Source organism: Cyprinus carpio, chromosome A2 (assembly GCF_018340385.1).
Source record: "Cyprinus carpio isolate SPL01 chromosome A2, ASM1834038v1, whole genome shotgun sequence".
NCBI lineage: Eukaryota > Metazoa > Chordata > Actinopteri > Cypriniformes > Cyprinidae > Cyprinus > Cyprinus carpio.
Genome location: NC_056573.1, coordinates 5,991,908 through 6,110,348, shown reverse-complemented (window position 1 = coordinate 6,110,348; position 118,441 = coordinate 5,991,908). Strand labels below are relative to the sequence as shown.

General features: G+C 38.4%; 4 protein-coding genes, 1 long non-coding RNA gene and 1 pseudogene across 6 annotated transcripts; 3 read left to right on the top strand and 3 right to left on the bottom strand.

The window, feature by feature from the left end:
• The first annotated feature begins 1,822 nt into the window (after window positions 1-1,822).
• On the top strand, window positions 1,823-6,497 carry LOC109094722. Its single transcript, XR_002018638.2, has 4 exons — window positions 1,823-2,465; window positions 3,369-3,464; window positions 3,633-5,383; window positions 5,569-6,497. It is a non-coding gene; the product is annotated as an uncharacterized LOC109094722 (long non-coding RNA).
• A 21,286-nt stretch (window positions 6,498-27,783) lies between these two features.
• On the top strand, window positions 27,784-31,498 carry asip2b (agouti signaling protein, nonagouti homolog (mouse) 2b). The gene is made up of 3 exons (XM_019108285.2): window positions 27,784-28,044; window positions 30,133-30,209; window positions 30,456-31,498. The coding sequence occupies exons 1-3, from the start codon at window positions 27,897-27,899 to the stop codon at window positions 30,639-30,641; spliced, it is 411 nt and encodes a 136-aa protein (XP_018963830.1). The 5' UTR covers window positions 27,784-27,896; the 3' UTR covers window positions 30,642-31,498.
• Window positions 31,499-35,487: 3,989 nt separating this feature from the next.
• LOC109094570 lies at window positions 35,488-76,735 on the bottom strand. Its single transcript, XM_042714224.1, has 64 exons — window positions 73,863-76,735; window positions 73,635-73,685; window positions 73,353-73,501; window positions 73,029-73,099; window positions 72,587-72,752; window positions 71,877-72,014; window positions 71,606-71,783; window positions 70,698-70,834; window positions 70,511-70,614; window positions 69,604-69,769; window positions 69,309-69,494; window positions 67,690-67,842; window positions 67,411-67,555; window positions 66,741-66,899; window positions 66,518-66,636; window positions 65,743-65,940; window positions 65,511-65,666; window positions 64,561-64,745; window positions 64,290-64,472; window positions 63,579-63,670; window positions 63,299-63,468; window positions 63,046-63,199; window positions 62,813-62,892; window positions 62,506-62,686; window positions 61,831-61,986; window positions 61,621-61,751; window positions 61,284-61,442; window positions 60,967-61,150; window positions 59,740-59,951; window positions 59,467-59,655; window positions 59,125-59,267; window positions 58,831-58,990; window positions 58,226-58,309; window positions 57,926-58,063; window positions 57,412-57,528; window positions 57,086-57,303; window positions 56,799-56,992; window positions 56,478-56,528; window positions 56,316-56,414; window positions 56,082-56,233; window positions 54,980-55,057; window positions 54,759-54,851; window positions 54,606-54,662; window positions 53,745-53,882; window positions 52,888-53,038; window positions 52,681-52,784; window positions 52,441-52,585; window positions 51,545-51,657; window positions 50,585-50,713; window positions 50,326-50,484; window positions 48,267-48,428; window positions 47,935-48,100; window positions 47,082-47,263; window positions 46,885-46,977; window positions 46,044-46,248; window positions 45,506-45,693; window positions 45,016-45,113; window positions 40,545-40,729; window positions 39,941-40,143; window positions 39,672-39,834; window positions 38,699-38,808; window positions 37,369-37,488; window positions 36,965-37,121; window positions 35,488-36,167 (listed from the first exon to the last, which is right to left on the bottom strand). Exons 1-64 carry the CDS (start codon window positions 73,930-73,932, stop codon window positions 36,163-36,165), a joined length of 8,982 nt encoding a protein of 2,993 aa, XP_042570158.1. The 5' UTR covers window positions 73,933-76,735; the 3' UTR covers window positions 35,488-36,162.
• LOC109094571 (Krueppel-like factor 9) lies at window positions 76,490-85,135 on the top strand. 2 transcript variants are annotated; one of them, XM_042770612.1, is made up of 3 exons: window positions 76,490-76,645; window positions 76,735-77,371; window positions 83,032-85,135. In XM_042770612.1, the coding sequence occupies exons 2-3, from the start codon at window positions 76,867-76,869 to the stop codon at window positions 83,313-83,315; spliced, it is 789 nt and encodes a 262-aa protein (XP_042626546.1). In that variant the 5' UTR covers window positions 76,490-76,645; window positions 76,735-76,866; the 3' UTR covers window positions 83,316-85,135. The 2 variants fall into 2 exon arrangements, with proteins under 2 accessions (XP_042626546.1, XP_042626555.1); XM_042770621.1 differs by having other exon boundaries at window positions 76,525-76,645; window positions 76,739-77,371.
• A 1,772-nt stretch (window positions 85,136-86,907) lies between these two features.
• Window positions 86,908-88,508, bottom strand: LOC122135340 (annotated as a pseudogene).
• A 7,367-nt stretch (window positions 88,509-95,875) lies between these two features.
• Window positions 95,876-112,658, bottom strand: LOC122147565. The gene is made up of 8 exons (XM_042770602.1): window positions 111,507-112,658; window positions 110,740-110,809; window positions 110,192-110,332; window positions 108,513-109,711; window positions 106,458-108,258; window positions 97,414-97,532; window positions 96,664-96,839; window positions 95,876-96,551 (listed from the first exon to the last, which is right to left on the bottom strand). Exons 1-5 carry the CDS (start codon window positions 112,105-112,107, stop codon window positions 108,068-108,070), a joined length of 2,202 nt encoding a protein of 733 aa, XP_042626536.1. The 5' UTR covers window positions 112,108-112,658; the 3' UTR covers window positions 95,876-96,551; window positions 96,664-96,839; window positions 97,414-97,532; window positions 106,458-108,067.
• Between the last annotated feature and the right edge of the window lie 5,783 nt (window positions 112,659-118,441).

Below are 118,441 nucleotides of genomic sequence, written 5' to 3'. Positions count from 1 at the left end.
CTTATATCATTAAATACAGTTGTTGTTATAATAATAAAACGCAATATATTTCATTTGAGTTATATGTAACCTAAAAATTACTACCAGCTGATAGGGCTGATTAGGTGAGGGTTTTTTTGTCTTGAGAAAAATGAATGCCTATATCTGGTGTAGCCTACCTAATATTTATCCAAATGAGTCAACATTGAATCAAATCACAAGCACTGAACTGAAATCATACAATTTGTCAAGCACAAAAACCGTGGCTAACCAGAAATTGTACCATGTAAACAATATAACAATTAAACATGTTGTTACTAAACCTAATACAATTCTGCTTAGTTACTAAAATGTTCAGATTTTTTTTTACACCAATCTATCTGAAGTTGGATGTACATACATCTAATGAATGAAACTGGAGTGTTAAGTCATTGACAAAGCTTCAAAAAAAAGGTGTTTTGACTGTTTTTATGTCAGGCGGTACAACCAAATAGTGAGTATGGGGCGACTGACCAGTGTACTAAATCCATAAGTGTCAAGACAAATACAGAAACAAGCAAAGAGGCATTGACAGAGAGTCAAGAAATGATGATGAGAAAAATTATTATTAATATTTCAGAAAAGTTCATTAAATCTATTCTGTTGTTAGTGTGGTCTTTAAACTTATGAACTGTGTATGGACTGACAAAGGTGTTACACGAGGAAGCAATTTGACAACAATGCAGTAAGTATTTTAGGTGCATCAAAAAGCCTGCTCGTTAAGATACCAGCAGATAAACTAATCCAGCACAAATTAGTGCATAAAAGGTCACCAAAATTAAGTATTTGAACCTCATAATTAAATACAAAATGGGGAGAAAAACTGCAAAAAGGTCCACTTTTTGAAAAAAAGAACCCCCCCTTTCAATAGGCTGGCTACAAACCTGTGACTCATGTCAGCTGACAGAGACATGCTCAGTTTGTCTTAGAATTTCCTTGTTTTAGATGTGGGTGACTCTGTATATGTGTATTTTTAGCTGAAGGAGATGTTTCCTTTGTTTAACTTTGTCCACTGTCCAAGCATTGGTTCAGGAACTTCATCACTGAATTTCTAGAAGAGAGACAACTGGGCCTACAAGACTTTCTACAAAACCTGGTTGCTCATAAAGATGTGCGAAATAGGTAGTTATTACATTATGCTCTATTTTTGGCTGAGAATTTGAATTGACAATGGGAGAGTTGAACTGCCCCTCAGTAGGGTTAAAGGGATACTCCATCCCAAAATGAAAATTTAGTCATTAATCACTTACCCCTATGTCGTTCAAACCCGTAAAAGCTTTGTTTGTCTTCGGAACACAATTTAAGATATTTTGGATGAAAACCAGGAGCCTTGTGACTGTCCCATAGACTGCCAAATAAACAGTGTCAAGGTCCAGGAAAGTATGAAAAACATCATCAGAATACTCCATCTGCCATCAGTGATTCAACCGTAACGTTATGAAGCAACGAGAATACTTTTTGTACACTGAGAAAACAAAAATAATGACTTTATTCAACAATTCTTCTCCTCTGTGTCTCTCCAAATCAGCATAGCGCCATTTTGGCAATTCTGAGCAGTACGCAGGTGGTGTACGCCCTTCTGTGTCAGCCGTGCTGCGCTGTTTTCTTTCACGGTTGAATCACTGATGGCAGATGGAGTATTCTGACGATGCTTTTCATACTTTCCTGGACTTTGACAGTATTACTTACTTGGCAGTCTATGGGACAGTCTCAAGCCTCCCGGTTTTCATTCAAACAAAACGAACAAAGCTTTTACGGGTTTGGAACGACATGGGGGTGATTAAGTGATTAATGGCAAAATTTTCATTTTTGGGTGGAGTAACCCTTTAAGATCACGACTCCATGGGGTCCAATTTATACACGAGAATGATTTATCATGCTCACTGAATCACACAATTTGGGTCCAGTGAATCTTGACATTATCATCCTGAAATATGGACATGGGTGTGTCAATACAGTCAACAACTATATAATAAGTGAAAGCACTGTTGTTAAGAAATGTGTGGAGATTATTTACTATCACAATGTCACACTTTAATGGAATGTTTGAGAAAATCATGCAATAACAGAGTAACATTTAAGCTTTCTCTTTACTGAAGTGAGATTCAGAGAATTCTTATGCCTGGATGACCGCCCTACTGCTTTTGACAGTATTAGAGACAGATGGGAAAGCTCACTCAGTTACTGTAATTCTTTTGCATTCAGCCAAATATGATGCATCCAGTTGTCTGGAAACACCAGCTTACAACCACATCCCTGACCACAAACAAAAATAAATAGCACAATGAACTAATCCATTTCTCCTGCTGTGCCTACTGAAGGCCTTCTGTGAGACACTGGGAGGGACCAACTGTTGCCTTCAGAGAGACTTAATGGAGAGAGACTGAGCCCCTGAGAAATGTCCTGCTGCACAAAGAGCTCCAAATGAGCCAGCCGGAGAGAACAAAGTAATGTAGCAACATGACCTATTTGTGGGTTGCTTAGGAAACAGGGACAAGCAAGTGGCCATTTCTGGTCTTCTGGCTGAAACTAATGACTCCAAAATGATTCTTATGCTCAGGGAAATTAAGTCTAATTGGATTAAATGCTGCACAAAATGCAGCATTTACAATCAACACTACCTGCTTTTATTAATAATGAAATGTCATGGCCATTTACATTTTGCAATTTGTTTTATATTTGTATTAGATTTGCAGATTTTTAATGCAACATTAAAAAAATGGTATATTTTAACCCTGTAAAGCCTGACATATGAACTAATAGTAATAAAAAAAAGTTTTTTTTAAATGGATTTTTTTTTTTTTTTTTTTATGGAACAGTTTTTTTGAACCTCAAAAAAAGAAAAGAAAAAAAAAGCATATGTCTTTTTTGTTGATTATCACATCTGATACATCAGGCTTTTATGGCTCATATATTATGATAATGGAGAATATGGACCTCATACAGGACACATAATTTTTATTCAAAGGCCCAAACTGAGTTAAAATTTGGTGCAGACTCTGATTTTTATATGGCCCAAATGTAAGATGAAATTCTGATAGCCTGTAATGTGGACATTTTAACAATAAATCTAAAAGGCCTTTTACTTGCTAAAAAAGTATAAATCATTAACCAGGCAATAGAAGTCATGTACAGTAGAAGATTATGTACAGCAGGTTTTCAGAAAGGGTTTGAACATTTTGATAAGTTAGAGGCCTTTGCATGATTGCATGAATATTATTGTAGGAGAAATCCTCCCTCATGTCATGCAATAAATATTTCATGAAATCTATCAAGACTGTACCACTGGACTAACATAACACATATGTTTCAACTTTTCCTTGTTTAAATGTATATAATGTCATGTATAGAACCCAAGCGGAGCTGAACAGAGAGCCCAGAGACTTTTTAACAGCACATGAATATAAAGAAGTGGAGAGAGATGATCTCAGGAGACCAAATAAAAGGTAATCATATGTGTCCACCATATAATTGATTAATTTTCCACTTACTCCCTTTGCCATGAATCCTAGTTGAGTGTTATTATTTATATAAACATCCCATAATTTTTACTGAGGAACAGGACATGTCTTGGGAACATTTTGTCTTATTACACTGCTTGTATCTCTCTTTAGTTCTGAACTAGGGTTCATAAGGTGTCATGGATCATGCTGGTGCGGATCAGCAACTGACAGTCCAGAAAAGCATAGTTCTGAAGGACCATTCCAAGAACCCCATCAAAGAAATTAAAAGGAAAAATAACAAGCACCAAATATAGGGCAATTTCTTCAAATCTTCTGCTTGTTCTTAGTCCATAATAAGAACAGAAAAGCTGTTTTGTTTATTTTGAATGAATCAAACCAGTTGGTGCCAGGAAATGATTTGGAGCGCAAACACTTTTAATGACTTAACTGAAAGATGTTGCTTAAATCATTTAAAGATGTATGTGAGTGCATGTGTGATTCTACCAGTTTGTTTTTTAGAGATTTTATATAGGACATCTGAGTCAAACTAACATTTGGACTAAAGCAGCCAAAGTAGTGACATCACTTGCTCTCCGATACAATATTGTTTACAATTTTCTGTTTGTTACCCAGATTTTGGACTTCTGTTTTGGATTACTCACATTTGGGTATTGGCTTTTTGATTTGGATTGCAGAATAAATCGATACAGTCGGGTCCTTCTGATTCATCCAGAGACATGATCATAAACGGGTCATCGAGCCAAAAACTGTAAAACTTCTTGGAAAAAGAAAAGGAACAAAAAATACTTCCACGTATTACTTATCTGGATGTTTTATTCATACATGTATCGTATGTGGTAGAGATTTTTTTCTATCACATATCTGATAATTGAGTCAACTGTTCTAGTGCAACTGGTTCTACATAACTGTTAGTTTCTGAAATCTGTTATATTATAGATACACTATACCTGTCCACACAACATGTAGAAAATATCAGTTTTGACCAGCATGATCTTTCTGGTGAACCTGGTTGAGGTATACTATGGAGCATCAAAAACTCAACATGAAATAGAGTTCTCCAGTGATGATTTTTTTTAGGTCTAATATCTTGGTGCCAGAAACCACAGGACACATTCAGAGAACCATGGAGTCCATACCGCAATGTATCAGAGCTGTTCTGGCAGCAGGGGGACCTACACAAAATTAGGCAGGTGGTTTTAATGTTAAGACCGGTCAGTGTTTAAAGTTATGAACTTGAAGATGAAGACTTCATGTCTTGTTAATAATCTGAGACATGGCATGATATCCATCTTTGTAAAAAGTCAATAAGGTTGTTTCACTTAGTAGTGTGGAATTATGCACAATAAATAATTAGTCATTTGTAATGAGCCCTGCATGATGATCTTAAATGTCTTGATTCAAATTCTGTTACTTTATTAAAATCCACTAAAATCGTTCCCTCAGCTTGATTAATAACACATCAAATGGTGCAACGATCACAATAATAAACCTTCTGTCTGTGAAAAGTTCAAGGAAAATGTAAACTCAGAAGAAAACGTATCATATCTGTTACAGAGGAGGCTCCCGTACCACCTCCTTCTCACCACCAGAGAGAACTCTCTCCTGAATATTGACTATATCCATTCGGACTCTAGTTCCCATCATGCTTCATACCTGGGACTGATTGCATGTACACACCTGCATCTAATTACACTCACTCACCCATTTAAGTCTCAAACTCACACCAGCTCACTGTGAAGTCTTGATTTGTCCAAGCTGTCACAACTGAGCGGTTTTCCCCTTGTATTCTGCCAACTTGTTTTGACGTGAACGCTGCATGCAGAACTAACTGTGCCTACTGCGGTCAGGCTGGACACATGATATCCTCTTGCTCAGTCCGTCCATCATCCAAACCCCAATCGGTGAGTGTCAACACCTGAGTCACTACCTCTTCCTAAAGGATAAGGTTGCCGGTTAAAATAACTTTCAACGATAAAGCGATTACCACTACTGCCCTGTTAGATTCTGGGGCAGCTGGAAACTTTGTTTCACATGAATTTGCCCTGCAACAAACTCACACTTACCCCTTGTAATTTCCCTTTGGCAGTGGAGGTGCTAGACGACCAACCCATTGGAGAGGGAAAAGTTTTACATATCACCGAAGAAGTTAAACTACAAATAGGAACCCTTCATTCTGAATACATCAGATTCTATGTCATCCATTCACCCAATCATGCTATCATTCTGGGATTACCATGGCTGCACACACACAACCCACACATTTCCTGAAGGGAGGGACAAATTGTTCAATGGGATGCTACCTGTCAAGATCACTGTCTATCAAGGATCACACGATCACCTCCATGATTCTTCCCCATCTGTTCTGAACACAGATGAATTAAACCTGCCCTCTGAATATGCTGACCTAGCCGAAGCTTTCAGTAAAAAGAAAGCATTACAACTCCCAACCCACCGATCCGTTGATTGCACCATAGATCTGATACCTGGCGCCACTCCTCCAAAGGGGAGGATCTTTCCATTGTCACAACCTGAATAAGAAGCTATGAAAGCCTTTATCGAAGAGGAACTGACCAACTGATTCATTAGACCCTTGACTTTTCATGCCTCAGCTGGGTTCTTCTTTGTAAAGAAAAGGATGGAGGGTTGCGGCCATGCATTGATTACCGCGGCTTTAACAATATTACTGTTAATCTTCGTTATCCCCTGCCACTGGTCCCCACAGCTCTAGAACAGCTCCGCCAGGCAAAATACTACACAAAGTTAGATCTACGCAATGCAATTACAATTCAATTCGATTACGAGAGGGGGATGAATGGAAAACGGCGTTCTCTACCACTAGTGGGCACTACGAATACTTGGTTATGCCCTTCGGCCTGGCAACAGTCCATCGATCTTTCAATCCTTCATGAATGATGTTTTTCGGGACATACTCAACAGAGGGGTAATCATGTACATCGACATCCTGGTTTACTCAAATTCCCTGGAGGAACACATTCATCATGTCAGATCTGTATTAAAATGCCTCGTTCAGTACCAACTCTATGCTAAAACTGTGAAATGTGAGTTCCATCAAACACAACTTTCCTTGGGCACGTGATCAGGCAGGAGGGGGTAGCGATGGATGAGAGGAAGGGCAAGGCAATTCTGGAATGGCCGCTCCCCCAGACAGTCAAAGATTTACAGCGCTCACTGCCACTGCAGATCTGCTCAAGAACCAATTATGGTACCACCAAATTCGTCCAAAACTGCATTACCTGCAACATTTCTAAATCACCAAGACAACTACCAGCAGGCCTGTTACAACCATTGCCCACGCCAAAACGCCCTTGGTCTCACATCGCCATCGACTTCTTCACTGACCTGCCCAACTCTCAAGGTAATACCACTATACTCACGATTATAGACCGATTTTCCAAAGCATGCCGTTTAATTCCCCTGCCTAAACTCCCCACGTCATTAGAAACGGCTGAATTAATGTACACTCATGTTTCATTTCTATGGTTTACCTGAGGACATTGTTTCAGACCGGGGTCCCCAATTCACCTCAAGAGTATGGACCGCCGCCTTCAAACACCTAAATGTTATCATCAGTCTCACATCTGGCTACCATTCTCAATCAAACGGACAGACAGAATGCCTGAATCAGGAAATTATCTGGTTCCTTCGATCATATTGCCAACAACGACAATCAGACTGGAGCAGGTACTTGTTTTGGGTGGAATATGCACAGAATTCACTCATGAAACCAGCCACAGGGGTGACCCCCTTTAAATGCATGCTGGACTTCCAACTGCCATTGTTGACCTACCTTCAGTCACAGATTGGTTACAATGCAGTGAGGAGGTCTGGGACCGAGCTCATACCCACTTGCTACATGCTGTGAGAAGACCGGAATAACAGGCCAACCAACACCGACGTCCCAGGCCCGAATACGCTTCAGGCCAATGGGTTTGGCTTTCTATTAAGGATTTGTGCCTCAGACTTCCATTTAAAAAGCTCAGTCCCAGGTATGTTGGCCCATTCAAAATTTTAAGACATAACTCCAATATCATTCCGTTTAGATCTGCTCACTAATAATCGTATATCTCCCACTTCACATATATCTCCTAAAAAACCCAGAAAAAGAGAGCAACCATGCAGAACACCCCCCCCCCCCCCATATTCTGATTGACGGTGAGGAGGCGTATCGAATGCACGAACTGCTTGACTACAGGCCCTGGGGTGGCACCCTCCAGTACCTGGTTGATTGGGAGGGGTACGGACTGGAGGAGCGATCCTGGGTCACTGATGGAGATGTCCTCGACCCCACACTCTCAGAAGAGTTTCACAGGACACATCCGGAGAAACCAGTCCCTCGACCTTGTGTTAGACCACTTGCCCTCTTGCGTCAGGAGCCACTCGCAGGGGGAGGGCTCTGTTACAGAGGAGGCTCCCGTACCGCCTCCTTCTTACCACCAGGGAGAACTCTCTCCTGAATACTGACTATATCCATTCGGACTCTAGTTCCCATCATGCCTCATACCTGGGACTGATTGCATGCACACACCTGCATCTAATTACACTCACACATTTAAACCTCACACTCACACCAACTCACTGCGAAGTCTTGATTTGCCCTGGCTGTCACTACTGAGCGGTTTTCCCCTTGTATTCTGCCAACTTGTTTTGACCTTGGACTGTTTATTGTTTTCTGATTGTACTATGCCTGTGCTGACTTGGATTGTTCTTCTACTGTGATTGTTTGCCATCTGCCCCAACCTTCTGCCTGTCGCAAGTTGTTTCAGCCTAGCCTCTGCTATTGTATCTACTGGTGATTGACCCTGTCTTGTCTGTTTATCCAATAAAGCTGCAAATGGATCCCGATTCTGCTGATGCTTCACAACAATATCTTCCTTTGTAGAGTTTTCTGAAGGGAAGAATGAGTAGGTCATAAACTTGAAAAAGCCTTTGTTTTAGTTCAGACATTTAATGTTAACCTGCCTTGAAGGGTTTAGTGATTTCTGGCCACTGTAACTGAGTGGAAAGCAAACAGTGTCATCTGCAATCAGTGGATGACAAATAACTTAGCCTGCTAAAGTCATACATGTGAATATGGGCCAGTCAGCAATTCCACTTATCCCTGAGGATAAAGCTATCAGATTTTATCTCCCAGACACTATTAGACTCAGTTACTCCCTTACTTTACACTCTTCAAGCTCTCCATTGATCACTAGAATATCTGTACAAATTCAGCAGTAGTGAAATACAACACAATGGCTACATGATGTTTAATTTGTGATGTTTTAACATAAAATAAAGTTCATTACAAAAAAAACAAAACAAAAAATATACAATATCTAGGTCGAGTTTTGGTTTTGTGAGATGAGCGAAGGTGACTCTGTGAGTTGGTGGGATCATGGGGTCACCTCTGTTGTGTGTCTCCAAAATTATCAACAGCCAAAACCTGGAATTGTTTAAGTTTTGCCATCATTGTTGCTTTAAAATTAAGCAGGCACTTTTCAAAAGTAATCCTGCCCACAGAATCCTTCCATTTAGGTTAGTCACGGAACAAATAACGGCAAGTGGATCAGTACAAAACAGTTTTAGAACCAACTCGCTGTTCCAGTTGGCGGTAATATCTAAGATGTCTTGCTTTTTCTAGTTTATCCACAGCTCACAAATAGTGCATGTGTTTAAGACACTGTGATGTAATACAACAATATACTCCATTTTAAGCTTGTTTTAGAACAGTAAGTCTGCACAAATTCGCAAGAAATCTGTGTCACAGAAAAACCCTTAGTTCTTATCTCTTCACGGCGTGTTAAACCAAAATTGCTTTGTGAATAATTAATACAGAGAAATGGCACACTGATTAGCAACAAGCAAATGTGGTAATATTTTGCATATGTTCAGGACTCAAAGCTGCAAGAAAGGAAAAAAAATCTAAAAAGGGAAAGTAATTTTTACTGATCACTGCATGGGCTGACTCAGTGTTCCATGGGAAAGATATTATGACACATACACCAAACTGTGATATTGTCGACATCTGTATGTTAAAACAATATGCTGCGCATTTAGCCCTGGTAGGAGGCAGTAATATGGCACCATGGGCTCCCAAAGGAAATAATTAAATAAATAAATGCTGTTAGGAAGAGATAATGTATTTTGGGGAACTTTTCCAGTGAACAGCCTCTTCAGTGTCAGTCTGCTTAATTTGAGTGGGAATGAAGATCACGCCCTCATGTAATGTAAAAGGAACACAATGTACTGAGCATGCATATCTCTCACACTCCCCTCGCTACGTGCCTGTATGATAATATACTGCACATTGCAGACTCTTGTAGTTTTATGCATTCTATCATAAAGTCTTCATGCACATCTGGACAGATGTGGATGAGAATGACATCACAAAATGTGAAATGGTACCTATAGTATATACTCAAAGAAGATATGGAAAATCTACACCACAACTATAATAGTGACAAAAAGTCAAAGTGACAACAATCCGAGCAATGCAGACATGTTCATCATAACATACTGACCACTTACATAACATCACAGCCAATTAAGATGACTTACTGAAACGCTAACATTCCATAGGAATTCAAAACTAAACATTAAAAAACTAAATCAGATAATGAAATTAAATTAAAATACAATAACCTCAATAAGGAGTCCGACTTCCACAGGAAATGATTTAAAAAAAAGTAATTGGGATCAGGTAATGTAATGTAATTTCATAGCTCAGGAGACTTACAGAATTGTTTCAGAGGTTAACATTAATTCCTCAATAAATAAATAAATAGGTAATGAAAGCAACAATAACCTCACATCATGTAAAAACCCCTGTCATGTGCTGGAACTACATAAGAGATTTTTGAGTTCTGATCAAAATCTTTGGCTTTGGGCAAATCATTCAGAGCCGTAGAGCATTCAGCTCTGTCACGTCTTGTAATTCACCAAAAAAGTTATGTCAAATCAAAAGCCCTGGTGTATAATGAATTATATTGTATGCCTTAACTGCAATTACTTCAGCACATTATCTTTGGCATCAATATCAATTGGCTCAGTGTGCTGCCAGATTAACAAAGTTTTACTAATTTAGGAAACCATTCGGAAACAACAAAACAAGACCATTTTTTGTAAATGATCTGTGAGCAAATCCTAGGAGATTAATATTTATATTTTTTAAACACAGAGCGTGAAATAAACTTCTCACTACCCTTTAACATTCTGAGGCTTCCTTGAACAGCTCTTGTCAAATTGGCAAGACGTTGCTTTGAGAGACTACCAGAAGTGTATACAAGAAAACATCTGTAAGTAGTTTTCTTGTAATCGTTATACTCTTTGTAAACACTGAATCCACTCAGTATTGATTATGAATCATCTCATGAATCAATTCTATGAATCGTGTTTTTAATTATACACTTCAGAGTTGATTAGTGTCTATGTCCTGGATGTGTTTGATTGGCCTTGTGTCTTGCATTTTCCTTTGATACAATGTCACATGCAATTTACAAACACATTATGGTCTACACTTTCATTTAAAACATTAAACTTGGTCCACAACATAAAAAAGTGAAAAATGTCATGATTACTGATCTGGTGGCTGATATTGGTACTGTGTAGTGATTGTTAAAAATTTCACAGGGAAAAAAAATCGAAAGAGAATAAGAATTTTTAACAAAAGGTGATTCAGGGCTTCATTGGTCATAAAATCAGATAGCCTTGCCTCCATACTCACACCATTGGTTGAGCCAGTGTTGCCATATCAAGCTGTTCAGGATGTGCAGATAAACATATTTTCATAAGTTCTGAGAGCGCCTGGGATATATCATTCTACAAATAGATTACTGTCATGCCTACAATTTTTTTGGGAAAGCATTTCAACACTGAAAAAAAATACACATTTCAGCTCTATAAATAAACAGAGTAATTCAGTGCTATAAAAGCAAATGTTTTTGTGGCAGGTCTGTTTCATATTATGTACACTAATGCAACAATAAATGTAACAAAAACACTAAGCACTCTTGTTTTTAATGTGTACTGAACAAAAGCAAAAATGCAGACATGTCTTGCAACAGAGCAAGACATATTCTATTTCCATATAAAATATTTTTTCTTCACATTTCTAAGTTTCCTATTATCGTTTTCAGCTTTCATTTCACTTATGAGCATCTAGTTTGCAATGTGTGATATTTAGCATTAGTCCAACTTGTAAGCTTTTATCAGTGTGAAAAGGCTAGTTGCTTAGTTACGAAATAAGGAGAACAATAACAATGTGTAAAAATGTACCTCTAAAGCCAAGAAACTAGCATAACACAAACATTTTCAGTCCAACCTGTTCTAGACCATTTGCTCTTTCCTGAGGATCAATATGGGCAAACAAAATGCAAAGCAAAATTCTAACCCCAAGACAATTACTTTCCAGACCATCATAAGCAAGATACCAAGTCTGTCCATGCATGAGGTAAGTTATGGTATGAATCAAATCAGATCAAACCAAAACAAATGGTGGATTGAGCAGCATGAAGAACTGGAGGATGTCTCCATTCACATTACACGCCTGTCAAGTCAAACTGAATGTTTGGACAAAACATTCACAAGTCTGCTTCAATTGGAGGCATACGCACAAGTGTGAAGAAGAAATACGTTCCCATGAATTCATAGTGTGACTTGAAAGCAATCCCATGTCAAATGTGAAACACATTCTAGGCGACGCTTTACAGCCTCATTGTGGACCTCTATTAATTACAGAATAAAACAAAACAAAAGACTAGCGGCTCCAGTCATCTGTTTAACCTTAAGCGTTAACTGCCACCAAACACCTCTTGCTGAGTGTGAGTGTGTGTGTTTGTCAGATAGTGTATGTTGATAGTGTGTGCAGGCATGGAATGTAACACATTTAGTATGGGCTGGTAATGATTTAATATCTACTGATGCCTAAGGGAGGAGAATGTGTTTTATTAGGGTTTATGTGTGCTGAAAAAGAACTACCTCAAGATCTCAGGGTCAGCTGAAAGGCCTGACAATTAGCCTCACTTGATAAATGTGAGTGAATCATTTGTTCCTGGCCTCAAACTAAACACAAATTACTGAGCAGCAAGATGTTGTTGCACTAGAGCTGATTCATTTTAATCAGTCTAAATATCATTAAAACAAGTAACATTCACTTTACACCGAGAAGCCGAAAACTGTTATATAAGACATAGACACATCTTGAAATAAGTTAATTACCCTATTTCCAAATAGTTTTTCTTGATTTTAACATAAACCTTGCGAAATGTTAGATTTATGCTTAAAAAAATAAAATAAATAAAATAAAAATAAATAAAAGTTTTGAGGTGAACAAGATATTCTGTGAAAAGTAGCCTACTTTTTATAGAACAGTTTATTCCAGTCTATGAATCTGATTAACTGAAGTGTTCAAGAGTGCTAATAATATCCATATGGGTCTCAACAGAAGAGGGCGTCTCTCAGTGTCCGAATTTTCATTCACTAATTCAAGTAGACATATAAGTGAAGTGATTCATCAAGGAACTAGATTTGAACTATTATCATTAATGAAGCAAACATAGAAAATACACCTGGCAATATTGTGTCTAAGCCTGCTTTTACACTGGCAAAAAAAAAAAAAAAAAAAATATATATATATATATATATATATATATATATATATATATATATATATATATATTATACAGATGATCAAAAACAGTTGCACATGTAAACACAAAATTTCACATGGGATCTGATTTTTTTTGCATCCATTCTGAGCCACTTCAAAATGTTATTTTTTTTTGTTTGTTTTTTTTGCATCAGATACATATCTGACATCTGACTTGCGTCTAAACATATTTGAAGTTACCTCTCTAAATAAATTTTCCAGTCACATTTAAATGTCTCAGTTGGCCTTTAAATTGAATTGTATCAATTGTTAACAATGGCTCTGTTACTCCCTGTCCAGGGGGGGAAAAGTCACAAAATGAAAGAATTGCATGGACAAAAATTTTCAAAACAATAATGAGTTTATTGGGAGTTTAGTTTCGGGAGCTGACAAGGTCAAAATAACAAATGAAATGTTCCTAGTTTTAAACCTCTGCCTTACCTAACCAAAGACTACTACCCTAACTACCTAACCCAAAAACACAGATCAAAAGTTTAAAGTGTTGTGCACCAATCAGGACACAGCAACAATCAGCCTGCAGGAGCCAATCAAGTGATGTTTCCTTGAACGATTACAGACGCACAAAAAAACATGAAACAAATGAATGCCTGAACTCTTGATTCTGCTAGAAATTAGAAACATACGTGTCAATTAGCAAACTTTTTCAGAATATTAATTAAATGCAACATCACAATCACAGTCATGCTGTAGGTCTGAATTTCAGGAACTGACAGCCATTTCAAAGAAAATTCAGTTTTGCTTTTCAAGTAAACTAATCTTCTTTTAAGGACATTTAGAAATTTTACTGGAACAAAAAATACTTATTAATAAGGAATTTTTTTTTTTTTTTTTTTTTTTTTTTGAGATACTGTGAATTTTTTTTTTTTTTTTTCAAGGAAGTTGTTGTACTTACTGGAGCAGCAATAGGCAAAATATTTTGTGCTCCAAGCTTTGTATTGTCTCAATACAGCTCTAATTCTATATTTCCTTTCTGAACGAGACCAGTGTGCAGTAACATTGAAGGAGGGCTGCTGGTGGGCTCAACTATTTATAATCATGAAATCTTTATAAAAACAAATGATAATTCTAAGAACCATTATCTCCAACAGCATTTCCTCTGTTGAGCCTAAAAAGGTTAAGATGAAGTTGAAAGCCCACATAGTTTTTGTTCTTTATTAAAACAAGATGCACTTGGCCATCTCCAGCCTAGAAATTAAAATAAGGCTTGTGTCATTCTCTATTGATGTCCATCCAGAGCAGCCCTAATTCCATTTGTTTATTAGATTCTGATCTGCATGATTTCTAATTTATATGAGTTGGATTATGAGATTAATTTATTCTCTATGGTGGTTGTTTGTCATAGTTATGGAATTAAGGCTGTCGAATGAATGGTTATGATGTCATGTTTGACTTTATTTACACATTGTTGATTACTCATAATGTGCCTCTTGTGATGTCCACAAAGAAGTTTCACATGAGCTGAGAACCCTCACAAACCAAGCTATCGATTACCGTCACCCCTTACACAAAGAAAATATATTTCCTATATATGAATGGTCAACATATTAAAGGATATAAAGGTACAGTGGGTATGGAAAGTATTCAGACCCCCTTAAATTTTTCACTCTTTGTTATATTGCAGCCATTTGCTAAAATCATTTAAGTTCATTTTTTTTCCTCATTAATGTACACACAGCACCCCATATTGACAGAAAAACACAGAATTGTTGACATTTTTGCAGATTTATTAAAAAAGAAAAACTGAAATATCACATGGTCCTAAGTATTCAGACACTTTGCTCAGTATTTAATAATACAGCCTAATACAGCCATGAGTCTTTTTGGGAAAGATGCAACAAGTTTTTCACATCTGGATTTGGGGATCCTCTGCCATTTCTCCTTGCAGATCCTCTCCAGTTCTCTCAGGTTGGATGGTAAATGTTGGTGGACAGCCATTTTCAGGTCTCTCCAGAGATGCTCAATTGGGTTTAAGTCAGGGCACTGGCTGGGCCATTCAAGAACAGTCACAGAATTCTTGTGAAGCCACTCCTTCGTTATTTTAGCTGTGTGCTTAGGGTCATTGTCTTGTTGGAAGGTGAACCTTCGGCCCAGTCTGAGGTCCTGAGCACTCTGGAGAAGGTTTTGTCCAGGATATCCCTGTACTTGGCCGCATTCATCTTTCCCTTGATTGCAACCAATCGTCCTGTCCCTGCAGCTGAAAAACACCCCCACAGCATGATGCTGCCACCACCATGCTTCACTGTTGGGACTGTATTGGACAGGTGATGAGCAGTGCCTGGTTTTCCCTACACATACCGCTTAGAATTAAGGCCAAAAAGTTCTATCTTGGTCTCATCAGACCAGAGAATCTTATTTCTCACCATCTTGGAGTCCTTCAGGTGTTTTTTCATGTATCTTGCACTGAGGAGAGGCTTCCGTTGGGCCACTCTGCCATAAAGCCCCGACTGGTGGAGGGCTGCAGTGATGGTTGACTTTCTACAACTTTCTCCCATCTCCCGACTGCATCTCTGGAGCTCAGCCACAGTGATCTTTGGGTTCTTCCTTACCTCTCTCACCAAGGCTCTTCTCCCCGATAGCTCAGTTTGGCCGGACGGCCAGCTCTAGGAAGGGTTCTGGTCGTCCCAAACGTCTTCCATTTAAAGATTATGGAGGCCACTGGGCTCTTAGGAACCTTAAGTGCAGCAGAAATTTTTTTGTAACCTTGGCCAAATCTGTGCCTTGCCACAATTCTGTCTCTGAGCTCTTCAGGCAGTTCCTTTGACCTCATGATTCTCATTTGCTCTGACATGCACTGTGAGCTGTAAGGTCTTATAAAGACAGGTGTGTGGCTTTCCTTTCAAGTCCAATCAGTATAATCAAACACAGCTGGACTCAAATGAAGGTGTAGAACCATCTCAAGGATGATCAGAAGAAATGGACAGCACCTGAGTTAAATATATGAGTGTCACAGCAAAGGGTCTGAATACTTAGGACCATGTGATATTTCAGTGTTTCTTTTCAATAAATCTGCAAAAATGTCAACAATTCTGTGTTTTTCTGTCAATATGGGGTGCTGTGTGTACAGTAATGAGGAAAAAAAAGAACTTAAATGATTTTTGCAAATGGCTGCAATATAACAAAGACTGAAAAATTCAAGGGGGTCTGAATACTTTCCGTACCCACTGTATATTAGAAAATATACAGAATAATATATTGTATAAATATATTACAATATATTGAATAATCCATAAGGGATTGCTACTTTCATATAATGAAAAATATGTGACAATATATTTACTCATATATCACAATATATGTAATTGTATATTCAGTAATACACTTTATAATATATAGATATACATGTGATATAATATGGTACTGCATGTTTATAAATATATTTAACATATATTTACTAATGCAGTATATACCTGTACACACATATAATAGGGAAATATATATTTCTTATGTTTAACAATTATTTAAAATATATGTGTTTCATATTTTAAAATACAGCTAGTTTACAACAGCACATGGACACCTGCTCACCCTTACCAAAAAGTAGTATACTTCAAGTTTATTTTATTAAGTATACTTAAATAAAGTTCAAGTATATTTTTAAGTATAATTTATGTAGCAAGTATACAAATATCAGTGTTCTAGTAGTATACTGGTAAGTATACTGTTTCAATACTCCTTGGGACTAAATTGGCCCACTTTCTAGTATATAAAAGTATACTTTTAAGTATACTTTAAGTATAACAGTAGCAAACATTGAGTACACAACTAGTTTACCTCTATGTGTACTGATAGTTTACTAATTAAATACTTTGTACACTTTGAAGTATAGTCTCAGTAAACTACTAGTTCAGTAGTTTTATACTGCAAGTATACTCCTAAGTTTTCTTTAAGTGAACTTTACATCATACTTTAAGTATACTACTATGTCCCTATTTAGGTTTTAATTTGTATATATTTTGTTATATGAATATCTGAACATACAAAACATCCAAAGAAAGAACAGGGTATATGCTTGTAAGCAAAAACATTTTATTCTAGCTACATGCATTCTTTTTTTTTCAACACTTTAATGTGGGTAAGTTTCATAAAAATTAAAAAAATAACATTTTGAACAAAAAGCTGAAAAAAGACTATGAATTGGATTATGAATGATAATCAAAATGTAGATGGAGTTGATCAACATCCCAAAGCTTGACTGTAATTATTACCTCTTCATCGGTCAACATTTTATTCCATAACATTGGAGTTTTGATGGTGTTTCTTGTCAGATGATTGTGTTGGATTGACGGTGCATTCCAAACAGGAAATATCGCCCTCCGAAGGGTACTTCTGAGTGAAAACAATCATGGCTGCCATATTGACGGGTCGTTTCAAACCGAAGTGCTCAAAACTGGCCACCTTAAAAGGCCCTTTGGAATGAAGGATTTCGAAAAGTACAACTGATGGACACTTTGGGCACCCATGATCCTTTATGCAGATTCTTTGCATGATGACGGCGCCTCTGTGTGGGCATGTGATGATGACGCAGAAGGGCACTTCAAGCAACAGTTGTTTGATCCCCTACACCCTTCAACCCGAAGCTCTCACTCCGGAGGGTAAACCCTTTGAAGGGATTAGGGCATAGGGATGAGCCCTTCTTGTCACGCGCCGGGCTAAAACTCGGGTCTCTGGTGTGGTGGTTGAGAGATCTGCCACTAAGCCACAGAGGGTGTAATGTTGGACCCAAACGAAATACTCAAGCCAGTACTCCAGGCAAGGTTGGTTTATTAAAAAAAAGTCTTTGCGAGCCAAAAATCCAACAAAAGTTCTTCTCAGACAGATGAATTAATACATGAGAGAAAAAATGGAGAGAAAAAAACCCACAAGGGAAAATAAACACTCCATGAGGAGAGAAACCAAAAGGGAGAAGACAAGACAGGTTTTAGTAATGAAACATGAAATGTGGGAATAATTCTAAGGGAACGAGGAAGAAATAAACGATAAGAAACAGGGTTTTCTTGCTATGCGAAAAGGGCCGATGTATTTCTGGGAGAGTTTCTTGGATTCAACCCGGAAGGGCAGGTGCTTCATAGATAGCCAAACTCTTTGACCAGCTCTGAAATTGGGAGCTGGTCCGCGGCGGCGATTAGCCAGGATCGCTTTCTCTGGTATCTCTGGGAAGTCCACGAGGAGGGTATGTCTGGCCTTCCTCCACGTGAGCCGACAGCATGATGAAAAAGCATGTGGGCCGAGGGAACAAGACAACTTGCGCCTCTTCCTCTGGAAATAATGGGGGGGTATATCCAAACTGGGAATTCAAGGGGGATAGTCCAGTGCACGAGGACTGGAGGGTGTTGTGGGCATATTTAGCCCAAATTATATAGGTGGCCCAAGATGTGGGATTGCTAGCCGCCATACAACATAGAGTGTTCTCCAGATCCTGAGTAATTCGAGAAAATCAAGGGTGCGGGCACTTCCTGGATGGCAAGTCAAGGGAGACTCATGAGCCCACTGTAAGACACGGGACCGGGCAGATTGAGTAATGAACAGGCGTCCAGGGGGACCACCACCTGGATCAGGCTCACGGGTAAGGGCCTCTGGCACCACTCTTTCCAGTTCCCACTGAAGGGGCGTGATGATAATAGACCTCAGAATTATTGATGTCAGAGGCTTCTCTTGAGTCTCAGGAGAGTAGGCTCGAGACAGGGCATCTGGCTTGACGTTCTTGGTGCCGGGCCTGTAAGATAGAAGAAACCCCACTGAATCTTGGCTCCTCCCTTGGTAAGCGCCGTCAAGGGGGCCACCACAGAGCTGAAATTCTTAATGAACTTCCTATAGAAGTTTGCAAAGCCAATAAAACATTGAACCTCCTTGACCGTAGTAGGTATGGGCCAGTTGTGGATCGCCTCTACCTTCTTAGGATCCATCTCCAGGTGGCCAGGAGTGACAATGAATCTGAGAAACTGAGCCTGGGTAACATGAAATTCACACTTCTCTGGCTTTACATAGAGGTGATTGTCAAGGAGTCTCTGGAGAACCCTGCTCACATGCCCCTCATGCTCCTCCAGTGACTTTGAGAAAATGAGAATATCGTCAAGGTAAACAAAGACGAAATTGATTAAGCAGGTCCCAGAGGACATCATTAATTAGCGCTTGGAATACTGCTGGGGCATTGGTGAGCCCGAACGGCATTACGAGATACTCATAGTGGCCTGTGGCGGTGTTGAAGGCTGTCTTCTATTCGTCTCCCTGCCGGATCCGCACAAGATGGTAAGCATTGCGGAGATCCAGTTTAGTGAAAACGGAAGCCGCTTGAAGCAGTTCAAAGGCTGTGGCCATGAGAGGTAGGGGATAACGATTCTGAACCGTGATCTTGTTGAGGCCCCGGTAATCAATACAAGGCCTAAGACCCCCGTCTTTCTTCTGAACAAAGAAGAAACCTGCCCCAGCTGGGGAGGTTGAGGCACGGATGATACCGGCTGCCAAGGACTCCTTGATGTAGAGATCCATAGCTGAGCGCTCTGGGGGAGACAAGGAGAAGATCCGACCCCTGGGAGGGCAGGAGCCAGGGAGTAATTCAATAGCACAGTCGTAAGTGCGGTGAGGTGGTAAGGAGGTAGCCCGGGACTTGCTGAACACTGCCTTGAACTGATGATAAACACTGGGGACTCGGGACAAGTCGATAGACTCTTGAAACTCAGAACTAGGGACTGGGGGACTCTTAAGTAGGCAGGAGAGTTGACAAGTAGAACCCCAGCTTAGAATAGTGCCAGTGGGCCAGTCGATATGGGGATTATGTCTGCACAGCCAAGGGTAACCCAGGATAACAGGGTACTCGGGGGAGTCAATGAGATAGAGGGTCTCCTCCTGCTGATGTTGAAAGACGGTAAGTCGCAGGGACTGAGTGGCCTCCGTTACTTTGCCCGGATCCAGAGGTGTGCCATCCAAGGCGGTAACTGCCTGGGGGTGAGGAAGAAGTTGGGTCGGGATCTTAAGTTTCTTAGCCAAGGTTAGATCTAAAAAGTTGCCTGCGGCCCCAGAGTCAATCATACCCTGGACCGGATGCTGGTGGCCCTCCCAGGACAAAGTGGTGGGAACTGCTAGGATGGCGTTAGCAGGAGGAGCTCTAATTTTCCCGATCACAGCCCTCCTGTTGCTGTATGGGGACAGGTGTTTCCCGAGAGCTCGGGGCACAAGGAACGGAAGTGGCCGGAAGCACCACAGTAGAGGGACTCGTGGAGCTGTTCAGGAGCTGGGGAAGTTCTGGATGAAGGAATATAAACTGGAGAAACAGACCTCCTCAGAGGAACTTGGGACTGAGACTCCTTGCGACGAGCTGCCCTCCGCTCTCTCAGGCGATTGTCTAGGCGGATAGCCATTGCTATGAGGGACTCAAGATCCTCAGCCTGTTCTCGAGTGGCTAACTCATCTTGAAGGGGCTCAGACAACCCTCCCTAAAAGCAGACCCTCAGTGCCTCATCGTTCCATCCACTTTTTGCTGCTATGGTCCGAAACTCTATGGCGAAATCTGCAGTGCTACGGCAACCCTGACAGAGAGTGAGTAGGCGCTTGGAAGCCTCCTGACCGTAGACAGGGTGATCAAACACTCGCTTGAACTCCTCCACGAATGCCACGTAGGACTTACAACAGGCATTCTGGGATTGCCACACTGCGGAAGCCCAAGAGAGTGCCTTGTCTGAGAGAAGTGTAATAATATAAGCAGTCTTGGAGTGATCAGTGGGAAAACTTGAGGGTTGGAGCTCAAAAGTGAGAGAGCACTGGGTGAGGACACCCTGGCAGGAACTGGGATCTCCAGCAAAGGGCTTAGGAGGAGGTAGTCGGGGCTCCGCCACAGGAGAAGGCCTGGCGGCACTCAGAGGTGATACAGAGGAAGGTGAAGAACCCGAGAGGCTAAAAGAAGTATACTAATAGCACAATTGAATAAACTTCTTTTTCGTGAGGGCATACTAAAGCACTTAGTAAACGGACTATCACTATACTAAAAAAATGCTGCATATGGAGCTGGTTATGTGATGCAAACATGAAAATGTTTTAGTTTAGATTTAGAGATCACACACAATTTATTTGTTGGGTATTGATACATGCCTGACTTCACGCCATTTTTTTCATGAATGATTTTTGAGGCCTCATCTTGTCTGTCCAACAAAGATGTTTACTGTTAGCTGCTCTCACAGCAGCAAAAAAATTGCTAGTCAACTGCTGGAATCCTCCTCACACAATGGACAGACAAAGTGAACTGTGTATCTGTTGGATATTATTTCGATGAAACTTTCTACTTCTCGTTTACATGGATCTAATGTGAAAACTGTAAATTTATGGCATTCTGCTTTTAATGTTGTGTCATCCTTTTTAAAGGGGTCATATGATGCAAATTAAATTTTTCTTTTCTCTTTGGAGTGTTACAAGCTCTTGGTGCATAAATAAAATCTGTTAAGTTGCAAAGACTAAAGTCTCAAATCCAAAGAGATATTCTTTATAAAAGTAAAGAGTCAACCATGCCTTACCTAAAACGTCTTGTTCTAACATGCCCCCACATGTCTACTTCATGATGTGGGAAGATTTGCATAACGCCACCCAAATGTTCAAGCAAACAAAGAAGGCATAACTTTGATTCTCGCTGTTGCTGCCACTGCCATGTTGTGGAGACGCTGTGTTTCATTGTGAAATCGAAACTACTTCCAAAGGAGAGGACATAACTAGAAATCAGTGGTTAAGCTGTATTTACAACACTGTTCCAGAACAGTTCAACCCAAATATTCAGATGTGTGCAGCGCATTTTATGGAGGACGAGGACTGTTTCCTGAAAGAGTAGCATATTGTAGGCTACTCTTTCAGGAACCAGTCCTCGTCCTCCATAAAATGGTGTCTGTTTCTATAAAGTGGGGCAACTATAAGTAAGTTTTCATATTTAAAAAAATTTGCCACTGATGATTCAAACGCGAGTTTTGAGCAGTGTAGAGTAGCGCTTGTTGTTTGTCATTTCTCCGATCACAAATGGAGACATGGTTTTATGTTTATGCAGCACGATACGTAACGCAACACGTAAAAATACAGTATTTATCAGTAAAAAGTTATTATAATCAGTAATTATGTCCCCACTGGATGCAGCAAATGCCTCTTTTATAATGGGTTTTACTGTTTATTGTCTCATCGTGCTGGGACACGGCATCACAGTATGGTGAGGGGCGAAACATTTCGGTCACACGCTTGAGGTATTCGGCCAATCACAATGCACTGGATAACTGGCCAATCAGAGCACACCTCACTTTTCAGAATGATGAGCTTTGTAAAAATCAATGTGTTTCAGAGAGGCAGGGCATAGAGGAGAAACAATAATGTACAGTATGTGGAAAATAATGTGTTTTTTGAACATTAAACTGCATAAACACATGGTATTACATCAAATACACAAAATAATGTTCTTTTTAGCAGGATCATATGACCCCTTTAATATCATTGTATTTTTTTATTGTATAAATTTTTTTTAAGTGTACCGGGGTTGTGTTTTTTTTTTTTTTTATATTACTGTTTCTATTCGGTCTAAAAACAGTGCAATAAACAGTTAAAAAAAAAATCAGAAAGAAAGAAAAGAAATCACACACTATGGTAAAAGTGTTTTGAGGTCAGAAGGAACTGCACAAAAATAAGTCTTTAATAATCGATAATCTGCCTCATAATCATTATTTATGTGTAAAGGAATAAAAGTCATTAGCGTTTTAAGGCCACTAGAGTTTGTTTCAGCTGGAAGCTGCAGTGAACTGAATGTAGATCTTAATCAGGTTGGATGCCATACTGAATTTAACACAGATAAATATGAAGCAGTCAGGGATAAGCTTACAGTCTTTACAATCGTGTGCACTGTACATAGTAAAGGTCCTAAATCATGTAATATTCACAACTCAAAATTTTCAAAACTGTTTTAAAAGTTTAGTCTACTGTAAGTTTTTCATAAAGACTTTTTTCAGCTGAACAATCAGTATGTTCTTAAACCCACTGAATGCGCTGTACTTCTATCCGTCACAGTCTCGTTTTCATTCCTGTCAGAAATTAAATATGCCACTACCTGAATAAGAACTAAGGTACATTTTTGAAGTTTGCGAAAATGTGGGTAGAGGCTTTCTATATATATTTTTTTTTTAAATACCCTCAAAATACAGTACATTGATAAACAGCATTATTAACACTTGCACATAGTACACGTGTGTAATAAGAGATGTTCATAAGTTAAAGTTCTTGCACCAAACACATTTCTGTAACATAAGGGAGCCGTTAAAGGCTTGTCAGCACATATGTGCATGTGAAAATATAGTCTTGAACACTGAGGCACTTTGAGGCAGGCAAGTATTACAGCAGAAACCAAATTCCTATTCTAAATAGGAAATACAATAACAACAGCACAGCTCTGGAAGGAGATATGACCTATGGAATGAAGAAAGTTGAGTGACGGTTTGGCAGTGATGTGACACTGGTGGTTTTCTGAAAACTCAACAATCAGTCTCAGCAGGCACTTGCATTTTATCAGGCGTGAAAACCGCAAAATATCAGGTATGACTTAAGACCATATCACACGAGGGACTCCTGAAACCGCTGGGATAAGATGAGTACCTACATATGGTAGAGTAAATGTTGATAAAGAAGAAAAAAAAATTATCTGTAAAAGATCTTTTTATTTTATACAGTATGATTGATTAACATTATAAATATCCTTACAGGTACAATTTTAGCTGTGTTATTTGTGTCCCCTTGAAAAATCACTTTTGAGAAATTTGTTTATTGTCCCACCAACTGTTAGAAAGATATATTATTTATTACAAATTTATTACAAACATGCAGCTTTTTAATTCATTAGACAATAACTGATGGATTGAAAACCGCAAAATATCAGGGATGACTTAAGACCATATCACACGAGGGATTCCTGAAACCGCTGGGATAAGATGAGTACCTACATATGGTAGAGTAAATGTTGATACAGGGCTGATGGATGGAGTGGGGAAATGAAATAAATTACAACCAGACAATGTATTAATTTGTCTGGGGAAATGCAGAGTGTGGCATTGTCCACCTGTTGGTTTAACAACAATCTGAGCTGATGTGAATTCCACAAGTTTGTGCAAAACCTGATGATCATGTTATCCAGCATTGTTTTAGAAGACTCTACCTTTAATTTGATTAATACTGGAGAACTTTAAACATTCCATCTTCTACGTAACACTTCATTGTTTTACTTTTTTCAAAATCCTCAAACTTTTATTCCCCAGGATTAAATGAAAAAAGGTTTTTGAAGTCATATCAAACTTTTGGATCCCATTTTATGTTTTTCACCTACAGGTGAAGCTGACATGTCTTAACAGATACCAGTCACTAATAAAAGACTACATTATACACCCACATAAAACACACAAGGGGTACATGAGAGATTTACATGAGTACAAGTATGGAGTGCAACAAGGATCTGTCCTAGGTCCTCTGCTATTTTCAATATAAGTTGCCCCTTGGTAATATTATTAGAAAATATGGAATTAGTTTCCATTGTTATGCTGATGATACTCAACTATATCTCTCAACAAGACCAGATGAATCTTCTAAATTATCTAAGCTAACAGAGTGTATTAAAAATGTAAAAGATTGGATGACCAATAATTTTCTCCTATCGAATTCGGGTAGACAGATATTACTTATTGGACCAAAAAGCAGTACGCAGAACCTCTTGGATTACAATTTGCAACTAGACGGATGTACTGTTACTTCCTCTACAGTCAAAAATCTGGGTGTTATATTAGACAGTAACTTATCTTTTGAAAATCATATTTCCCATGTTACAAAAACAGCATTCTTCCATCTTAGAAACACTGCCAAGCTATGAAACGTTACCTGTTTCTGATGCAGAAAAGCTAGTTCATGCATTCAAAACCTCTAGACTGAACTATTGTAATGCACTGCTAGGTGGTTGTCCTGCATCTTCAATAATCAAGCTACAGGTAGTCCAGAATGCAGCGGCTAGAGTCCTTACCAGGTCAAGAAAATATGATCATATTGCCCCAGTTTTACAGTCTCTGCACTGTTTACGTATTAAGTTCCGTATCAGTTACAAAATATTATTACTTACTAACAAGGCCCTTAATGGTTTAGCTCCTGCGTACCTAACTAGTATTCTACCACGCTACAATCCATCACGCTCCCTAAGGTCACAAAACTCTGGACTTTTGGTAGTACCTAGGATAGCAAAGTCCACTAAAGGAGGTAGAGCTTTTTCACATTTGCCTCCCAAACTCTGGAAAAGCCTTCCTGACAACATTCAGGGTTCAGACACACTCTCTCTCTGTTTAAATCTAGATTAAAGACACATCTCTTTGGCCAAGCATTATTATTATTCAAATAATGCATCTCATAATCTTGTACTGCAGTTATATCTGATCAAATGCACATTATTATTCCTTAGCTTTGGTTGAACAAATTGTTCTTTCTTTGTTAGAACAGCAGCTACACTAATTATGTCTCTGTTTGTTTCTCAGTCATCCCGTGGTAACTAGGAATTACACAAGCTTCAGTCTGGATCCAGCCCTTACAAAGTCCTGAGATGACAGAACACCTGAGACTAGATGATGCCATCCCCTCAGAGGACCTCAGATTATGCCAACCCTGAAACAACATAAACTACCAAATTTTGCTCCAAGTTTGACTGCAACATGTAATCATTACTGTTAAAAGTGTTCATCGTCTGTTTGATTAGACTGCAGGAATGAAGACCACAACTGCAGGAATATCACTATCTGATTTATTTGTTAACATCATTACTGGGATTGGATGTGAAACTTCCTGCTTCAAATGCAATAATTAGAATTCTTTTTTTACTTTTTGTGCCGGGTCAGAATTTAATGGGGAATTGTGTCAAAAAATTTCACCAAAATTAATACCATTACCCAAAAATTTCCAGATATTATTGAAATGATAAAAAAAAGAAGAAAAAAAGTATCTGTAAAAGATCTTTTTATTTTATACAATATGATTGATTAACATTATAAATATCCTTACAGGTACAATTTTAGCTGTGTTATTTGTGTCCCCTTGAAAAATCACTTTTGAGAAATTTGTTTATTGTCCCACCAACTGTTAGAAAGATATATTATTTATTACAAATTTATTACAAACATGCAGCTGTTTAATTCATTAGACAATAACTGATGGATTTAACTCGTGTTAATTATTATATCAGGTCAAAATTAATAGTTTCTAGCACTTGCTAAGTTAACATTTCTCAGAAACTGGCAAACCTTTCAAGTAAATTACTTTCAGATAACTCACTGTCATAGTATTGAAATATCATATTATGAATTAGTGCGCAGTACCCATAATTCTAAACAGGTTGTATAAAAAATGTGGGAACAAAGATGTACATGTATTTGGCATTAAACTAGATTTATCAGGTGCTGTTATATAATATTGCAGTTATAAATGGGATTGTTTGGGCTCAGCTGCAACTGGTACTGATTACAAAATGTGCTGCAGCTGTATCTACAACCAAAATGTATATACAGTAGCCACAGATGCATATTAACTGATGCCTCTTAAGCTATGAAAGAGCAATCTATGTAACAATATTATTTTCCTTTGTGTAAGAAAATAAAATGCATTTTTGAATGTATAAATAATTATCCACTCTGACGCAACTACAGCTACTCCTTATGTAACCAGTTATCTTCTCATAGGTCTATCTATGATCTCATTCATGACAGAATTCCAGAACATAACACCAGGCACTTTTATGAATTAATTTGAGTATTATAAATAAACAAAAGTGTGGAAACTGTGAATCCATCTGTTAAACTCCTATGAAAGGCACAATGGAACTGAACTTTTGGCATTTTGTGTTTTTGGTGCATCATGCCGATGGCAGCATCATGCTTCGAGGATGCTTTAACAGCAGGGACCAGAAAACTCATGAAGGGGGAAAAAAAGAGCGGAGCTACACAAAAATGCTGGAGGACAACATGCTGCGATCTGTACGAGCCCTTGGAGCTTCCAGGAAAGTGACCCAAACAGACAGCAATTTTAAGGTTTCAGATGTTTAGTGTCCTGGCGTGGCCCTGTCAAACTCAGAGTCCAGTCCAACTGTGCATCTGTAAAATGACTTTTAAAAGCTGCACACAAACAGTCTCCACTGAACTGGAGAGCAAACAACTTCAGTGTCAAAACATCTTACAACAAACTTCAGGTAATCAAGTTTATGATCAAGTACTTAGATATAGGCTTAGATATAGGCCTGGTGTCACAGACAGGGCTTAGGTTAAGCCATGGGATTAGGCCAAAGTTCAATTAGGACATGAGTATCTTTTAGAAAAACATTTCTGGTGTGCACCTTGAGGAAACTCAATAGAACTAGTAACATATTTTAAGATATGTCAGTGCAAGTTTCTAAAAGTTAAAACAGAACAGACATGCATTTTAGTCTGGGACTAGGGTTAAGCTTTGTCTGTGAAACCGGGGGATAATAGAGTTTCAATGCAAACTTAAATATTCCCATTTTCATATGCTATTCATTTTTAATGTATAGCAGTGATTTTTGTTGAGCAACACATCTGTGATAGATGAGTGAAATGCAGAGTGTTGAATGAGGAGTGGGCGTGGGCGAGTTTTGGCTTTATAAACGCTGCGAATGGGCTTCAGCACGGACCTCACTTGTTGAGTGGTCTCTAGGAGGACAGTCTAACGCGAACCTGACACACCTAAAGTCTCCATTCGATCGGCAAATGACGACGGCAGTGATGAAAGGATTTGCGCTCTTGATCTGCGTCTTCTTCACAGTTGTTCAGTCCATCACATGCGAGGCGAACAGGATAGTCGCGCGCAAAAAGCACGAAAACGACGCGGCGCACCACAACTCTGCATTAACAACAGGTAACATATTTTTATTTAAACGAATATAAATACAGAAATTTCAGCAGCAGTCGATATTTAATGTTTAATTCAATACAACGATAGCACTGTGTATAATAAAAATATATATAGTTGCATGTATCCAAATTGCCTACATTATTGTATCGTAAAAATAAGGATGGTTAATTAGATTTTTGTCTAATTTTATTAAATTATAAAAATAGGTATATTTCAGTTAACACTAATAAAAATATAAGAATTCAACCAGCAGCCTAAAACGAACATTTAATATTCAGTTTACGATAATGATAGTTACTGTATATAATATAATGTAGGCCTATATATATATGTATGTGTGTGTGTGTGTGTGTGTGTGTTTAAAATTATTTTAATTAATTATACAATAGGTATATTTGAATTAAAATGAATAAACATTTAGTAATTTAACCAGCAGTCTATAATTAACATTTTGTATTCTGTTTACTGTGATACTGTTTACTGTTACATTACTGTACATAATATAATGTATGTAATTGTCTGTATCCACATATTATTACATTATATTATACACAGTAATTAAATATGAATTAAAATGAATAACAAATATATTAATTTAACCAGCAGCGTAAAACCATTTTCAATTTAGTATAATTATATGAGTTACTGTTTACTCATACTGTCAGTTACTGTACATAATATAATAGTTTCATGAATCCACATATTATTATGTTATTAAAATTTATTATATTATAAAATTAAAAATATATATAATATATAACCAGCAGCCTAAAACCATAATTTAATATTCAGTTTAGTATAATGATAGTTACTGTTTACTATTATTGCTATAGTTACTGATTATAATATAAAATATATAGTTGTAAGTATCTGCATGTTATATTATTTATAAAATAATTATAGGTATTTTAATTAAAATGAATAGAAATATGTGACCCTGGACCACAAAACCAGTCATAAGGGTCAATTTATCAAAATTGATATTTATATATCATCTGAAAGCTGAATCAAAAAGCTTTCCATTGATGTACGGTTTGTTAGGATATGATAATATTTGACCAAGATACAACAATTTGAAAATCTGGATACTGAGGGTGCAAAAAAATGTATATATTGAGAAAATTACCTTTAAAGTTGTCCAAATGCATATTGCTAACCAAAAATTAATTTTTAATATATTTACAGTAGGAAATTTACAAAATATCTTAAAGGAACATGATCTTTACTTAATATCCTAATGATCTTTGGCATAAAAGAAAAATCTATAATTTTGACCCATACAATGTACTTTTTGCTATTGGTACAAATATACCCCAGTGACTTAAGACTGGGTTGTGCTCCAGTGTCACATATAATGATTTAATCAGCAGCCTAATACCATAATTTAATTTTCATTTAGTATGACAGTTATTTTTTATAATATAATGTGTATACATATTATATATTATATTGATAATAACAGTTGACTCATTTAGAATAAGTATTAAATATTATTTGTATCAACTACATTTGTAATGAAATGAAGAAACATTGTACACCTGATCTGCTTAACTTTTAAATGTTTGTGTGTGTGTTTCCCGTGGTAAAACACCTGTTTGGCCTGAATTCACTGATGATTTAAGACTTGATTTTCTTTGATTTACCATGCCTTCTGATAATGTTTCATGTTTCACTTCTGATCACATGATGTTAGATCATTCACTATGCCACCTCACAACATGTTGCTTTTCACACGTACTATAATCAGGCCAGTATAAACATGCTTTACAAACACAAAGCCTTCTTTTCTTTCCTCTGGGATTTGCAGCTACTGTCAACGTCACCAATGAGGCTTAGAAGAAAACTGATTTTTTTTTAGCATTTTTCCACACACAGTCTTACTATTCAGTGCCCTGCACTAAACAGCTCCAGTGAAAGGCTCATTATTTTCAGAAAACGTCTCATGTGAGAAGGCAGACGTGGAAATCTACCACCGTCTCTTTCAAGTGCCACCTGGGATTCTTCCACTTAAGCGTGAATAGATAAAATGTTAAACCCTAGGCTATATATGTGTTTACAGTCCTAATTCAATGCATCTGTGTGTCCCAACAGGAGTGTGGAATCAGGAGAAGCCAAAGAGACTCTTTGCCAGGACTCGCTATCTGTCTCAGCAGAGACATCATGTGGTGGTACGTTCGTTCCACACATCACTCCGTGTTATTTAGGATCTCCTAAAAAGTGCACCCCAATACAACAAATCCAACATTGTTCTAGTGGACTAATGCACATCTGTCCTTTTGCAAGAGCAAGAATATAATATTTCTTCTTGGAAATCAAGTTAATCCCTTTTACATTAAAAACCTTGAGCAAATAGAAATGCGTAAGTGGTTCTTTGCTCTGTTTATTCGTTTCTCATGAAAATATGTGTCCTCCAGAGACCTAAGCCCAGGCCTGAAGCACTTTCTCCAGCCCAGACTCCAGCGCGGCGCTGCGCCGGTCTGATGGAGAGCTGCTCCTCGCTCACTCCCTGCTGTGACCCATGTGCTTCCTGCCACTGTAGGCTCTTCAACACAATCTGTCACTGCTGGAGACTCGGACACCTATGCCCCAAGAAAACCTAATGACTCCAAACACACATATGTATCAGTGCTTCTCAGCTGCTTTTACTTTAGCACTGCATATTGGACAGCAAATGTTGTTTATCGTCCAAAAAGAAAGTCATAAAAAGTTGTTTATTAGTTTAGTCTGATTAGTATCTTGTTCCCAGCTTTCAATAATTTACGATACAAAACCATTTTTGGTTGTTTTTGGATGATGACACATCTGTCTAATTTCACTAGCTTCTACCAAAATTAATTTGGGCCAAAAAAGTGTAGAGTTCTGTTGATAACCACAGAAATGATTTTGACTCATCTCTTGTTTTCTTGAAAACAAGCAGACATTGATCTTACTTTGAGGCACTTACAGTGGAAGTGAATCGTTCTTGGAGGATTTAAAAGCAGTGATATGAAGTTTTTGATTTTATAAACTCTCTTACATATTTTTTTTTCTGTTAAAAATGTCTATATTATTGGAGCTGTGAAGCTGTTTAAATCATTTTATAGTCATTTAAGGTTTTAGTAACTGTAGACAGAAATAGTTAGTAAGGGATTTTTTTTAGACTGAAATCATGTAAACACACATGTTGTTTATGTGCGGTTGCATTACTGAACCAGTGAGTATTTCAATACTTACCAATTGTCTCCATTCACTTTTTTTTTTTTTTTTTGTGAAGTGTAACCAGCTGTAGTCAGTGTAACCCAAAATGTCTGCTTTTTTAAAGAAAAAGAAGGACAAGTGGAGATTAATATTTGTGGTAATCAGCATCACAAATGCTGTCGAATCTGGAATATAAAACAAAACTCTTTATGATAAGGTTTACATTAGTTAACTACATTTTTTAACATGAACTTACAGAGTTTATGTTCATTTCAACAAATACTTATGTTTATATAAGAAACACAAAACAGTTGTGTATATATATATATATATATATATATATATATATATATATATAAAACAGTTGTGTATATATATATATATATATATATATATATATATATATATATATATATATATATATATATATTATTAACAAAGATTAAGTACCGTAACAAATTAATTGCTCATTACTAGTTCATGTTAATTAATGCATTGTATAATGATAAATAATGGGACCTTATTTTAAAGTGTTACCAGCATTTACTTTTTTATTGGAATAAGCAAATATTTGTTCAGAACGGACCTCCAGATCTGCCACATGAGAAGCATTGTTATATAACACACATGCAGCTTATCCTTCTACACTCTCATACTGCTTTGTAGCAGGCCATGGATCATACATGACATTAACTAACTGTACAGTGAATGTGTCACGTCCATATGACTGGAGTTATTCGCTTTCTTTTCGATCCATGACACTATTGTGACTCATTTACAGACTGAAGATGTTATTACAGTTAACTCTTGTAGAATTAATGCTGGAGAAGTGATTTTTGTTATTATTCTCAATATTTGTCAGCCCTTGCTAAGCAAGGGGCATATACTGTTTAACTTGTATAGAATCAATGTAACAGTGCCTAAAAAAAAATATTTTAGGTGCAGTAAATGTGAATTAAATGTTATCCTTATACTGTGATCTTTTAAATAATAAGTTTTAAGATGCTTATTTCTACTGTGATGATTCCACTGTCATGTTTCTGATTTCTACACACACACACACACACACACACACACACACACACACACACACACAAAAAAAAAAAATCTATATGTGGATGTCAAGTGGATGCTTTGTGGATGAGAATCTTGTTGTCATCATTATATATTTCTATCCACTGTCAGGTTATATTGACTGAATATTATTAGAAAAAAATAAAAACTTGTTCAATGCCCTCTCTACAAATTTATTTACATTCCAAGAATTAATACTTCTTAAAGGAATAGTTCACCCCAAAATGAAAAATTGCTTTAAATTTGCATTGCCATATCATGTAGATGATTTTGTTTCTCCATGTGAACAGATTTGGAGAAATTTTGCATTACGTCAAATGCTCACTAATGATGAGATGTGATCTTGATGTGAGAGGACAACAGGAGATTGACTTTTTCAATGGAGGAAACATTATTATCGATTATGGACTCATATTTGGTGACAGACACTCAAGTGACAGTTTAAACAGTTTAAAGATGGATTTGTTTCTTACAAACTTGCAGCTTTTCACTCCACAAGATCTTAACTGATGGATGGAGTGGTGTGGATTGCTTGTGGATTAAGTGATGCTTTTATCAGCTGTTTGGACTCTCATTATGATGGCACCCATTCAGTAATGTAATGCTAAATTTCTCCAAATCTGTTCCAATGAAGAAACAAACTCATCTACACCTTGGAAGGCCTGGGGGTGAGAAAATTTTCCGCTAATTTACATTTTTTGGCTGAAATATTCCTTTAAACTCTAAAATGCATCTGCAATTCGGATTGGTGCCAAGACTAAATAGTAAATCTCCCTTGCATACTGTAGCAGAGCTTGATTCATTACAACTTACAAGGGACTGTGTCTTTCTTAATGTGGACATGAACTTGCATATTATGTAAGAGACAGTGTGTGTTGCATTAGTGGAGATGACGGATATAATTCTGGAATATCAGATAGTTCAGCCTGATCTCATGGCAATTCATACATATTTTACAAGGTGGCTAATTCATACAAATTCGTAAGACCACACTCGTACAAATTCATACGATTTTTTGCCAAATCGTACGTATTTTACGAGTTGCACAATTCATATGAATTTGTATGAATGACCTACACCTAACCCTGCCCTTAAACCTACCCGACACTGTTTAGACAAATCGTATAAAATCGTATGAGTGAGGTCATTCAAATTTGTACGAATTAGCCACCTCGTAAAATCCGTACGAATTGGTAGTGAGATAGTGTTGGATAGTTCTGTTGTGTAGTAGAGTGCATAATAAGAGATGCTAATTATAAGGGATGACATACAAGCATTTCACAAAAATGCAAAACATTTTATTTTTTGTTGTAGCAAAAGGAATAGAGACTTACAAAAAAGAAGTATACTTCAAGTTTGTTTTTTTAGTAAACTTAAGTAAGGTCAAGTATACTTTATGTTGTAAGTATGCTAATATCAATTTACTAGTAAGCATACTATTTACTCATTGGGACTAAACTGGCCCAGTTTTAGTTTATTAAAGCATAATTTTCAAGTACACAAATTTACTGTGAACTATAATACAAGTAAACTTAAAGGGTTACTCCACCGCAAAATAAAAATTTTGTCATTAATCACTTACCCCCATTTCGTTCCAAACCCGTAAAAGCTTTGTTCGTAAATACACGTTAAAAAAACATATCCTTGTGTTGCGGCTGATACAGAAGAGCATACGCCGCCTGAGTACAGCTCAAATTTGCCAAAATGGCACTACGCTGATTTGGAGAGACACAAAAGAGAGGAATTGTTGAATGAAGTCATTATTTTTGTTTTCTTCATGTACATAATGTATTCTCCTCGCTTCATAACGTTACGGTTGAATCACTGATGGCAGATGGAGTATTCTGACGATGCTTTCCATACTTTACTGGACCTTGACACTGTTATTTATTTTCGCAGTCTATGGGACAGTTACAGGCCTCCCAGTTTTCATCCAAAATATCTTAAATTGTGTTCTGAAGACGAACAAAGCTTTTACGGGTTTAGAACAACATGGGGATATGTGAATAATGACAAAATTTTCATTTTGGGATGGAGTATCCTTTTAAGCTCTAATGATAGTTTACTAGTCATATTCTTCTCAGTCCAATTTTAGCTTATGAAAGCACACCCTGATATTCTAAGTAAACTAGTTGTTTAATAGTTTGTACACCTCAAGCATACTTGTAAGTGGACATACTTATGTTTGACCATTTCTATGTTATTTTTGTACTTTATGTATACTTTTCGATTCCTATTTAGGTATTTGTTTTTATAATTGAAATATACTTTTAGCTGTACTTTAAGTAGACTTGAAGTAATTCCTACCAGTGGATGTATGTGTGTGTTATTAGCATTGTGTACAAAAAAGACCAGGTTCCGTTTCACCCATGAACCATTTACTCTAAGCCATTCCATCTCAAATCTGACTTCTCAAGATAGTATATAAAACATTTGCTGGACAACTACCTAAAAGAAGCCAGTATACTTATTTAATAGAATATTATCTAAAAAGAGTAATAATAACTATAAGCAAAGTATGCATAGAATCTAAATATTTTGCATATCAGTATAATATACAATCAGTATATTATCAGTATAAGCCAGGTGCACTTAAGTATAATTTTTTTTGGTATATCTCTGAGAAAAAAAAAAAGTAGGTTCAAAGTATACACTCTTAATTTTTAGTTAAAAAGAACTACCAAAAGTGGACTTGAATAAAGTTTTTTTTTTTTTTTTTTTTTTTTTTAAGGCTTGGAGAGAGCATCGACGAAAGGGAGGATGGTACGGTAAAATGCTTATTCAATTTATCGTCTATCAGTTTTTCATAAACTTTTTATGAACTCCTGAAAAAAGTGCACTTTCACTGTGAATATTTACGACCACCCATCCATGAGCCTTTTACAAACTATGTAATGTTTAAAAATAACCTTTCACATGAATTATCTGCAGCATGATAGAACTAGTCCACAGATCCATCGTCTTGAGGACCATAAATATCTGTTATGGTGTTCCTCTGCAAAAACGCACATTTGAGTTTTTATAGTGACTTGACATGGCTCTGATCTTATATGATCCTCACAAGACCACCAGTCAGAGTAAGAGGAACATTTCTAACATCCTTCATGTCTGGAAAACCTGTCATGCATCCCCCAAACGTCTCCCACATGCTGTCTGTACTACTTGTTTCGATACCATCACTTTAACACAGAAACATCTATGAAGCTTTTATTGGCAGGGAATCAAATACAATGTAGAGAGCTAATGCACATTATTCATTATTATACGTTATCATAGATAGATCATTAAGATCAACTTTTTTAAATGCACATCCATAACACAGTGAAGTTGTGTAGTGTCCAAACTGCTTCATCTTTTGATTTATTTTCTAAGTAATTATTTAGAAAAACATAGCTTCCGTATATTGAAATGAATGTGGCAAATATACCTTCAAAGTAAAAAATACTTGTGTAATTACTCTGTTGCGCTGCTTGTAATTAGACATATGCTAGTTGTTGTTATTACTCTAGTCTCTAGTAATTAACACAGTTATCTAACATGTAATATGCTAAAAAGATTAAATAAAAACAATAAAAATATTAAATTATACTGATGTATTATTTTCTAACTTTACAAATACATTTAGAATTTTTTAACATTTATTTACTATCATTAATAAAATATTCTATTTTCTTGGTTACATAAAATGCTGCATATTGTAAAAAAGGCACCAAAAATATATATAAAAAAAAACAGTTTGTCATAGTACATAATAACAACTGTATTAGTAATAAAGATACTTATAGTAATGATTTTGTACATGTTACTGTTAATTTTCAAACAGGTCAGCTGATGCTTCATGTCTTCACTGGAGTAATCCGGACACCACCCTTACACTGAAATTAAAGCACAAGACTGAAATATAAACTCTATGTCATGACACACATTTTTCACCAGTTTAAGCATCTCAGAATGTATCACAATATGTGCCCACACCACACAAATGTCTCAGCATGAGTTTGGTTTGATTTGAGTCAGAGGTGCATTTGTTTCAGGTTCACATCTGCAAACATTATTGTATATAATAATAATAATGGTTTATGTTGTAATGTATTATTCAATAGGACGGAGTTCAAAAACACAGTGTGAATGAAAATGAACTTAGAGATCCAGATACAATATGAATGCAAAAAAAAAAAAAAGGATTCTTTTTAATCTGGTTCATTTTTGGGTCAGCCCTTTTCATCAGAGTTTGTCTCTTTTATAGAGGATTAAAGTGTAAAGAGTAACTACTGATCGGACAAAAGGATGTGGGGAAAAAATATTACATTACTTGATAATTCACAAAATCATTTTTGCATATTCTGTTTAACATGATACCTGCTGTTTCACTTTGATTTTATGGTGTTTTTTTATTATTATTATTATTTTTAAATATCCAGGCAAAAGCAATATGAAATGGTAAATGCTTGCCATGTTGCTGATCAAATTAAAACCACAATATTTGGCAGACTAATCGCAATGTGATTTTGAAATTCTTTTATTAATATTATAAATAATTAAAGTCAGGGGCGTCAGTTTGTGTTGTATATATATATAATATATATATATATATATATATATTTTTTTTTTTTTTACCAAACTGTGCAGTCCTAATGGTTATAGAATTCACTGCATTTGCAGAAATACTGACCGCACTGCACTGGCAGCTCCAGTGGAACGTAGTTTCTATGGCATTGATGGATATAGGCAGAGGCCAATGTGCAAAAGGATGGTCTGGAAACCTCTGCACGCTCATCACATACACACTCCAGTCCTTCACACTTCATCATGAACTGCACAGGGTCCACCTAAAAAAAAAAGACAGAAAATGCTTCATCCAAAAAAATGTATGCTTATAAACGCAATGCAAAAATAAAAATAAGATTTCTTCATCTGAAGTTCATTGTGTTGTTTACTATTGCATTCTTTCATTCTCCTTTTCCCCCAAGGAGTGGATGTCTTTTGATCAATTTAATCAAAGGGATCTTTATATACACTGGCTTGTAATAGTTAGCACATGTCACTGAGTGAGAGGAAAAAGAGTACAGTAGTTACCACTCTGAAACAGGGGCTCAGAGGAGAATTTGCAGAGGAGAACAGAAATGTACACGACAGGGAGTCAGCAGTGCCATTCTGACAGACTTCAGCTTTCCTGCTGACACATTCTGAATCCACCTACAGTAAAGAGCATGAAAATATTGCATTAGATCCACACAGTCATTATAATGGAATCGTCTTTATTTATTGACCCACATTACATTCTTCCCTCTCACGGAACACAAAAAGAGATGCTTTGATGAATGTTGACAATGTTCTTTGGTGCTTGTCCTTTTTGGAGCTCAGCACTGGTCACTATATGGTATGCTTTAAATAATGGAAAAGAGCAGTGCAAACATTCTTTAGTTTCACATTTTTGTTCGATGGAAGAGAGGAAGTTTGATTCTGAAAAAAATTTCAGGTTCCGATGACATGAGTTGACTGGCTCATTCCTAAAGTTTGGTAGATTTTGGACTGAACATATTTGTAAAAAAAAAAAAAAAAAAAAAAATTGTAAAAAAAAAAAAAAAAAAATCAATTATTATTTTGGTCTTATCAGAGGGATAAAAATATCTGTATATCAGAAAAACACACTGGGTAAGCTCAGGCTAGTATGACTGAATATTTTATATATTTTAAATGTGTCATATGTGATCTAGAAAATTTGTCCACCCTGTTACATGGCATTTTTCCAATGCAATGTGTAACAGGGTGGATGTTTTAAGCTAATGAAGCCCATTACTAGGTAGGAAAGAACAACATGCTAGCAGAAGATTAAACTTTAGGAAGAATTTAAATGTATTTACGAAATAAGTAGATAAAAAAGTAATGTCCTGTGTATACTGACACAACAGGGTGGACATCTTATGTTTACACTATAACATAAATATTCTAAAAATTAGAAAAAAGAGAGAAAAGTTTATGACTAATACTTTGTTCTTGTAGTTACTTTCCCTCCAAGAAAGGTCATGTGATTAAGGGGACATGCTCAAAAATGTAAAGGGTAAGTAGCATTAAAGTACCAAGGTGAACTGTAGGTTGAGAGACAAAGTCATTTTTTAAAAACGGCATGAAAAATTTGGTGGCATGAAAGTTGATTAATATTTTGTATGTAAAATGTGCATTATTGTTTCATGGGGACATAAAATCCACCAAGCTGTAGGAATGACCAAACTATAGCTTTAAGTCTTTATACATTCTGTTTCATGATACATTATTACATGAAAAAAAAGCATGCACAGTGCATGTAAATATGAAGCAAAATAATAGAAACAGTGCTGTGGATTGTGCCTGGCTGTGATATCATATGCTGAACAGGTGTGCATTTCTCACAGGTTTCTCTCATTACCTGCCAGCTGTGAGTAAACTGAAGCACACTGTTTGTGTGAGAGCCATCTGGCAGAAGAAGCTCGTTAGCTGCCTCATTATCATTGGTTCCTAAAAGACCAGTGGACACACCTGAAAAACAGTTCATTAAAATAACGTCTTAAACCATGACGCATATTAGAATGATTCACCTCAGAGAGTGGAACTTTTTGTAGGCAGCAGTGGTTTTAAATGTCATTAAATCCATTAATTCATCGTGTTACAGCATATTAGCATTTACAAAAGATCAAAACAGTGACACCTTTTAAAAGGCCTTGGTTCAAAATAATTTTTCATATTTTTTTTTCTCCCATAACCACTTAAAAAAGTTTTAGTAAACTTAGGCCTTGAACTAAACCAGCCAGCTCAGAGATGAATCATAACATAACAGCATTTGATTCAAAGCAGTTTTTATTATTTTTTTAAAAGTGGGAAAAAAGACTTCATTTTGTCTTTTATGAAGGAGTTAGCTATTTAAACCATGAAGATTTGCAAATGATGTACTTGAATCAGTAACAACATAAGACATATACAACAGTTATTATAATATACTATATAATCATATACTACAGTATATTCCAATATACTGGACTGTTCAAAACTTTGGGGTCACCATGATTTTTGTATAGAAATAATACTTTTATTGAGCAAGAATGCATTAAATTGATCAATAATTACTGTAAAGACATTCTGAATAAACGCTGTTATTTCTAACTTTCTGTTCATTAAAAACTTTGCAATCATTAACATTAAAACAGATAAGTTATTTTAAATTGTAATTCTATTTTGCAATATTACTGTTTTTTCTGTATTTTCGATCAAATAAATGCATCCTTGGTGAGCATTAGAGACTTTCAAAAACATGAGAAATCCTAACATACTGTATACGTACTACCATTTAAATGTTAGGCAACATTTTATTGCTAAAAATAAGTAAACAAAGCTAATGAACTTACCATGAAGCCATCCATCTAGGATCACACTACAAACTTCTAGCTGAGGGTCACATGATACCCGAAGTCCTCTCTCATTGGACACCTCAATTAAATTCACATCCTTTCTGATAGCCACTTCACGGTTAGTGTATGGTATGTGTGCAACCTGGCAATTAACCTCCACCTAAAAGCAACCATTTTTTTGTATTACTCCATTTAATCACATCGTGTTAAGTTTCTTAATCCGCTATGAAACCAATATTAGACATCATAAAACCAGGTACATGTACCTCTCCATTTGGGTGAATTGCAATCTTTGTGTTTTGCATTTGCACCACAAGCGAGCGACGTTTGAACCTGTCGGATTTGAGCACAATGCTGAAGGTGTGCTGGATGACATCAGCTGCTAGGATGAAGTCACAGGAAGCTGGGAGTTTGAGCAGATGTCCATCAAATGACACCAAATAGACATCTTCCACTAGAAATGCCTGATCTGGACGGAGGAAATAAAGTACAAACACATATGTGAGTAAATAGACATATGGAGAATAATCAAATAAAAAAATAGTCAATTGTTTCCCATGAAATTCTGTCATCATTCTCTCATGTTTCAAACCTCTATGAATTTCTTTCTTCTGCTGAACACAGAAGAACTGTTGGGTACAAACAACACTGGTCGCCACTGACTTTCATTATGAAATAATATTTTGTCATACAAGTTTGGAAGGATATAGGGGTGAATAAAAGATGGCTGAACTTTACATTTTCTGTCTTATGAATAAAAGGTAAATCTCAGGGGTCTACATTAACTCAATTAGTGGTCTAGAGCTGAAAACATGTGTTCAACCTGTAGGCACACGAGGCAGACAGACTCTGAAATACCCAATAACTCACAGTTAACGGGACTGTCCATTATCCTCCTCTTCAGCCGGTAGAGTTCTGCTGTAGGACTCACAGAATTCAAGGCCAGTAGAGGCTTCATGACAAACTCCTCCAGAAGAACTTCAGTTACACCTGCCTCCTCCACCTTCAGCCAGGGGCCCACAGGAAGTGGCACTCTAAAGATCACCTCACCCTCACTGAAGATGGTTGTGGAATAAAGTTTGCAATTAAATTCTGTACATTTTTGTATGAATCAATCCTACTGTCAGTCCAAATTAAAATTGTTATGAAAAATAAATATATAAATTAGCAATAACTCTGTCACTTATTATACTTACATACATACATATATTCAACAGTTATTTCTATTCCTCAAATCTGATTAACTGAGAGCCTTTTCCAGCGGTGCAATATTCTAGTGATAACAGAACTTTTAATGCTGTATATCAGACCGCTGCCTTTGTACTTTTGACCGAATTGCCGTACAAATTTTATGATGGTTGTTGTTGTTCATTAATTATTATTATGCAGTAAGTAGTGTTTTATATAAATATTAGTAGTATTTAAAGTGCCCCTATTATGGGTAATGAAAGTTTCATATTTTGGTCTTGGGAGTCCCAGACAACATTGTCTTATAATATGCATTTATTTTTACCTTACTTGCTCAACTGCTCCCAAACGATTCGCTCAGCGATTCATTTTTCCAAACCCCTCCTTTGCGTGATTCTAATTTGTGGTGATTAGTCCTATTGGTCATATATCCATTTCATCATGCCTGTAATGCCTGATAAAGCAGAGTTTTGTGATGCTTTGTGTAAAGCATTACCGGGGAAACCGCTATTTTTACCGCTCCAAAAGCGCACCTAGTGGCAAAGAATGAATTTGCATTTCATTCAGACAAACAAGTGGGCGGGCAATATGCTAATGTTTCATGTTGACGTCAACATGAAATGGCTTGGGATTCGTTTTAAAAATGACTAATTTCAATGATTCAGAGTTGACACTTTCTTTTGAGAGACAGTAACTTTATACACGGTGCACTTTCAGATTTAAAACGTTGCAGGATGTTTTCATTCACTTAGAGGTGTGTTACACACTGCATGAAAGGTAATTTTCAAAAAACCAGTGTGTGTTCATGATGTTGATTTTAGTTACATTATTCCACCATAATGTACCAAACAAGAAAGTTAATTTTACTTTCAACAACAGCTTGTAAGACACAGCCAACAAATGCAGTGAGCAGCACTTCATCAGAAATCACTCTTAACAGATGAAAGGATAGTACGACAAATATATCACTTTCCTCAGTGGACATATATATATATACATATGTCCACTGAGGAAATACATATATATATATATATATATATAATATATATATATATATATATATATATATATATAGATATAAACATTTTTAAAAAAAAATGTAAAGGTTGTTCCATGAGTCCCTTGTTTGTCCTGAACAGTTAAACTGCCCACTGTTCTTCAGAAAAAATCCTCCAAAGTCCTGCAAATTTGTGAGCTTTTCTAGCATCTTTTGCATATCTAACCTTTTCCAGCAGTGACTGTATGATTTTAAGATCCATCTTTTCAAACTGATGACAACTGAGGGACTCATACACAACTATAACAAAAGGTTCAAACAATCACTGATGCTCAAGAAGAAAACATGTTGTTCTAAGATACTTTTTGAATTTGAAGATCAGGGTAAACTGTATTTATCTTGTCTGCTTGGAAACATGTTCTGTAGCAAAATAAGGAAAATTTACACATCTTCATCATGCTCAAAAGTTTCCCCCTGCTTTTAATGCATCTTGTTTCCTTCTGGAGCATGTGTGTGTGTGTGTGGGGGGGTCACTTATGACTCAGAAACACTAGATTCAGTGCTCAGTTGAAAGCATCATACAGTATCAATAATAAAACTAAACAGAACAGTACAAGCACTTATAAACAGTTTTAACAGACTAAAATGCTCCAAATGTATATTTAGTGTTTTTTTTAGTTTAGTGCATTTTTTGAAAATTGTTTGCAAGATAATGTGCTTTGGAATATGGAAAACTTTTGTGATGTACTGCATGTGTGCTGAGGGCCACATCTCAGAGGTCCCCAACCACCGCGACCCAGTACCGGGCCTTGGAAGCATTGCTACCAGGTTGCAAGAACGTTCTGCGAAAAATCTGTTTATGACACTCTGCTGTTGATTGCATGTTAATGATTGTTCTAATTATTCTGTATTTTTGTTGTATGCGATTGTTGGAGTAGCAATTTGACGATTTAATGTAAATTAAATGTAAAATCGTAAATGAAAGATTGTTCTGATCAGTCACCCACAGTTCGGCAGGGATTAGATTTGCAGATTAGTTTGCCAATTTACACATTCAAATGAAGAAGAACCACCCAAAGCACGCAAACGCACAGAAATATGTTTCAGGCAGTGTGCGGATTCCTCTTTCACGTCTCCTTGCATTTGAGATAAATGCACATAAAAAACCAGGCGAAAGAAAATCATACAGGTTTGGAACCACACAAGGTTGAGTAAATAATGAGCTGAAGGTGTGTTGAATGGCCCAATCGTTTCAGCTGATGTGTATTGTTGGGATGCTTCTTGAACATTCTGTTCCAGATCACACCGCAGCACTTAAATCAAATTGAGCTCAGAATTTGGCTATTTTAATTTATGCAATTTGTTAATTATGTTGTTGATTTACTTTTGGTTTTGGATTGTAGTCAAACCGCATGAGTTTTAGATCATGTCTTGACAATGTGCTGTACAATGTAAAATTCATTGGTCCCTCAATGACTGTAGCAGTCTAAACCCTCAGGCATCAGATCAGCTCCACATCCCTCTCCAGACATATGCTTCACAGTTGGGGAGGGGGTTTTAGTGTTGGTATGCTCAATTTTAAACAAAACATCCCACTGTGCATATTTAGTAAACAGATAAAACTTTGTCTCACTTGCCCACAGAACATTGCTCCACTGCTTGCAACATCCAGGTGGTAAAGACCAAACGTAAAATTCAAAACTTGTTTTTTGGAGTGCAGTGATTGTTATGATCAGTAGATGGTGTATTTATGATAGTCTGTTATCATGTGACAACACATTTCATGAAATTAATTCATAAATATCATGTGTTTGGGGAGTCACACTACATACTTTTTCAAAACCTGAACTATGTCACGGTCTCTATCTGTTTAGTTTCTTTGCCTTTTGGTTTTCTTTGTTCTGGTTTTGCCTGTGTTCTTAGTCATAGGTTTTAAATAAGCAGTTTTGCAGTTGTTGTTTTTTTTTTTCTAAAGAAATAACAGTAAAAGTATATGCCAAACTCCGTAATGTTTTCTTTTGATTGCCATCCTTTCATTAAGGCTTTCAAAATAATAATTAAAAAAACTTTAATTCAGAAATTATAAACGTGCTCATTTTAGAAGAGATGCAGTCATGTTTATGAATAGCACTATAAATGTATTTTCAAATAAATATATTATACATACATATATACATATGATAAGTCTCTTTTGTGGTAAACAAAGTTAAAGTTTAATGGGAAAACAAAGTTTTAAAGTTTTAAAAATGTATCCATGGTCCCCTTTAATAAAAAAATAATAAATTAATAATATCTTATAACTCGTTGGGCATTTTTCGAATGAATTTACATTTTTATAGTTATAGCAAGTTCAAATTGTGACCCAGGACCACAAAACTAGTCTTAATTCGCTGGGGTATAGTTGTAGCAATAGCCAAAAATACATTGTAAGGGTCAAAATGATTGATTTTTCTTTTATGCCAAAAATCATTAGGACATTAAGTAAAGATCACGTTCCATGGAGATATTTAGTAAATTTCCTACCGTGAATATGTCAAAACTTAATTTTTGATTAGTAATATGCATTGCTAAGAACTTCATTTGGACAACTTAAAAGGTGATTTTCTAAAAACATTTTTTTTTTTGTTTTTTTTTTTGCACCCTCAGATTCCAGATTTTCAAATAGTTGTATCTCGGTCAAATGTTATCCTATCCTAACAATCCACACATCAATGGAAGGGTTATTTATTCAGCATTCAGATGAATCTTAATTACAAATAGTTTATCAAGTAGAAATTGTGATTTTTTAAAAATCCTAATCCTTAATTTTTATCCGTTTTATTACAAACATCTAAAAAAGTAAAGGGTCATTTGAATATTTCTGTCAACGATGCAGGGCTTTGGTTGAGAATGACTGCGCTCAAGGAGGATTTTTTTAACCACTTTAATGTGATGGTCCCCCAACAGACATTCTTCCTGACTATAAATAACTTTGCAAGCACGTCAATTTATTCTAACCTAACAGTATACTAATACTCTAAGCCAAGGGGCTGACATAGAGTAAGTGCAGATGCTGGCACCCCAAACACACTGACCAATTTCAGTGAACAGCACCTGTGCTGTGTTCAGATGCAACAAGCACTTATGGGCCATGTTTCTGACAGATTTACTACATACCTTTTGGAGAACTTATACATTATTGCTAGCTGCCTTCTGATACCCACTAGCATGGCAGCCGATCGGGCCTCCATCCACTGAAAGGTCTGCTGGCCCACCTGAAGAACGTGACAGACATACTCTTAATAACTCTATCCTGCTCAATCAACAGTCCAGGGGTACATTTACATAACTATGATGAACTGAAAACGAAAACTACTAAGAATGCTCTGTTATGCATGCTAGGCCAGTAGTTGGCGATGTCACTTAGTCATGCCTATAGACTGAACACGTAATACACATTCGCATGATGCCAGTTTGCATTTTGTAGTTTACACAGAGTATTGTTTTCCAAAACTTGGCATGTTTTCAAAAGTTTGCTTTTTCAGGCTCTCAAAATGCTGTTGTTGTGTAAATTAATGCATAAAAAGTTTTCTGTTTTTAGTTGAAAATGGTGAAGCGTAAACGCCCCCTGTAATGACAGGAAAACAGAGAAATGCATCTTTCTTGCCATGTCTATTGCAAAAATGGCAACATGCAAAGCGGTCAGCGATGGCGCCCTCAGTTGAGGATCGTGAAGTATTGCAGGCAAAAGCTCCGTCAGTTCTCTGGTCCACAGCTGCACTCCTTGCTGCCACGCCATGTCCAAACGCACCCCTGTCACATCGTGGTATGCTCCAGCTAGGGTAGCCAGGGGTTCTGGGAAAAATTAAAACTACAATAACACTAATACACACTGACAGGCTTTTCAAATGAAAGGTGATGACATAAAACCACAGTTGTGCTGGTGCATAATTGCGACTGATTTACAGATGCTTATGCAGTGATGCCACTAAGATGCTGTCAAGATCAATTACTGATACTGTGACCTTACGTTGCCACAGAAAATCAGTTTAACATGTGCTCCGTATTTTAGAAAATAAATGTATGTGTTTCCTGTGATTCACCCAGTTCGGCTCAAAGAGGATTGTGCATGTGATTGTAAATAAAATCAGCGGTAACCTGAATGAATTATCAGTGACATAGAGAACTTAATAAGGCAAACTCACTCCTGAGCTCTTGTTGGACCTGTTGAGATATGAGATGCAGGACATGGAGCGTGTGCGGTAGGCTGTGTGTGAGCGTGTGTCGGAGCAGGCCGGTGGTCCATGCTTTCCACAGCACTCCTGCTCTCTGAAGTAGCAGAGTCTCGGCTTGCTGAGTCAGAGACAGCGGCCCCTCACTCAGCTCCAGCAGGAACATGCTGTCCCCTGCCTAGAAGACAGTCATATCCCAGCAGAAACATGAAACATATTATAATGTGTTCTGTGGGAGTGTGTGTACCATGTGTGTGTGTATGTGAGTTTTTTCTGCATTGGGTATATTCTGTAGTCTCAGCCCTTCGTTTGGGTATAAATCTTTAGTGAATTTTCTCAGATTTTGTATATCAAAACCATTTTTTTCGTAAATTCCATTCATTCCTATGCAGGTCAAAATACGGGGCACTTTTGTTACTTTTTTATTGCACCCATTTAAACTCCTCGAATCCACTCAAAATTTTTTTTGGGTGCAAGTGTGACAAAAGTAAAGGAATCTTGGACCGTAACGATCAACACAAAATTTTTTTATTTTTTTTGAAAATCATTTTCGGGTCAAAATGACCCGAGGGACGGATGGAGGTTAAAGAATGTCTCAACTGTCCATACAGTGAAAGTCGGTGGTGTCCAAAACTGAACCCCAAGGACACATTCTTCAACATATCTCCTGTTACAGTCCACAGAAGACAGACAGGCATACAGGTTTGGAACCACATGAGGGTGAATGATTGAAGTGATTTTTCATTTTTTGGCTGAAATAACCCTTTAACATAGTCCAAATATATGGCAGTACAGCCTGTGAGATATAACAAACCTGTCGTCTGAAAGTTAACAGTAGATGCTGAAGTCTCTGAACTCTGTCCAACAGTTTACTCCTTATCCGAGACCCCAGCTGCTGGAGCCGTGCCTGTAAAGATATGTATCAATCCAGACATGAAAAACAATGTTTTACAAGGGTATCTGGCAGATTTATATTATGCGAGAAACTTCATAAATCCTTGCTGTCCTCACCTCCGCAGCCCACAGGCATTCCCTACATCCCTTAGCTTGAAATAGCAGACTCTGATTGGCTGCTCCTACAGAAATAAGGGTAAGGGACTCATTTTCAATGCCACGACCGCCTCGCTGAGCCTCCAGGGTAAACCAGTGATGTCCCTCCGAACAAAACACCACTCTGATTTCATCAGACATTTCTGACGGCAAGTAGAAAGGCATACAAATGTCATTCATAAGAATATATGATAAATAATCACTTTGTTACAGCAGAGTTATTAACCCTGTAAAGCCTGACATATTAAATAATAGTCATAAATAAATACTCAAATAATAGTCACAAATAAAATCTTTATAAAAAAGTTTGCATATGAGTTTTTGTTCCGTAACACACTTGATACATCAGGCTTTTATGGCTCATATAGGGAAAATATTGTGCACATAAACAAGGGGAAAAAACATCTTATTAATAATTAGTTTTATGATTATATGCAAACCATATAATCTAATGGAACACAGTGGTGATAAATGCTCTTCAAAAGCCTGATGTATCATATATGATACATTTGAATATGATTTTTATAAAATAAAAAAAATGTCTGGACAATCATGTAAACCTAAGCTGCTTCAATCCAGTAAGTGTTCTTACTAACAATATAAAAGTTATCTTGGATTTACTTTATAAACAAAAAAACTATCTCACATCAAAAAGTCATACGAAGCAACCTGTGCATTTACAATTATCCTAAAAGGTTTTTTACTTCCTAAAAATGCATAAACTATCAGTCAGATAACAGTTGTAATCATACTGATCATTTCAAGGCCCTAGAAAAGTGAATATCTGCAGTTTTTTAGGGTTTACTAGCATCATCACCAGTATCGTATCCAGCAGCAGCTCGAAGGCAGCGTTTTCCCAGTGCCCCCTGCATCCAGAGCATTTCACTGCGGTCTAGTTTTGCATGACCCTGGACCACCACGTTCCTGCCTGAAGACAGAGAACTGCAGGCCAATTCCACACTCCAGTTTCCTACCCGCCACTGTAAATCACATATATTTGTTTTTGTATTTTCCATTGGCTTTTAAAGTTTTAAAACATAATAAGCTAATTATATTTTCTACACAATAGAAATAACTACAACTTTCTTCAAAAGTTCTTCACCAACAATTTGAGGGTAATCTCATGATGAGTAGCAGTGTGAGTACCTCTGTGATCAGTGAGTAGTTGGAGCGCTGACTGCTGCTGATGTTTCTGAGCGTCATTGTGAAGGTGTTGTGCTGAGGGTGTCCGGACACAGACACACGGGTGTGAGTGTACAGCAGCTCCTTGCCTGAGTTCACTCTGTGAGATCCAGACCAAATTAAAGCCTGCGAGAAACAAAACAAAATGTTACAGCTGAACTGAATTAATATAATTGTAGTGATCTACCACAATTTTAAATCCTAATCATTTTATTCCAAATCCTAGTCCTAATCATATATTAACTCTAGCACTTCAATTTTTTTTTTTTTTTTGAGGTCTTAAAGGAAATTCATCAACAAATAACTCTTGCATACTTAAAAAACAGTACTTATTACTTAAAAAATATATACTTATATGCAAACTAAATGTAATATTTCCAGGCACTTAACTGCATGTAATTTACAATTAAATAAACATGTATTAGTTTAAATTTACATTAAACGTAATTATTTGAACTAAAGAGTGTTTGACTCACTTAAGTAGAACGTAGGTACATTTTTATGTACTTTTATGTATCTTTTATTGTATGTTGTGTTTAAATATATTTGTAATTACACATTTGTAATGAAGTTGCTGTTTAGTATATAAACAATACTTCAAATAACCAGTTAAAATTATACTCAAGTACTTTACATGTACTTTAGAAAGTCAAAATATGTGCACTTTTTAAAAGCATGACAAAAGATTATTTAAACATGATGATTTAAAATGTTCTTTAAAGCAAAAAAAATGTTTAATTTGACATTATTACAAAGTGCATTTTTTAATTACACATATGTGGCCTTTTATTTTATTGATATTCTATTATCTGCAAGTACAGCTTTTTAAAGATATACTTGTAAGGTTTGAAATACACTAGAAGTGCAAATGCAATACAACTAATGCACATTTTTTAACCAGGGAAAAATGTTATGTACAGATGTTAATGTCACTTCTAATAAATACATTTTTAAAATGCTGTGTAATGACAAGAACACTGAATTTTTGTATTTGGATGAACTCTGTCTCTCTACAGTGATATGTGTGAATGTTAAAAGGGTTGTTACGTTCACCAGCTGGAGTGCCCATGAGCTTCTCGAGTGGGCATTCCACCCAGGACTGTTGTCGCTCCCTCACTAGCTACATTCCCCATAATCCTTTGCCTGGACTCTTGATCACTGATTGTATTCACCATGTGTTTTGTTCCCTCCATCAGTCTCGCCCTATTTAAAGCCAGGTGTTTCACTCATTCATTGCTCAGTATTGTTAGCCTGTTGCGTTTCCTAGCTCTTGTGTTTTTCTGTAATTCCTAGTTTCTTGTTTTCTTGCCTAGCCTTGTCTCTTGACCTTGGACTGTTTACCTAATTTCTGATTGTTTGCTGCCTGCCCTGACCTTCGCTTGTTTTGTGGATTACTCTTTTGTCTCACCCAGGATTATACCTGTTTGCTGGTGTTTGACCCGGCATGTTTTGACCACTCTTTGGAATAAAGCTTGCACTTATATCCACTACTGCTGTGATTTAGGTTAAAGATGCATAAATACTTGGTACATATTAAATGATCTGTAATAACAGACAAAGCAATCAGAAGGAAGGCAATGCAAAGACAGTGTTTTTCCACAGCTTGGCACTGCACAACGTCTTGTTGTCTTCAGAGCATCTTTATTGTTTGGTTTCTGTGTAGACCTGCATTTGCCTCTCTTGTTATTTACACTACATGTGCAAATGTGGGCGGGGATAAACAGGCAGTGATCTAGATGTAGGCATTGATCTTCTTCTGCGGAGGTGGGGTTTAGCCACACTATTACGACATAAGGTGGCATATTCCACAACCTGTCATTTTTTGCAGATTGGCTTCAATATAAGCTGTTTTTAGACTAACAAGAAAGTTTTGAGTTCTGAAACTTATAGGATATTTTTATAGTACAATGATCTCTTATCTGTCAAAAGATCAAGGGAAGATTGATTTCTCAGTTCATGACCCCTTTAAGTTGTTCTATGCACATTTTATTGTAATTTAATGGCGGCTATTGTGTGATCTTACAGGCTGTGGAGGACAGAGGCCGATCTGAACATGGTGTTCAAGACGGTCCCTCAGGTTGGTGTGTATCTGGGTCAGAAGAGAGTGAGATGGACATGGAGACGGAGAGACGTTTTGGGCCCCCACCTCCACAAGGAGTGTGTGCATTCCTTTTACTCCTTCCTAAAAAACAGACAACAAAAAGAAAGATTATCTCAGATCCCAACATCCTAAATAAAAGCATTACAACAAACAAGTTTTCGATTCCTTAAATAATCCACACCTGGTATTTCATGCTTTGAGTTATCCTCTTGTCCTTCCATTTGAGCTCTGTGTTTTGGGAGTAGGCCTCCCCCTCTTGAGCTACAGCAACACATCCCTCCATCTCCACTAGGGGGAGCAACGACTGTATCTGACAGAGCCATACATACAGAAAACAAAGAAGAGATATACTGTCTGGGGCACAGCATACAGTAGTTTATTTTTTATATACACTAACGTTAAAAAATTTGAAGTCAGTGTGATTAAAAAAAAACACAATGCTTTTTAGCAAGGATGTATTAAATCACAGGTGACATGCATTTATCATGTTACAAATAATTTATATTTCAAATAAATGCTGTTGTTATGAATAAAAAAAGGACACAAATCTATCATGGTTTCATCAAAAATATTAGCTGTTTTTAAACATTGATGATGATGATGATGATGATAATGATAAGAAAATATTTCTTGAGCAGCAAATGAAGGATCATGACGGGAGTGATGATGCTGAAAATTCAGCTTTACCATCACATAAATAAATTACATTCTAAAAAATATATATATATATATATATATATATATATATATATATATATATATATATATATATATATATATATATATATGATAAATGATTATTTTAAATTGTAATAACATTATACAATATTACTGTTTTTACTATCATTTTAATCATATAAATGCAGCCTTGGTGAGCAAAAGAAACTTCTTTCAAATACATAAAAGTGTAATACAAACCTCAAACTTTTAACGGTACTGTATGTAAGTCAGCTGGACATTATTGCAAAATAAACATTGACAGGGTGAACAGGATCCTGATCAGACCTTTTATGCCCCTGAAGGGGTTAATTTTGTGATAATGACTGTACATTATCCTAATTATTACATAGCAAAATTAAGTCATTGTAGATAACAACAGTGCTTGTAAAATGAAAGTAGTGAGTGCTGTGCTGTGGTGTACCTGTCCTGGTGAGAGAAAGATACAGGCCTGCCCTCTGCTTAAGTCATTGTGCCAGTGCTCGCTCACTGTTACAGAAACATTTATAGGCTTTCCGTGCTCCCAAGAAAGATGGGCTATAGAAACACAACACTTGTATAACATGGATATTACATGTTAGATTTTACAGGGATGGATCACCCAAAAATGAAAATTACCCCAAGATTTACTCAACCTCAAGCCATCCTCAAGCCATTTGTCTTTCAGATGAACACAATCGGCATTATATATAAAAAAAAAATATCCTGGCTCTTCCAAGCTTTATAATGATAAAGATTTTGAAGCAAAATAAAGTGCATCCATCCATCATAAAAAGTACTCCACACGGCTCTGGGGGTTAATAAAGGACTGTTGTGTAAGAAAAATATCCATATTGAAAACTTTATAAGTTTTAAAGATTAAGGTTCCTAAAGTTTTAAATATGCATATTTTTCCTTTATTAACCCCCCAGAGCCATGTGGAGTACTTTTTATAATGTATGGACACACTTTTTGGGGGCTTTAAAATCTGGACCCCCCATTCACTGCCATTATAAAGCTTGGAAGAGCCAGGACATTTTTTAATATAACTCCGACTGTAATCGTATGAAAGAAGAAATTCATATACACCTAGGATGGCTTGAAGGTGAGTAAGTAATGGGGTAATTTTAATTTTTTGGCGAACTATCCTTTTAACAATTATAAGAAAGGAATTGCAGCCTAGAGAGTGTGGCAAGTATTTGACAATGGAGAGATGCATTGGAAAAGGGATTTGTATGGAAAGAAAATACTTGAGAAACAGAAGGGTATTGGGAATATTTTCTTTGAAAATTTGGAGATTATTTGAGATTATAGAGATTGTTTGAGAATGGCAGCTGTGCACCTGGTTGTTGCTGTCGTGCCTTTGGCCGGGTCCGTGAGACAGGGAATGTATGTGAAAGTGAGTCAGTGTTGAGATAAAGGGTTGTTTCTGTTCTAATGAATCAGTTTTTCTGCTCACCAAAGTCCAAGAGCCTTGAACTCTGACCTGAACACAACACAACAACACACTTATATCTGGACAATGTAATAACAAACGACCAAACCACAACAGAACCGCCAAAAACCTCTGTCTGGCTTCACCTGATCATGGCGTCCAAACAGAATCCAGTCGACACTCAGATCACCTAGTTTCTTCTGAATGTCATTCTCTACCCTAAGATCCAAACCCCAACCCTGAGTCTTTCCTATAATAAGACAGACATGTTGAGCATTTCAGAATATGGTGTTCATGATGATACAACTGATGCAGTGTTCATTTCATCTTCGATAGCAATGTGGCATATCCACCTGACAGTTCTGGATAACTTTGTAACTGTGTGACACCATCGGTCTGTGTTAAATCCTGATTCTCCCACTGTGCTCGATGCGTGAGAGTGTGTGACCCTCTTTTTCCACCGTAGCGTGTCCTCAATGCCAGATTCCTGGGCAACAAGTGTAGCTAGTGGTACAGAAATAGCACATTATTCAAAATGTAATGTAACACAACAAAAAGTATCACGTTTCATGTATTGTTAAGGTGCTAATATAAGATTACCATGAACATGCAATTGTGTTAATTAATTATTCTCAGGGGGATTTTAAGTAAACATATTAGGTGAATAAAAAAAAGAATCATTGCACTACATGTAAATAAGAAATAATGTGAATTTATACATTTTAATGTGTTTGTAATGTAATTGTAATATGTAATCATAGGTCTTCAACCCTGCTCTTGGGAACCCACTGTCCTGCAAAGTTTTTTTCCAACCTGCTTCAGCACACCTGGTCTCTGACTGATTCAGGTGTTTTTTATAAGGGTTGGGGCTGAACTGTGCAGGAAAGTGGGTCCCCAGGAGCAGGGTTGAAAACCTATGATGTAATCAATAAAAAAGTAACTAGTCTAATCACAAGTATTTTAAAATGTAATATAATCTAATAACAAGTCCTTAATTTTTGGAATCTGATTATGTAATCCTTACTACCCAGCACTGCAAATGAGTAAAATTTGAACCCAATGTGAAATGTGGAAAATTTTTCATCCTCACTCAAAATTCCAGAAGGTTTGGATTTTTTTTTTTAAATGAATGGATTTCGCTGAAAATTGGTAAACATGACTATACCTTTAGAGGAGATATAATTTTAGGGCTGACAGACAGTTCCACTACCTGAGGTATTGAGTGATTGAACATCAGCACTTGTTTAAAGCCAGAGTTTGTACTCGAGATCTCTGCTTCAAAAGCCAAACCGCTCACACCGACCAGAAGTTCTGCAGTACCTTTTACTGAAGAGCGTGTGTGGCTCAACTGTAAGGGAACAACATGTATGCCATTTTTACATAAAAAGGAATAACATGCGAAACAAACATTTTTTGAGATGCTAACTTATAGCCACTTTGGGAAATGTGTATAATGTGGATACTAAGGTCATGCAACAACAATCTAGCATACTTAAATATGTATTTAGTAGTTTGGTGCTAAGTTAAGTTTTAATTCACATTAAGAAGTAAATTGTGCACACTCAAGGGAAATGAAAACTGTACTCATAATTGTTTCCTATGAAAAGTGTTTTAATTATATATGGTGCGTGTCGCCCCACTCAGTATCAGTGTTGTTGGGAAGGTTACTTTGGAGATGTAATAGGTTACAGATTACAAGTTAATTTGAAGCCAGAAAACAGAAAGTAAAGACAATATACAGGTGTAAAGGTTTGATGACAGAGATAATTCTGCATAGCAATGCCCAAGTGACTTCTTTTTGGTTGAACAGGTGAGGGGTTAATTATTGTGTAGACTTCTCTCTAAAACTCACCTATATCAGTGTAATTTATATAAAACTCAGAGAAAATATAGATGGCAGTGCAGTGTCTAATAACACCATTGTGGTATCGGTATGTAAAATACACGAAGGATAGTGATGCAAATGCTAGCCAGAGAAGTACTGAATGCCCCTTTAAAATGTTTAGAGTACTATTCCTTTTAAAAAATAACCACAATAATTAAAAAAACATTAAAAATGATTTTGTCATACCTGTGATTTTAAGTGAAACTCAGATGGCAGGTATGTATGCAAAGCAAACAAATAATACTACACCTGGAGATATCCTGGTGACCTTGAACATAAAAAAAAAAATTGTGAAATTTCCTACAAGAAAACTGAACCCTGAGATATGAAATTTCCTACAAGACTACTGCACCTGGAGATATCCTGGTGACCTTGAAGATCAAATGAGAAAGCTGACCTCTGGGAGTTATAAAGACCGGCTCTGATTCCAACCTACACAAATATCAGGATGGGTTCAGATGTGCCTTACCATATGATACAAACACAATCCAATGTTCACAGCGATCACTTAACCAGTCTTCAAAAGAAGGAACCGCTCTTAAATGTTCTCACCCACGTACCTTCAGTGAGTCTTCCTGGTCATGCCCAGAGCAGACGCCCAGCAGGTGGCCTGTGTCAATCCCCTCTGTGCAGTTCACCTGTAAAAACAAGCCTCCGGGCCTTCAGTTTACTTTGCTCGTGGGAGAGGAGTGTGGAATCAGAGGCATTTCCCTTCATCAACATGGGAAATGACCCAGAGTGTAGAAGGGGGTTCTGGGGCCTCCACATAGATACTACTGCATACTAAACTGATGCTGCTTATTCTTCAATAAGTGATTATCACTCTATGTTTAAGTGTGATTAAGGTAGGCATCACAGGTATTTTCAAAACAAACACAAATCACAAAAGTTCAACTTATATAGATGTTAGAAAGGTTTCAAGACTAGCATATTCATTTATTCCATTACAAAATCCCCTTTCCTGAAATATAAAGGCAGCTACACAGTTTTTTATTTAAAAAACAACAACAAACATTTATACAGTGTGAGAGAAATATTAAAGTGATAGTTCACCTAAAGATGAATATTCTGTCATAATTTACTCACCCCCTTGTTGTTCCAAACCCACATTACTTTCTTTCGGAATGTAAAAAATTATGACAAAATGTCGTAGAAAGAAAAATTTATATACAATGGAAATCAATGATATCCAAATGTGTTATTCTTCTTCAACATTCTTCAAAATATCTTCTTTTGGGTTCCACAGAAATATGAGGGTGAGTAAATGTCATATTATATGTATTATTACATTAAATAATAGTAATGGATGATTAGTGAGTATGAAAGAAGATGTTAAGAAGAATTAAAATCTCAAGCTCATAAAAAGACAAAAATGACCATAAAAGCCCCTTAAAGCAGTTCATATGACACATTACTCGTTATTCACAAATGTTTCACTTTTGTCAGTTCAAATCTTGTGAATTCATTAATACACAGCAACTTCTTTGTTTGCATACAGCCAGGAAGTTCAGACAATTTATTGACATAGAAGAGGAACAAGTAAGAAAAGAAACTACACAAATACTGCATTTGTTCTAGGGTGTTAGCTGGTGTGTTTGAGATTTGAGAACTATGGGAGCCTTTCAGCGATTCACAATTACTGAATGACTGTGATACTCTAACCTGAGAGCATCCAGTAGTTTGTGAGCTGTGGTGAGAACTCTGCTCCAGTGTAGCTGTCGGGCCGCTGGCCCCTGCATGCAGCGTCAGTTGGGCACAGACACTACTGCCATTCCAGTTCAAATACACACCTGCGCTGCTGTTCAGCGGAAGCCCTGCTCCAATACACAGAGACAGAAACAAACTGCACTCCACCACACAGCCATAACAAGAGCCTGCTAATGCTACTGAACATACCTGCAGAACGAAGCCAAGGGAAAGAGTGAGACAGCTGGGTATGAAGACTTCTGCACCCACAATGTGTTAAATTAATGTTGATGTTTACACACAGAGACTCTTCCATAGCAACTAGACATAGTAAGGTACTACGATCTTCTCCAGACTTGCTGTCATGCTGACGAGTCACTTCCAGCCCATATACAGCATCATCCACTACTACAGTGAGCTCTCCTGCACCGCAAACACACAACAACATGAAACTAGCAAGCACTAACCACACATTCAATTAGATGCTGTATTTGCGTGGTGAACTTACTTAGCCCAATGTGTAATGCAATGAATACATAAACTTGAATTCTACTCAAATTTTTGGTTTTAATTTTGTTTTAATTAATCGTAAGTCGACCTCCCTGAAAGATATTGAACTTTCTGAAACTTTTTTCACTGAAAAGTGAATTTGCACAATGAGTTAATGCATCAGCACATTGCTCTTGGATTTACCTTCAGTTAGACCCTTTGACTGGGTTAGTACTCCAACTAAACTAGCTGAATTAGGTAAAGCAGCAAGATCTTGTATTGAATTGAAAATATCTGCTGAAAGAGATATTCGCCACTCTTGATCATCTGGTAAAGTTCCACTAAAGTGAGCATTAAACGTCTCCTCTTCCTTTTTAACTGTACACTGCAAGAAAACACTGGAGAAAAAGAAAAAAGATAGATGTTGTAGATGATGTAGCACAGTGAATATATCATCCCACACTAAGATAGAACTGCTGTTATCAGTTTACCTTTCTGAAGAAGAATTAGCAGCTAAATGAATATGACCGTCAGAAGTGACCCCTGGGAATAAGGTCTGATGAAAGCCAGCATGGACGCACACAGTATTAATGCCCTTTGCCACCTTGTTGTCTAGAGTAAAATGAAGTGTTGCATTTTTTTCATTTGCCTTCAGGCTGATAGAACTGCTAATGTTTCCAAAAGGGGATACTGTTATTGCTGCATTAGCCTGGAATGTCATGAAAAATAAAATAAAAAAACACTCAATATCAGCAACTAAGAAATATGCAATTAATTACTCAGGTGCAAAAAAAAAGTCACTTTTGAGGGCATTTACATGGTAATTATTGTCATCAATGGCAACGTTCCCTTCAGAATGATATTCAAACTCGCTGTTGTTCCTGTGACTCCTGAGCACCTCAATATGTAGGCTGACAGAGGTCGGGAAATCCAGCTGAAAAAGACTCTTTTAATTTAATTCTACTTAAAATGGTAAAGGTACAACACAACAATGATGTGAAAAATGACGTCTCTCATCTGAATCGGACTATTTGAATATTAAATACATGAAAGCTGTATCATGTTGTGTTTTTGTTCATGAAGGTTCATTTTATGGATTCATGCTTTGGTTAAAGATCCAATGACCTTCAGTGTAAAGGTATGCAAGAATACAGAAGTTCAGACAGGGGCCAAACACTTTTTCACAGCAGTGTACTGTAAACTGTCAAGGCAAACTGTAAACGGGTATTTCACATCAAGGTAAACTAGAACAGAGTACCATCAACTACTAGGCACTTGCTTACTTGAGTACAAAGATCAGAGGCAAGTAAAAAGAAAAATAAAGTGTTTACCTGAAACAGCTGGGACAGGTTGGCTTTCACTGTAATACCTTGCTGAGATGTAGTTAGGTCATGAAGTTGTACTTGACCAAAAGCTGCAAGTATTTCATCATTTCCAGTCCACAACCTGCCCTGAATTTCATAAGCAGTCCACAGACAGGTTACGAAAGCACATTGACAGGGACAAAGAAAAAATGTGAACTCATTTTAAAATTATGATCCTATATAAGATTTAAAATGACACTAGCTGTACAATAGTTAAGAATAATGTGGCACTGCTCTGAGATACATAAAATATCTCTGCTGGCTTACCTGGTGGTTTTGGACAGTAACACAGATCTTTGAGTCTTGGGGAATTCTCTCAGTGCTGAAAGACTGGACTATTGAGGAGCACACCTAACAAATAAACCACATTACACAACAACAATTTATTCTCATTCATTAAAACAGTACTGATATGTTCATAAAAGAAAAGTGATTGTATTTATGAGTGAGTCATTGAATCACTCACTCAACCATTCAAACAAGTCATTAAGGAACACTTCTACTGTGTTTTGCTTGGAGAAGCAGATCTGTTGATTCTGGTTTGGTTTTGTTTGGAATTATTCTCATTGCTACAGCAAAAAATAGACCAAGCAAATGGCAATATTGTGTCTAAAATGTAAACGTGTACTCTTATAACATTGTTTATTGAACTGTTGTGTAAAAATACATGCAAGCATTGCTCGTATGGCCCTAACATCTATATTAAATTTCACTTAACAAAGCGTGCCAGTGAGTTCACATATTCTGATTAACTGACTTAAGTTTAATTCTTGGATAAAAGACTTGGGTGACTCTACCATTACAGTCTGTTTATTGTAATATAGCCTATGAACACAATCACTACACAGTGTGTCGATAAATTTCAGACTCACGTATGGCTGCTGTGGCTGAAAACCCAGAGTAAGGACATGAATGACCTTTTTGTTTCCATGGACAAAAACCTTTGACTCTAAAGTATAAACCTTCTGATGTAGATGACTTGTGAATGTTTCCTGGAGGATGAGACTCTGAGGGAGAAACTTAAACGGTTGTCTGTTGGAAGAAGCAAACATAACTAAATACACTTATGGGTATAGAGTAATACAGCACTGTGGAGAAAGTCAGAGATGTGTTCCTACTGCTGTCATCATTATCATTACTTCGTCCTTTTCATATTCCAGACAGACCTGAAGTTTAGCTTCCATCTTTTCTGATAAATTTTCTTTTCCTTCCGTATCTCTTCTATGGCACCCTCCATCTGTAGCTCTGCATAAGGGTTTTTTAGATCTGACAGGGTCATTGTCATCATCAAAAGCCTTTTCTTTAGCTTCTGCTCAGAGAGTGAGGGAGAGAGAGAGAGAGAGAGAGAGAAAGAGAGAGAGAGAGAGAGTGAGGGAGAGAGAGAGAGAGAGAGAGAGAACAATACAGTCCAGAATGGCTAACATTTATGCAAACATGTAAAGATTTGGATCAGTACACATTTTGGACATATTTAAACAGCATTAGCAGGAAAACTACTTTTCTGGTACCTTATCCAGAGTACTGAGAACTGCAGAAATATTGAGGTCCTGCTTGCCATAGCCTGCACTTATTTCCAGAGTCTTCACTTGCTTGCCATTGACAACAGATATCTGCCCGTGCAAAGCTGGTGTCCAGGCTGTGCTGATGGAGCATGAAGCTTTAACTCCACGCTTGCCCAGCATGTTCCATCCACCAACCCAACAACACCAAGATCAGCACTTATCCTGAAGTTTCTCTAGAAAGACCATTTCTGAGTGAGAGGTGATAGAAGGTACGCACACCTTAATATAACTGGCAGTCGGTGTGAAAAGGTGCAGCCGACCTTGTCTTTCTTTGCCCCTATCCTTGTAGAAACCCTCCAGAGTAACACTTCGCATGTTCACCAGTTTCCGTGTGGTGACCTCAGAGCTGAACTGCGTGATGCCACGCTGGGGCTGAGTTAGTTTTTGAGCTATGTACACATAGAGCCAAGGGGTATCCATGTTAAATGAACCTGTGGACATAATGAATGACAAGCATAGTTTTACATGAATTAGAATATTAACATAAACTGTATAAATTCATGGCACTCTTTCAAATGGGCCCTTTCCAATAAAATCTATAGAGATGCACCGCTATGAATTCAGGACAACAATAAGCAGTTAATTATTATTATATTATAGCTAATAACTGATAAATGGCAGACACTAAATTCAAAACTGTTATGTCCAAATCAAAGCCCCCCACCCCATAACAGCCTTTATTCAAAATATATTAAAAAAAAATCTATAAACCAAATGACAAAGCTGCTTGTTTTCCAACTTTATTAACAAAAAATTGATTTACCATGATTTTTTTTTTTCACATTCCACATATTTCAGGAACTGTATGATCTTCAATAAAAAAAAAATAAATAAATATAAAATGTTAAAAAAATATTGAGGGGGAAAAATAAATTTGATTTTGATGTTGATTTTGTGTTATATTTTAAGATATTAATAATATTGTTTTAAATAAATTACTTTTCAGTCACCTTGCACCCCCTTGGAAGTTTGCTGAGGCCCTTTATTGGGCCCCCAGCCCCCTGTTTGAAAATAACTGGTCTAAATAATGCAAAACTATAACATTACGAGCTATTTTCAATCCCTTTAAATGTTAAAGTGAATTTAAGCATTACAAAATTATAATGTACATTATTATATGGATATTAATTTTGAAATTTGCTAAAGACTACATTGAAAAGTGTTATTCAATATTAGTATTTAGATTAACTAGATTAACTCTGGGTGAGCTTTAGATGACTGCACATGTAAAAAAAAAAAAACAACAACATGGAAATTGGAAATGACCATGCATAGTTAAAAATCTGATGTTGACCAATATGATAAATAATAAAAAAAATCTGTAATATTGGCAGATAATTGAAATGGTACCATTATATTGTCTAGATCTCTAAAATCTAGATAGATCTTCACAAATGGAAGAATGATTCTGGTTGGTAAGCATCAAGGGAATATATACTTACACACCTTCCCACTTTTGAAGGGAGGTCTTTGTTGACACGTCCTTCCAGTGGAGGCCAGCTACTAGAGGCATCTGGTTGTTGTAGTTGATTTTCAGATGGGTGCTGCTCTCAGATTTGTGTTTCTTGAAATAAGAGTGCAGAAGCTGAGTTCTGTAATTCAGTCCTCTGTCTAGAAGTCGCAGGCTGAGCTGGAAGAAGCAGTATACATTATTATGGGACATAATCATAATCAAGACCACAGCCCAAACATCTGACAATATGTGAAAACACATTAGATGTACACAGTCGAGATTCAATCTGAATGTTTTAGTAAAGCAAAACCTCCACAGCATAACTGGTGAGCCCGGGTTCAGACTGGTTTCTGAGGGACTGATTGAAGAGGATCCTGTGTTTGTTGCTGCTCTGGTTCCACTGCTTTCCATAGCTTACATCAAGAGATGACTGGACGTGGATTGGGCTCCGTTCATGTTTAAGGTGAATCTATTGGTGGAAACAATCCACTAATCAGAAGGCTGCCATAGCTGTTATCATGAACTGTTTTATATGCATTGCATTGCAAGAAACCAAAAGGGAATCAGTACTAGAATTAATTGCAGAAAACTTTTTAAACCTGTGAAACCAAAGAGTACATTTCTGTTTGCGAGACAATAAATTTGACCTTGTGGTTTAGGTTGAGGAAATGGGAACAGTGGAGTTCATGTGCTGCTGTTATATGGTACGTCTGGACTGGGTCAGACTCGCTGTGGAGCTTCTGCGTCACGTGACACTCCTGCATGTTCTGTGAATCCTCTGAAAAATAAATAAGTGAATGAAGAGTCTGTTGTGTTGTTGTCTTAAAAGTGTTGCGTTATTTGTAAAAATCACTTACCTTGTACACCATACCTGACCCTCACGGCAGAGCTCCACTCTGAGCCCCTTTGCTTCAGTAACCCAAGAGCTCTGATACTGACAGCACTAGGCAATAGAAACCCAGCATCTATAGAATAAAGTCTCTGGCTATCATCCAGACTTCTCTCAAGCTGCACTGTGAAGTGAAAAAGAACACAAAGAGCTGGCCACAAATCACATCACTGTAAAGTGAGTTCCAGAGAAATGACAACTATAGAGCACAACTTTACTACTATTAATTATTTAAAATATTATTTATTGAATAATAGTATTTAATAAACAGCAACAGCCATCATAAAAGTTGCTAGGAAATTTAGGTCAAAAGTACAAAGGCAGCGCTGAATGGCCGCTGATTCCCCAGAGCTCACATCTCCGAAAACGTCGAAGCAAATTTTTAAATAGATGTTATCTTTATTAGCAAACCACTATTTGAATTTTAAACAACTACATTCTCACCTACAAACTCTTAAAACTACTTTCTGTGACACAAAAACAGTATTATTTATAAAATTTTACTGGAATTAGGTGTCCGCTGTGACACTTGCTGTGAGAAATACTGCAAGCAAGTGATACAAACAGTGAAACGGTTGGAGTTCTGTTCTCACTAGAATAAAACACTTACGGAACCGTTTAAAAGTATTAGAAAAATTCTTGCCTGAGAGCGATGCGTCCTTATTGAAGACATTTTTAAGCAAGGCCTGTATTATGAACTTCCTGCTGCGAGCATGTGTGGTGTTGACTGAGAGGGAGAATGGATGCCCATCTGCTACTACTTTGGCATCAAGATGAAAGTGGGCTCTCGTCTCTGAAGCAAGATTCACTGTCTCCAGTAGTCCTTGGGCACAATCGTGAATGATTTAATGAACCATGTTCTTGATTAAGACAAGACTCTTGAATAAATCAGAATAACAGCTTTTAATGAGACTTTGAAATTGATAAAAGCAAATGTTCTTCTCACTTACCTTGATAAAATAATGGTGGATGTTGTCTATCAGTAGTTCGATTCTGCCTGAATGTTGGTTGTTTAATTCTTCAAGCTGCGCTGTGATAAAAAAGGGAAAATATCCTAAACATTCAAAGAAACAGTTTCATAAAATAAATGTTATGTACAGTAAGTACAGTTGTTTTGTGTTCTAGTTTGAAATCAGCCTTGAAATATTCATTAGGAAATCCATTTTTGAAGTGGTTTTGAAACCTTGAATGTGAATGGTTTTTAGTGGATGTGTTATTTTCAGAATCAGCCTTTTTGGACTGAGATTGACATCCAGGGACACATCTCTGGGGATAGTGGATTGCGGTGTGCCAAGAAAGAGAAGCAGAGTGGCTTCCAGTGGCATCCAGGAATTACGCTGTCAAAGGTCCACAAGAAACACAGAAAGAACAATTTAATGAGGAGTTTATTTTGACCTTCTTAACTTGAATGGACAGATGTCAGATATCTTCCCTACCTGGGGTACAAAAGTATAGGCTGCCTCCAAGAGGTACTGGTTGAGACCTTTGTCTAGTTTTTGGAGTCTGAGAGTAAAAAGAACAGGGTCTAGTGGTGGGAAGCCTTTTCCCATCAGTGTCAAAGGATAAATAACATCAGAGCATAACTGCCATCCAACCATCTTAGACCCTGCAAAATAACCATTCAAATAAAATAAATACCCCAAATACACCTTTATTTCTTTCCACAAAGAAAAATGTCAAGAAACATATAACTTTGGTTGTTTTAAATATACTCACATGCTTTAGGAGTGCAAGTGTTCTTCTCCTTGAGATTTCTTGTAGCTATGAGCTCCTCTTTACTTTCCCCACTCACACGATACATTCTGGAGCTGTTTTGAGTAGACGATCAAGCGATTTTAGAGTCAAGATGAAACAACTGTTTATAGGGCAGTGACAAATAAAAGTCTTCAATTATGAAAAGGAAAAATCTTTAAGAATATGTATTCTTAGTATTGAAGTTGGTTTTATGTTGTTTTGAAAAGCTTTTATATGTCTTTTAAGAATAAAATTTAATGACACTAAAATGTTCTGTGGTGCAACCATCAAGTAAGTAATAACATGTTGTTACACATTACATACATGTAAGTGTATGCATCTTAATCATTATTTTCAAAATATAAACAAAATTTTTTCATGTATAAGTGTTCTTAAATTCATAAGTAGATTTAAGTCGCACCACATGACATTTTACAAACCAAACTAACCTTGTTTTGTCATAAAAAGTAAAAACTTGCCAGAACAGTCGTTAGGCTCTTCTCTATGAAATAATATTCTGTTTCTGAGTAGTAGTCACACCACATGACGTTTTGAGGACAAACGTTTTTTACATTTTTTTAATAAACATCAGTTTTGTTGAAATATGCATGTCAAATCGATTAATCACGATTAATCGATTTGACAGCACTAATATATCCTCAAGAGAAAATGTAAAAAAAAAAACATTCATACTTGAAGGTCAGTACATCCATGACATCTTCTGGAGTATTCAGAACCACCTTCAGGCTCTGTCCATGGTGCAGATATACAGCTCCATCCAAGCTGGTGAAGGTTTTGAGTTGAGTGACCCACTCTAATCCCACACGACCAAACGCTCCATCCACTCCAGCCCTCACAGAGATAGCAACCAATGCACTGTGCAAAAGGACAAACAGGAGATGAATTGCCATCATAACTTCAACCTGACAGCACATTGCCATTTTCCAAACTTCATGAGACATACTTTGGTTTGACATAGCCAGCCAGTGAGAAATGTGACCAATTCTTATAGTTAGCAATGCCTTTAATTCTGAGGGAGAACAAAGTGGACATGTTGATGCTTAGCCTCATAGGTAATCCAGAGAGAGATGGCAAAACCAGTTCCTCTGCCAGAACAATAGGCCTCTGACTGATTTTAATCTCTTGACCCTGGGAAAAGGAAGGAACTTAAAATTATTACAGTATTTACAACAAAATATACTACAAACATACCAATATTATTCAGTTTATTACAAGTTAAGCTCATTCAACAGCATTTAAGGTATAATTTTATTCACCACATTATATCACATTATCTCTTAAGAAAAAAGAAAAAAGCAGACATCAAGGTTTATTGGTTTAAAACAGAAATGTGAAGCTTATCATTCAATGAAAGGACTTACATTTATTCTTTTGTTTAAACTTGTGTTGAATTTGAGTTGTAAATCATTTTTAGACACTTTGGGGTTTTAGGTATTATATTATCATGACGCTGAAGTTATAAAATTGATTGTACCTTTACACAGACAAGGTTATTAAATGTTTTTGTTTGTTTGTTTGTTTTTTTCAAACTTAAATCAAGTTTACATGCATACTGTTCACATATTGTAGCTATAATATTGAAAAAGTAAGGGTAACACTTCATTTTAGGGACCAGTTCTACACTAGTCACTTATTAGCATGCATATTACTAGCATATTGGCTGATTATTAGAACTTATAGGCACATATTAATGCCTTATTTATATTTTAAATCCCTTAATCCAACTCCATACCTCAACTTAACAGCTACCTTCTTAACTATTACTAATTAGCAAATTAGGAGTTTATTAAGGCAAAAGTCATATTTAATAGTGAGAATTTGACCTTAAACGGTGACCAGAGTATTGAACCAAGAATGCTCCTTTAAGTAGCAGCTTGAGAAATAATTTATTACCTTTAACAACTTGACAACAACACCAGCTGTACTAAGTGACAGCTTTCTCTGATACGCATGGAGATCATCACAGGTCATAAAGGTGAGGTCATTGCCGAACATCTTCACATTCATCCAACATCGGAACCTGCTATCTCTTTTCATCTGCTCTGTGAACTTCAACAGAAATATTGCTCATGCCTGATGTGGAGCCAGATAACAGACACAAACCCACAATCTGCAAGACTCTAACCTTAGTCTTGATGGAACTCAAACCAGTGGACTGACAGCCATCACTGCCTCCTTGTTCCTCGTCGCTGTTTCGTCCTTTCTGTTCATGTCTCATAGAGTCTGTTTGACCCTTAGGTCTGGAGTGTTCGGCTGATGCTAGAGGATGCTGCTCAAAGATTTTCTTCAGAACAGGCTCTAGGTTTTCCATTCTTAGACTAATCTAAATAATCAATTAAAATAATTACTATCATTGAACAAAAATATATGCTACTTCAAAACTAAAATAGCTAAATAGCTATATGTGACCCTGGACCACAAAAGCAGTCTTAAGTCGCTGGGGTATATTTAATACATTGTATGAGCCCATCTGCACTCAGACGAACAAGGGACCAATTCCACATCAAACCAAAAATACATTGTATGAGTCAAAATAATACATTTTTATTTGATGCCAAAAAAATCATTGGGATATTAAAGGGATACTCCACATCAAAATGAAAATTTTGTCATTAATCAATTTTTCTCTCTATTTTTCTATTTTTTTTTTTCTGCAGGCCCTTTGTGGCAATATGTGTGTTTCTGGACTACAGTTTGAAACCCCTCACCTAGTTGTACTTTTTTTTTTTAACAAGTTATTACATTATGATGAAAGATTATGAAGACAAACTTATTTTCATTGGAATGGTGTTCACGGATGAACAATAAGACTAAGAACAGTACAGTAAACAATAAATAATTTCAAAATAGATTTGTTTTGTGGAAAATACAAACAGACGTTGAACAAATTGGATTTTCACCTCCAGAAGATTGAATGCTCTGCCTAGGACGTGAACTGTTAGATTTGCCATAGCATAACGTGGAACAAAAGATTCAGGGGAGAAAACTACAGCTCCCTCGATGTTAGCAGCAGCCACTCCTGGAGCAGACATACAATCCACACGTTAAAAATGAGGGAAAACCAAAGTGTTACAAACAGAGCATTATTGGAAACAGATGGAAATGCTACATTATGTGTAGTACCTGTGTCCACTGTGTAGTCCATATGTGAGGAATATTTCCATGGTTCAGCTTCAAAGTCTTTACTTATGATATCATCTGGCAGTGACTCCATCAGGTCTTTTTTCAGGGGATCTTCTGTTTTCTGGATATTGAAAAGGTGACTCCAAACAAATGACCCAACTAAAGAGATGTCATAGAAAATGTATAAAAATGTGTCTCATTTTACAGCTGAAGAGTGTTAGAAATATGAAATCTGAAAATATGCAACCTCTTCCATGCAGAACATACTTGGCTCATTCTCAGGAAATGGTGACATTTATGCTTCATGTGTCACTTACTACTGATATACCTATAATTGTATTGCTAATTTATTAAAAAATAAATAGGTCATTTAGACAACCCCGTTTTGAAGGTTTGGTTAAACCCCGTTTCATAAAGGTTTGGTTTTCTATAACATTATATTATTTTAATGTGCAATTTATTATAATATATAACAAAAAAAAACAAAAAAAATTTATATAAAAATTTACACAGAAAAAAAAAAAAAAAAAGTAATTCTGCCAGAATTTACCCATGGAATATTAATCGATCCATATCAAAAGCATTTGAATTTCAAACTTTCTCTGACAGTGTTGAAATAAAGTAGCACATTTGAGTTAGTAATAATAAATAATATTCGATAACTCAATACCTTGACTAGACTTCTCAGTGCTTAACGTTGTCTTCACAATTGTGAAAATCTCCTGGTTTGGACAGTGCATGAGCTGCTGATATGCTGCAATTCTGACCTCCACATTCTCCTGCTGGCTTTGAAATGCCCGAGCAAGAGTTGTCCTCTGATAACATGAGAAAGAACATAATGCAAGAACATAAGTCATGCCATAATAGATATAACATCAAGGTAAACGTATCAGCACATACATGCATGCCAGTATGCTATTTGTATCTTAAATTGTTCAGTGATACTGACGTCATGACGGCATGGGATTCTCCTGAATGCTCGTACAGCTGCCAGCCGAAGCTCCAGAGGCACAGACTGATTCTGCACACAGCGGCTCAGTGTGGGGAGGAGATCTGATGCAGCCGCTCCTGCGTTCTCCACTGCTTTCAACACATGCAGCAGCTGCACAAGAGGTACAGAACAGTTTAAAGCCATATTTTAGGTTCAGTATGAGTCAAGCTCAATTATTTGTGGCATTATGTTGATTTTAATTTTCACCTTTTTTTATATAAAAAAAGCAAAAATCCAGGTTACACTTAGCAAAAATGGTCCCCATTCACTTCCATGGTTAGTGTTGAACCATAACTTTGATTTTTGAAATGGAAGGATGAGGTAAAATTATTTTTTGGTAGTAATCAATGTTACAAAAATTCTGCCGATTGGTGTTAAATTATTCATAATTTATTGATTCTCCCTAATCCAAAGTGCCCCTATTATGCCATTTCAAATTTTGCCTTTCGTGCAGTGTGTAATGTAGCTGTATGTGAATGTAAACAATCTGCAAAGTTATAAAGCCGAAAGTGCACAATAAATAAAGTTATTGTCTCCCAAATGAAAGAATTGACTCTGAACAGTCTACAGTAAATGAGTCGACATGGAGTAACACATTTGCATAATGCCTGCCTCTGTTCTACATTGGCCGGCCTTGAACAACTTGACCCGCCCTCAAACACAGCAGCATTTCTGTGTGGTCACAAACATCATGTCGAGAAGAAGCTGTGTCCTACACTGTGAAAGTAAATTCATTTTATTTTAACTTCTAAAAGATGAGGCCGCAAAGAATCAGTTGTTGAAATTCACAGCTGTACAACCCCAATCTTTTTTTGTGTGCCCGTCATTTTGCCGACTAAATCTTCTCTAATCAGGGTGGGATTCAGAACGCTTGCTCTTGAAAGATGGCTCAGTTTATTTGGACCAGCTGGCTCCACTGAATCACAACCTGTAAGTATGATTAATAATAGATGATTATAATTTCTCCCGAGTGTTCAAAATACAGAACTGTGGCAATGGGCATATGGTTTCCAACACGCACTGTACACGGTAGACCAATCACAACAGACCGTGCCATCTGACCAATCAGAGCAGAGTAGGCTCACAGAAAGGAGGAGTTTAGAGAAAGTAAATCTCAACTGCTTCAAAAGAATCATTTGAGAATATTAAATACACATTCTAAGAAAACAAAAGCGTTTTTTGACCTCTTGTAGGAGATTCCCAAAACAAATATTAGAAATCTTAAAAATGGCATAATAGGGGCATTTAATTTTTTTTTTCTTTTTTTTTTTTTCATGTGACGCAGGGATTTTCAAGCTTTTTGTAAGTCTAAACCCTTTGACCTAAACTATTTGATACTTGAAGACCCTCTGAGGTTAAGAGTTATTATTTCAATAATTTTACAACACATTTCTTATCTTTTTTTTAATATAAAACAAATCATTTTCAAATCTATAAACAAGTTGTCAAAAGAAATCTAAATGTAATCCAAATGTAGTCAGAATACATTACCTAAAATGAATAGTCTTGATTAGATGTCATTTGTAGTGAGTACCAGATTATGATTTTGTAAGTAATCTACCCAGCACTGACTGTACCTCTGTGATCTGCAAATGATCATGCACTTCACATCCTGCATCAAGACTCTGATTCAGAACATGGACGAACTGTTGGACTTCAGAGATTTCTTGACATGGACCCTGTTCCTGTTGACAAAGACCATGGACCAGTGAAGACACAACCAGCAGTGCTTTTGGACGGATGAAAGGTATCTGCAGCAAAGCCTGGAGAAGAAAATACCAGCAAATCCACATATCAACTTGGTCACAGACAACTTTCAATTTTGTATTATAATTAATTTAAATTAACCCATTAAACAACTCAAAAACATACACTAAGGTGGCTAATCATGGATGAAGTAGGGTGGGAAGCAAAACTGATAGTATTGAGGAGAGGTAGGATTTGTTCCTGGTCCACTTCTTTGTTGAGTATGAGGTCTGTAGTGACAAGGATGCAATCCTCAGTTCCACAGGCTGACAGAGTATCTAGAAGGGGCTGCCTGCCATGACACCAAAATCAACATTACCATCAGAAAAAAAAATGCTGTAATTGCTGTATAACTGAGTAAAACAACAACAACAACAAAAAACAATGCTTTTGATTCTCTCACAAAAGTATTGTGTTCCACTGCAAAACATTGTGTTCTCTCAAAAACATTTGCGTTCCATGAGAAACTTTGCATTCCCTTGAAAGTTTTGTGTTCTCTTGCAAAACATTTTTAGACCCCCAAGAAACTTTGAGTTCACTCACAAAGCACTAAATATGTTTTTTCCTTCCCCCTTATATTATTTCCATCACAAAAGTTTCTTGGGTGACTGCAAATCTATTGTAAGTGAGCACAAAATCGTTTAAATATTTTTTTCCTCCCATCTTATTAAAAATAAAAAATACATTTTTCTCATTCCCATCTGAATTTCTGTTGGATTTAATTCTTAAAAAAAAAAAAAAAAAAAAAAAAAAAAAAAAAAAAGGGTCACAGTATTACTGTACTACATAAATTACAATACAGTAGTGCATACATTCATAATGCAAAAAAGTCACAATGCAAAAACTTAATGGTCCCAAATAGAGGATTAAAAGAGGTGATTTTTTTCATAGACAATACCATGTTTTGTTTTTTGCAATATGTACCATGGTTTTATTACGGCATGCTATAATGTATATGAAGTATATATCATCTGTAAACATCTTCCATCATTACACTATTTTTAATTAATGTAATGAATGTTGAAGGACCAACCAGTCATCTCGACATTTGAAGGAAGCCTCATGCCACAAGTCTCTCAACTGATGGGACGACAAGGTTCTCAACTGGAGCACCAGATTCAGGAGAAGCTCTGATTGCTAAGAGCGATGAAGAAAAGTGAGAGAATCTTACACCATCTTGAATGAAAGAATCACTTTAATACTGTAAGCTGGCGCCTGACCTGTTGCTGGTTTGCGAGATGAGCACACAACCTCCTCACTGTATTGGAAACCTCTTGAACTGATGCTCCACCATGTCTGCCTGAGATTTGGCCTTCAGCCTCAAACACAATACTGGTCAAGTGACCGGTGTTCTGCACTGATATAACAGAGAAGATGATTACACTTTACATATAAGTTTTATTATAGTTTTATAATTAAACGCTAGTATAATTTAAAAAAAAAAAAGAGTAGTGTTGAATAAAGTTTCCAGTTTTCACACTTACTCAAGGTAAATGTAAAGAGAGGCTACCTTTATGGAAATAAAATATAAAATTCTTGCATAGCGGGTGAATGCATAAATCACTTTAGCACAATATTGCTCATTATTTTAGCCATACAGAGACCATATAGAGATTATTTTGATATTTGTCTGTATGCATTCACCAGATACTGTATCTATTCAGATATTATACTCCAATTTAATCATCATTTCATAATTCTTAAAAAAAAAAAAAATGTATCACATTAAGGACATAATCTTTAGATTCCCAAATGTAGATCCATTGCACGTTATTATAGATTCAGATTGATGATTTGTGAAATTAATCATTTAGATCTCAGTTTGAACGAGTTTGAAAGATTCCCAAGAACCGAATGATCAAAAGAGTTTGCTACAATGATTCGTTCATGAATTGGATGTTACTATCACCAAAATGTAGCTTATATTTCTTGCAGATTTTTTTCACATTTGCAAAATTCTATTAAATTTGATCCATGAAAGGATCAAGAGAAGTGTATCTCAGTGAAAATTGTATTCCTTTTGTTAAAATGCAGTCAGCATAAATATTTAAACTCATAAAGTAGAAATATTGCATTAAAAGTGTGACATGATCATACTGGATCGACAACATCAAAAACTAAGTCTTACCCAAATCTGATGGAATCACTTCAAGGGTTCTCAGGAGAGTTAGGCTTGAAATGGTTTTAGTTTCTGTTACTTCTAAGAGGCCTGGCAGCGGAACCAGTGACACTGTTTCTGTACAGTTGACCTTCTTCAGCATTGTTCCATCATTGAGCTGGTTGCATGTGAGGCTGGCACTCACCGTCTAATCAAAATAAAGAGCAACTCAAACTGAAGGCAGTTCACATTGGGTCAGTTGTGTGAATGTTGGGTGTAGAATAGAAAACGTGGGGCTCACCATGCCATCCTTCAGGGGGACAGAGTGCCTCCAAAACTGATCGATTCTGTCACTGAGGCACTGCTGGAGGTTTCGGCTCTTCACCAGCAATGGTCCCCTCTGTTCATAAGAACTCATACATGTCCCATACACATCAGTCTGTAGAGAAATCATAATCCAGTGTCATTGCTCATACTTAGTAGACTCAGTTTGATTTTTAATGTTTTTGAAAAGAAAATAAAGTAAAAAAACACTAAAATATTTATACATCAAAACAGTCAATCATATATACAGCCAGTACTCCGGTTCTTTCAGAAATCTATTTAATATGCAGATTTGGGGCTCAAGAAACATTATTATTATTAGTGTTGAAAAGAGTTATGCTGCTAAATATATATATATATATATATATATATATATATAAGAAAACTTCAACGTTTAATTGAAATACAATTATTTTAAAACAATATAAATGTCACTTTTGATCAGCTGAATGCATCCTTGCTGCATTAATTAATTAATTAATTTATTTTTTACATTTTACATTCATTTTTTTTAAATGGCGCTAAACTTTTCAATGGTAGCATATATTGCATTGTTTTATTAAAATAGCCATGCAAACTTTTTACATATTTACAAACTCAAGTACATTTCAAAATTTAACATATGATTTTTGTATAAAAGTGGGCCTGTACAAACAAGTGTGCAGAGTGAGTTACAGTTCCTCTCACCTCTCTGATTGTCTCCCTGGCTCGTCCCGAGTGCGAGGTCTGGAACATGCTCAGAATGGACCTCTTGATGTTGAGGGTCCACACCTGCTCAGCCTCCTGTGGGCAGAGCTTTGTGACCTTTCCCCCCTCGAGCCAGAACCGCAGGGGGTTCTTCTCCAATGACTCTCTGAGAAATCAAAACACCAGATGGACCTTCAACCTCTTAACACTCATCACAGACTAACTCTCTACAGCAGCAAGAGAGTGATTATAGTGAAGTGATGTACATCAACTGAAGTATTATGTTATTTAAAATGTTTGTCACTACATGATTAATCCTCACACTTTGAACCAGACATACCATTACATGACTATGCAATTAGTTTGTATTAATTGGATGCAAACACAGAGAATGTTACACGAGTGTGAATGAGTGTAGCACATCAAAAGAAACTTAAATTACCTTATGTTCTTCAAGCGTAGCACCGAATTGTCTCTTTTCGAAGAGCTATGCTTTATTTGTATGTTCCTTAGCTACATACAAATAAATATAACAAATATGGAATAAATGAAATATGATTGCAAAGATTTAAAACAAATGAATCTAGGTATAGGCATATATAAATGCTGGCTATTATCTGAAATTGAATCAAATGCCTCAATTTTTATCTGAATGGCTATATTATGCTTGTTATAAAAAATTATGTATTGTAAAGGAAGAAAAGTTGTATCAATATGGTTGACAAAATGATTACATATATAGAATGACTGATAGAACATAACATACCTTTAATATAATTTCTGGACATCCTGGTCGGACATCAATGTCAACAACACAGTCCAAAGCTAACTGACTGCCGCCTGATGAAGGACCTTTCCAAGCACCGTTTATGGTTGTACTGTATCTATATGTGTGCCTTTGCCCTTTCTGCACAGCTGTAAACATAAGTCAGATGTACTTTAATTATATGTGCTGAGTCCAGAAGTGAGCTAAATTGGAAAAAAAACTCTAATTGAGTGATTAGATGAATAGCAAAAAATATATATATTAACATGTATATACTCATACCAGGGCAAGTAGACTTGCAAAGTTGATCTTGGTGCAGTTTGTGGCAGTCAGCTTAAAAGAAAACATTAACAAGTTAAAAACAGTCATTCACTACAAGTACTAACACTTAAAGAAAACTTTGTGGCGAAACAAACATTTACTTGGCCTCTATATATCATTTACTAGAATTCTATATTTTCTCCTGATAATCAAGGGGTGATATTAAAGAATATGATATTAAACACTTACCACTGAAAAAGATGAGCAACATTATTAGACAGAGATCTTGGAGCACTAGACAGACCGGAGACATAGCCATAAGTGATTGGATTCAAAGTAGAGCCCTGCACTTCATAGGAGAGACCATTACCAAGCATAAGCACATAAGTGAATGGATAGATGTTGAGATAAGCCTTTGTAAAAACCCACTGGACACTCAGAAACCAATCAGAGGACAGATGCCCACCAGGGGACCATCCAGCTAACAAAATCTTGCAGCATACCGATGGACATCTTGAACTGAGCCTCTGCCTTCTCATAACATGTTCATGAATTTGCAAGAAATTTCTAGGGGCTTTGTTATTGTCATTTGTTTCATAACATAAATTGCATTACATTTATACTTTGAAATCCTCCAAAAATGTGTGTCAATCACTTTCATTGTAAGTTTATGCTTTTTTAGCATGTAAAAGGCCTTTTGTAAAAATGTTGACCTTCAGGTTGTGATTCATGGGTATTTTTGCTGTGAAATGTTTGATTTTAAGAATAACATATATTATTAGTATAATTTGAAGATAAACACTTACTGGACTGATTGAAGTATCAAATATGATACACTGGGTTTTTAAAGAACATATATCTCAATCAACACTGTATTGCATTGCATTATATATTTTCCCCCACAATACAAATTCAAAAATAAAAAAACTAAGCATTTAAATATCATCTTACTAAGACATATTATTGTTAGATATAGAGTCACAACTGATATTTATACTTTTAGTCCTTATTACTGTTCTTTACTGCATATTTAGTCTGTTTTACTGTAAAGATCTAATTTCTATAAATTACAAACTATGCAAATTTCATAATACTTTTTGGCCCTATAAATATCAGCAACTGCACAAATTGTCATAGTTTTGCTCAGTTAGGGCCTCTGAATAAAATTTTCCTCCTATGAGCACCATATTGTCCTATGTCATACTATATGAGCCATGAAGAGTTTGTTGAGTATGATACTCAACAAATAACATGCAAGATTTTATTTATTATTATTATTATTATTATTATTATTATTATTTTGTCTAAAGATACAATAAACTACATTTTTAAAACTAGAGTTTTCTGATAAAATTACATATGTCAGGTTTTACAGTATTAAATCCCTAAGTATAAGCGATAGTAAGAAGTTTAAATGGTGTCTATACATTAGGCACAAGTTCACCGAGGACGTTTGAGGAAAAGAAAGGCCTGTCTGCACTCTCAAGCACATTTCACTGACACCATCTGCTGGGCTAGCTGTGCAGTTAAGGGTGCCTGGGCATAAAACAAAAACTTATTGAGTGCAAGTGCAAACATAATTTTCTTAATTAGTATCTTTTTTATATATTTCTTGTTCCCATTCCTAAAACAAAATAATTTCAACATAAGAAGCAAAGTTTTAGATGTTATAATTTTTTTTAATAGAATATTGTTTTGTAATTGTTTCTAATATTGTGAACCCAACATGTGTGTATGTTTGTTTATGTGTGTGTGGTATTCATGGTGTCTTACACGCCATACATAACACACACAGCACACATACACATAAAGTAACTATGCAGCCTTTATATTCACTGACCTACTAATACTATATTCCATTATTCCTTTCATTTCTCCACAGCACTACCTTTTTCACTGCACCTTTAAGAAATATGTTGGACAAAAAAAGGGAGGAGGCCATCATGCATGATTCACAGCGTTTGTTGGAGGTTTTAGGTTGCCCTACTTTATCTTCAGTGACTGCATATTGCGTGAGCTTGTTGTGTTATGCATGGCTTGTTGCTCTTTGTAAAATACTCCGACGCCAGACTCCATCTGGTCTCTGGAGGAACGATTAAAGGCCTGTGTTGATGACCTCGGTCTAATCTACTGAAACGTTCATTGTGCACCAGTTTATGGAAAGTGGATGTTGTTTGGAAACTGCAGAAAACTGGAGGATTTATGTTTTAGGATTAGAGTGCAACTTCATGAGAGATGAATGAGCGTAAACGGGGCGTGTCGTGACCAGCCTCCATCTCTGGCGTAAACTGAAAATAAAATAAATAAAAAACAATAAACAGACCAAACATTGAATTCCACGAAATAATTACAACTAGGTTCTCCACGTGAGCTGGCTTGTCTTGTAGATTAGGTTCCTGTGAACATAACAAACAAGTATAAAAATGAAGATGCCGCCTTCCACTTCAGACTACGACGTCACCAGCTGATAAAAACTAATTAGAGTAGTTTCAGTCATATCTTTCACTCCACAAAGGTTTCGAAGGAAACTGTACTCTGATTAGCTTGGTTTTTTTTTTGTTTTTTTTTCACGGATCCATTTGGCTTACTATTAAATGGTCTCTCTTTGGTCCACGCCCGTAGTGCGCGTCAGTTCACCACGTGGTGCATAGGCGACTGGCGAAATTATGAATCGCACTACGGCAAAGTTAAAGTATGAATATCAATTAAGTAGTGCTGAAATTGCTTGGTAACCTCCCTTGAGCGTCCTGTCACGCGTCTTAATTAATATTCATGAGCTCGTCGTGATTCGTTTATTTGCCTTCTGAGCTCCGGCCTACTTACCCACGTCTGCCTTTCAGCCAATCCGTTGAGACGATTAGTAGAACAGCGCGTCACGTAATTAATATTCATGAGCCAAGCCTTCTCCGTAGTAGGATTGCTAAACTCGCTGCCGGGGGCGTGGCGTGGGCATTGCCGGTTCTAGCAGCAGACACAATGAAACGAGGGGCAATGTAGGACACCACGTTGGGGCTTGAAATGCAGACACGCAGGTAGCGTATTATTATTATTTTACTTCTTTTTGGATTTTTTTTTTTATCGTTTATTTAATTTGTTTTGCTTGTATTTAATGTTACTGTAGATAGATAGCAGAGGCCGCCGCTGATGAGAACAAAACAACGAGTTGAAAGTCTTCAAGTAGAACCGACCGGGCTCAGGAAACGAGGCTCCCCATCATCACTTTTGCTTTGTCATTGAACGCAGTCGCGATAAAATGTCGTTCGCCTACTCGGATTATCTGGCCGCCGAGTGTCTGGTGTCGATATCCAGCGGTCCCGTCCTCCATCGACCCACCCCGGTGTCTGGTGCGGCTCAGGCCCCTCCTCAGGGCCTTCCTGCCGGCGAGCCAGACGGGTCGAGCGAGGACAGGGAGGTGCGGGAGACGCTCCGGTTAGAGGGGGCCAACATGATGACGGTGGCGGAGATCCTCACCGACCTGCACGGCAAGTTTCGTCCCATGTCGGCCTACTCCGAAAGCAGCAACTCGTCGTGCGGAGAGAGCGGCTACACCACGTTGTCTGACTCCACCACCCCAACGCCTACCATGACCCCCTCTGCCACCCCTGTCCCGGGACAGTACAGTAACACCCCTCAGCAGGTTTGGGGGGGAGGGGGCGCACCCCGGTCCCCCACCAAGCGTCACCCCTGTACTTTCGACGGGTGCGACAGGGTGTACGGCAAATCCTCCCACCTGAAGGCGCACATCAGGACCCACACAGGTGAGCTGGAGCGCGTGCGAGGAGAGGGGATGGTTGCCAATGCTGCAGATATAATTTGTATTCATACCCGAATATAAGTGTATATACATACAGAATAGAGTATAAGCGCTCTATACATATGAATAGAATATAAATTACCTATATAGGCTACGCGCATTAATAAATACGATCCAACTATTCCATATGAAATTATAGTTTTATAATCTGCATGTCGCATTTATTGGTTGTAAAAATTCTCTGTTGCATAAGCATATTATGGAGGGTTTTAACGATCGGCTGTGTTTTATTAGAGAGTAACTTTTAATTATCGGCCGTTTGTTTGTTGACTTGTTAGGGGCTCCTGTCAGTTCTAATCAACGGCTCTGAATTGAGATATTAAAAGTGAAATTTGTGGATAACAGTGTAATTCACTACTCGTTAGTTTTAACAAAAGAGTGGGAAAACTCCCAACTGTGGCCTCCAAACAAAGAAAGTTTATGAACAAAGGAAGGAGCGCGTGAGGGAGGACCGAGTATAGTATAGTATAGTGACGAGCCTCATATTTGCATGTGAACAGAGCTCGAGCACGGAACGCTCGTGCGCGCGCAGGATCCCATTTAAATGCACTTTCTGTTATTTGGCTAAAGCTAAAAGAGCTACAAGCATCGCACCTGGCCTCTCTTCCAGAGTCGTTCACAAACGGTCTATTACTATTTGGTTTTGTTCATGAATTGAAGTGTAATGTAGAGAAAACGTGGCCGCTTTTAACGGACACGAGTGCGGAAGATTCCCTTACGAAAATTAACTATGGTTTAAATGTATTAAAAGGTAGTAACCATGTTTTTTTTTGGCATATTGACCACCATTTGCTTAACACAGTTTGACTACAAATACCATTAAACTATATAGTGTAGTGTAGCAAAACCATGGGCAGTTTGTGGTTAACATGATTTAACTAATGTTACAGTAACCATGGTTTTTTTCTATTTGTAGTAAAACCATGGTTAATTTTCGTAAGGGTTGTAGTACAGTTACTAGTAGTACACTATGCTAATAAATCTTTAGTACAGTGTACTAATGATATGCTAGTACAGTGACAAGTAAACTGATAAACATTAGTGCTGTAGTTTTTACTCTCACAGAATAAGTCATCCAGTGCATTACAAATTAAAGGCAAGTACACTAATGAAACACTAGAGGTGCATTCCATTCAACCATAAGGGCCCTGTGATGTTGACTTGTTCTGCCATCTTAAGTGAGATTCCAGAGTACTGGTACTGTCTACCTCCCACAGTATTACAGGCCACATCTCTACAAGTTATGCATATTAATACAAGATATGTCTCCCTTCAAAGAAAAAAAGCGTGGATGTAATTGACTTTCAGTCTTTTCAAGTACATTTTATGCTTTGTGTAAAATGTTTGTAAGGCCAAAATATTTTGCTTTTGAATTTATTAAGTACAGAACAATGGCTAATAAAGGGTTAGTTCACCCAAAAATGAAAATTAGCCCATAAATTACTCACCCTCAAGTCGTTCTGGATGTATATGACTTTCTTCTTTCAGATGAATCCAGTCTGAGTTATATTAAAAACTTCTTTGATCTTCCAAGCTGTTTAATGGCACTCAGCGAGTGTTGCAGTGCATCAGTCCAAAAGAAGCGAAATAAAAAGCGTCCATCCTTAATAAAAAGTGTCTCACACAGCACCGGGGAGTGAACAAATAGCGAATCCATGTGTTTTTGTAAGAAAAATAACCATATTTAATACGTAATAATCAATTGAATCTAGCTTGCACTCACAGTTGTACACAGAAGCAGCTCCAGGTGGATGACGTATGAGGTCGGCTTTGCGCATGCGCCGGTGAGAAGTGACGAATACAAAAGCGCAGGGGAGAAATCAAAACAAAACAACGGTCACTAATTAGAAGTACAAAACAAGGATTTGTAAAGAAGAATGTTTGAGGATTTCAATATAAGCCAAAAGGAGACTGGTTTCCTTTGCTAAAGTAAGTAAACTCCTGTTAACAAACATGGTTTTCACGAGACTCACCAGCGCATGCACAATGCCAACCTCTTACTTCATGCTCCCAGAGCTGCTTCCATGCACAACTGTTGGTGCAAGCTACATTAAAGTGATTATTACGTTTTGAATATGGATATTTTTCTTACAAAACACATCAATTCGCTACAGGAGGCCTTTGTTCACCCCCCGGAGTCGTGTGAGACACTTTTATTTTTATTATTATGGATGGGTGCTTTTTATTTCACTTCTTTTGGACTGATGCACCGCAAAACTCGCTGAGTGCCATTAAACAGCTTGAAAGATCAAAGACAATTTTTTTATGTAACTCTGACTGGATTCATCTGAAAGAAGAAAGTCATATACACCTAGGATGCCTTGAGGGGGAGTAATTTATGGGCTAATTTTAATTTTTGGGTGAACTAACCCTTTAATGAAACGTACAATAAATTATAGCTAGAAATAAAAAGTAAAAGAAGAGAGGTACAACCATAGACTGTAGACGTAGTATCCGTGACGTCACCTGTAGGTTTCTGAAGAGCATTTTTGAAGCCGTCACTATCCTGGCAGCGTGTCACTGTGCGTCACTCTCGGATAATTAAAAATGGGCAAAGAGGCGGGACGTGGGTGGAGCTGGTTGCTGAAACCATGCCCACTTAGCTCGACGGCAGTGTCAGCACCATAGACTGTAAAAAAATATGGACGTAGTGTCCGTGACGTCACCCATAGACTCCTCAATAGCGGTTTTGAAGCTCAAAGTCAACATAACCAGCCGTCGCCATCTTGGTAGCGCGTCACTGCGCGACTCTCCCGGAAAATCGAAAATGGGAAAAAAGGCGGGAGCTGGTTGCTGAAGCCACGCCCACCTAGCGCGACGGCATTGTCAGCAGCGGCATTCCACCTGTCACTCAAGTGGCCACTCCCTTAATTATGCAGAACTTTAAGGCTTAATATAATTTAAACGGATGAGTTATAAAAAAATTCACTCCCCTCACAGTTGTCATGAAGGGCAAATTAGCAATATAGACCAAAATCATTCTTTGAACCAGGCTGTAAACATGTTTTTTCCTGCTGTAAAGTTGGGCATTTTAACATGGGGAGTCTATGGGATTGACTCCCTTTTAGAGCCAGCCCCTAGCCGCCAGTCGATAAAAACCAATATTATTCACTTCATCATCGCCTCCACTATAAAAAACTAGAACTACACGCTCGGTCAGCACCAGTAGTCCACCTGTCTGTCACTCGAATGGGGGTGGGGGGGGGTGGGGGGGGTTATGGGATTGACTCCCCTTTGAATCCACCCTCTAGAGGCCATTCAATAAATTGCAGTTTAAGTCACTTCGTGTTGGTTTCAAGAGAGAGAAGGAAGGTTGCCACTTGGGTACAACATCAGTGATTCCTGGGGGAGGGGCTCTGATGAAATTCCCTAATTGGCTGTTTCGTTATAGGGGGTGTTACTTGCAGAGGCGCAGTTTGTAACAGTCGGATACTCTTGAATCTGTAGGGCACTGTCAACAGCTTAGGGAAGAAGGGTACATCAATACATCACTTCACAGAAAGTGAAGAGGGAAATTTACCCACCTGTCATTGCACATCACTTTAGCACTTAAAGAAGTTTGAATAAAATAAAGGCAAGTTGCGGCCCTGGCATTATTATTGAGTTTAATTAGTCCGAGGTGTGGTTTGTCTATGATTGTTTACGGGTATAAAGTGCCCAAGAGGCAACAATTACACAAGAGGCCTGTGTGTGACGACACTGAAATGTGTTCTAAATTACAAAATTTTTGTCAAGTAAAGTGGACTTCAAAAGATATCCAGTGCTCAGGGAGCAGTGTACACTTATGGCACTTTTCCACTAGGGATGCTCCAATCCGCCTTTTTTGCCTCCAATACCGATTCCGATACCTAGGGTTCGGTATTGGCCGATACCGATACCGATCCGATACCAGTGAAGTTTTTTATTTTATTTTTCACATTAAAATAAATGTAGAATTTATATATCTCTGTGTGTGGAACTGATAATTATTATTTCACAATCTACTAGATACAGACTACTTCATTATAAAGAAAAATAAAAGAAACAATAAATATGAAAAATATAGGCCTATGTATATTCAGAATCTATGACAGCAATTTATCATAAACTAGGTTAGTGGATAATTCTGCAGCAAAATTTATTCTAGAAAAATCAGTGCACAGTAATTTTAGAAATCCAAACATTTAGTGAAAAAAAAAAAAAACATATTTTGTGGGGAACAAGTAAGTGTTGCACTAAATATGGTAAAATGTTACACTTTGCTATTTGTATTATTATAAAATCCATTCATTAAAAACATTCATGAATGTGTGTATATATAAGTATATACTATAAAATTAAAATATATATTTTTTTAAATGTATAGCATATTTTTTAATAAGACAACAACATATGATAGATACGATGGGACAAAACAAATACAGTGCTGCACAAAGCGCTTACAATACGCGCATCTGGTGTGCATAATGATGCGTTTGAAGCAACACGGAGTCACAGCCAGTGTTGCCAAGTCCGCAGTTTTCCCGCGTAATTGGGTTACTTTAACACTGTTGCCGTGGGTTGCTTTTCATGTCCGTGGGTTGAAGCGACCCCAGTAACCTGACATTTAGCCACTGGAATGTGAATTTTACTGGAGGATCCCTGGCGGAAAACATGCATTTTACCCCCGGAATGCGATTTTTACCGGGGACCTGGTATCGGTACATTTTTTAGTACACTTCGGTTGAGGTTCCAAGTGAACCGTATTATTACCAAAATGTGACGTGTAAACTCTGCTGATCACGGATTGGCCGGAGAGAATCGTCACTAACTGCATCACTGATCTTGCGACACAAACAGAACAGAACTGTTTTGAATGAGCTCACCTTTTTTTAACAACCAAAAAGTTTTGTTGTCTGTTGGGGAAGTACAGATGTTCCTCTCGTTGATAGCAGAGGAGCGTATCCAGCGTGAGCTTGATGGGGCAACGCGGAATGAAAACGTTTTTTTTAGTCGTGGCAGTAGAGGTGGCACAACTTCAACATGTTAATAATCCTGCCCACTCTAAAGCGATACTAAACTGCAGTGGAAACGCAAACCGTGCCGAGCCGTGCCATACCACGAAGTGGAAAAGCGCCAATAGTGGCCTTGTCAATTGGAACACAGCTTAGAACACACAAGTTGTGTTCCAAAGGATAAACTACATTTATACTAAGCACTATGTACTGTCCAGCTTATGAAATAAATAATTGATAAAATTGTGACAATAACAGCATTTCACGCTCAAATTTAGAACACTGTTGAGCAGATTCTTAAATGCCTCTGATTGGCCATTGTGTTCACTCGCTCAACAGATACGTCTGTGATTGGCTACAATGATCATCGCTTCAGGCTCTACACTGAGCGCTTGTTAACTCACAAAGCAATTGTGTAATAGCTACTATGCTAATGAAAAACTAGTACAGTAGTAAGTACTTTACAGAAAACTAGTAAAGATGCTGTCTGAGGTTCATCAATTAGTATGCTTTATATCTAAAACTGTAGATAGTGCAGGTGCCAAGCCATCGCTGACTTTTATAGTACGTTTGTGTATTTCATACAAAATGTCATCTGATGTGTTGCGGATCGCTCATGTTTTCTGTCTAGGTGAGAGGCCCTTTCCGTGCACCTGGCCCGACTGCGAAAAGAAGTTTGCCCGTTCTGACGAGTTGGCCCGACACCTGCGTACCCACACTGGCGAGAAACGCTTCCTGTGCCCACTCTGCGACAAGCGTTTCATGCGCAGCGACCACCTCATCAAACACGCCCGCCGGCACCCCAACTTCCACCCCTTCATGATCAACCGCAAAGGTTCGGCTCAGGGATCCGCCTCGACCCAGTCCACCACCGCCGCCACCTCGTCCTCAGAGTACGCCAGCACTGCCAAGTAGATGCCCCTCACCGGGACCACCGTCTCAGTCAGACACTGCAGCTTGACTCGATCGCCATGCATGCTGGGATCCTCTTAAGCTCAGTCTTCACTTCCACAGGCCAAAAATGAAGAACTTCACCATGTCTTCCTCCAAACCCCTTCGCCCAACCAGTGACGACCAAAACAGGCGAAGGAGACTCAAACGCTCAAGCACATTCCCAAGTCGCGCGATTAAATGATCACATGACTGACAAGTGATGCTGAACGCAACATTGGTCTTAAATTGCTTGGGTTGGGTGGAATAGATTTTTCTGACTTTTTTGGAAGCATGCAAACAAAATGGCCATCAGCGGTAGCACAATGTTTTCCATCAGCCATCTGGTTGTATCACTTGTCAGCCATGTTTTAAAATCTCCGAAAGGATGCGTCACAGTTTAAGGGAAAGTTTACTCGTTCTTTGTCTTTTTACAGTCGTTCCATCAATCGTCACACATCCTTTTTCATGTCTTTTTTGTACAGCCGGAATGGCAAACCCTCTCTGGCTTTGCTTGTCCACACATGCTGTAGAACGCAATAACCAGATACATTTTCATAACTATCACAAAGTATTTGTGTGTTACTCATAAATTTGTCACGTGCAACGGACTTTATGCATTCTTAAAGCTTGTTGGCTTTGCTAAACCTTTAAGTTGTGATGTCAAGCTCATTCTTAAATGAATATGATTCTTGACACTCTTTGAAACCAAACAACGATCAAATCAAAACGGCCAGCGAGCTCCTTCTAGGTAGAAGCACTGCCTCTAATGCCGCGTTTCCACATAGCTTTCCCTACTGAAATTGTAATAAGTTATTGTCATCTTAATTTACCTTTTGTTTTCCATTAGTAGTAGTTATTTTATTAATTAATATTATTAGACCATGCATCTATTATTATTTTCTGTTTGGAGGAACTCTTTTGTTTGTCCATGTAATGTTGACATGTTGGTACATGTAGCAATGTGTTTAATAGTAATGTGGATACGTGTAGATAAATATCTATGCTTGCAGCTTCAATGGTAAAGATGTTATAATATGAACTACTAGAAGTAATACACCTTATGTTAGGGGTGACAGTATACGCTTGAATAGAATAGTGCTGCTTGTGTGCGAATGTTTGTGCGTCGCGTTTGTATGTGCCGCCTGCGGACCACTTACAACTATCTCAGAGAACAAAAAACACATCAGGAAACTCAGAAAGCCTTAAAATCCTTTGACTTGTTTTGCACCATTGTTTACGGTCGGATATTTTCTACAGGTATGCCGTCAGGCGTCGTTCTTCTCAACTAAAGAAATACACATGCAATATTGCACTTTTGTCTTACTGGTATTGTTAACGATGCTAGTTGTCTGCTAGTGTGATGGGTTTCACTGTATACATGCTACTGCATAGTGCTCAACTAAACGAACACTGTGGAAGGGGATAAAGACCTGTCACAATAAATCAATGCATTCGTCTACATGTGCACCTTCGTCTGAGTGCTTAAACCAGTGTGAGGAAAATGGACTTGATTTTTGTGAACTTTTCACTTTTCGTTTGTATTTTGCTTTACATTTGGAGTGCAACGGATACGAAATATCTGATCGCAGTTTGTCTGGTATCAAAACTACAGCTGTTTTTAATGGTTCATTGTACCATTTTCGAATCATGCAATATTCAGAGTGCTTTAAGTAACTGCTGGCAGTAACCTAAAGCATGATGACAACTAATAAGATCTCAACCACATAACAAACCGAACCAGAATAATATATAAGACTCTGTGTTTGTTCTGTAGCTAATTAAATGTTTTATGTTTGGCTGGATTTTCTTATTTTTTGTGTCGTCTTCCTGTAGTGAGTCATCTGTGGATCTGTTGAGCGATCAATAGTACACTGTGTTAGGCTGCGGTGGGCTTTGTGTGTGATTCTCGATTGACTGACACCTTTGTGATTGCGTCTTTTGATTTTTCCCTCACAATGCCCTCTTTTAGCAGTCCGGATTCAACTTTGCATTTGATATCCCTCCAATTATACATGACACATATGCAGCTAGTACTCTGGACAGCCCTCACAAACCACTGGATCAAGTCTTTCTTTCTTTTTCTTTTTTTCCCCACACACTACTTTTTGTGTTTTGTGGTCTTTAATTTCAGTTATTAACTTTTGTATTTGGTTTGATGTACTGGAAATTCTAGTTTCTTATGCTTTGTATTGGTTTACGTACTGTAGATGTCTATATAGTATGCAAAACATAACTTTCTAGATCGTTTAGGATAGCTTAGCAATCGTATAGCGGAGAAAATGCATATTCTATATTTCCTTCAGGGAAAAATGCTGCATCATTTGCTGTGTTTGAGGCATGCGATCTCTGCGGGTCAAACTCAAGTGAACTAAGATGTGTGTGTGTGTGTGTGTGTGTGAGCGCGGCTGCTTTTAATCATGATGCTAGATTGAGAATATGTAGAGTGATGACTTTATATTGAGAACTGCTTTGTTGCTTGGCGTACAATCTAGATCTTGTCCATCAGATTTGACACACTAAAATGATTATGCACTGATTGTGTAGTGATCACACTAAAGGATGTCTAATGAGATCTCCTGAGGTCTCGGTCTACAGCCATGTCTCATAACAGTGAACCTATGGGTTTTGTCAATACAAAAACTTCCATGTATCTCCTCAGGTGATAACACATAATGCTGAAAACCTCTGTCCATCAGTAGGACCTAATGTTAAGCATTCTTTACATTTGCTTTGTTTTGAATTATTCTGCGATTTATTTTTTATTTATTACATGCTTTTGATTTGGTGGGCTTTAAAACATCTTTTTTTTTTTAGTGCTTATTTTGTGTAATGAGACTTGACTAATAATTTGATTTGATTCATTGTTTGCCTCCAACAAAAAACCTTCCAGTGCTTTTAAAAAAATTAATAAATGGATTAAGAATTATTTTGTGTTTTGTTGTTTATTACTTTTATATGAGAATACTTTAGATATTATTATGTGATTGTAATAGTTTTCTTAAGGTCATCATATTAAATCTCCACAAGTGCATACTGGACACAAAAACGTTGTTAAATTTGATCAAGCTGTGTATTGCAGTGTGACATGCTGTGCTTCATCTAAAACATTTGTTCTAATTCTTCAATAATATGCATTCAGTTTTTATGACCTAATTGATTGAAATACTACATTCTAATTTAATACAACATTTTATGTTATTGCCATTTTACACATACTTTATATATTATTTTATACATTATATATTATTGACATTTTAAATAATAATTAAAAAAATAGTTTAGAATTTTTTTAGTAGTTGGTTTGTTGTAACATCCCTATAATAACAGCAGCATTTGAGCTGCATGTTTTCCAGCATGATTTAAGAAAGATACAAAGAATGTCTATCTGTGCAAACAGTGAACATGATCAGTTTCACAAATTTGCATATTTAATTAGTGACCTGAAATTTATGATTTTATGTCACCTTTTTTTTTTTTTTTGTAATAAAAATAATAAAAAATCAGAATCCATAAATTTTTAGGGGGGAAAAATCCAGATTTTCAACTACACTGCATGTAAACAAAAACTCCTCCCCGTGTTAAGTTTGGCCTTAACTATAGCATCTATTTACTCATCCTTGATCAAAATGTGGAAACAAATGGATCACTTTCATATGTATTTTGTATTGTATCTGGTCTTCTTGTACATGTTCAGTGTTCCTCTCAGCTTACATTAGTGTGCTAATAATTGGTACAGATGCTTAGCTAGCTGCGTCACTATCATTTACAAATTCCGGATTGACTCCACATCCATGGTTTTTTCCTTGAGCTGTCATCTGATTACATTTTTTTTTAAAAGATGTTTGACATGTTCTTTATAAATTTTGTAAGAGTTTGTCTCTCGGGCTGCTCTCAGAGATGGGCGATGGGCTCTTAGCACCACGACTGTGGTCTCCACTGATGTGATGGTGGTCCCAGTCAGTGGCCACAGTCTCTTCGTCCCAGATGGTGGAGGTCTCGGTGTTGCTCCTAGTGTGGGAAGGAGCAGCAGGGGTTGTATAGAGAAAGCCTTCAAGTCTCTCTGTTTAAAATGAGACATGTATTTGTCCCTGCAGAAGGAATACTAGAGTTAGTTAAATGAAAAATCCTTTTTTAAAAGTCATTATTGTAAATGCAACTCTTTATAAATGTTATAAAATATATTTCATTGAAAATACATCACGTGTTTTAATCCAGGTTTTCTGAGGAGACATGACCACTTTATATGATTAACAAATTTTTAGGTGAACTGTCCCATTAAAAAATGTTAATAAGCAACATCTACCAACACTTACTTGGGGTGCTTATTAAACATGACTGGCAGAAACTCATTCACAGGCAGCATCTTGCTGAGCGGCTGGGCTTCCAGAACTGTCTTTGCCCCCTGCAGTCAAATGTCCAATAAGAGTAATCTGAGATCACCAGGTTCTTAACTCCCTCCGCCCAGTGCTCTGGATGCTTAATTTGCAATCGTTTATGCCCTACGTAGTTTAAAGAGAAGAGAAAAGGCAGAAAAGTGAAAGTGACAGTGAAAGTGACGTGACATTCAGCCAAGTATGGTGACCCATACTCAGAATTCGTGCTCTGCAATTTAACCCATCCAAAGTGCACACACACAGAGCAGTGAACACACACACACTGTGAACACACACCCGGAGCAGTGGGCAGCCATTTTATGCTGCGGCGCCCGGGGAGCAGTTGGGGGTTCGATGCCTTGCTCAAGGGCACCTAAGTCATGGTACTGAAGGTGGAGAGAGAACTGTACAGGCACTCCCCCCACCCACAATTCCTGCCGGCCCGAGACTCGAACTCACAACCCTTCGATTGGGAGTCCGACTCTCTAACCATTAGGCCACGACTTCCCACAAAGAGAATAGGTATACATGCAAAGACCATCAACCTCTTTGTGGAAGCTATAGTGATGGATCCATATGAAGATTTAAAGCAGAAGAGAGAACTGTCAAATTCTCATGATCATAATAAAGTGATCATAATAAAACCACAACTCACATTAGGTAAGTCCCACTGGAGGCCCAATTGTTTTCCATCCTCCCTGATGGTGTTCAGGCTGCTCTTGAAGCTGGGTTCAAACCTGAGATCACCCTCCAGTACAAGCACCTGCTGTTGCTGGAGCTCCACCACCTGAGGGCGACACATCAATAAAAAAAAAAAAAAAAAAAGCATAAAATGACTCATTTAGTGTTGTTTACAGAATTGAAAGGAAGGTAACTTAAAATTCATTTTATACTCTTAAAAATAAACGTTCCAAAAGGGGGTTTTGTTTCTGCCACTAAAAAAAAAAAAAAAAAAAAAAAACGGTGATTGCGACTTTTTATCTCACAATTCTGTTTTTCTCAGAATTGCGTGACACAAACTCGCAATTTTGACTTTTTTTCTCAGAATTGCATTTTAAAAACTTGCAATTGTGAGTTAAAAAGTCATAATTGTGAAATATATACTTGCAATTCTGAGAAATAAAGTCAGAACTGCGAGATATAAACTCAGAATTGTGAGTTTATATCTTTATAACATGCAATTATTAAAAAAGTCATAACTCAGAAAAAAAACATAAAAATCAACATAAAAAAACACAATACTGACATAAAAAAAAGTTCTGACTTTTTAACTCGCAATTATGTTTATATCACACAATTCTAATGTTTTTTCTCGCAATTCTGACTTTTTTAATGCAGTTGTGACATTATATCACGCAATTCTGACTTTATAACTCGTAATTGTGAGTTTATATCTCTTAGCTGAGTTGAATTCAGGGCTCTTATAGAGAGGAGAACCAGAAAAGAGTCATATTTGACTGTGGCATGTGGTGTAATAGATATATATACTTAACATAGAGAAGGACGGTTTAAGGACAATAGGTTAAAATTTGAGATTGTGTATCATACTTGCCATCCACCACATCGGTGAGGGTGACGTCTATACCCAGCAATTCCAATGAGCGCAGCATACAATCTTCTCAATGCTTTAGATTAATCAAATAGACATTAAAAGGGGGGAAGATAAGAGTATTGCATTGACACACAACTTTTTGGAATATGCTACATTTAGTCATCAATATCTATACCTGATTGCATGCCATGGTGTCTTTGGGTTCAGAAACAATGTGCAGATAATGCAAAATTTCCATTTTGAAGTCAACTGAGAAAGATAAACTTAAGATTATTTGTCTTTTAACCACAAGGAAACATTTTCTGGTAGAAAGAGGATCATTGTTATTAAAGGAATTAATGATTGGTGTGTGAATTATTTAAAGAAATTGGTGTTGATTGGATAATATATTTTAAATGATGATTCAAAGGCATTTAATTAAATGTTGACGGTCCAATGACAGTCCAGTTGTCCACATGGTTAATCAATTGTTTACTTCTCATTTGAATGTGATTGAGCACAAAATGCTTTCACCGGTTCTGGTCACAAACTGGTTGCTATTAGGTCCACTGTGGTGGTTTTAAACTTCCACATCCTTAAATAACTGCCTCTCTGGGGGAAATGTGTTCAGTTTTGATAGAACCACAAATCAGCCTGTTCTACAATGTTGCCACAAACTGTTAGGATCAGGTTGAAACAAACAGGTATATTTTTTTTTGTGAGAAATAAACTCAAATCATTTTGAGCTTGTCTGTTGGAATTTTTGAGAAGAAGATGCGAAACATAGTGGGAACAGCACAAGGTTTATGATGATTTCATTGCTAATTTTATTTTTATTGTTAGTTCTTCTGGTATTAGTTCAATAAATTATCTTTTGGATTGGGGATGAAGTTTTGAGCTCTGAACTTTTCACTATATTCTTTTAACACAAAGATTTCAAAACAAAGTCAAGCTAATCTAATGACAGGGTCAGAAAGAACAGAGAGAATGTGTGAGATGTCACAAAGTAGTGAAAATTCTCTTTTTCCTGTGAAAACTATGGAAAGGCATACAGTGAAGTGTTTGTGGGTAGAACAGAAAGTGGTGAATAGATGGTCCACAACTCTGCTTCACAGTTTATTCACTCACAAATATAGCACTACTACTGTATTAAACAGCACCTCAGAACTAAACTTCACCAGAAAGTCCCTGAAAAATCCTTGTCAGCTCTTCACATTGTTTTTCACATTAAGCTGATTTAGTGATACACACTCAGTGCCAGCTCTCCACCTCCTCCTCAAGAGTCGGCTTTGTATTCAAAGGCAGCGGCAGGTACCCATAATGCTCTTTGTTACATGTGAACATCTGGACACCTTAATAGAGAATAATGCAACATCTAAAAAGTCGTCATTATTAAGCTGAAAAACAACTAAAAAACATTAAAGCAAATATAAAACCTACAGGTTCCTCTTTCATTAGGATTACTTACATTAGAGTACAGTATAGTATTATATTGTTGTGAATAAAAATGTAACGTAAGAAATAAGTATAATGTATTTGTTACCTGCTTGTTTTGCAGAAAATGCAAAAGCCATGATATCATCCAAGGCCCAAAGATAGTAATGGTGCACAGGGTAAAAGGCGAGGGCTGCACTAGCTCTGCGCCGCAGGTCTATCAGCATTGTGGAGTGAATCATGGGAGCCGGGTGACATCCAATACGCTTCCAGTTCCGAATGGGAACATAATGTGGTGATCGCTTATAATACCCCTGCAGGGGAAACTTTTACATTTTTTTTTCAACTGCACTGTATTATTGTTTGTCAAGTATTTATAGTACATTTTTATAGGCTACAACAGTTAGTTGCACCGAATAATGTGACCCTAGTAGGTGCCATAGTGAGGGTAGCTTTAGGACTGGGTTTAGGACTAGGTCTGATTAGCTCAGTGCAGCACTGCTGTGGTCACAGAAATCAGTGCAACACCAGGACTCACTTTCTGCAGGTTACATTGATGCGCCAATAGGTGGCGACAAGTGACTGTATTTTGAGTGAGTTTCTGAATCAGTCAAATGATTTGTTTAAAAACACTATCAGGAGGAACTCAATCAGGAACGAAAAATTCCTGTGTTGCTCAGACACTTGATTCTGCTTTGGCTTTGTAATTGTTTTTCATTTATCAAATGAACACACTTGAAATTTTCTTTAATTTTGGTAAACTTAACACAATATAACATTCTTAAGACAACTGAGCACAACACCGGAAGTATTTTTCCTGTAAAAAAATAAATAAAAAATCTTTTGGGTACAGTGTTTGAAAATCTGGCATTATTGTTTGAAAATACCATACTGGTGGGCACATAAATGATCATGAGACCTGATTGTTAACCTCACCGGTCTCCTGCATTCCAATGCATATGAATATTTCATTGCAACAAAAACTGTCCTGTACCTGAGGTCATTCCACACCAAAAGTTTGAATAGAGTGTTCTTGACTCTAGCATTGGAGCAACCAGCGTCTGATTCTCAGCAATCAGTTGATTCAGAACTTGTGTGTTATCACTGTCTGCAAACTACAGAGAACAAATTGTTTAAATAATTATATATATGGGGGGGGGGGGGGCTGCGTGTACTGCATTAAGTTAACTGAGACTTGTTATAGCACTTGCAAACCATTGTTGATTTTGATTGCTTCCATTGTCCTCATTTGTAAGTTGCTTTGGATAAAGCATCTGCTAAATTACTAAACGTAAATGTAAATATAAATGTAGGCACAGATTTTAGTGGTTGTTACATCATAGTGTCATCAAAATCAGAGAACTGTTAAAGGCACCATGCAATAATTCTACATATTGAAATATAGTAGGTAAATATGATAAGATAATGCAGCCACTTGTAACGCTCATAGGAAGCTGACCTAAAATCAATACAGAAGGAGAGCTAGTCTCACCAGGATGTAGTCTGCCCACTGTGCTCTGGCTGATGTGAGTGCAGCCTGCCTCAGCCTCATCACATGGGAGAACCAAGACTCTGTCCAGTGCTTAGGGCCCAGTTCATCCACATTATAACTATAAAAATATATTGAATGACAACTGAATGCTTTACACAGACACATATGATGGTTCCCGTAAGGTTAATATATAGCAATTCTAAAAAGATTTATGTTACTCATGGTAGAGAAGATAGTGAGCTCTAAGAGAATGGCTATTAATGTGCTTTGAAATTTAATGTAATGTGCATGTGTTTTCACCTCTCCTCCTCCTCCTCCTCCATAGTCTGCAGCTGTACTGAATGATACAAATGCTCCACTCCTGACAGCTATTCATGCAGCATTGCAGTGGTGTTATCAATATTGTGGTTGGTAGCGGCCCTGACAAACAGAAAGTCCATGTTAGGGCCGGAATTAGCCCATGTTGCATTTTGCTTTTCAACGTCATCATCTTGCCATAAGAAAAGATTTATGACAGTATATACACCGTTCAAAAGTTTGAGGTTAGTATGATTTTTTAAATAGTTTTATTCAGCAAGGATGTATTAAATTGATCAAAAGTGACTGTAAAAACATTTACCCCAGGTTTCACAGACAAGGCTAAAGCCTAGACTAAAATTTAAGTCTGAGCCGTTTCAACAACGAAACTTGCACTGACTGATCTTGAAATATATCAGTGCCTTTGTTTTGTGTCAGTAATGTTTTTCTTTTTTTTTTTTTTTTTTTTTTTTTCTTTTTTTGCTAAGGCACATTTATAAAAATTACTTTAATGTCCTAATTGAACTATGGCCTAATCCTGGCTTGTCTAAGCCCTGTCTGTGAAACCAGGTCTTATTGTCATGATCACCAGCTGAAGTGCCCTTGATAGCCACAAGAGGGCACTCCATCCCATACCTTTGCTACTCTATCCTGGACTGCATTTCCCATCATCCATTGCCTGGAAACTTCATGCCTGATTGTTTTCACCTGTTGCTCATTACCTCTACCTGTATAAGCTTGGTGTTTTCAGTCATTCTTTGCCAAGTTTTGCATGTGTTACAGCTGTATTTTTAATCATTTTATCCTGGTTCTTGATATTCTGCTTGTTTATCTGGATTCCTGTTTGCCTCAACCCTGAACTCTGTCATTGTTTGAAATGCTTATTGTGTTTGACATCATGCCTATTTTGACTATAATAAACTATTGGACTTGGATCCCCAGCCTTCTTGTCCCTGTGCAGCTTTATGACATCTATAATGATACAAATGATTTATATTTCAAATAAATGCTGTCATTTTGAACCTTCTATTCATCAAAGAATTCTAAAAATGTTTCATGGTTTCCACAGAAATATTAAGGAGTATAACTGTTTTCAACACTGATGATAATAAATGTTTCTTGAGCATCAAATCAATATATTAGAATGATTTCGAAAGATCATGTAACACTGAAAAATGGAATAATGATGCTGAGTAATCAGCTTTGCCATCACAGGAATAAATTACATTTTAAAATGTATTTTAAAAAATGGTTATAAAAAGACTTCTTTCAAAAACAGTATAAAATCTTATTGACCAAAACTTTTGGTAGTCAATGTCCAAAACAATTCTTCAAGTCAGACTTTGTCAGCAAAATGAACCAAATCTCAAATTTGATTATATTTTAAAACATTTTTTTTAAGTAAAATAAAGAAATTATTATAAAAATAAATTATATATGAAGATATTATCATTGGACACCTTTTTGCCATTTATTGGAGTGGCAACTCCATGCACTTTTTTCTTCATTTCTCCCCATTCACACATTCTTTCACTTCACTGTCATATTTACTTTTCAAGCTTTCCCAGATATTTCAGACTAAGATGTAATTAAAAGTCCAGAGCTCACATCAATGTGCAGTCAAATGCAAAACCACTGACACATGTATTATATATCTTAGCCTGTGTGATAATAGTACTACCACTTTATGGTAACTTTCAGCAATATGACAATAGAATCATGTAATGCTTTTTAAATCAGCAGTCATGCACTTTCAAATGTGCGTAGATATAAAAATACATTCATCAACGATTATGGCAATGTCAATCTATATGTAAAATCCTGTTAAGCTTTATAAATATAATAATAAGGGCTGATATCAATGCAAGTTTTCATAAAGTATTACTATTATTTAAAATCAAACCATTTTTTTTTTTTTTCAGAATTAAAGTTCACAAAGTATTTTGAAAATAGAAAAATTTTAAAGGATATACTTCCCCGATATGACACAAAAATCAGTTACTAGATAATCCAGCCTCTCAATACATCCCAGAAAATAAGGAAGAATGTGTTCACTGTTACGGGCCAAAACCACAATACTACTTTGGGCTTGAGTAGAGATGTCTCGTGCAGAACAGGCTCCAGGTCAATGAGTGCATGAATAAAGCCAGTCTATGTCTCTAACAGTACCAGTCCGAACAGAAGCTGTCCAGATGCTCTCAGGTCCATCATTGTGTCTGAATGTGCAGAAGCATGCTGTACTGTAGTATATCAGTGAGAGAGGACACTGACTGGGGAGGTTTGAGTTTGCTTTGCCTATATGCAATGTAAGTACACTAATTTCAGAGAAAGGACTGTAAAGAATAACATATACTTAGAAGCAAATGAATGACTAAATTAAGGCACACAGCAAAAGTAGTGCGCCCCAATTTATAGTATACAGTGGATAAAAAAAAAAAAAAATCGGCAAAAATTCAACCCCTTAGCTAAAATGTAAAAATCATTTGAAGAAAGCTATTTAAAAAGCATTACGTTCAGGTCTGGAATAAGAATATGGGCAACTGGTGAAAAACAAAAATGGAGCAGAAATTGCAATTTCTGTTGGGAATAATAATGGTGTGTGCATTCTTTTGTATTTGTACCATTTTCGCTTGTTTCATCAAATGTTTTGTTTCATAATTTAATGTATAATATAGTTTGAAAGTTTAATAAACAATAAAAGAAAGCTTTCAAAAATTGACGGTTTGTCCCCATATAGGTTGACAATGGCTCAATGTGTATTCAAAAAGTTGAATTAATGAAGACTGACCAGCAGATGGAGAAAGTGACATCTTTTGAATTGTGCTTCTGATCGAATGTCATACTGTTCTTAATATTTCTATCATGTGTAAACTGACCGCAGTATTCATATTTTCTTCATCTGTAAAATATTTACTTAACATACTACATTTGCTAAACAGATCACACTGCGTCAGATACTGGTTTGCTGTCTGTGTAAAGTTTAGTGTCAATGGCAGCATAGTCGGTTAAGGTAATTCACCCAAAAATTCAAATTCTCTCATAATTTACTTACCCTCATGTCGTCAGACCAGTGTGACTTTCTTTCATCTGTGTGTGATTATTTTAATTTTTTTAGTAAATGATGACAGACTTTATTTTAGGCAAAATTTTACAAGCACAAATGTCAAGAACATTTGCTTAAAACTAGATTTTACACAATTGGCAGCTGCATATTATTGTATATTGCTTCCATTTTCAAGTTTATATCGTTGCTATTGATTAGGTTTCCACTCAGTGTTATTGTAATATTGAGCACAGTAATGCTGGACTGACATTTTGCTTTTACAGTGAATGTTATTTAATAAATGTAAATAGCAAAAGTATTGTTTAGTTGTACTAAAGCAATCACAGATGGTTTCCAATGGTTTCTGTCCATCCATCCATTACATCTACAACATGAATTATTACAATTATTAAAAAAGCACAAACACATTTTTTTAAACCCACAAGTCTTAGATGTTTTTTATTTCTCTCTAGATTTCTTGACTAGAGAACAATACTGCCCTGACAGCACATGTACATCTTGTTTGATGTGCATGTTTACATCTGGAAGACATATTTTTTAGAATGTTTGCTCATCTGCAACATGTCTGTAGAATGTTTCCTGTCAGATGTTAAATAGCCATTTAGAAAGATGTCTTTACAATGTTTATTATTTAGAATGTATGTAAAACCGACGTCTTAAAGATTTATCAGATATATGTACACAGCAGATGTTTTCCAGATGAAGCGATCTTTAACAGACATCCTGCAGCCAAACGTGTACTGTCTGGGTGTCTAAAAGTGCTTTGTAAAGTTTCCCTTATATGTGATCTTATCTTCATAATTCCATCTTCCGCATTTTGTCCATAATTTGTATCAGTGCTTGATCCAGGAATGTGGACGAATCCGGATCGTGGCTTTGCTATCACGGGTCATGAGGCGTGTAACCTGATCTAGGGTCAGTCCAGCAACGATTTCCCCATTGACTTCTAGAATCTCATCTCCAACACCCAGGAGTCCAGTGTAGATATTCTCTGTGGAAGCGTCTGCGACCCGTTCCACATATATACCTATAAAAACGGCATAACTGATGTTGATAAAGTAACTTTAAATGATTTGAAACAAGTTTTTTTTTTTTTTTTTTTGTCAATAAGGCAAATGTGGGGGAACTAGAGTTCTAACCTGAGTCAGGTCTTCCTTTGCCCCTGGAGATGACAAAGCCAAAGGGTCCATTGTTGGAAGGTCTGGTAAGTTCTATCAGTAAAGTCCCATCAGGAAAGGCCTGTACCAGTCGCCCAAGTGGACCTGCTCCTCGAGAATCCTCTAATGACTCTATGTTCTCTTCTGTCTGAAGCTCCCTGACACACAGATATCAACAGTCCAATCAGAAATCTGACATATGTAGTATGATTTTACAGCAGAATCAAGAGATCACATAGCTGAGGCAAAAGTCTATAATGCTAACATGTAGGGTAACAATTCACTCAACTCACGATGCGATGCATACATGCAGCATAATCTAAATTATTGTATAATTTCGAAATTTGAAGGAAAACAGAATGTTCTGACTTTAGTTTTGTGAAACTATACTACATAAAACATATGCACGAAACAAAGACAGCAGATGGAATGAATGAAAACGCAAATTCACTCTCTGACAGCAGGTGGCGCTTATGGTACAGCAGCAATGTATAGCATTTCCTTCGTTACACAGCACCACGGGTGTTTATGAACACTACTTTAAAATGCATTATACAGAGGCAAGATGAAAAGAAAATATCATCTAAACTTTTCTAAAGATAGCCAGTTCCTCTCAGATATTCGTTTTACCTTCGATTTGAATCCTCACATATTTGCATTGATTTTCAACCAGCTCGGGGTGTATTCCTAATAACATTGTATAGAGCCTTTATCACATGCAATATTACGCACCTCGGTGCCAAACTCAGCAGTGGTAACTCTCCTAAAATAATGGAACGTTCAAACTTCCTCTTTGGGGACTGTAGACTCTGGACAGAAGATGCTTTACGTAACTGAGCCAAAGGAGATTCCTGGTGGCAGAAAAACGTCACAGCTTTGAAATATAGTATTCTTATACATTTCTTGATAGCACACATACATCAGGTCTATTTTACATCTGCATTTACATCTGCAAGGCATATTTTTTAGAGTGTTTGCTCATCTGCAAAACTCCTATATGACGTTTCCTATCAGATGTCAAATAGACGTTTAGTAGATGTCTTTAAGATGTTCATGATTTAGAATGTATGCAAATACTGACATCTTTGTGTGTATTTGTAAACAGCAGATGCTTTCCAGATGAAGCAATCATTAACAGACATCTTGCAGACATATGGTGGTATCTGGGTAATATAGAATAACAGTGTAGACGGCAATGTTACTGGTGTAACCCACGGTATCAAGGCAAAAGCAGAAGAAGCAGTTTGTTGTGTACGTTGGCCCTGTCCCAAATGGGACCCTGTAATGTCTGTTTTGGGGTTTTGTTTCATGTTCTTATTTTCATGTCTTTTATTTTGTAGTGTGATTTATGCTGTTTGTGTCATGCTTCCCTTGCCCTTTTGTCATCTTGCTATTGGTTCCTCTTGTTCTTTGTGTCATGTTCTGATTGGTTTGTCTTATCATGTGATTTATCAGTTATGTTTACTCATTGGTTGTCTTAGTCATGTGTCTGTTTCCCATTGGTTTGTTCCTGTCATGTTACCCTCATTGTCTGCTATAAGTAGTCATGTTTTTGTCATTAACCCTTGTCGTGCATTAACGTAACGTTTGTAACCTGTTGTCTGTGAGTCTAGTCTGTTCATGCAATGTCAAGTCTGTTCATGTCAAGTCTGTTTCAAGCCTAGTCAAGTCTGTTCATGCCTCGTCAAGTCAAGTCTGTGTATCTTGTTTGGATTATCACCTTGTAAATAAACTGCACTTGGGTTCTCACTACGCTCGCCCTCAGTGGACTAATCATTACAGACCCTAAACCCTCGCGGCCTTGTCTGCACTTTCGTGATGTAATGCCGCTTTGACTGTCGGGTAGAAGTCTGCTGCGGAGCTCGCCCCAGTGCTGGCTCAGCAGAAGTGTGGATCGAGGGTGCATAACGGCTGCAAAGGGGGCACTCGCGAGCACCCTTCTGAACGCCAAAATGACAAATGGGACATCCTACGGTCTTGTGGACTTACCAGAGACGCGCACACAGTGGCCAATGTAAGTCCATAAGACCGCAAGTGCACATTTAGTGTTCCAATTTTTGGAGAGGTGCACCATAGATATGTATAGCTAGATGCCCTATTAACGGCTGTTTCTATGGGCCGCAATATGTAAGCCATTCGCCATATTGGAAAGTCGAATCCGGTCCGCAAACCTGAAGAGCAAGTGCACTGCAACTGTAATTGTGTGCATATATGTATATCTATATCTTCAGTAGACGTCAGAAGATGCTTTTGCTAAACTAAGACAATAATAGATGAAGCCGTTAGCTAACAAGGCATTTAAAAGGTACGTTAGTTTAAAAACCTGTAATATTGAGTTAATACATATTAAAAACACAAACCAACAAATTCTTGCCTGTGAAAGTTTATCCAGTTTCTTCATAAAATTTAATTTAGGCGATTTTTTTACAACCAGATGCTGCACAATGTTGTTGCATCTTGAAACTCGTGAAACTCGACGTGTCTGGAGTGGTCGAATGTTGCATCTACCTATACATATCTAATGAGGTGCATGTCAGTCTACACCTTAGGCTACGCATGCTACACATGACATATGGCTTAATGTTGCAGTGTTTGAGGTAGATGTCCTGCAGAGAGGGGAGAGCAGACCCTGAGATGCGCTTAGCTAAGCACACAACTCTCTGCAGGGCTTTACAGTCTTGACTGGAGCTGTTCCCATACCACACTGAGATACATTGAGTCAATACACTTTCTATGGCCCTTGAATAGAAAGTTTTCAGGATTGCTGGTGAGACCCTGAATTTTCTCAGCTGACGCATGACCTGACAAACAGCGATTGGACATGTTCAGTTGTCCAAAACAAGTGGCAACCAATGGCAACAGACACTGACAAGGGTAAGACACTGATTTGACAAAACCCGATGAATGTTAGCGTCTGTCTGTCTGAATTAGCCTTTAGAATTCTATTAGCATTTTATTTTCTATAACCTAATTTCCTCAGCAAGTAAATTTAGTAAACATGCATCTTGGCCCCTTTAAATTGAAAGCAGTTGCTTCTAGTTTGTTGTGTTCGGTCCACAAGACTGTGTTATTCTCAGATTCCAATGATAAAAAGAACTCAGCATCCACAATCTTCTCTCTTCTGGGATGCTCTTCTTCAGTGTTTGTTTACACTGTTTTTTTTAAACAGCGCCACAACTCTTGTCTAAAAAAGTAAATCTAAAAATGTAGCTTGAGTAATAGCATGCAGGCATTGTACAAAATTGACCAATCATGGCACATGATCTACAAAGAATGGTCAAATAGATGCAAATACACATACTTGAAGCAGCACTGCGTAGAGCGATATATGTATGTACCGCGAAAGTGATTCAAAAGCATTTAGGCCCTGATATACTTTAAACGAAGTTCGTTTTCTTTCTTCGTTTGGGGGCAAAAAGAAGTTCGAAAAGGCTGAGCAACGGTATACTGTTTTCGAACATTCAAACACCCCCGCGCTGCTGGAGGCGGGGTGTAGATTAATGTAAACATGATATGCGACGCTCGCGCGTATGCCCTAAACACAACAACGATGCAGTGATGGTGTATCTAGTTGTGAGACGGGTACCGATTATAGACAAAAGAATAATGATTAGCAGCATTTCAGAGTCAAGTTTGCAATTCAAAAGAACCTTCCCATTTCCATAATCAGTCCTTCAAGTGTGAATGGTTCATAGTCTGAAAACGTTTTTTGATGTGGGAAAAAAATATTGGAGTCAATCTCAATAACACAAACCTGTTTGCTATTTTATTTTATTAGTGTTCATTTATTTTATTAAACTGGATAAATTATTACACCTTTTTGTATTTTATGTTGTGTCATGATTTGATAAAATACAAAGGTTTATTATTGTATGTTCCTGTGGCATTTCATTTATTGTATAACGTTACCTTTTAAATTCTCTTACTGAAAAAACAACAGCAGCAGCAGTATGGTGAAACGTTTATTTGAAACACATGTATTTGGTAATTGCTACCTTATATCTTTACTCTTTCCTTTCATTCTTTTCGTGGAATAAAAAACGATCCGGGACAAAAAATCGCACGTCAAAGAAGGGGGAGTTTCTATGGAGCCCTGCACATGGCATGCAGGAAAAAATAGTAGGCTAAATCGTGCGCACGATTTACTAATTCATTCCCTCAATGTACTAAAACGTGCACATGATTACTATTGCGTTCCCTCGATTTACTATTTCGTTCACTCGATTTATAAATTGTGCGCACAATTTACTAATTCGTTCCCTCGATTTGCTAAATCGTGCACATGATTTAGCAAATCGAGGAAACGCAATAGTGTCACGGAGTCACCAGTAACACCTGCCACACCATCAGAGTCCAATCACCCGACTCCGCCCATCCGCTCATTATCACCAGATTACTGAAGTCACCACACCTGCACCCGATCATCACTGCCACTTCTTAAGCCCACACTTCCTTTCACTCTCTGTCTGGTCTCGTCAGAGATTCACTGACTCTACTCTCTGTGCTACCCTAGGAATCATCTGAATACCTGAACATCTGATCATCCTGCTTACCTACCATCATCTGTCATCCGTGTCCTGTCAGTTCCTCCTGTGTCCACCCTTCGTCTGTACAGCAAGTATCCTCAAGTCATCCACTTAACATCCCACTCTGCTCCAATTCCTCTGCAAGACTGTGTGATACCATCTTCTATCTCCATATCTCAAATAAACCTCTACTTACCGGCATACCCTGTTGTCTCTCTCTTCAGTTTGTGACAGAAGACCAGACCAACTGTATGCAAAGAGCTGTTGGATTGGAAGAGGACCCTTCACGGGTCTCTCTCCCCGAGCAAGCACAACCTGGCGATCCACCTTGTCTTCACTCTCCTTCAATGCCTGCCTCTCACAGTCCCATGGCCCGACCTGCAACATACACCGGTGAGGCGGAGAGTTGCAGCGGGTTTCTACTACAATGTTCACTTTACTTTGAGATGCAAGTACATGCCTTCCCTACTGAGCATACTAAGATCGCCTATTTGATCTCCCTCCTCTCTGGTCCCGCCCTCCAATGGGCTCAGTCAATCTGGGAGGCGAATGGGCCCCTCACTCGCTCATGGGAGGCCTTCGCCACCCACTTCAAGGAAGTTTTTGGCCTCAACACCTCCGCTGTCTCCATCCATGATCAGTTGTACCACCTTCGTCAAGGAAAGTGGACCGTGAGTGAATATGCTTTACATTTCCGCACTCTAGCCGCCAACTGTGGATGGAATGAAACTGCGCTTATCACCTGCTTTCGTCAAGGACTGAATCCTACCATCCGCCATCAAGTGGCCGTGTATGATGATGTCATCGGCTTAGAGAACTTCATTCAGCGTACCATTCGCATCTCTCAACGTCTCACCGCCTGTGCTCTGGACCAACCCGCTGCGCACCCTCTGCCTCCCACACCATCTATAAACCTTCCAGCACCTGAGCCTATGCAAATCGACTCATACCATCTCACTGCAGTAGAACGGCAACGACGCATTCACAATGGCCTCTGCCTCTACAGCGGTTCCGAAAGACATCTCCTCTTGCAGTGCCCAGTGCGACCACCACGCCCAGCGGTGAGTACAATCCAGATTCCTCTTATAATATCACCATTGTCACGTACTACAGTCATGATAGTGACCCGTTCCCTCTGTCTTAGCGGATGCGCTCATTGACACCGGCTCCTCAGGGAACTTCATCTCCCACAAACTCCTCAAGAAGCTCAGTCTACCGAGGAGAAGGATCACGAAGAAGTTAGCGATCCACACCATCTTGGGTAAACCGCTGGGCCATGGTCAAGTCTGTCATCAATCCCCCATAGTCTCACTACGCATTGGATGTCTCCATCAGGAGGAGATTTCATTTCTGATGCTGGAAGGGTCCACCGCGGATATCATCCTGGGACGCCCGTGGATGTCAGAACACTCCCCGCAAGTCAACTGGACCACTGGGGAAATTATACAATGGGGTGAATCCTGCTCTTTATCTTGTCTATTACCTGTCATCAAGATCTGTCATCAGAAACCCTCTCCTGATGATTCCCACTCTTCCTCTCATCTTCACCTCAACTCCACGTCGATCGAAAGTCCAGAATCCTGGACTGCGCCATTGACCTGCTGCCTGGAGCCACACCACCCAAGGGCCGGATCTATCCCCTGTCCATCCTGGAGAGGCCATGGATGAGTATATCAAGGAAGCCTTACAACAACGGTTCATTCGACCTTCCACTTCCCCTGCTGCATCCAGTTTCTTCTTTGTGGGGAAAAAAGGACGGAGGCTTGAGGCCGTGCATTGACTACCGTGCACTCAACGAACAAACGGTCAAATTCCGCTATCCCCTTCCTCTGGTCCCAACCGCTCTGGAACAACTACGTGGAGCTAAAATCTTCACCAAACTGGATCTAAGAAGTGCATACAATCTCATACGCATCTGAAGAGGCGACGAGTGGAAAACTGCATTCATTACTCCATCCGGGCACTATGAATATCTTGTTATGCCCTATGGGCTGTCCAACTCTCCATCTGTATTTCAAGCCTTCATGAACGAGGTGTTCCGTGAGTTTCTGCATCAATTCGTGATCGTGTACATTGATGACATCTTAATCTTCTCCAAGAGCTTACCGGAACACCATCACCATGTCTGTCGTATCCGGGACCTCCAAAGATTCTTAGGATTTGCAAACTTCTACCGTCGTTTTATTCATCAATACAGTATCATCAGTTCACCACTCACCTCTCTCCTGAAGGATCGGCCCAAGTCTCTGTCCTGGAACCCAGCTGCCACTCAAGCCTCCCAACAACTGAAGAACGCCTTCTGTTCGGCTCCCATCCTGGTCCATCCCAATCCGGACCTCCCCTTCATGGTCGAAGTGGACGCCTCATCGACCGGGGTGGGAGCTATTCTATCACAGCAGCAGGGGAAGCCTCCAGTACTCCATCCATGCGCCTTCTATTCCAAGAAACTGTCCCCGGCGGAGCGTAATTACGACATCGGTAATCGGGAACTTCTGGCTATTAAGATGGCTTTCGAGGAATGGAGACACTGGCTGGAGGGAGCACACCATCAAGTCGAAGTCATTACAGACCACCGTAACCTCAAATATCTTCAGGAAGCCAAGCGTCTAAATCCTCGCCAAGCCCGATGGGCCCTCTTCACTCGTTTCAACTTCTGAGTTACATACCGTCCAGGAGGCAAGAACCTTAAAGCAGACGCCCTCTCCCGTCTTCATGCGCCTGAGCCCGAAGTATCACCTCCAGAAGCTATACTCCCTCCAGCCATTATCGTTAGTCCTATCGAATGTGCAATGGAGGATCGTATCCGGGAAGCCACCCGTTCTGAGCCAGCTCCGCCGGGAGGTCCAGAGGGACGGATATATGTTCCATCATCACTACGCCCTCATGGACTCAGTTCACACGTCTCCGGGCTCTGGACATCCAGGCAGCCAGCGAACCCTCTCGCTCCTTCGTAACCGGTTCTGGTGGCCCACCATCGCGCAGGATGTCTCCCAGTACGTTCGTGGATGCTCAGTCTGTGCCATCTCCAATACTCCACGACGACTCCCCGAAGGGAAGCTGAAGCCACTGCCCATACCACGTCATCCATGGTCCCATCTGGGCGTCGACTTTATGACTGATCTCCCACCTTCAGACTCACACACTGGTATCCTGGTCGTGGTCGACCGCTTCTCCAAGGCATGCAAACTCATCCCATTAAAAGGTCTTCCCACTGCCTTTGAAACTGCCAACCTACTATTCCACCATGTATTCCGTCACTTTGGTCTACCAGAAGACATTGTATCAGACAGAGGTCCCCAATTCATCTCCCGAGTCTGGCATGCTTTCTTCAGATTACTCGGAGTCTCAGTCAGCCTATCTTCGGGGTACCATCCTCAATCCAACGGTCAGACTGAGCGCAAGATTCAGGAGATCGGAAGATACCTGCGAACGTACTGCCACCAGAACCAAGGCAGCTGGAACCGCTTCCTCCCATGGGCCAAGTATGCACAGAACTCACTACGCCAAGACACCACCGGTTTAACGCCGTTTCAGTGCATACTCTGGTACCAGCCTCCTCTCTTCCCCTGGTCAGGAGAGCTGTCAGAGGTCCCAGCGGTCAACACCTTGTTCGAAGCGAGTGAGAGGGTATGGGACTCAGCACACATCCATCTCCAGCGAGCAGTGCGAAGACACCAGAGCCAGGCCGACACCAGGAGAGGAGATACACCCCAGTACCAACCAGGTCAAAAGGTCTGGCTCTCCACCAGAGACATCCGTCTTCGCCTGCCCTGTCGAAAGCTGAGTCCCCGCTATATAGGTCCCTTCACCATTGAGAGGCAGGTCAACGAGGTCACCTACCGTCTTCACCTTCCCTCACACTACCAGATCGCACCATCATTTCATGTCTCACTGTTAAAAAACCCTTCACTGACCCTCTTGTTTCTCCTTTCCCAGGACCTGATGGTGTTGACGTACCTCCTCCTCCCGAAGTCGCAGAGGAAGAGTCAATTCACCGTGTGCAGGAGATCCTGGATTCCCGTCGGCTGGGCCGCCGCCTGGAGTATCTGATAGACTGGGAAGGATATGGTCCCGAAGAACGCTCTTGGGTCCCTAGGGACGACATCCTGGACCCATCCCTCCTCACCCAGTTCCACAACTCCCATCCCAACCGCCCTGCGCCGAGAGGTCGAGGCCGACCCCGTCGACGGGTAACGCGGGCGTCAGCGTCAGGAGCCGCCCGTGGAGGGGGGGGTACTGTCACGGAGTCACCAGTAACACCTGCCACACCATCAGAGTCCAATCACCCGACTCCGCCCATCCGCTCATTATCACCAGATTACTGAAGTCACCACACCTGCACCCGATCATCACTGCCACTTCTTAAGCCCACACTTCCTTTCACTCTCTGTCTGGTCTCGTCAGAGAATCACCGACTCTACTCTCTGTGCTACCCTAGGAATCATCTGAATACCTGAACGTCTGATCATCCTGCTTACCTACCAACATCTGTCATCCGTGTCCTGTCAGTTCCTCCTGTGTCCACCCTTCGTCTGTACAGCAAGTATCCTCAAGTCATCCACTTAACATCCCACTCTGCTCCAATTCCTCTGCAAGACTGTGTGATATCATCTTCTATCTCCATATCTCAAATAAACCTCTACTTACCGGCATACCCTGTTGTCTCTCTTCAGTTCGTGACATAGTAAATCAAGGGAACGCAATAGTAATCGTGTGCACGTTTTAGTACATTGAGGGAACAAATTAGTAAATCGTGTGCACTATTTATTTTTTTTCTTGCATGTCATGTGCAGGGCCCCATAAGTTTCCGTAACACACCCACCAATTGTGTAACTGCAACAGACCAATGGAAGCTCAAACGTTTTTAGGAGCCAAAACGAACTCCCCCAGAAAGTTCACTTTGGTGAGCTGTTCAGAAACTGCTGAAACAATCTCAAAATGAACTTCGTTTTGGCCTGATTTTGTTCTAAATGATGTCATATCAGTTCGTTCTTCGATTTCGTTTGAAGTATATCGGGGCCTTAAGGAGTTGTCTGTTCTCTATAACTCACACGGATGTTATACACCGATCAGTCTGTGCTGTGCAAAGAGCCAAAACCTGGATATTTTAGGCAATATAGAAATCCTGGCCAGGACATGTATGATAAAAATGGCACGTATGGTCACCCTATCTCACATGGTATTGCAAGGGTGGGGGTGCTAGTGTTGGTGGACTCTTTAACTCTCTCTTTAACAAAGAAGAGAACTCACTGTGTGGAGAGACTGGAGAGAGGGGGTTCTCTTCAGAGGGACAAGGCCTCTGTGTGTGGGGCGTGGGGAGGCAGAACTGTAGTGGGCAGTAGGGGAACACAGGTGCTCCATGCTGTTGGACCGGCTGCCCTTCACCAGCTTACCCATACTGTTCAGTCCCATGGCTGAGAAAAAACGATGGAGGGATAGCTTAGGTCGCCCTTCTCGCTCCCCTGCTCTCCTGCACATAAGAGAAGGAATCAATAATGTCCATAATGAAACCTGTAAATGTCTACAAGATGTTTATCTTGTACTTAAAGTTAAGTAAATTCTAAAAATGCTGTTTTTTAACCCAGTCACTGGGTTCAGGCTGTTGGGCCATTTTTTTGGTTTATTTACTCACTGTTGGTAATTTTTGGGTAAATAGGTTCTTGGTTAGTGGCAGGGTCAGAGTCATTAATAGTAGAAATGATGCACTTCCTAATACATCTACCTAAATGCTGGTTTATTTGTGCCAAACTGGATCATCACTGGCTAAACCACTTGTGCAGGTTACTTTTTTTCTGGAACAAGTGTAGACCAGAGTTCTAGCTGCTTTCACATTCACACAAACCGTTTCATTGCAACTGAGCTCAAACCACCCCCAAATTAGGTCGCGACAGTGCTTGTGTCCGTTGTTTCCATCACAGTGTTGCCAAGTCTGCGGTTTTCCTGTGGAACTGGGCAACTTTATCACTGTTACTGTGGTTTGTTTTTCATGTCCGCGGGTTGAAGCAACCCCAATAATGTGTATTTTAGCCCCTGGAACGTTTTAATCCTGGCAACCCTTTCCGTCAAGTAGGTAACTTTATTATTGCTAGCATAGCGACTCATCAAAAAATACATTGGCATCATCTGTATTAAAGAGAAAATAATCACTTCATCCAACGTTTAAGTTATAAATAGCCTTGACAGGCTTGGAGTTCCACAACTATTGACTTTGTTCTCTGTTCTTTTTCACCGGAAAGCACTGTGAGGTAAGGGAGGGGGAGACTCAAAATGTTTCTAAACTTAAAATGCATTTTTGCCCCGTTTCTGTTGTTTTACTACTTACACAATTATTAAAGGATTTCCACCTATGCACATGACAGCTTTCACATTAATCTTTCCTTTGAACTTTTCTCAAATTAAAACAGTGTTTCAAACTAAATTCCTGTATGCTAGGGTTGTTGGCTTTGCACAAGCGAGCAAAACAAAACAATACTACGACTACTACCGATACTATGTATATGTATATATACTATGTTTTACCTTTCATCAGGGGAGTGGAGTGATATGACTACAGATACAACATACTAATCAACAAAACTGCAGTTGCATCCTTGCAGTGTAGACAGCAGATACTCCAATGATTATAATAGAAAGAATTTAATATGGTTGCATTGCGTATGTGGTCATGCCATATACTATATTACCAGTTTGGCTATTTTAACCCATCTAGGACTTAGGACTTTCCATCAGGTGAGTTTCACCTCTGTAGGAACCTTTGTGTACTTTATAATGCAATTGTCAACATATATAAAAAACTGCAGTTATCTATAGCCCATAGTCAAGATCAAGAGTTCCAAGTAAGGGACTTCTTAAGATATAGTTTACCTAGACATAGCTAAATTGTCATCCCAATGTATTTCAGCCTTTCGGTAATCTGCACTCAGAAGTTCTGCCCTCAGGTCTTCTGGCTTTGGCGTACCCATGGCTCTCAAAGCTGGGTGGCAATCTGAGGGAACAGGTGCTGTGCAAGTGCTTCTGGGATCCCTGCAGACACCCTCACCTGCCAAATGACCTGATGCACAACAAATGAATGAGCAAAACTTGTTGGAGTAGAAATCGATAAACCAGTTCTGAATCAGGTTGTTTAAACCTGTTGTTCATGAATATGCTCTGTATCCGTAGCTAATTTAGAGCAACGAGAGAAGACCATTAAGGTTTCTGCAAAAAAAAAAAAACTGTTGGTAAGGTGTGACATCTTGACCAAAATGTTTTGAGTCAGCTAGTGGGCTAATTTCATAATTTAGCTTTTGTTCCAGGTAAACTTACCTGTGACTAGGTCGCCTGCAGAGTCCCATATTGTTAAAGCCTGGAGGTCTGTGGTCAGCACAGATGAGGAATACTTGAGAGAGGATGGTCTGTTGCAAAAAGTCAGTCCTGAGGTGACTGGATGACCCTGAGGGGAGGCACTGAGCTTGACACTGAGGTGCTCTTCAGGTTGTATGTTTTCTTGGTGAGAGCTCCCATCCAGCTTGTGGTCAAGGTGAATTAGGCGGTACTGAACTGAGGGTATTAGTTTGACCACCCGTTGCCCTATTGGCCGACTCTTGAAACCTGATTTCAGAGCCGATTTGATGGGGAGGTGGGGGGAAGACTCCTTGACATTGCTAGATATATCATTATTCTCAAGGTCCGATGAGGTTTCTGTAGCATCTTGTGCAGGCGTCTTCAATTTAGAGCGAGTAGTTTTATCCTCTAGACTTGACCTGGTTTTGGAGTTCCTTCTCTGAGCCCATAGATCCTGACTCTGAGCATATGGACCATAACTGCTTTCAACTCTGCTCTCTCCTTTCCTGCTTCTTCTTCGAAGCTTCCCAAAAGCTGACATGGTCTCACCTGCACCTCCTACACCTCGCCGCTCTACACTTTCTGCCAAGCTGACGCGTCCAGTGAAGGTTAAACTTTCCATGAAGTTTGGGTGAATGGTTCGGCAACATGACTGACCAGGGGTGACCCATTGAGGGACTGCCTTCTCCTGAGAATCTATGATACTCTGTGTTGGCTGGGAATGACAATCTTTGGTCTGTGCAGGTCCCAAGATGCTTCCACATGCTTCACATGTCCTGAGCAATTTGTCCTCTGGCACCATGGCAGCCAAACACTCTCCCTCATTGGTTAATATGGCCACAGGAATACCAATGTTTACCCAGTTTATTGCTGCCCCCCTGCTTTCATCTTGGATGTTGTACAACGGTTCTGCCTTCAGCTGCTGGTTGGAGTGGGATTTCTCAGCCGCCACTGGCCCACGCTCACGCACCCGCTCCAGGTATCGTCGCTCAGCCTCCTTTTCTGACTCGTCTTCGAAACGCACTCGTGTGGGCGACTGGCCATACTGAAGTGAGTGCAACCCACATTCATAGTTCCTGCCCTGGACATCCAGTGACTGAAGAGGTGAAGTAACCTCCTCTTGAGCCGTGACAAGAACAGCACGGTGTAGTGCAGATGACACATTAACTGGTAAGACCTCCCTATTAAGCAGATACAAGAGCTTTTATAGAACACCTGGAGATCTGCAATCACTATCTGTATCATTTCATTATCTCTATTACATCACTGCATAATGTTACATAATTATGATTAAACCTGAATGGAAACAAACAGCAAATGCATTATTTATTTGAAGTTAAATAGATTAACACGAATGAAGGCTTTTGATTTATTTGATCATCAACTTTTATTTGTGTTCCAAGATAATGTGATAGGATTAATAAAAATGCTTGCCAAATATGTGTTATATGCAGTATATGTGATTATATAACACAGGAACACAACTCTCCATGAATCGCTTAAATGAATATTTCTGTGTATCACAGGATATGGGTCATGACTTTAGAGGGGATTGCTTTGGTTTGTTCACAGTAATAAAAAAAATAGTAGATGACTTTAAAAAGACAACCATGATGTGAGGCAACAAAAATATGGCAATTGAAAGTTTTAAGGTGACTTACAGGCCCTCTCTTTGACCAAGGCAGTTGGGGGTTTCACTCTTATGGTTTTGAGAATGTGCTTTGAATCGAGCTCTTTCTAACAGACGCTTTGCTTGTTCATGACGTGGACTAAGAGTTACTTCAGTGGCAGAGATCAGCATTCTGTCCAAAACAGAAAATAAATGTTACTCTCTCCTAAGTGTAATGATTATTCAAAATGCTATGAATGATTTTATCAAATGTTTTCATGTCTCAACAGCCATCCAAAACTACAAAAGGCTTACAACCTATTATATCCATGAACATTGCACAAACATTAGACTGTCTATATGATGATCCTGCACCATAATTCCCACAAATCAGAAATAAACATACAGAAAGTCAGAAGCATAAATTTGTCTTATATAATCTCTTTCATGGGTATGTTGTGTGCATGCCTTAATCTTAGAATGATGAGATATGTGTCTTTAACATGGATTTGTATTCTGGCGGAGGTCTACCACAGCTAAGTGCAAGTGAATAACCGTATTGATTGACTGATGTGCTGGATTGAGGAAAATGTCTCTTACCTATAGTTAAACACAGGGTCCTTTTTGATGATTGCTGACTCCCAGTCATCTACTTTGTAGGGAGGTAAATCTGTACAAAACGCACTGCTGTAGAATAATGAACTCAAACCAATTTGACATGTGATATAATTTGAATGAGTATTAATAATGTACAAGAAACATATTTATAATTTTGGTCATCCGGTACAAGACTGGTCTCAACATCTGACCTTTCCGTTCAACATAAGGATGCTACGTGCAAGTGGAAGTTTAGTACAAACCCACTGAACTGATATCCTGTAGTCTTCCGAGCGAGAAGCCTGATATTACACAACACTCCAGAAAACCAAGCTGGCAGATTTCAGCCCAACTATCCCTACGTCGTACGGTATTAAAACACCATCATCTCCGCTGCTCCACTTTCTCCCAAACCCTCCCCCCACATCTGTAATCATGGTGACAGGCAGGCACATCTGTTCTGAGAGATCATAGTAACCTCCCTTCTGTGAGTTTTGGCTCAGTGACCCATGGGTGACTAATGCCGTTTAAATCATAAATACAATAAAAAACTGCATAAGGCAATTAGCAGAACACAAACGAAGGTAGTTTGAAGAATGCTGGTATGCAAACAAGATTGGACACCATTTACTTTAATTGTATGGGGGGAAAAACAGATTTTTTCAAAATATCTTCTTTTGTGTTCCACAAGAAAGTCATGAAATGACAGTAAGTAAATGATGACAGAATTTTCATTTTGGGTAGACTATCTCTTCAAGCAAAGGTCATACCTCTGTCCGGCTCCTTTGGTGGTTGATACTGTCCCTCTGGGCGCATGGAAGTTGTGATCTCGATAGCATCAACTTGGTATTTGTTCAGGAATGTCTTGTTCATCTCAACTTTCTCTGCAATAGACAAAGACCCTCCCCTGGAGCACACAGTCTCCCAACTGTTTGCCTTCCACAGCCCACCAACCAGATCTGCTGTTGCAGTCTCCTTCTGTAGACACCTATGAAAAGCATTTTCCAAGCTGTCAGACCTTTGCAGCTCCTTGTGAACAGCTGCACCCACAGTCTTTAGTTTTGGCTTCCATTTTGGACTCTCCTCAGTTGTGGGTGGTACATCCTTTGGAGTCGCCAGTGTGGAGGAACTCTCTGAATTAAGAAGTAGCGTCTCTGGTTGTGCCACTCGCCAAAAGCCCTTGGGAGGAGCCCAATGCCTGGGAGAAGACATCGTTGACTTCATTGCTATGTCCCCTTGAGGTTCACCAGCTACACCCATTGCAATGTTTTCTAGGCTAGACCCTTCACAAATCCCACGGGACATTTCTGGGGCACCTTGAGATGGGCTGTCCTTCCCACTTTTGTTGCAAGACAGATTTTCTCCTTGCATCCCAGAGATGGGTTGCAGCACTTCTTTATCTTCAGTGCTTGATTTATTGCTCTGGTCGGTGTATTCTGTTTGACAAGTAGACTATGTTTCATCGTCTTGGTTTTTTTTCACTGATTCTTCTGCGGAACCCTCAGGTAATAGATAATCTCTCTCTGTCCCCTTTAACTTTCTCTGGGACATTGCTTTGACTTTAGATTGCAAGGCAGAAACGGCTGAACCAGGGGCAGGGGGGCATGAGGAGAATGATGCTTTGGATTTCAATAGATCAGTGAAAGGTCCAGTCTGAGGATCATCTGGTAGTGGTTGTTTCCCAGAGAGATCCTCTCTCTCTTCATCCATTTTGCAATGAAGGGACACTTCAATAAAAAAAAAAATGCATGGCACAAATTTAAACAAGATGAAGTGTAGGGTTTTGCAGAGCCACTGTTTAGGAATTTGATGTTAGTAGATTGAATATTATTGAATCCCTCTTATGCACAACAAACTATGTAAGAGTTTGCATAATACCAATACTTTCCTAGTGTTAGATTATAAACAACAAGCAATCTAAAAGGAAAACAGGTTCATGACAAGGTTACACTTTTTAAAATAATAAAAAATCACATATTGTTTGTATAGTGAATTGATTGTTACATCCTTAACAATCCTTAATAGAAAAGCGATTTGATAATTTACTGACACAGATTTCTGAACTGTTAATATACAGCAGATATATTTTTGATGTATCTCTCTCTCTCTCTCTCTCTCTCTCTCTCTCTCACACTCTGAAACACCATACATACATATAAATAAATATATATATAACATCAATCTGTCATTACATTATTACATGGCATTATATAATATTATACTGTATAATATCTTACCTTCCTTTCACTGATGGTCCAATTGGGTCTGTTACAGTTCACAGGTTCAGTTAAGTAAATCACACTGACCCAACATGCTAAATCATTCTTGTCTCTCCTTGCCCAGAAATACTTAAGTGGCAGACAACAAATGTTACCTGTTGATATGAGAAATTACTCCCCTGATGCTCCTCTTCATTCAGCTGTCATCGGCACCTATCACTGCACATCCACTGCTGGTAGATTCCATCTCTAACCTATGAGCACTCACTCAATATTCATGATTGGTCTGTTAATCCCCACAGAAATCAGACGGATTAGACAAAAATGGAAAATAAATGCGTACTTTAATTCCTTTGATGTCAACTGCAGCATTTCATTGCATAAGTTGGTACAATTCACAGAAATATTATTTAAAAAGTGCACTCAGTATAGGTCACATGTCACATAGATCAAGTATTTTGCTCGTGTATACTAGTGATTGCAATTGTACAAATGATAATCTATCTGAGAACCTTAAAAATTCTCAAATGTTTACAAATACAAAAAGCAAAAATACTATGTACTAGATGATTGTTTTATGATCATAATATCCACAAGGCTGTATTTTTTATTTTATTTTATTTTATTTTTGTCTGCAACACTCAGACACTCAACTCCCTTAAATGCACTCCTTCTTACACCAATTGTATGCAACATTACATATGCCACCCAAAAACAATAATCTGTTAAATTAAAAGTATTATTATGTGTACTATGTTTTAATATTTAATATTTAAATTAATATTTACTATAATATTAATATTTTGTGAAAGCTCTCTTTACAAAGGAAAAGAATGGGTCACTTAAAGTTTTAAAGAAAGAACGGGAGGACAACCTGAAAGCAACACACACAGACAGCCAGAGACATGAGCAGAGGGTAATACCACCAGACATGCCACCCATTCCTCAGCCAAAACATCAATTGGATGACAGCCCTCCATGCAGTAACCAATAACTTCAGGATTTTTTTTTTTTAACCAAAATTTGTATAAAGATGATTCTCAACTATGTCATGAAATATATAATGGAATGAATTGATACACAATTTTACTTTGTGCAATGTGTGGGTAAAATGGCCATAAATTAATATTCCCATTCAATGCAATGTATCTATACACTGTATCTAATTTGCATATTAATGTGTTCTTGGAGCAACAGTTAATAAAAAAAAATATTAAATGTAATAATTGGGAACATTAAAATTATATTATCTAATATTTCATTGGAATAGTGATGTATAATTTATTTCAATATTCACTTGTTGTGTCTCCCAAAATGCCTGATAAACACGATTTTAAGTCCTGATGTCCTCTATAGTGGAATCAATGCCCTGTTCTGTAGCAGAAAGTAATTTTTTGATTTGAAACCCCTTACGTTTTGACATAACGTCTGAGATGTTGGTTTATGAAATACAATTTGAAAAGTAGTCTGATTTAAATCATAATTACACAGATTTGAAAATTCCGTTGGCTAATTACAGGGACTAACCTTAACCCAAATGATAGTTGGTAGTTTTGTTGCAAAGCACAGTATTATGGTGAAATTAGATCTTGTGTTTGTGAGTTAAAACTGAATTATTGTTGTATAAGCATAGCAAGCATCATAGCAAAAAGGCTGACAAACTTAAGAGTTATACCCACCAATTAACATTAGCCCTTCATACATGACATGGATACCTTAATAATCATACAGAGAGAACATAGTTGCATACCTTTATCTTTTGCTCATTTCTCCTCTTCTTCTTTTCTTTTTTCTAAATTAGGCACCTGATGGCTTTGACCTTTTCCTGTCCATCTCTGTGTTTATTTGGCACTCGACAATCAACAGATTTCCCATCCCCCCAACACTGTCACTCACGACCAGAAGTCAAGACTAAACCAACTTGGTGACTACATAATTGTTTTGTATTACCTATTTTTATTAGCCATTTCACACAATTCAGAAAAACAAAAATGTGCAGGAACTATAGGCCTGTATTTATAATATTATGAATGAAATGTGCGTTATTTGGAAGAAAAGTCGAGGTGCGACCCTGTTCCATTTGGGAGAGACCCAGAGGTGAACTGTTCCCCGCGCCGAGCTCCGCTCCCCTTTCCCCTTCTCACACAGCTTCTGTGAACGGCTATGACTCTGTGAAAATTTTCGGTCTCTCTCGCTTTCTCTCAGTCTCTCTCACGCACGTTCGCTCTCTTTCGGATGCACTTGGTCTTTCTCAAGCACTGTCGCTCTCTTTTGTGCACACTGTCTCGGCACTCTCTCGGCATTCACATCACTTTTTTCCAGCCCGACACCTCATAAACGGCACCTTCTCGACAAGCAGGGGCGGCAATTTGGCAATTCTCAACACAGTGAAATGATAGATAATAGAAAACCGCTTCGAGGCAACTGCGCAGAGGATTATATAGTGGGGGGGGGAGCAAACCAAAAAACAGGGAAATAAATGTCCAAAAGGGGAAGTGTGTCCAAAATAAACAGGGAATCTGGTGTCCTCGTTGTGCTTCGGGGTTCGTGTAGGTGGGGCAGTGTTCAGGAGGGATGGGTCCAGGTAAGGGGTGGAGTCTGGCAGCCTCACGCGCTCCCCTCTTCGGTCCGGGGTGCGAGGGGCGGCGGCTTCTTCCAGCGGCTGCATACTTCTCGCTGGCTGCGGCACTTAAAGGGGATAGACGGCCTGGCATTCTGGCCTGATGGCCATGTAAACGGGTGCGGTTCTCATCCGGACTGTGGGTCCGGCAGCTCACGTCTCTGGCGGCGCGGGAGTCCCTCTACGCACCCTTCTTGGACCCATGAGGACACCAGTGTGCATGCACCGGGAAGAGACCAGTCTCTCGAGGAGAGGCGCGTTGGGCTTTTTAAACAGCGGCGGTGATGAGGCTCCATTTACATCAGGTGTGCCCCATCACACGCCGCCAGCCCTGGCTCGTCCAGCACCCCTCCTCTCTCACACACCCACTCCTGTCGGGAGCCTGGTGAAGGGCAGCGATTTGGGACGGGGTGCCGATGATAATTAGGGGGGAGGCAGCTGACTTGTCACATCCCCGTCATCAGGCTGCCGCCCATACGGGGAGTGCTACCTTCCTCAACCAGGCTCCAAACGGTCGGAGTGGGCAGGGGGGGGATTCCTCTCCGGGCAGTTCTCCCTCTCGCACCGTGCCGGAACAGGGACAGAGAAACCGGGTTTTAGTTGACAGCCTCAACCAACCACAGGGTAAAATGACAATAAAAGAGAAGTCACTTACCCCTTTTGTGGCTGGGAGGCCGTCTCCGTTGTTCCTCCATCCCAGTCCGGGTTTTCGGGAACTTTTGCGAGCGAGAGGCAGTGATGTCACCAGGTGTTACCCAACTGTGCTGTCTAGGCTCCGCCTTGCCCGCATTCTCCACCACTGTGGCGGGAGGAGCAAACGACAGACACAGTGGGAGTGGCGTCAACTCCAAAAGGTGAGGTGTGTCCAAAATAAACAGGGAATCTGGTGTCCTTGTCGTGCTGTGGGGTTCGTGTAGGTGGGGCAGTGTTCAGGAGGGAAGGGTCCAGGTAAGGGGCGGAGTCCGGAGGCCGCACGCGCTCCCCTCTTCAGTCCGGGGTGCGAGGGGCGGTGGCTTCTTCCAGCAGCTGCATCCTTCTCGCTGGCCACGGCGCTTGAAGGGGATAGACGGCCTGGCATTCTGGCCTGATGGCCGTGTAAACATTGCGTTAGCAGCGCAAAAGGGTTTGATTCCCAGGGAACACACATACTGTAAAAAAATGTGTATAGCCTGAATGCACTGCTCACGTCTCTGCTAAATGCGGTAACGCTCTGGCATTGTGGGAGTCCCTCTACGCACCCTTCCTGGACCCATGAGGACACCAGTGTGCATGCCAGCCCTGGCTCTTCCAGCACCCCTCCTCTCTCACACACACCCACTTAAACAGCGGCGGTGATGAGGCTCCATTTACATCAGGTGTGCGCCATCACACGCCGCCAGCCCTGGCTCATCCAGCACCCCTCCTCTCTCACACACACCCACTCCTGTCGGGAGCCTGGTGAAGGGCAGCGATTTGGGACGGGGTGCCGATGATAATTAGGGGGGAGGCAGCTGACTTGTCACATCCCCGTCATCAGGCTGCCGCCCATACGGGAGTGCTACCTTCCTCAACCAGGCTCCAAACGGTCGGAGTGGGCAGGGCGGGGATTCCTCTCCGGGCAGTTCTCCCTCTCGCACCGTGCCGGAACAGGGACAGAGAAACCGGGTTTTAGTCGACAGCCTCAACCAACCACAGGGTAAAATGACAATAAAAGAGAAGTCACTCACCCCTTTTGTGGCTGGGAGGCCGTCTCCGTTGTTCCTCCGTCCCAGTCCGGGTTTTCACGAACATTTGCGAGCGAGAGGGAATGACGTCACCAGGTGTTACCCAACTGTGCTGTCTAGGCTCCGCCTTGCCCGCATTCTCCACCACTGTGGCGGAAGGAGCAAACGACAGAAACAGTGGGAGTGGCGTCAACTCCAAAAGGTGAGGTGTGTCCAAAATAAACAGGAAATCTGGTGTCCTCGTCGTGCTGTGGGGTTCGTGTAGGTGGGGCAGTGTTCAGGAGGGAAGGATCCAGGTAAGGGGCGGAGTCCAGCGGCCAAACGCGCTCCCCTCTTCAGTCCGGGGCGTGAGGAGCGGCGGCTTCTTCCAGCAGCTGCATCCTTCTCGCTGGCTGCGGCGCTTGAAGGGGATTGACAGGCTGGCATCCTGGCCCGACGGCCGTGTAAACATTGCGTTAGCAGCGCAAAAGGGTTTGATTCCCAGGGAACACACATACTGTAAAAAAATAAAAAATGTATAGCCTGAATGCACTGTAAGTCACTTTAGATAAAAGCATCTGCTAAATGCATAAATGTAACGTCTCTGGCATTGTGGGAGTCCCTCTACGCACCCTTCCTGGACCCACGTGGACACCAGTGTGCATGCATGGGGAAGAGACCGGTTTCTCGAGGAGAGGCGCGTTGGGCTTTTTAAACAGTGGCGGTGGTGAGGCTCCATTTACATCAGGTGTGCCCCATCACACGCCGCCAGTCCTGGCTCGTCCAGAACCCCTCCTCTCTCACACACCCACTCCTGTCGGGAGCTTGGTGAAGGGCGGCGATTTGGGATGGGGTGCCGATGATAATTAGGGGGGAGGCAGCTGACTCGTCACAATATGTATATCACGTGTTTCCCTCGCTTGAGTCGCCTGGCGATGCAAGCGAGGGAAACGCGCCAGTGTGCTTGTTAAATTCGGACAGAGCGAATTTAGGACTCCACTGCCGAGCATCCATCTGGCGAATTTCCGCTGCCTAGCAAATAAATCAGACAAACTACAACTCCTCACACACACAAACAAAGACTTTTTAAACTCCGCTGTGCTCTGCTTTATGGAAACCTGGCTGAATGGAGCCATCCCGGACAGCGCATTACATCGAAGGGGCTTCCAGCCGTTCAGAGCAGA

Bases quoted from the DNA above. Each gene is read 5' to 3' on its own strand.
- LOC109094570 (XM_042714224.1), bottom strand. From the start codon at position 73,932: ATGGCTATGTCTCCGGTCTGTCTAGTGCTCCAAGATCTCTGTCTAATA. The intron at 67,556-67,689 runs GTCAGTATCACT...TCATGTTATCAG, and splicing joins GAATCCCATGCCGTCATGAC to AGGACAACTCTTGCTCGGGC. The intron at 39,835-39,940 runs GTACATGTACCT...GGTTGCTTTTAG, and splicing joins CAATTCACCCAAATGGAGAG to GTGGAGGTTAATTGCCAGGT.
- LOC109094571 (XM_042770612.1), top strand. From the start codon at position 76,867: ATGTCGTTCGCCTACTCGGATTATCTGGCCGCCGAGTGTCTGGTGTCG. The intron at 77,372-83,031 runs GTGAGCTGGAGC...TTTTCTGTCTAG, and splicing joins GCACATCAGGACCCACACAG to GTGAGAGGCCCTTTCCGTGC.
- LOC122147565 (XM_042770602.1), bottom strand. From the start codon at position 112,107: ATGCAAGGAGAAAATCTGTCTTGCAACAAAAGTGGGAAGGACAGCCCA. The intron at 110,333-110,739 runs GTAAGAGACATT...TGTTTTGGACAG, and splicing joins GACCCTGTGTTTAACTATAG to AATGCTGATCTCTGCCACTG. The intron at 109,712-110,191 runs GTAAGTCACCTT...TCTGCTTAATAG, and splicing joins CTTGGTCAAAGAGAGGGCCT to GGAGGTCTTACCAGTTAATG.
- asip2b (XM_019108285.2), top strand. From the start codon at position 27,897: ATGACGACGGCAGTGATGAAAGGATTTGCGCTCTTGATCTGCGTCTTC. The intron at 28,045-30,132 runs GTAACATATTTT...GTGTCCCAACAG, and splicing joins CAACTCTGCATTAACAACAG to GAGTGTGGAATCAGGAGAAG. The intron at 30,210-30,455 runs GTACGTTCGTTC...TGTGTCCTCCAG, and splicing joins AGCAGAGACATCATGTGGTG to AGACCTAAGCCCAGGCCTGA.